The sequence below is a fragment of the Diplotaxodon limnothrissa genome, linkage group LG7 (assembly GCF_057381915.1).
Source record: "Diplotaxodon limnothrissa isolate DT_005_m linkage group LG7, D_limnothrissa_male_GT1.1, whole genome shotgun sequence".
NCBI classification, from domain to species: Eukaryota; Metazoa; Chordata; class Actinopteri; order Cichliformes; family Cichlidae; genus Diplotaxodon; species Diplotaxodon limnothrissa.
The window spans coordinates 16,598,477-16,742,655 of NC_140602.1; the positions used below are offsets into that span (position 1 = coordinate 16,598,477).

The 144,179-nt window shown below is 40.4% G+C and overlaps 3 protein-coding genes across 5 annotated transcripts in view; 2 read left to right on the top strand and 1 right to left on the bottom strand.

Annotated features, from left to right (window-relative positions):
* LOC146628085 (1-phosphatidylinositol 4,5-bisphosphate phosphodiesterase zeta-1-like) overlaps positions 1 to 1,507 on the bottom strand; it is a 17,204-nt gene extending 15,697 nt beyond the window's left edge. For both annotated transcript variants that reach the window (XM_085357564.1, XM_085357563.1), the window contains exon 1: positions 1,321 to 1,507. In XM_085357564.1, coding sequence (XP_085213690.1) covers positions 1,321 to 1,507 — 187 coding nt within the window. The remainder of the gene's footprint in view (positions 1 to 1,320) is intronic.
* Positions 1,508 to 22,157: 20,650 nt separating this feature from the next.
* LOC146628086 (pleckstrin homology domain-containing family A member 5-like) lies at positions 22,158 to 112,465 on the top strand. Of its 2 annotated transcripts, XM_085359347.1 has the most exons (29): positions 22,158 to 22,273; positions 22,395 to 22,471; positions 24,860 to 24,917; positions 75,713 to 75,796; positions 84,665 to 84,785; positions 84,929 to 85,033; positions 86,850 to 86,922; positions 88,622 to 88,722; positions 90,057 to 90,172; positions 92,040 to 92,534; positions 93,751 to 94,231; positions 95,337 to 95,420; positions 96,072 to 96,191; positions 97,183 to 97,236; positions 98,074 to 98,154; positions 100,492 to 100,554; positions 100,642 to 100,722; positions 101,335 to 101,484; positions 101,611 to 101,712; positions 103,681 to 103,839; positions 104,885 to 105,040; positions 105,856 to 105,976; positions 106,625 to 106,740; positions 109,049 to 109,264; positions 109,380 to 109,541; positions 110,123 to 110,256; positions 110,638 to 110,780; positions 111,076 to 111,160; positions 111,419 to 112,465. In XM_085359347.1, exons 1-29 carry the CDS (start codon positions 22,182 to 22,184, stop codon positions 111,474 to 111,476), a joined length of 3,888 nt encoding a protein of 1,295 aa, XP_085215473.1. In that variant the 5' UTR covers positions 22,158 to 22,181; the 3' UTR covers positions 111,477 to 112,465. The 2 variants fall into 2 exon arrangements, with proteins under 2 accessions (XP_085215473.1, XP_085215472.1); XM_085359346.1 differs by lacking the exons at positions 96,072 to 96,191; positions 97,183 to 97,236; positions 98,074 to 98,154; positions 104,885 to 105,040.
* A 1,361-nt stretch (positions 112,466 to 113,826) lies between these two features.
* On the top strand, positions 113,827 to 137,960 carry LOC146628087 (zinc finger protein AEBP2-like). The gene is made up of 9 exons (XM_085359348.1): positions 113,827 to 114,424; positions 114,997 to 115,207; positions 116,377 to 116,484; positions 116,611 to 116,797; positions 119,573 to 119,697; positions 127,161 to 127,228; positions 134,039 to 134,152; positions 135,452 to 135,481; positions 136,505 to 137,960. The coding sequence occupies exons 1-9, from the start codon at positions 113,868 to 113,870 to the stop codon at positions 136,509 to 136,511; spliced, it is 1,407 nt and encodes a 468-aa protein (XP_085215474.1). The 5' UTR covers positions 113,827 to 113,867; the 3' UTR covers positions 136,512 to 137,960.
* Positions 137,961 to 144,179: the final 6,219 nt, after the last annotated feature.

Consider the following 144,179-nt stretch of genomic DNA (forward strand, 5'->3'; position numbering starts at 1 on the left):
TGATGTAGCCTCTGTGAAGTTTCTGCTGGTAATGAATTGTGATGTCACAAGTGTACTGTAATTGTCTTTAGTCTGAGGTGGGAATAAAACTCATGCAGCTGAACAGTCAGCTCAAATGATGAATTTAATGGAAAGAAATCTGACATTAAATTAAAAAAGAAAAAAAAAAGACTGCATTTCATTTGGGTGAACCAGCTGTGGGTTCCTGGTATTGTGTAAGCTGATTCAGTGCCATGTCTAACTTCATTAATAAAATATCTTTCACCACCATCAGAGCTCTCCCTGCTGTGACAAACTGTCTGCTGTGAAAACGGTTGATTTTACTGACTACACTGCTGATGGTTCATACCAACTGTATCTGCTTTTACATTTAGCAGTTTGGATGATTTTCTGATTTATTTTGAATAAAATCACCAACTATGGTATGATTTAATACGTTGTTTTTTTTAAATTGCAATTCCTCTACGAATAACTGAGTTTGTTGAGAGAAATGTGTGATACAGTTTTCATGCAAGTGCAGAAAAAGAAAAACATGAGCACATTTGTTTATGCAAAGAATGGTAGAAAGTGAGGTCTTCTGTTAGGGATCCTTAATTATGACGCAAATCTGTATGAACATCATTGGACAATCTTATTTAATTCAATTACTCTCAAACTTCGGTAAAACAGTGGGTTTATTACACTTTAAAAAGAGCAGAAATATATCTTTGAAATAAAGTGGAAGGACTTTTAAAACCTATTTACTGTTTTTAATGTTTCACACCACAGTTGGCATGTTTGCAGTTTTGTTGTGCTTGTACAATTAGAATGGAGGTCTGGAAACTTGATTTACTTGAACTTAATAATAATTCAGAAGAAGTAACACCAAAATCATTTTAAAAAACTGAACTCAACTCAACGTTAGTAAACTAAAAGTATGTGTTTCGACAGCTCTTGTTCTGATAATTAGTGAAAGACAAAAGTCTAACTGAAATTAAAATTTGATTAATTTGGACAGCCCTGGCTTCTGTGTATTAATGGCACAGACTAGTTGTAAGTCTTTTATCTTCTCTGTTTTGCTGTTTGTGTTGGTGTGAATTAGCCCACAATACATTGGAGAACATCCATTAGCCAGGTCCATTAGCCTGAGGCTGATGTGCCTTACTCTTCCATTTGTTTTTCTTTCCTTCTTTCATTTTGCCAGCCAGGCATCACAGCCTTTAAATTCTCTTACAACTAAATTAGCATCCTTACGTGACAACACCAAAGAATAGAGTATTTTTTCCCATGATGATGAACAGCAAGGCCAAAGACATTGTCCACATTTCTCCCTTTACTCACCTGTCTCGTTGATCTCAAATCTATCGATCAAACTCTCTGCTTTTTCTTCATTTGCTGTGAGTTCCTTCTGCTCCTTGTGGAGGAACGTCAGCAGTGCACGGGCACTCAAAGTTTCCAGTCCTGCAGCGTAGACTTGGTAGAGTTGATGGATTTCAGCTCTCCTGGAGGGGGGCTTGCTTTTCTTCATCTATCCCTGTGCACAATTATACAGCCTTGCAATCTCTTATTGTTACTCTTATTGCATGTTATTTGTTCTCAATTCCAGCTCCTACAGATTGGCTGTTTGCCCATGTAAAACACAGATTATAATTAATCAGCCGATTACAGATCATTCTGATCTTAACTCTTATGTGTCTAAAGCCTGTCCACACAATCAGTTTCTTCTGTCGAACCTCTCTATCAGCGTGGGTAAGACGAGAGGGCTGTCAAGGGATGTCAGGGACAAGATTTTAGACCTACAAAAGGCTGGAATGAGCTACAAGATCATCAACATAATGAGAATGTGGTGAAAGGTGGTGGATCAACCCAAAATTACCCAAGAGGAGTGTGTTAATGATTTGAAAGCAATTGGGACCACAGTCAACAAGAACACACTACACTGTAATGGTTTGAAATCTTGCACTGCCGGCAAATGTTCTACTGCTCAAGAAGGGTCTTTCAGGGTCCTGGTCTTAACTTTGCCAGTGAACATCTAAATGATTCAGAGAATGCTTGGGAGAAAGTGCTGTGGTCAGATGACACCAAAAGAAAGTCAACCTGCGATTCTTGGAGGAACTGAAATGCTGCGAATGACCCAACACCATCTCCACAGCATGGTGGTGGAAATATTATGCTTTGGGGCTGTTTTTCTTCTATTGGTTCATGACAACTTCACCGCACTGAGGGCCAATGGATGGGAGTACTGTAAAATGTTAGATGAGAACCTACTTCCCTCAGCCAGAACACTGAATATGAGTCATTGATGGGTTTTCCAGCAGTTCATGGAGTGGTCTAACTTCTGTAAAGACTAGTGGGCCAAAATACCTCCTGAGATGTGTGTAAACCTGGCAACCACCTACAAGAAACGACTTACTGCTGTACTTACCAACAGTGATTTCTCCACCAAGTACTAAGTGATGTATTGCTTGGGAGATCAAATACTTTTTTTTTTTTTTAACTCAGTGACATGCAAATCAATTCATAACTTGTATGTGATGTGTTTTTGGTTGATATTTTGTCTCTCTCCATTAAAATGGAACTACCATAAAAATTGGAGACTGATCATTTCTTTGGAATTGAAAAAATTGCAAATCAAATAGTACGCATGAAACTTAGGAATGCTCATGACTTTCTGCAACACTTAATTTCCATAATGATAGTGTTGAAGGAAGAAAGTGTGAGATTTAGGCCCATTTAAGACTTAACAGCTTAGAATATTTTTCATGTCACCTTTTAGATATTTTACCTTCCCGTTTCAGAGACACAATACACCGCTTGCTCTCTAAAAATACACAGGAAGTAGTGAGTAGAAATGTCAAGCCTGAGATGCATCTCAGCATTTACCTCAGCTCACTGTTAAAACACTACTTTTTTTTTCAAACTCAGCATGAGAGAGAATAAAAGAGAAGCCACGGTGTTTGCTCTAGACAAAGTTCTCCCATCCTCTCATCCTCCATGCCTCCCCCCCATCGCCCCCATCTCCTGTCTGTATCTCTTCCATCAAATACTAAGGGTACATCTCTGTGTAACTTTCTCATTTTGGTCCCTCTCCTCTCCCTGTCATTCCCTTCAGTCAGTGAGACAAAAATGTCTGTGACTTTCTCTGACTTTGTGTGTCTCTTTCCCTCCACGGCTTTCATCTCTCTCTCTTCTGCAGCCCTTCACATTTCAGACATACGCCTCAGCCCTGCAGTGGGCTTGGTACCCCACTGCATCTGTCACCACAATGAGAGCAGCACGACGGCACCAGTACTGCTCTCTCCGTCATTAACGTTTCATGCAGTTACGTTAACTTTATCAACAGATCCCTTTGATTAATAACTGTCCAGGAAAACTTGGCAGTCTTACATAAGATATATATATATATATATATATATATATATATATATATATATATATATATATATATATATATATATATAGTGCAGCTAGTCTATTCTCACACGGACTAGCTGCACTATCTAGAAAAGAGCTGGGGGAGAATTAGTTAGCTTAGATGCTGTATCGTTTTGAGGCTAAAATGTTTCAGACAACTGTTTCCTGAAAACTCGATGTCATAAATGGAAACCTACCTCGGATATGGAAGCTCTTGGAGTCTCTGTAGTATAGGTATTTGGAACAATATCGGGGTAAAAATAAATTAATAAATAATCTCGGTTTTTAGCGAGTTTCTGGGGTAGTACACAAAGTTGTTGCCATAGTGACAAGACGTTGTCGTTATGAGGTCAAGTGTGGAAAAAACACACAGCGTACAACAGGAGGATTATACGCCCTATGTCTTTCTAGCGCTCACATTGCCAGGCATCGAGGGCGGACTTGCTGGTACCATAAACAATATAAGAAAGACACTTGGCACCTGAATATGAGAGAATTCTGCATCAGAGAAAAGGGTAGTGTAGGGCCAGCTGTCGTTTCCTGTGGACACAGCATTTTAAAATAGTCTTTATGGGTAGTCAATGAATTATCCAACTGCTGATTCTTCACAAGCAGTGTGTATGTCCTGGTGACCACTGAAATTGTAATAATTTTAATAATGCTTTGCACTGAATGTCCCTCCCTCCCTTAGCCTGATCCTGCTGGAGGTTTCTTCCTGTTAAAAGAGTTTTTCCTTCCCACTGTCAGCAAGTGTTTGCTCATCCAGGGCCATTTGATTGTTTGGGTTTTTTCTCTGTCATTGTAGGGTCTTATATATGCTTAGAGAGAAACCCATATCTGTCCTTCTCATGATTAAAGCCAGTCCTGTAACCTGCATAGCATTAGGAATCCCCCTTGGATGGCACAAACATACGCTTTACCCCACATTTAATTTGGTAAAATCTTCTCGCCCTATTATCCCTTTTATAGAGGAACTCTGATAATAAATTATGTAAAAGAAGAACTTTTTGCCTTCATGTTCCTGCCCGCATGGGGACAGTTTCACAAAGACATTTTTATAGTTTCAGACTGCTCAAAACTTTGCTAATGCAAGTTAGGCACTTTCACAGTTCATTTAAATGTACTTGAGCTAATTAGTGCTAGGCAGCAACCTCCTCTGGCTCATTTGCCACTTTTTATATTTTAGAATTCCCGCTATGTAAATGAAATGAATTCTATAAGGTGTACATAATTAGGGGCGTGGCTTTTTGAGTGACATTTAACTAATACCAACAGTTATTTACAGCTGTTGGTATCAAGCAGGTGTTTGATCCACCACTTTCATCAGCTAAGTTAAATCTAACCTTTAGTTCATCTCCTGCGACTGAATTAATGGTATATTATTAGCCGTAGCTGCTTTATACTTCATGTTAGCGATGTACATTCTAATCTGAGACGGTGTGAAGGATTTTTCTTCTTGTCCATTCCCCCAATCATTAAGTCTGATTGCTCCCAGATTTGGAATAAAACAGGAAGTGAATGATGCTCCCAAATTAAGTCATGTTTCCTCTGTAAAACTGGAATATTATAATTGTGCAAGAGTAGCCGTGAGATAAATGTGTTCTTCGCACTTCAATTTTGATTTGGCTCAAATGCATTCTTGCTAACAGTTTCCTCCAACAGGATGGTTATTTGAAGCCGTGATATCTCCAGTGTCTGCTACAAGTGCTACAGGGTGTACTGAGCTACTGTATGAATATATCATGCAAATATATGCCGATAGAACAAGACACTGATTTCAGCGGTATTCGTTTTGTGGAACAAAGTCCACATTCTCAAAAATGCCACAGTGGATGAAAGTGTGAATACATCATGAAACTAATCTATGCATGTGAATGAAGTAAGCATATCCACTAACTCTGTGTTGGTTTGACAAGCACTTCCTTCCTGGTTGCCTGTGTAAATCTGTCTCCTATTGGCTGGTGTGAATCACTGGTGCACAACAGCAGTCATTGCCCAGTCATAGCCCTGCGAAGTAATTTCTGTCTACACCAGGCTTTAATGGTTTGGCCTTGGGCTTGTCAGAACCATTGGGCATACAAGTTTGATGTGATAATTCCCAGGCAGTGAACTTGAAGCTCCGTATGGCCCCATGTCTCTGCATCACTGCACCTCCCTCTCCACAGTCTGTTAGCTGGGCTCACTTGGGAGCACACTACGCTTGTGTACGTAGCTTTCAGGTTTTGTGCCTCTGCTTGTGCGCATCTGTGCATTCTGGAGAGTTGATGATGGTGAATACAAGATTAGCAGTTCATATGTGTGCTTCTCTAAGTGTGTGGGTGTGGGTGGGTGGGTGTGAAACAAATACTGCAATACTGTCCTGTGCTAAGATCTTGGTTTGATATCATCCCAGGGCTTAAGTGCAAGAGTGTGTCGAGACAGAGTTACGGCCACACCTGTGGGAGATGTTCAAGATGAGAATAGCTGAAACCCCTGCGCCTTTTTTGAAATGTGACTCTGCAGATGAATAGGGGGTAGTGTTGGTGGGGGTGGCGGCGAACCATTTTTCCTTTTGACAGTGTATTCCTGGCTGTATTTAAAAGCGCTGATTTGGTATTCATTGGCCGATTGGAACTTTGAGTCAGACAGCAGAATGCCAGTGGTAATGCCTGGTGTCGGGGGATAACTACAGCGGCTCAGTGCTGTGAAGCAACCAAAGCTCTAGAATACACTAAAGCATCTATACACAGTTAGAGCTTATGTGTTTTTACATTAAAAGTAAAGAGGATTACTACAATGGTATACACTTCATTAAAGAGTCATGTCTGCTTTAATGTAAATAGGCTGTGGACAATACGTAACAGTCTGGGAGATGTCACTCTCAGACTGCTACTTAGACTGAGGTTGAATTGCCTTGCAAAATGAGATTAGATAGGTAACTGTGAAATTGAGGAAGAAAATAATGGGACCCAAAACAGCCAAGATCTAGATCTAAAGTAACAGAGGTAGTTGGCATGCCAAAAATAACAAATAAGCACACAGAAAGGAAAAAACCCCACAGGTATCACAGGAAAACTAAACATGGCAACCCAGTAGACTGAGGAACACATCTTGTCATGACCAGAAAATTAACAGAAAATGAACCCAAATTCATAACTGCTTAGTATTCCTGCTATCTCATTCCAGTGATATTGTTATTGCCCTGAGCAAATGGCCATCTGTTGGAGAAAAAACTCCATCCAGCAGCATGCAAGTTGTTGAGGCATCAGAGTTTTCATTCTCTGCTGCTGTGTTGAGGGAGGCAGGCAGTTGGTTATTAGGAGAAATTCCAGCCCAGGGAAATCAGCGAGTTAAAGCTGAAGGCGGCAGAGATGTTCATTTGTTATTCAGCTCAGGATCAAGACAGTGGTACAGATCTGAATCTATCCTAAGGAATGTGTAATACTGATACATGCAAACAGTATGCAAGCGTGCATGCAGTGACAGGTCTGCCAAATCCAGCTCATGCCACTAAAGACAAATAATGGTTACCGAGAGCCAGTCTGACAGAACAGGAATTATGAGTTCTATAGACACAGACAGGGAGGTATTATCAACACAGACACAGAGGCAGGGTATTATCAAAGCCTGTAGAACGTCTCTGGTGTCTTACTGCAGAGTTCAGACGATGCCACAAGTTCCTCTTTAGTGCCTCTCCTGAACACATTAAAATCTTTTAAGAAGGAACTGTTTATTTAAATGGTTTTGCCTTATATGTTACTTTGCAATTTGTCAAAATATTCCAGCTACTTAAACTGAACTAAATAAAATTAGCACTGTATGTATGTGCTACGCAAAACAGTATAACTACAAGATAATTAGAAAGCACCTTTATGAAGTTTTAATTTAATTAGCCCATTACAAATTATAGCACAATTGTCAAACTTTTGCTGACTGCTATTTTAATTATAGCTGGTTTCAGCCAACGTGCAGTGATCCCCAGCAAATTACATATCCCCTTTCTGTCTCAGTGTGCTTTCCCCATCTATTTTCTGGGTCCATAATAGCCATGGGAGATTAATTGTGTCTTTTAGCCTCACTGACTGCCAAGAGTGATGTGGGGAAAAGGCATTCACATGACTGGGAAAATTGGACCATTTAGCTTCCTAACATGGTTCATATACCTTCTCCATCCTCCCAGCTAATTACAGTCCTCTTATTAACCCAAATGGAGTTGGGCATCAAAATATGACCACCGTCCTCTATTAGACAGCTTTGACTCTACCGCATGGAAGAACTGATAATGTCTGAGTTGGGTCAGTTAAGTATTTGAACATCTGTCTTCATGTGTTTGTGCGCATGTATAAGTGTGACCCACTGTCCTGTGGATTGAGGCCATTTCTGGCACAGAAAATGCAAGCTATGTTTGTTCAACTACGGCTCAGCCAGCTATGATCATTGGGGAAAAAAGAAAAGAAAAAGAGGTTTTTCTCATCCACTTACACTGGCAACAAACTCCCAAAGCCTACTTCATAGGATGCCTTGTTCAGCACCCAGTACATATGCAGTCTCATGCCATGATTTACTCATGAAATTCTTTCTTTTCTGTCTTTTTAAATAAAACACATATTTACTGGATTTGTAACTAAATCTTAAAACCATGGTGCACAAGAAAACTGCAAAATTAGGACACTTTCGCAAGCAAATTACAATATGAGTATTGGAACGTCCATCCATCCATCCATCCATCCATCCTCTGCTGATTATCTACTGTGAAAAAAAAAGGCAACAAATTTAGAAGCAGGATATTTGTCTCTGTGGGGGAAAAAATCCAGGTAAACAAGTAAAAGTTGTCCCTTTTGAAATGTGTTTGTTGCACAACAAGGCCCATCTTTTACATGAACTTTGAAGGGAAAGACTTCGTTTCTGGCTCGCATTGCTATTGTTTCACCATCACTTGCTGGGTAGTTGCCCAGTGTTTGCAGATAATTCTGCATCCAAACAATGGAGGAATGTGGCAATCTGCTAGCAACAAAAGCAAGGTTGGATGAGGTTTTTGGGGCAGTGCCACTTTGTGACTGATTTCACCTGACACTACCACCAACCAGCAATCTATCAACCGGAAAATACACAGTTTACCCTGGCAATCTGTGGTTATCACGTACCAGTCTCTAGATCTGTGTACCTGAGGCCTAATGTAGCTTCATATATTGCCTTTACATAAGCAATTAAGCCGTCTTAAAGGCACTGTGTGTTTAAATAAATAGATTTTTCCCTCTCTTGGTTAAAATGTTTGAAATTTTGGGAAATAATGATAACTTGCTTTCTTGTGAACAGTGAGATGAAAAGGTTAATACCCTCTCACTACTGTTAAATCACCAGTTGTTATTTTTTGCAAGCATAAGTGAGAAACAACCAGGCGTTTTCTGACTAAATGTAAAAAAAAGGAAAAATAAAGTTTCCACCAGCAGCTCTAAGAATCACTAATTAAGAAGTATATTATTTAGAAACACGTGAATATTGTCATCACTCTGCAGTTGGCAGGCAACCAGTGGATTAACTAGTCCAGCATATAATACTTTGTGAAATTAGCTACACTAAGATGTATTCAGTTTAAAATTTGGACATTAATCAAACCAAACCACCTGCTGTGTCTAACTCTGCAGGTCACGTAAGTATGCGAGTGGTAGTCACCTTCTCATCTAACACTGGGTAAGAAAGAAAATAAGTGCTATTTCCCAAATCATGTACTCAAGTATTCCTTCAAAAGTCTCCTTGTGGATATAAAATAAATGGCTCTCTATGTCCGTTAAGGTGTCAAAGCTGGTGGGGTCTTTGGACCACTGGGACTGAAATGAGCTCTCCCATACTGGCTCCACTGTTACTCACTCAGGAGGCTCTGCTAATTAATCAGTTGCTTGGCAACATCTGGCAGGGACATGATTTATGGCAAACAGCCTAAACACTTGTTATACTGAGACAGGAATGGGTGGAAGTTGAGTCACTGTGCAGCCCATCAGGCCCTTGCACAGGATAAATATCTGGCAGCATAATTTGGCTGGAGAACATTTGAGTTTAGGCTTTACATATTTAGGCCTCTTCCTGTGGATTTGAACAAATGATTTGGTTTGTATTGTAAACGAACACAATACCCTGAAGGATCTTTCAGCTGAAGTCGTATTTACATTTTTTTTCCACCAGCATCACTTCATCAGATCACTCACTGCGTGCCAGTTGTGGTTAAATGAACAGCATGCAAAACATTTCTGTTAGTACAGCTGATATAAATTCCGGCTTTGTGGCTTTACAAGTGTTTCCCTCACATCCTCATTAATAGCGTCATATTCAAACAAAGCTTAACTACAAAGCAGAGATTTCCAGAGGGTACCCCCAATTATCACCAACCTGCGTCCTGCTTCCTTCCCAAATCCTCGTGTTCTTGTACCTGCAGGGACATGGCAGCCATCCAGGGAAACTTGCTGTCTCACATTTTTCAGACTGCTTCCATGGCATCTGTCTCTTTGAACAAGCAAAACAAAACAAAAACAGAGATAGACCGTGTCCTCTGCTTGACACTCATTCCACAAAATAGGCTGTTTTGACATCTGTATCACCCCAGAGAGACCTTTGGTTCTTATTCTTATCTTTAACCTGGTGTGTGTCAGGGAGTTTAACACATTTTATTCTTTAATGTACAGCTGTAGTCAGAACTTTACACACAATCATGGGTGTAATTTCAGGGTTTTAATGATTTCTTTTACTGTTCTTTTCCAGGGTGGAATGATTTTGCAGAACACTTCTTTAAATACTTAAAAACAAAATAAGAATAGGGTGCACAAGTTTTAATTTATTTTGGATTTTCTATAACCTACACAGGGTCAAAAGTATATATAGGACCCTATATTTGGATAAATGTCCATTAGAAAGTTACACCTTGACAAGTCACTTTTGGCAGACATCAACACCATTCTGCCATAATTTGTCTGGATATTTTATCACTGTTCTTGGCAAGACTGGTAGAGAATTTTTAAATTGGTTAGTTTCCCAACACACACCAGGCTTTTAGGCGTATGGCATCACAGAAGCCTAATAGCAAACAATTCCAGGATCATCAGTTCAAACAGTTGTACATAAGTACAAGTTATTCAGATGTGTCACTACCAAGGTCTCAAAGAAGACCCTAACTATGACTATCAGAAAAGAGGGAATTGGTTAGGACAGGGGTGTCCAACCCCAGGGCTCAAGGGCCGGTGTCCTGCAGGTTTTAGATCTCACCCTGGGTCAACACATCGGGATCAAATGATTAGTTCATTAACAGGCCTCTGGAGAACTTCAAGACATGTTGAGGAGGTAATTTAGCCATTTAAATCAGCTGTGTTGGATCAAGGACACATCTAAAACCTGCAGGACACCTGCTCTTGAGGCCTGGAGTTGGACACCCGTGGGTTAGGATGTTCAGGGACAACTCAGGAACCACTAAGGTTCAAGCCTGCCATGAAAATTGACATTTGAAATTGGTTGACTGAAATTTGAATCTGCCCACACGGTCAAGCCAAATGTCTTCTGGAGAAAAGCTTTATGGTTATATGAAACAAAGATTGAGCTATTTGGCCGCAATGACAAGAGGTATGCTTAGAGGAGTAAAGGTGAGGGTCTCAAACGTAAGAACACTGTTCAGCTTGCAAAGCATGGCGGTGGTAGGATTATGCTTTGGGGCTGTTTTGCTGCCAGCGATACTCGTACACTATTACACAAGGTGGATGGACTAATGAAGGAGGTGGACCACTGCCAAACTATTAAGCCAAAATTATCCCAGAAGCTTGTTGATGGCTACCAAAAGGATCTTGCCAAGGGACATTTAACCAAATATTAGTTAGGGTGTATACCCTGGAAAAAGAACTGTTTAAAGAGTCCAAAACTGCCATGGCAGCCAAGCCCAGGATGAGTGTATGTAAACTTCTAACCACAACTGCAGCTACATCTAAAATTATTTAGATGTACTGTTCCTTTTTTGTTTTTTTGCACATCCTTTGAAACACACCTAGTGCTTACCCAGTGTGTATGGAGTGTATACTGCATTCTGTCTCAGTGAGCTCCCAGGAACTTGCTCATCACAGCTCACTAAATAAATTATGAATCCATTAATTGCATTTCACAGCAGTCATGATCTGCGAATTAGGAATCAGGGCACTCATTTTGTGTACACTGTCAGCGAATAGTACTGTAGTCAGAAATGTAATTATTTCCATGGTTTCTGCTCTAAATCTGGGCAAGTTTGTGCTTTTTCTGTCATTTCCTAATAATTTATCCATTATGAAATGTGTATTATTTCCTTTGAAATTGCCCACAAAGAAGGCAGATAATGGTTAAACGGGGTCAGACGAAGAAGAGAATCACACTCTGTCATTTCAAATAAATAATTTATTTGAGCAGTCTCACCGAGTAACAGCTGAGCAGTTCAGTTTCTATTTCTCTCATCACCAGAGGCCAGCTACAGTTGACATTACACATCATGAATCCAGGAGGAGCAACCTGTGGATAACTTAAACCAAAATTCTAAATGTTATGTTAAAGATTTTATTCAGAGTAAATACATATCTGTATATTTATGTAGATATTTCCCTTAGTGAAATTATTAGAAATCATTAGATGAATTTTCATCTATTCATTTGTATTTCTTCAGTATTTTATCCATTTATCAAATATGAGCTGTGGGGAGAGAGCAGATATGACGTGCAGCAAAGATCTGACTGATGGAGAATTACGCCTGAAACCCTCAAGGCTATTTGTGCTCACCTCTCATGTATTTTTTTTTTTGCCTGAAAGTGATTATTTCGACCACATGGTTGTACTCCACAAGCCAAATTGTTAACATCACTAGAAAATCTGCCTGTCTCTAAGCTCCATAAATGTTACATTGGCTTATTCTTCTTGATGTCAGGGACATGTCAAGGGAGTGGGATTGGGTCAAGAGGCACTACATTTATTTTAAATTTCTGATTAATATAATACAGCTACCAGTAAATTGTGCTACATTATTATAGATTGAGGTGCTCTGTAGTAAACAAATCATGTCAAATTATTACCAGCTTCAACATTAAAGTGAGAGATAAAACTAATTCATAATTAATCAGTGATAATAAAACTTCTTGTACTATGACAGTGGGAGGGGATAGGCTCCTGTCTCCTCCCTGACCCCCCTCACTGTATAATGAATACTTTTACTTTAGATGCTTTGAGTATATTTTGATGTTAATACTGACCCATGTAGAATTCTGAATCTAGGACTTTCACTTGTAACAACATATTTTTCTCTCTAGCATTCCTACTTTTACCTAATTAAAGCAAAACTGTTGTTTATCAATGCTGTTTTAATCTTAAGGCTCCAATGACATGTTTCATACAATACCATTTAGATTGGGGTCATGAACAACAACCTGTTTTAAGGGTATACCCACAAACGTGTCACATTTATAAAATATTGAAATACTGGAGAAAAGTCTGTGTAATGAAATCTCTCTTTCACAAGCAGTATGCTATATAATTGTCTAAACACAATTACTCAAGATGTCAAGGCACAGTGAATACATCACATATCTGCACAGAGTCAAAGACAGTGATAGCCAACACATGTCTGCAAAAGGAAATTCAAACGCATATTTCTTTATTGTCGCACTTAAGAATACTTTGAATTGTGCTTTTCAACACATTCAAATCTCAATATAGTGAGGATTTATTGGAAACTCAAAGGAGTTATGAAATATTGCACATAAAAATGTGCGACAGTAAATAGAAAAGGTGAAAAATTGGCCAGTGTTTAACATTCAGTGCACAAAGTCACAGTGGGGGATTTTTCTGTGGTACCAAACCATCATCTTCCTATGCTCTGTAAAATCTCCTGTCATTGAGCTCTTTGATCTGTAAGCTATGGAGCATTTGCATGCTCTTGAGCTAGCTTTTTGTGGAGTTTCTGCTGTTTTATTACGACTTGGAAAAGTGTTGATTATCTTGCCACTGTTACTGCTATTCTAGCTAGTTTTCCCCTTCTTTTTCTCTAGATGTGAGATCCCAAAAAGGCTTTAAAAATAGGATATTGTCAAAGGTCATTGTGACTTTGCAATCCATCTATCTTTGTGACTGTCAGTTTAGAGGGGTTGCTTGCTCTTTATTTATTTGAGCTGTCTGCTGAGCGCAGCAGTTGTGGTGAATGTGATCCATTCGGCCAACAAAGCACTTATTAATTGTCTGTCTGCATCAAGAGAGTGAGAGCCACAGTGGGATGAGGTTAAAAGATGGACAGTAAAGAGGATAGGAGCGTAACTGTCCATGCAAGGTTTGTCACATCAAACCTGTAAAAGTTGATGGTTCACTGGGTGGATAATTGCAGCCTTCCATTGCATGAATATACAATTTCAGTGTAATTATGCCTGCATGTTTGTTTCCTTAACATTACAGGTATGCAAGTAAAATTTTCCCCTTTTGTATATGTGAATGGAGTATATCTGTAACACAACACCATGCCTACCCAGCTAGCATCCCTCATTCCCCTCTCCCTGCAGGAGGTCAGAAGTGTGACATCTCATCAGCTAGGCTGTATTTGAGATAAGTGAAGAATCAATAGCCATTGATCAGGGGAGCTGCGACATGAAACTCTTTTTCTTTCCCCGCCTGCTTTGCCTGAACGTTCTGGTACTGGAGACAGATGGCCCTTACCCAGTGTTGCTTAGCACACGGGACTTGTTTAGTGGCCCAGACACAACCTCTCCACAGCGCTCAGCTGCGTCCTAATGCCTCTCCAACAGACTGACAAATTTAGATTTTCATACAGACGCTCTCTTTGGCACTCTGATCTAATCTTACGATTTTGAAGAATCTTATGAAAAGCTATAAAAGCTGTTTGATATTTTGTGGGGAATTTCATTAAAAAGCTCTTTTGTATTTTCAACATCTTGTCCTTCGGGTGAGTGAGCGTAAACACCCCTTTACATCTCTGTGAGATGTGCAGGAAATGTTGACGTATTACCCTTATATTTACTGGACCTTGAAAAGGGAGGGAATGAGCTCAGATTTCCCACAACCCAACACTCCCACTCATCAGTTCAGAGTCAATTTACTGTCCCAGCTCTTTTACTGTTGCTGACACCGGCCATCTTGCCACATAGCTCAACTACGAGCACTTTGACAATGCCAGCTGTAACCGGGAGCCTTGCATTCAGCACTCCAAAGAGAGCATTAAAATCACTACACCTGAACAGGTGCAGAGCAGAAGGGTGACTCAGCAATCTGCCACATATGGAGAAATGAACTACGAGATATCTTGTGCACCAGGAAACAAAGGCAGACGAGACACTCAAAAAACTTTTAGATTTTAGGATATTCTTAAAACAATTTCATTAACTTGGTTTTTAAAAATAAAACCATGCATCTGTTTGGATAAAACTGTAGCTGCAAATGACAGTAAATGTAAATTCTTGCGTTTGACACATATAGAACAAATTAAAACATTGTGTAGGAGTTTCACCAGTGTCTTCAAATGCAGAATAACAGAAAACCCCTGTTTTTCTTTGGTTGTATGAGCACCCTGTAAACCTTATAAGGTCTCTACAGAGAGCCTATTTGTGGCAGAACATTAAATTCTTCTGCAGCCTATCAGCATAATATGATGTCTGCTATAAAGCTGTGTGACTTCTGACTGCATACTTCATCAATCATTGACAGATCCATCTGAGAAAGTTACTACAGAGTGTGGCATCATTATATAAACAAATAAATACAGCAGCGCAGCTCGCGCTCAGATCTCTCCCTGTATCAGTGGAGTCGGCGGGGTTGTGAAAAATCAAGCACCTCGGTGACAGTTACGACTTCGCTCAAGTAGATTTAAGTCAGTCGTTCTCTTTTTAAACTGTACAGTGAAGAGCGTGATTAAGCACGTAGAGGCATTCACGAGGAACTCTGCGGATGAAAGGAGTGACCATTTTTCTGTTGAAATCCAAGATTTTGCAACAACTTCCTGTGTCTGACTCGTAGGAGTAAAGAGTAAAAAAAACAAATGAAGAAATTCCCCTAAAAGGAAAAGAGATGCATTTGAATAACTTCTCATTTAAAACAAAATAGGGAACCAGATGAAGCCATTACAGTATTTTCATTATGAGGAAGCTTGTGTGACTATATCAGTTATTCCATGACCTTGAATTTTAAAAACTTCAGGCCAAGAATAGCCCCAGAGAAGAGCAGATGTTCATACATAAATATGTGCACTGTGATGTCAAAGACTAGGTCACATGTTTTCTTTCCTTTACAGAATATCTAATTGAGATTTTGGTTTTAACTTAAGTACTTTGGAGGGGTCAGAATTCAGTTGTACAGTTAGCACAGCCAAAAGACCCTGCGTTTGAATCTGTGGCCTTTCTGTGTGGAGTTTGCATGTTTTCCTCATGTCTGTGTGGGTTTTTTCAAGCACTGCAGCTTCCTCCCACAGTCCAAATAGTACGAATGGCTGTCTGTCACTCTGTGTTAGCCCTGCTTAGAAAACCTGGTACAAAAACATGTACAGGCTGTACATCACCTCTCGCCATATGACAGCTGGGAAAGGCTCCAGGTCTTCCCCGACTCTGAATTGGATAAGCGGAAGAAAATAGATGGATGGATGGAAGTACTATTGTGCTTTTGCAAAGCCAGTGGTCTGTTAGGCATAAGAGTCAGTTTAATTCATCATTAAAAACTACTTTTGTGCTCCCTTTTTTAAATACATGCTCTTTTTCTTCTTGGAAAAAGGATCTGTACTTTGGCGTGCAAATAACTAAGCGTTTCGTTTCATTAGTAAATATGAATTAATACAGATCCTCTCAAATCCTTGAATTGGACGGCATAATAACAACAAAAAAATAGAAAGCAAGTTTACAAAGTCCAGCATCAGTGTTGTCCTTGAGGAGTTCCTGCCTTCCGCCTTAAAGAGTTATTCCGAGCCTTGAGCCTTTCTCGCTGTCGCTCACATGACCCTGGCTGCCCCGAGAAGATGCTCATGACCTGTTTGTCACACTGCTCTGCTTTCCCATCAAACACAGGATATGTGTGCCATCAGGGAAGGACTGCATGCTGAGATTTCCTGAATGTTGCAAAGCCCAACAGATGTTGCGGTTGCAGTGTTGTACAGTACATGTCATCAGCTTCTGTGTTAAAAACAATAAATAAATAAATACAAATTCTCATCTGGCACGTCACCTTATTTAACGTGCATGCAGCGGAATGCTGCCTCTTCCATTCCCGCCACGCCAAGATAATCACGCCTTTGAAAGAGCACTTTTGCATTATACCAGCACTTGGCCTCAAGTAGTTCTCCACGAACTCCTCTATATCCTGCTACTTAAGCTATAAATGCACTGCAGGGTGAAGGCGCAGGCCTTGCACTCATGAAGATGAAACCAGGAGGTACTGCGTATCAGAATCTGTGATATCAGCACATGCGATGAGCTTTAACGAGCGCTGTGTGTTGGGGAATCGCACCCATGTCAGGTTATTTATGCATTACAGCAAAGTGGAGCTTGGATCCCTGATCAATGTTAAGTAGCCCTTCATCTTAATTAATAATCTGCTCCATTACTTAAATTACACAGCTGGGTTTTTTGAGTAATGACACCATCTGCAATCAATATAGAATCCGCTCCGGTTACGAGCGGATATACTTACAGTAGCCTTTTGTAGCACTTACCAAATGCAGATAGCAATTAATAAAGCAGTTTATGAAGCAGGGAGAGCCTCAGGGAGGCCGGCTAATTTCATTATCTAAACACAGAGGTCCTTGTCTAAACCAGTAAGGGGTAAGAGCGACATGTAGGTAAGAGTATGATGACTTTGTTGAATTAGATATTGAAAGACACATGAGTGTTGAGAGGTTGAGTTCTGGACCATCTTTCACAGATGAATGAAGTGTGCCTGGTTCCACCGTTAGTCTCGCTGCTTGGGGTTCCTAAAGCAAAATAGTAAAACATTTCTGTTTCACTTTACATAGCAAAAATAAAAACAGTACATCTGGGAAAAAACACAGATAACACCCTCCCTCTTCACAGTCATTTACTTACAACCGAGTCAGGCCACTTGCAGCATCCTCTAATTACAAAATAGCATATCCACTCATTCATTCTTAATGACACATATCACTAGTGGAAGTCTCATAAAAGTAGGAGAGAAAAAAAATATTTGGACTGCACCCAAAAATCCGATAGATCCAGTGAAGTCGTCACTCTGGTGAACAGAGAGTCATTTGTGGGTTGGGTTTTTGTCAGGCTGTGACTAAGAGTGATTCAGGGAGGTGTGTTTAATGATTCAGAGTGGAGTTGTGAGAACTAAAACCGTCCAGCAGAGTCATTTTTCCACAAGCTCTCAAAGCCTAGCGACTCCTTCCAATCATCCATATTGGTACTTGTGCATTTGCGCGGCTACAGCTGAATTAAGCGTTAAACCATTTTTCCAGAGTTGCCAATTAACCTGGTCTGCTGACTTGACTGACCCTGATGGCTTTTTGGTTTGTGTGCTGAGCAAGCTAATGCGAAAAAAAAGTGCTGTGCTGAAAGTGTATGACAGCGTATTTACATCATCTGGGAATCATTTCCATCGGTGATTTGGTAAAAGAGTGCAGTGCAGCAGGAAGTTATTGTGGCATGTGTTGATTTTACACTCTACTTGTGGGTATTATTACTATTATATTACTCCCTTCAAGCTTCAGTAGGCAAAACAACAACAAAAAAGATAGTGACCATGTTGAAGTGCTGTGTTCAGGCTTAAAGATAGCTCTATCTACACAGCCTTGTGACTCCAACAAATGAGAGGTTTGCACAGATGCCGAGCGGTTCCAGTCTAAAGAGGAGGGTCCTCTTACCTAGCACAGACAGGCACGAGGCTACTGCCGAGCTGGCACCAGAACAAAGCCCTCAAACAGCTGCTTGATAATGTGCAACCATTAATTACATTCTGATGCCTCAAGTCTGGCCTGTGTCACTGAGCAGAGAACCCTCGCCTCGCTGAGCATGGAGCAATTATGTAAGAATATGTTGCGCAATGTTAACCAGACACAACGCCGCGTGTCTTTATGAAGATTCTTTATTGTACTTTTACCAGGTCTTCTTTACATTAATTAATGTTTTGTTAGTTGAACTGAATTTTCTGATACCTGCTTGCATTACGTTATTCAGCTGGAGACCTTTAATCTTCAAAATAAGCATATAAAGTAGGGTTGTCTTTACAGGAAGATGTTTCAGCAGAAGTTTCTGCTAAGTCAGTTGTGTGCTTGGATTGCATGTGACCAGAGGCTTGGGATCCCAGAGATGTCACTGCCTGACGAATGACTTAATGGCTGCAGATCTGTTTGGCTTGCTTCCCCATTCATTTTCATTTTCTGTAACTCAGTAGATGCTCCTAAGAAACATTTGCACAAAACACATATGCACGTCCTGCACAAATGCTACCTCTCCAAGTTCCAGCTCTCATCTGACTCCCACTTTGGCTAATGGTATTAGGCTCTTTGAGTGAGGACCATAAGTTATAGCTCAGTGGAGCATTGTTCACCCTGGCAACTGTGAATGGCAGTTGAGAAATGTCTGCCCCTGCCAAAAGAAGAATTACATGACCCACAGTGCTGGACTTTCAGCTATATCAATACTGTCAGTACTGGAACTAGAACAGCGGGGATACTGTCAAGTTCTTTATCAACCCTGTAACTTGAGATTATATGAAAAAATAAAATAGCTGAAGGTAAACCTCACTGAAACAAGTGCTGTGTGATATACAGGGAATAGTACTTTCATTTTCTGTAAGTTATGAATGGCATGACACAGGCCTATAGGCTCTCTAAACAGATCAAAAGATGACTGCTTGAAAACTGAGACGTGAAAGGCTCCACTTTCAGGCACCACTTCACTTTCAGATCTCACGGGTAAGCTAGCACATTTAAGCAGGTGTCAGGCTCTAATCTTATCATTTTCACTCTGATGGATCCTACACATAGATATGCTGGAAAAAGATCATGGATTGAAAGAGGGCAGGTGAGATCCGCATTTTCCAGCAAGTCCTTCACTTAAATCATTATGCTGGTTGTTTGCTCTTCTCTGTCTAAAAAGACTAATTAAAGAGTCTTTGAAACGTGATTGTTTCCAATGAAAGCATCGACTCTCAGCGTGCTTACTTTGATTTTCCTTGTAATTTGGTTAGGTTTAGGCACAAAAATACACTGTCAAAGTTGTTGATTACCTGTATTACTCACAGACCCCCTAGAAGATGGCTAACATTATAATGTAAGCATAGGTCATAATAACAGCTTGCCAAAATGACAGACAGTACCTGGTTGTTTTCTGGGGAAGACAGTCTCTTTTGTTTCCTTAAAAAATATATATATTTTGACTGTTTCAGAAAGAAAAGTTGGAATTTTTAAACTATATTTCAGAGATTGGGGGAGGACTTTTTCTAGATTGTGCATTTTAAAACACAGCTCATGTACTACTTCTCATATCAATATCAAGTTCATGAAAAGGGCAAATAAAGCGCAGCTTATTTTAATATTGTTATTTTCCCATCTTTTAGACCACTGCCCCCTTACTTGGGAAGAAACAAGCAGTTCCTTTGTACGTCACATTACCAGAAAACTGTGTTACTCTGCCCCAGGTAAACAGAATACAAAGAGCTCAGTGTGTGACTTCTGACCAGGATTCAGTGTTTCACTGCTTCCTTGTCCTTTAAGAGTTCCTCTCCAAGTGGTTGACCTGGCAGTTGGCAGACATGTCCACCACCCATTACCACCACCACATGCTCAAAAACAGTGGCCTATCATGTGTGCAGAAAAACAATGCAACACAAAGCAACAACAGGCCTGGCAAAGTGGTGTTGGATAACATGTTTTTGTATTCTGTGAAAAGCTGATGCTGCAGTTTCGCTGCACAGTGACAAAAGGTGGAGGCCAAGAACCGAATGGTAGAGTTGAAACTGTGGGTGCGGTAGTAGACTGTGGATATTTTTCTCTGTATGTCCATCAGTCTGTGCCCCCCAAGCACATGAAGAAGGGAACTTTCCTATGACAATGGATGTTCCTCAGAAAACTCCAGACTGTCTGTGCATCATCTGGTTTGAGCTAATTTAATTGATCATTTGTTTTGGAATATGTACCACAAAAGCACAATACCATCTAACACTATAAGAGCCTCAAAGTGGTTCCTGCTATTAGCCGATGTGACTCGGGGGCACTATTTGAACATGAAGAGGAGAGAGGATTTGAGTTTTGATTAAAAATGTCTAAAGTGAAAAAAGGCTTTTGGAGGTCCAGCAGATCAATTTTGTCCTGGGGCGCTAGTGGCAGGTTTATCTTCTCCCCCCCCCCTTATGCTTAATGTGCCTTTGTATGTAGAAAAGCTACAACGACAGCCATGGGCACAGGTTTTGTTTGAGCACTGGGGGGTGAGTGTGGATTAAGCAGAAGGTCTCGAGGTCTTCCCCAAGGAATTACTGACACTTATTTTCCTTCTGGTGAATTTTAGACCTCTTCTGCCCCCGTTTCTGATAGAAATGTCTTTTTTTATATAGAAGAAAAAATGTTAAAATCAGTCATCAGGTGCCAATTCAACATGCCTGGAAGTTATGTTATTATTGGTGGGAACAAATGTGTGAGATGGGCGCCTGCATTCACCACTGACATCTGTACTATGATGTAGCAACCAGATCCCACAGACGAGACATAGAAGGAAAAAAAAACATATAAAGAATGTGAAGAGTGTAAGGGTGCAAAACAGAAAATATACACTCACCGAACACTTTGTTAGGTACACCTTGCTAGTACTGGGTTGGACTCCATTTTGCCTTCTATGTCTAGAAATCTATGTCAAGTCTTCTTGACATAGATTCAACAAGGTGCTGGAAACACTGCTCAGAGATTTTGGTCCATATCGATATGATAGCATCACTCAGTTGCTGCAGATTTGTTGGCTGTGCATCCATGATGCACATCTCTTCCATCACATCCCAAAGCTGCTCTACTGGATTGAGATCTGCTGACTCTGGAGACCAATGTAGTATACTGAATACATTTTCATGTTAAAAAAAAACAAATCAAAAAACAGTTTGATATGATTTGAGCGTGACTACCTGTACTAAGAAAATATCTAATCCTACACCGTTACAGCAACTAATTTAGTTACAACCCTCTCATTTTAAAGCAGTGTCCTCTCACTTCATTGTGAGAGGAGACATTGTGAGAGACATTGTTGCGCAGAGTACATGTTTTTACACTATCTGTAAACACCAGAGATGGATCTTCGGGGAAAATCCCACCCAACCACAGACGATCAGGAGTTTCTGAAATACCCAGACCAGCCCATGTGGCACCAACAACCATACCACTTAAAAAGTGGCTGCTGGGAAACCGATGTTCAGTTTTCAACTTCAGCAGGTCGCCCTGACTATGTCTACATGCCTAAATGCACCGAGTTGCTGTCATGTGAGTTTGCTGATTGGACATGTGGTTTAATATCCTGGCTGTATATTTAAGTCGTAGAGAATCATAAAGAACCATAAATCCAAAAGGACTTTTTTGACTAAAGCCATGTACACAGCGATGCAAAAACTTACCTAAAAGTAAAATAACTCTTTTATTGTGTCAGTAAAGAAATAAAATACATTTTGGGTTAAAAAAAAAACCCTCGGCTGTCCAGCCATTATTCTCCCATACAAATGAATGGACTTTACCTGTCTGCTCTACACCCTGCTCTCAGCCACCCGCCGTTGCCAAGGTTTCCGTGTACGCGCTGCCTGGGAGAGCGGAGCCGCGCGATTGTCATACAGTACTGCCAGACATGGCGGCGGAGCTACAACCCGAGTGGATTTCTTGTCTCCCGTCTTCCTGGAGTTATGGTGTTACTCGGGATGGACGTGTCTTCTTCGTTAAGTAAATATCCCTTCCAAAGGCAAACGCTTCAAGTCATTCTGCTCGTTTCTATTTCGAACAAAGTCACCGCTGGATTTGAACGCATATCTCGCTCTTTCTCTCTGTCTCTCCTTCTCAACAGCGAAGAAGCCAAGAGTACAACCTGGCTGCATCCAGTAAGTGGTGAGGCAGTTATAACCGGGCACAGGAAAACTCCAGGTAAAGATGTCACTGTCAAGTTTTTCTCTTATCTTGAACGCCTTTCGTGTTCGCCCCGGCAGTGTGTTGTTGTTGTGTTACCCAAAAGCGAACACTTCCCACGCTGTGCGTGTGTGTGAGAGAGAGAGGCTGTGATATCCACGCCGTGTTTCTTAACACACGAGTGGGTTTTTGTCGCTCGTGCTGTGAAAATTGAGCCCTCTCGTGCCCACCTCTGCCCAGCTAGTGCCACTTCCTTCGCTGCTGCCTCTCCCCAGGGTGGTCAGTCAGTGGAGTTGAAGAGTGGACACTAGCCAATATCGCCCGAGAACTAGTGAAGAGGTGACCTTTAGCCTAATAGCAACTAAAGCACGTAAACAAATGTAGGAAGTCGTTTTTTTGTTTTTGTTTTGGCTTTGAATAACCCAACGCATTATGTTGACCGTGCAGGGGAGTAAGATTAGTGCATTTAAGTGTTTTGACACAGGACCCTACTTAACAGTAAGCTCCTGTGTGACAGGTAAGCAGGAAAACTGTAGCAGATTGAAGTATAGCTCTGCTGAATTTCATCATTAATTTTTTTTGCAGTGAGCTTATATATATATATATATATATATATATATTCCTACAAAAAGCTTGACTTATCTTAGAGACATGGTACAATTAGCTGCTTAGTGCGCTTTTCTGGTGAGATTATGATGCAACTATATACAGCAGCAGCAAGCTCTTCTTTAACTTCAAGCACCCCCTCTCCTGTTAAGAGTGTCTGCTTCATCTGAATATGGCTGCAACCAATGAGTTTTTTTTTTTTTTAATAATGTGTGAGTTCATACATTTTCTTTTCTTTAAAAAATTGTATTCTATTAGTATCAAAAATTGAAAAATGTCCATCAGTATTTCACCACAGAGCTGAAGCCCAGAAGGCAGGCAGCTATTCTAAAAAAAATAATTACTAATATCATGATATAGCTCTGTTCTTTTCAGTTGCAATGATATGCTTTTATTAGCGTTGTGTAATAGTAAATGAGATATTTTTTTGTGGTTTCCGGGGGCAAAACCACAAAATTTGAATGTATTCTCAGTCAGTTTATTGACCAGATGACTGAACTGATTTATCAAGAAACTAAGTGACAAATTGAGCACAGGCGGAATAATTAGTTCCAACCCTAAAGGTGATGCATAAAGCTGGCAGAGGCAGCATATTTTTGGTGTCACTCACTAATTCATGTGAATGAAGAGGGGAGTAAACTCGCACTTTTTCTGGGCTCTCGTTCAGGGCACTAGAAAATCTAGCTTGTAATGAAGTACTTGGGCAAAAAGTAAAGTTTGTGCAGAAAATATGCAGTAGTGCGATGGATTAAGTAGAGGACTTTTACAAAGCAGAGCAGTTTTTGAATCCCATGTGAAGCTCAGCTTTGAGTGAGTTTTAGCTTTTGTGAAGCACGAGCAGATGCCTGCATTTGTCTGATGGGAGGGTGTTAGGAGGAGAGCTGCCAATTTTCATATTCTAATTTCATAGCAGTTTTATTTATTTATTCTTTGCCTCCTATTGCTTTTTTTCAAAACATATTTTTCAAATTTTTAAACATTTCTCCTTTTTAACAAACTGGAACTTTCGAAATTTGCTTGAAAATTTGAGAAACTCTAAATTTTCAAGGTGGTTGCCTAGTTTTGGGTAAGTGGGTCTTTCATGTCTGGCCAAAACACCTTTAACTTTCTGGGACAAACACTCATACATACATGCATGCTGGAGGTGTTGTGTAGCATCAGCTTCTACTACACTGGCTGCAGGTGGATTGCTGAGCGGGGCTTCATGGACTAGACTTGTTCTGGTGCTCACTCATGGAGCTTTAACCTCCTAGGACCTGGCATCTACATATGTGGACATCACATTTTGTGTTATTTAGACCAAAATACTCAATTTTACTCTGCAAGGGCCTGATATCCACTTAGGAGGACATTATACTGCCACTGTTCTATCGAAATTTTAAACGAATATCCTCATATGTGGCTCTCATTTTTCTTAGAAACAAAAATAAGGTTAAAAAAAATCTGGTAATTCTTTGTTTTTTACATTCATCGAGTGCCAATATGCCCAAATATCAAAGAGAAATTAAAAATGCATGCTTTGGAAGAGTTCGGGTCTTAAGAGGTTAAAGACCATTCACGAGAAGTATTTGCAGTCTGGCAGCACAAGTCGTCCCATCAGGAAATGTCTTTTTCATGGTGGTGTGTGCTCGGTCTGCATCTTTATGAATGTCAGGACCCAAGAGGCCCAACAGAACCCCAACAGAACATAGCATCGTAATGACATGATCAATGTTATTTGCTTCACCTCTCAGTGATTTTTAATGTGGCTGATGGCTGCATGATTGTTCACATATTTGTCCACCTTTCCTTCTTTCACAGACTTACCCACCGGATGGGAGGAGGGATATACGTTTGAGGGAGCACGGTGCTTTATCAAGTGAGTTTCCCGCCTATTTTACCGCATGACACGCACACCCATCGCAACCTTAGGACCTCTGCATACAAACATGTCATCTAAATTCAAAACACTTCCCCGTTGCGCGCCACCGTGGTACCTCGATTACAAGCATAAATTAATTTATTTCCACTTAAGTCACCTCAGAGGAATGAAACGCTCCTCTCAATAGTCTGCAGCTCCTGAAAACACGCCTTGTGGTGGATGTGTCAATATAAAGAGGTTGTAAATTTGGAACCTTTACTCCCTTTTTGTGTGGCCTATCCCAAAAGTTAATGATTACACAGCTACATTGTGCAAATAACAGGCAGACATGGACACAGTGTGCTTGCTTTCCTCTTGCAAGCTGTTTGTATTTATTCAGACTTACCCTGCTCAAAGCTGAGTCTGCTTGGAAGAGTTGAGCCAAAGTATAATGCGTTCTCTTTTTCTGACAGTTATCCTCGCTGTTTGGGTTTATACGGCTCCTCACATTTCAGGATGACACTTGTCCCTAAATAGATGCTGGAGAATATTTCCGAAATACTACATGCCAGTCCACTCTGCTAAAGGAAACGTAAATGGCTTCTCATTCAAAGTCTCCTTCCAGTGATTTTTTTTGACATTTTTTTATTCCTACATCATATCTCAGGTATGCTAATTTCTTGTGGCTGTGTGGGCAGGGGAGAATGTCATATATCCTCTGTGTCCACTAAAACACTTTGTTCAGTTCGTGACCCTCTCCGTGTGAAGCCCAGGTTCTGCATGAATTACGTGAGCAGTCGGCCATAGTCTTTGAAATACAGTAAATTTCACATTTTGCTCTCTTCCCCCAGTAGCCTGATGTATGCGGCTAATCAAAAGAGATCACAAGTGCTGTCATTCATTGGGGTCTGATTCATCATCTGTCCTCCAAATCCAAGGGTATGAGGGGGGAAATATGTTGTTATTTTGCATGTTCTCTTGCAATTACGTTGCACGGCACGTATAGATGCGTAGTATGTGAACATCTCTGCCAAAGTACAAGAAGGCTTCTGAATGACTGAGGATATAGCATACGCGCCATATGAAAATAGGATATTATACCCTATTATTCTCATCGAATCCTCTCTCCTTTGACTTCCTCATGAATTTGAGGAGCTTCATGTGGCAGGCTGCCAGGCAGTCGGACTGAAAGGCAGTAATTTTATATTCCAGTGTTTTATCTCAGCTTCTCGGTGCAAAACAGACTTGAGGAAGACATTCATTAGATGATCACTGTGATTTTGGCACAGTCCAATGACATGGTAATGTTGCCTGTAAAACAACTCACAAACTAATCATCCTGCCCCCCCACAAAGCAGGCCATCTGCATTTTGTGAGAAAAAACACATTTGGTTTAAGCCGTAGGTTGAATTTTAGTCAAAACTGTGAAAAAGTAAAAGCATTTTAAATGATATCGTTGCCTTTTATCTCATATACTGGCATACTGGCGCTTCAGCAGGGTCAGAGTAAACAAAAATATGCGGATGGCTGATTCAACTGAGCTTGTCCTAAACTGAAGCGAAGCAAGTAAAATACACAGAGAAACGGGTTCAGCATACTGATTCTCCCTTCTGTTGACCTTCAATAGCAATTCCCTCTTTTTTAAAACAGTAATGAAAATCTAGTAACACGGAGCAATGTGACCAACATTTGACCGACACTTTCACCATCTTCCTTCTGTGTCCTCTTTTAGTAAGTAAACATTTACCCCGTCCTGTTTCTTGGGAACGACTTTGCTTCTTTTGTTGTTTTAACTTAGCAAGAGCTTTTAGAATTTGAGTCATGTCGTCAGAACTGCGAGTGTTTTAAAGATGGTGGCACATGCTGGAAAAATATTTGGTCAACTTAGGGCACAAGATCAGCGATCAAGACATCTTTAAGGTGTTTTTATGCTTTACGTTACGAGGTTGCGTAAAACCATGCCTGTTAATTTCATTGTGACTCATGTTTTGACATAGAGCTTTGTTGATAGCTTTATGTGATAACTGTCTTGGACGGTCCTTGAGGCATTTTGAGGCTTTGTGTGAGGTTGCCAGTAAAAGCCTCTCAAAGCTCTCCAGTACAATTAGCCCAGTGACAGCTGTTCTTACGTTTTACAGTAGGTTATTATTGCTTTGTCATCATTTTTGTATTAAATATCACAAGTTTGGAGATCCTTTTTTTTTATATTCAAGCAGTGGCTCTAAACACACACTTGTGTGAAATATAGACACGTTTATTGATCAATTTCTGTGGCTGTTTTGCTAGAAAGCGGAAAAAAAAAACCTTGTGCCAAAGGATCTGGCTTATTCACATGCTGGCTGTGTGGCTTGGCTGTTACCGTCGGGTTACACAGTGTGAGCATCAAGGAGCAGATTGTGCTGACGCAGGCTGTCCTCTGATGAGATGTGCTGGGAAGGATGAATTGCAGGTTGTTGGTCTGATAGTGTGGACTAGAGGCATGCTCCGTCCCAAGATTTGATTAGTTTGTGTCGCCGTGAGTTCTGAATGAGTGAAGGTCACTGGAGATGTTAATTGAATCAATCATAGCTTACTGCTCTCCTCAGACTCGCACCACTTTTCTGGATTGGTTTCTGGGTTGCCTGATGCAAAAATAGGATTTTTTTTTTCTTTTTTTTAACTTTGTGGTGTGTTCCAACTGGCAGGTGGTGGGTGCTCGCTACCCAAGTAACAGAGATCCTGGTGAGGTAGAAATCAGCAAGCTGTTAACTTGTTAATTTCATTCACAGGCAGTCAAAACAGTCAGTGCAGTGCAAGTGCTTTGCTTCCATGTCTGACAGGACTGCAGGCACTGAAAGTGTGCCGGTCCTTTTTGCTAAGATGCTTCAGTAAAAATGCCAGATGTACCTAAGTATGACTGCATCCAAATTTTTAAGTCAGGAGTTTTGGCCACCTCCACAGCTGTTGAACTTGGTAATAAATCAGAGAACACTTCAGCTATTCTCCTGACTTTACTCTGAGATGATAATCCACATATAAGAATAGTAGACACCTTAGAAGTTGGGTCCTATCTCTCATTAACTTAACCTCTATGCACTCCTGGATGCTGAAGATACATCTTTTACAAAAGTATATACAAGCACAAAAACTATATGCATTGCTCTGTGCAGACTACTGCAGGCAAAGTCAAGCATTTCTACTTTTATTTTAAGACATTTTCTCTCCCTCGTGTCTATGAGTAAATCCAGCAGCCACCCAAATCTGTTCAGCTTGTTATTATTTGTGATGAAACAGTATTTTATGAGACTGGTCCATCTGGCAGATTTGTTTTTTCATTTTATCTCCATAGCACATAATCCCAGATTCTAACTCAAGCCTCATTTTGAACAAGAAGTGGGCCTGGGATTTAGGCACTTTTTGCTGTGTTTTGTCACATTTTGCTAATGAGCATTCCAGACCTGTGAAAACCTCTCAGAAGTGTGTGTCAGGGCAACTTAGGTGAAGTGACTTTGAGTGAAGCAAAGGTGTCATAGCATTAATATATAGTAGGAAAGCGGTGACCCTAATTGTAAGTTTGCTGCCTCGTCGATGCTGTAAGTGTAAATATGTTTATGAAAGACAGGTGCAGAAGTCAGTTCCCAGTCTTTGTTTGCTATTCTTGTCTCATTAATTCTGTCTGGGAATGGAAAAAAAAACAAAAAAAACCCCGCAAACTGCTGAACTCAGGGATAATTGCGCTAGGTTTGTCAAAGAGACTGCTGTTATCTTGTTTTGAAGCCTAATGAGTGAGTAATAAGCAGTCTGCATGTGACCCTACAGTTTTGCTTGATGGCTGTCCAGTTAGTAATGCTTCATTTGACGACTTTTTGCAAGTGAGCTTTGAGGACAACTTACCGTTTCCAATAGCTTATCAGTGTGAAATGCAACATAAAATATACATATCGTGCTAGTCTGCTCTCCAACTACCATTTTCATTAGGCTATTCACTTCTGCTGCTGCATAATTCATCACTCAGAGCAGAAGAAAGCATGTCAATTAAAATGCCGTCAATTATGACAAAAATCTCCTCAGTGGATCTGTGTTTAGCTGTTGGCTTTCTCTGCTTTAAAAGCCCGTGTACTCACGTGTCAGGTTACTCCCAGACAAATATTCATTGGTGGTTAATGTCCATCAAAACTAAATAATGAAGTTCATATAATAATCTTTTTAATGACTGTGTTTTTTTTTTTAAATTGATAACCTAGATTCTGCTTATAATAGGTTTCCTGTTGGGATGCAGCAACATCGGTGTTTTAAATAACAATCTGACTGATTGCTGATGCAGTGTGGGGTTTTTTTGTTCTGCTTATTTGCTATGTTAATTATCTGTTCCATCTTTTGTGCAAGGGAGGGATCTTCATTCTTTACAAAAAAGCTTTTAGCTCTTTGACATTTGTATGGGGCAAATCTTGTGTGGTACAGCTGCTGGCATCTATAAATGTTATGTTATATGCTAATATGTTGATATCAGTTAGCATCGTTGATACTGGCCTATAATAAGTCAATATTTTTCATACTGACTCACATTAAATCTCTTGTTCAAAAGAAATACACTTTGAACCTAAAGAGGATGTTCTGTTTGAAATTATGTTAGTATACATCCAACTATCCTCCCTGCCTCCGGCTCGGCTGGTTATCCGGGTTCAGGTCACTGGGGCAGCAGTCTCAGCAGAGATGTCCAGGCCTCCCTCACCGACCACCTCCTCCAGCTCATCCCAGAGGACACTGACACATTCCCGAACAAGAGACAAAGTCTCTCCATTATGTTCTATCCTGGGGCCTCCTGCTGGTAGCGCATGCCTGAAAAAACGCTTTCTAGGAGGCATCCCAGTTAGATGCCTGAACCACATCAGCTGGCTCCTTTCCATGTGGAGGAGTAGAGGCTCCACTCTGAGCCCCTCCCAAATTATTGAGCTCTTCACCCTGTTTCTAAGGGAGAGTACAGCCACCCTTTGGAGGAAGCTCATTTCCATCGTTTGTATCCTTGATCTCATTCTTTCAGTCACTACCGAGAGTTCATGACCATAGATGAGGATAGAAATGTATGTTGTCTTACTCTTTATCACAACAGACCAGTATAGCGTCACAGGAGGATGCTGCACCAATCTGTCTGTCTGGAGGCCTACATGGTCCACCCTCCTTTGGGTGCACCACTTGCAGGAGTGGCCGTAGGGGTTCATCCCCAGTTGATGAGCTATTAGTATTTTTATATCTTAATTTTTATTTACCTCTGCATAGTTGCAGTGACTGTAGAAACAAGCTGTGAACACAACAGAAATATTACAACCTTTGAAGTTGGCAAGCTGGCTGAATGTCAGTGTCATCTAAGTAACAGTTATAGACATGTCTGACTAAAGTAATAACACCCAAACAGTTTTCGTGTCCTTGCAGGGTAAAAAAAAACTTAAGTAAACTTTTAGACTTAAAGTTGAGCTACTCCAGCAGCAGCAACCTTTCTCAGACATTTCCTGTAGCTGCTTATGAGACTTGCACAATGATGAGGAGGAATTTTGGATCTTTTCTTCCTACAAAACTGCCTCAGTTCATCAGTATTTCTGGGATGTCTTCATTCAACAGCCTTCTTCAGGTCATGCCACAGCATCCCAATTGGGCTAAGGTCAGTTTTGCAATACTAAAACAGGATTTTTCTTCATTTTTAACCATTCGTGTCACTGATTTGACTGTGTGCTTTGGGATTGTGATCTTACTGCATCTCCCAACCTCTCTTAAGCTGTAGGTCATGGACTGCTGCCCTGACAGTATCCTGAAAAGCTTACTGATACAATTTTATGGTATTGCTCTTTCAGTGACTCCAAGGTGTTGAGCAGTCCTTTGCCTCAGCTGAAACATACAGTGGATGAAAGTCAGAGCACTAATTGCAAATAATCAATGCAGAAGTCCTGGTAATTCGAATGGGTTCACAAACATTTTATTGCATTCGATGCATTCACCTTTACCAGTGTTTTTGGCTTGCCTTGTGTCTTTTAAAGTCTCATTTTCAGACAATGACATCTGGAGTTTCAGTAAACCCAGGCGTCTTATCAGCGATCATAAGATGGAGATTAAAAAGTCACAGCCCTCGAAGATGGGGTAGGGGAGTTTGTTTTTATTGACCAGAGTGAAAATGATTTTTTTAAAATTGAAGAATGACTTCACTCTATTTCTCATTTCTCATTTCTACCTGGGTTTGCTGCATCATTGTCAGTAGCTTTTCAAGAACTCAGAGTTGAGGTCCTAATCCTTCTGTGTAAGAACGATGGGAGTCCCTATGAACCCTCCTTAACTGTGAGAATGACAGTTATGGCAGACATTTAAAGACACTCCCTTCTCTCCAGGAAATAAACCATAGCTGTGAGCAAAGCCTTATATCAGCCCTGATTATGTAACCCTGAAAATCCAGTCATGGAAGTGGAGAGGAAGGCACAGAATCAAGCCCTTGGACTTGAAAATAAATAGATGCAAGTTAAGGTTGTATATTAAATTGTCTGATAACACCTACAGGTTATTTAAACCCTGACTTGTGAAAGCAAAGCTGTGATCAGTCATGCAGAGAAGGCTTTTTTTTACCATATGTGCCCTGGCTCGTAGTATATCAAGAGATTTATTATAGAGGGAACAAGTAAAGCCAGTTCCTTTCATTTGTATTGCAAGAGCTGTAGCTTGTTCCACAAGACATTGTATGAGAAGCAGGGTGCGCATAGGAAAGCCTGCCAGTCTGCCTCACAAAGACAGATGACCACAATCACATGTACAAGGTAATTCATTTCTGATTCTACTAACTTCCTCCTTGTACATTGTAGGAAATTTGAGCACTTGTTAAAAATTGAGGTGACACACAAACCTTTAAGCTGGGAGGCCACACAAGAAACTACTCAGTGATAAAGAATTGTGACAGTGCACAGAAAAATTAATTAGAAAGCCAGAAGAAGGGAGTTAATATTCAGAAACAAACTCCTGAGTTTCTGAGATTAAAGATGCAAATTTATGAAATAAAGCCACAAATTTACAAGAAAAAACATTCAAATTTTCTGACAGCTGAAACATACAGTGGATGAAAGTCAGAGCACTAATTGCAAATAATCAATGCAGAAGTCCTGGTAATTCGAATGGGTTCACAAACATTTTATTGCATTCGATGCATTCACCTTTACCAGTGTTTTTGGCTTGCCTTTTGTCTTTTAAAGTCTCATTTTCAGACAATGACATCTGGAGTTTCAGTAAACCCAGGCGTCTTATCAGCGATCATAAGATGGAGATTAAAAAGTCACAGCCCTCGAAGATGGGGTAGGGGGTGGGGGAGTTTGTTTTTATTGACCAGAGTGAAAATGATTTTTTTAAAATTGAAGAATGACTTCACTCTATTTCTCATTTCTCATTTCTACCTGGGTTTGCTGCATCATTGTCAGTAGCTTTTCAAGAACTCAGAGTTGAGGTCCTAATCCTTCTGTGTAAGAACGATGGGAGTCCCTATGAACCCTCCTTAACTGTGAGAATGACAGTTATGACAGACATTTAAAGACACTCCCTTCTCTCCAGGAAATAAACCATAGCTGTGAGCAAAGCCTTATATCAGCCCTGATTATGTAACCCTGAAAATCCAGTCATGGAAGTGGAGAGGAAGGCACAGAATCAAGCCCTTGGACTTGAAAATAAATAGATGCAAGTTAAGGTTGTATATTAAATTGTCTGATAACACCTACAGGTTATTTAAACCCTGACTTGTGAAAGCAAAGCTGTGATCAGTCATGCAGAGAAGGCTTTTTTTTACCATATGTGCCCTGGCTCGTAGTATATCAAGAGATTTATTATAGAGGGAACAAGTAAAGCCAGTTCCTTTCATTTGTATTGCAAGAGCTGTAGCTTGTTCCACAAGACATTGTATGAGAAACAGGGTGCGCATAGGAAAGCCTGCCAGTCTGCCTCACAAAGACAGATGACCACAATCACATGTACAAGGTAATTCATTTCTGATTCTACTAACTTCCTCCTTGTACATTGTAGGAAATTTGAGCACTTGTTAAAAATTGAGGTGACACACAAACCTTTAAGCTGGGAGGCCACACAAGAAACTACTCAGTGATAAAGAATTGTGACAGTGCACAGAAAAATTAATTAGAAAGCCAGAAGAAGGGAGTTAATATTCAGAAACAAACTCCTGAGTTTCTGAGATTAAAGATGCAAATTTATGAAATAAAGCCACAAATTTACAAGAAAAAACATTCAAATTTTCTGACATTTGTAAGGTTAGATCGACCTCATTACACCACAGATGCTAGTGGTAAACAGGGGATGCTGCATGCACACAACTGGATGATGTAGCGATATGCTTGCATGCTGTCCTTTGAGTTGTAGTCCCTCATCACAGGCTGTATAAAAGATGTATGAACCTTCTGGGTCTGAAAAGTGAACCCATGGAAAAACCTGCATTCTTCTTAAGGGACCAGTCGAGAGCAACTCCTGTGGTTATTTAGATGTCTGCGACTGTGAAAGCGCCTCTCAGCTCCCTCACTCCGTGACCACTGTAAACATTTTCCTCATGAATTTGTGCCTTTACTGGTTTCAGGTCATGTTAATAAAACCTTAAGTTAATTTTGCAGATTGTGGTCATTATTAAAATTAGAATTAGAAAACCACAAGTTGCCATCCAGTGAGTGAGCGGTTTCTCAGTCTGATCCAGCGCTCGCTCCTCGTGTCATATGTTAAAACAATGAGCTACTTCTGGGCAAACTCTCTTTACCAGGCTGACATCAGAAATGTATGAAAATGTTCTGCATGTGGACGCAGCAGGAAGAGATCAACGTCTGTGTGTATGGGGTTTATTTGTTTTATTTATTTATACACGGTGCACAGGTTAAGAGTCCTGCGTGTCTAAAAGCCAGCGTTGATTGATAGCTTAGATTGAATGCAAGTCTGTGGTGAATGACGGATGTCAAAACTGCTTTCCATGTGGAGTGGCCTGGAAAAAAAAAGCTTTGAAGTTCCTCTGTTTACCACTTTAAGACAAACTGATGTTAGTCACACGTGCATGTTTCAAGTTTCACCACAAAAAATCACACCCTTGGTTTTGAGGGTGTTCCAGTATCAGCAGCATTAGGTGGAACTGCCCGCTCCTTTCAGGAAGAGATCTATGAGCAACAGAGAGGAGCAGCAGGACAGAACATACAGCTCACGGTTGCAGATTACACAGAGGTGAATGAAATGCTGTGTCACTGCTCTGACCTTCTTTAGTACATTATGAAATTTTGTCCTTATTTTGGATTTGACTCAATTACAAACTTTGAGTCAAATGAAAACCAGATTTTAGTTTTCAGTCATAACATCAAAGCCTATTGGGTTATTGTTTGTAAGTTGGCCATTACACGTGACTAACTTTAAGAAAAGGCACACGGGACAATGTCTTATTCAAACTGCAAAGTGCTGAGAGAATATTTACTCATCCTCTTGGCAGGGGGAGGCTCTGATGTGTGTGACTGCTGACTCACTAACACTGTCTGTGCTCAGTACTCTTGCAGAGCACTTGTGTGTGTAATGTGATTTAAGAGGGAGACCAGACTGCTGTACATCATCCTGATCTCCACATCTATAACTCTCTGTTGTGTGGCTGGGTGCTGACTGGGAGACAGACAGTCAGCGAGGCGAGCTTTGAGCTGCTCGCACTGCTCTCACGCCTTTAAGTCTCGGTGGGGTCCTCACCATCTGGCTTCTATTGGGAGGGGTAAAGTGTGTATCTGTTTAGATGCTCTGCTTGTGAACATATGTGTAAGAGATGCTCTGATGTTGGTGGCTGCCCCAGGTGCTGATTAAGACAGTTTCTCAGTGTAAAGCCACATCAGACCAAGTTAGCCCTTTTGTAATGTGCATGTTGTTTACAAATTGTGTGCACAGAGATTGCTTCTCCTTTCATCCCATGAGGAAAAAATGGAGGACAAAAAATATGGGTGGGGTTTTAACATAATCATAACTCACCTTCTATGGCGTTTTAGGTGGGATATGGATGTGTTTGCACATATGACTTTGCTGTAGTCCACACAAGCCTTGCTGGTGATCAGATGTTGTGATTGTTTTATAGTTATTTCTGTAATTGAGCCCTTTCTGGTTAAATCTTACAAAATATATAAAGCAAATGTAGGCCCACACCTTTGGGTTAAGTAAGGGAGCATATAGATGACAGTAATTCTTTGGTCCTAAAGCCTCTTAGTTATGCGGCGTCTTTCATTTAATGCTGAGAGAGCTGTTGAACCTGATTAATCCCTGTATTAATCTGCAATGTTGATGTTGTGTCAGGTTGAATCCAGGGACATCTGCCTCCATGGAGGTCATGCTCTAGTCTGCTATTACCCCACAAATGCTTTGGATTACGTATGAAAACTTGGTATGCTGGCTGTGTTGTAGTTTTTCAGATTCTGATTTTCGAGGGATAATGCTTAAGTCTCATTCTGCATTCGCTTCACTATAGTCAATTTTCCTTGATTGCAATGTGTACATTACAGAGGGCTATGAAGTCTTAAGTCACAAGGACAATATAGAACATTTCAAATCCGTACAGGCTGCTTCTGAAAGGCCCGAGGAGATTTATAAAGCTTCTACTCATAGCTGTTTTCCAGGGTGCCCATGGTAAAGAAATCTGTGGAAATAAAGCAAGCTGATCGGTGAGTGATGAAGGGAAAAGCGACTTTTATTTGCAACTGGAATACTTTACTTTTTGCCCATGTTATCAATTCTCTGATCTATTAGTGGTGGATATCTCTTACGCTCTTAACATGTTACCGCTTCCATATCATACCCTGAAAAATCTTTTACTTTCCTTCCCCAGCTTTATCTTTCTCTCTCTGCCTCTCTTGTCTGTCTACCTCGGTCCAGTGGACAGTGCACGGCCCAGTTGTTTTCCAGATGGTCTGTGATGATTAGGGAGCTTTTGGAAGCCATCATTCTGCTCAAATGCTCTACAGCTGTGAGCTCTTGGAGCACCGTGTTAAAATGTCCACAGAGGACTCCGGACCACTAATACAGATAAATTAAACTTCTGAATTCGTCTTTAACAAATCCAAGCAGGCAGGGGGTTGCCTCTTTCTTTTTATTTTTTTAAATTGTCTTTTTTCTTCCACTTTATTTATAAAGCGGAACCAAATCTCTGTTTTCACAGTGAAGCCTTCGTGTGAAAAGGGTCCATTAAACTATTGGGCCATATTGTCATTTCACACATTTCCAGAGAGTTAAAATAAAAGGAAAAGTGGTAGAAATGAAACTTCAACACTGCTGTTAATACCTACTTGGTCCTATTGATACTGTGGCTTTGCTTTTTTGTCTGTCTCTCTCCTGGCAACAGTGTTTCCAACGCTGTCCCTCTGCAACCCCTACAGTCCCACAGTGGGCTTTCATAGGTACGCATTATTTAGGCTCTGCATCTTGCATGCTATTAGCAGGACATTGTTTCTCTTTGTGGCTCTCCCCTTAAGTTTTTAATCCTTTCACGGCTCTCATCTGTGTTTCTTAAGCTCAGCCACGGCACAGATGCTTTAGTCTCCCTACGATGTTAGCCTTTGATATCACTACCTCATTTGTACAGTGATAACCCTTACCTAATCTCTAGTAATTGTTTGTTCACTTCTAGAAGAGAGAGCTTGATGCTTAGCCTTTAGCCCATCTGCGTTGCTGGCATTTGTAAAAGCCCTTCATCTATATATAAAACGTACCTGTGCGAAGGGTTTCCATAGCTATTTTTGAGCATCGCCTCACTTCATTTTTTTAAAATGTATTTATTTTTTTTAACAAGCGCATCAGTCCCCCCCACCGTGTGCCAGTGTGCATGCATTTTAGCGCGAGGCCCATCGTGACTTGAGTGCACTGCTACTAGATGGGGCACTCACGGATATAAATAGTAGCAGTTTGTCACGACTTCTTCAGAGAGTAGAGATATGTAAAAACTTGTTGAAAATAAATCAGTATCTATATAGTATGCACAGCCAGTTACTTTCAGGGGATTTGGTTCACTTTATGTGGGACAGAGAGATGAGCACTGACAGTAGCAGTGATTGCATACAGTGCCTTTTGTTGCTCCTCTGTGGGCGAGTCGCTCCTCCCACACTCTGTCCTCAGCTGTCCCTGCCTAAACAAATATTTGAACTGTGTGCCAGGTCTGTCTTTGAATAATCTGTGCTGCTGTGATTGATTTGTTTGTATCGCATGCTGAATGGCATCACCTGAGTTACCACACGGGAGGAATTTGCCACAGTGAAACGACATATAAAAAAACAAACACACAAAACCCAGGGGAGGACAAACTGCTAAATGTGTATCCCTTGATCTAAATCTGTGCCATGGAAGCCTGCTGGGTTTCTGCATCCTGGAGTTTGAGCCGCCTGTTTGAGATCAGGTGATTCACAGTTAGCTAGAAAGAGATGCATGCCTGGGTACTGGACATAACCTTAACCCAAACTCTCACTTTGGATGTTCTTTTGAATTCAAGGTGGGTTTTTATTTTTTTGTTTTTTTAATAGAATGTCGGAAGGCATTTTGTTGAAGTTTCCTTTTAGTATGAGGGCTAGTCAAAAGTTGTACATGTGTCACTGTTAGTATGCATCTTAAACCCTAATGTGCCATGAAACATTTGCAAACCTCCCCTTTACATTAGGTTTACTGTTGTCTTTCAGCCTTTATAATACAGCAACAGCTCCAGCCATTTACTGCACTTTGCAGAAATGTGCCCTCGTACTCGGGATTGCATTACCAGTAGCAGTTGAAAAAGCTCCATATGTTACCTTTAGAGACTAGCTGCAATGAAATCAATCTTTTCCACCTTTTCATACGGCGTATCAGCTCCACACAGCCTGCTTTCAGTTTTGTTGGGAGGCTGTGTGTGAGAGATGAGGCCAGAGTGGTGTGAGCTGACAGGGGCTTCATAACTGTAGTAATGGCTGCACCTCATATTGATCCATCAGTCTAATCAGCTGTCAGCCCTCCGCAGTATGTTTCTGCAGCATTCAGCGACGAGTGCTTCCAGAAGTCGAGAGTCTGCTTTAAATATCAACGGTACTTGCTCAAGGATAAATGCAGCCTTCCCACATTTGTGCTGCAATTCACAAAGTGATGTGTGCAGGCATTCCTCCTCCTCCTCTGAATGAGAGGAAACCCACTGTTTTCCACTGTAAGACCCCTGCTGGTGGTGCAGATAAATGCACCTCTGCTTCTCATGTAAGGTGGCTGGATTTAGCCACCAGTTCAAATGAATCTTTTAGAGAATGCTTCAAAATGTCTCCCCGTGTGATGGCTTTATTACTGCCTGCCACTAGTCTGAGGGTCCTTACTGTGTGTATTCAACTGTGTGTTTGAAAAGGATGGGAAATTTAACCTGCGTAAATGTCAGAATGGTGAATAGATGGGCTATGATATCATTCTGATTATACAGTTAGTGCCACCACAAGGTAGATTTTGTCACCTCACATAATGTGCACTGTGCACATGTTGACGCATGCTGAGAGTGCAGAGTGTGATGATTAGAGCTGCTAGGGTTAGCTGATTGGTGAAAACTTAACATATTTTCAAGTGATTAACAGTTACAACTTTGACCGTTTCTCAGCTGTGTGAGTTAGTTTTACCTTAGAGTACAGTGAGCATATACAGTATGAGTGAGTGAGCTTGTATATGTGCAGATTACTTTACTTTTATCATTGATAGGAATTCAGAGCCCTGATAGACAGCATACAGATTTGCATGCAAACTGGTTTTTCAGGTTAGTTGCTGGTTGAGTAAATGCTTTCATGGTGTAAAAAAACAAAACAAACTATATTTTGCCTGCTAGTTAAAATTTGATTTGACATGATACACCAGCAATGAATCTCAGTTTGCTGTTTTCCATCCTACCAGTCTTAACAGTCAGAATAAAAAATGAGACATCATGTTTCCTTATCGACAGTCTGTGCCTTAAGCTTCGTGTCTAACTCTCGAGCAACTTTGTATTTTTGGTCCAAGTCAGACTTAATGAGTTCTGAGCGGTGAAGTGTTTGATAAATGTCTGAAAAATCCAAAACCTCCCTCCACATCTATAGCAGGTTTTCATGTAATGATTTAGAACTAGCTGTAAGTGGACTGCAAGCTGTTAGAGTTGCCACTCGTCCCGTTTGTTTTCATTGCTTATTTATGGAGGAGGGAGGCTCATTAGTCATTCGGTGTGACGGCGCAAATGTGTACACAAGAAGTTAGCTCTTTGCCAAGAACTAAAGCACAGTTGAAGATGGCTCACTGCCAAGCTTAAAATTGGCTTCACCCCTACCCACACTCAAAATGGCAATGTTCAAAAAATTCATGTTTATTCAGATTTAGAAACTTAGCCAGCACAATGCTTCAAAGACATTTCTTTGAAGCAGAAGCATTGTGTTGGCTAAGACTTGATTGTGGTTACATTCATCCAACTCAGTAATGTATTTACCTAAGTCATATCATTTTCACAGTTTACTAGTTAAAGACTAGTATGATAGTAATGTTGCCTGATCAGGTGCCTCCTGCATCTCTCTGTTATGTAGCTGGGTGGGATTCTTTGTGCTCTAAAGCTCTGGAAATGGTTATATTGGCCTCTGACAACCAATGGGCACATTTAACAGAGAGGCTTCATTAGGAGGTTGGAGAGCTGCTGGTAGAATAATTCCTGGGGTTAACAGCCAGGAGACCCTGGTTTAGCTTCATGCTGAGCCTTTTTCTTTCTTTTTACACTTTCCACTTGTTAGCTAGTTTAGGCACTAAAACCTATTTGGTTTGGGTTAAAACATACCTCTTTACAACAGTGGACACTTTGTGCCTAAATTAGCTAGCGGCTAGGGCTTTCTTTTGAGCACTCCTGGTGCCTCGTTGGGTTTGAAACTTCCACATTTGGATTGTTAGTACAACAGTGTTTTAAAATGTCTTTGACTGAATGTCAAAGCGTCTTTCCATAATAACAGAGAAACAGTCTGCTGTGACTCCAAAGCAGCATTTTAGTAAACTACAAAGAGTCATACAACTGAAATACTGTTTGTGTTGCTCACAGTTATGAGCTTCAGTGATACCCAAAGTGGCTCTGAATCAGAGGGTGATTTATGTTTTTCATGGAGACAGCTGTTTACCACAACTGCTTTTGTAAATTGCACATTGTATGATCTGATTGGATGGTGTGCTTTCTCTCAGCTGGTGTGATGCAATAGCTGGACAAAAGTACTGGTTCACCTACACATTACACCTGCTTGGCTGTGGAAACCCATGCCATGAAGCTCAGCGCACAGTTTTTGTGCTGATGTTAATGCAACATGAGCTTTGGAGCTCTGCAGATGTTGAGTCAGCCAAGCATCAGGGACTAAACGCACACTAGGATCATCAATTAATTCTCTTATTTACACACTAAACGCATCAACGCTTGGAGACCCCGCTCTGTAACTTTATGTGGTCTGCCGCTTTGTGGCTGAGTTACTGTGGTTCCTAAATGCTTCCATTTTGCAGTAAAACCACTTACAGTTGAATGGGAGGGAAGAAATTTCACAAACTGACTTGTTGCAGGAAGGGCATCATATTGCCGTAGCATTATTGAATTCAGTGAGCTCTTTAGAGCGACCCATTCTGTGTAGACTGCATAACCAGGTGCTTGAGTTGATACATCTGTGGCAATAAGACTGAACACATCTGAATATCTTTCTGGTTGAATCAGCTGGTAAATGAACTGAATCTTGGAAAGCTGGTTTCATTTAATTTAAGCAATTTTAAATGACTTCAAAGCGGCCTATACTGGCTTGTGACTTTCGTCTGACCAAACGTGCGATATCCACTCAGTACTAATGGTCATAATCCTGATGGCTCTGTATTTCATGCTTCATTTTATGTGTATGTGTGCTTATTGTATGCATTTCACGGTGTGCAATCACTGTGATTTAGCTGATGCTGTTTTGTGGCCAATCTTGCAGAAGAAGTTTTAGACTTTTAGATCAGAGGTCCCCAACCCCCGGGCCTCGGACCGGTACCGGTCTGTGAGTCGTTTGGTACCGGGCCGCGAGAGTTGAGGCTCAGGTGTGAAATGTATGGTTTTCAGGGTTTTTATCGGTTTTCAGCGTTATTTTGTTATCGTTTTTATCGTTAACTCGGTTTTCCTGGGTCTTTTCACGTGTGTTATGAATTAATCTTCTTTTTTTCGGTACCGGTACTAGTTTTATTTTGTTGTATTTATCCGCGACACCTTAAAGGCCGGTCCGTGAAAATATTGTCGGGCACAAACCGGTCCGTGGCGCAAAAAAGGTTGGAGACCGCTGTTTTAGATAATAACGCTATCGACACTATTTGACTTTCTCAGCATTTTTTTATTTGAGGGGAAAGGGCCCTTATTTGGGGTTTCTGGGTTAGATGAGACCCAGAAACTGATATTTGTGTCTCTTGGTTCAGCGTGATTCTTGTGGTCCCTGTTTATGTCAAACCTGGCTGTAGGCACTTTAGTGCTGTCCACACATATTGGTTCAAGCTTCCATCACCCTAAAAGCACAGGACTTTAACTCCTGCACGCTCTGTCTTTGTTTTTGAAGCATCAACTGATCTTTATGTAAAAGCCAGGGACCAATAATGATCCATAACCTTGTTGGCTATGCTGTCGGCGATGCTAGCAGAAGCATTCAGCTAATGAGATATCGATAGAGCCTTCTGCAAGGAAGGATAAGAGAGGTATGTGTGAATTAGGCCAGCTTTTCTCTCTTATACTCCCACGCATCATTGCAACACAGCAGACAATTTTAAAAACTGACAGAAGAAACCTTGGTGCATTTAGCTTTTGGGAATTGGCATCAATGAAAGAGCCTGTACATGTGAACCTTAGTTAACTTGACATGAAAAAAAAGAATAGCACCCAAAAGGGATATTTTACTTTACACAATCGTTCGTGTTTATGCTCTTTGATGGATTGTTAATGGATAGAAAAACCATGAATAGTAGCAGCTAAAAAGACCAGTCAGCAGAAACAATAATTCGATGATTTTTATATATTCTTTAATAGTTCTCACCTATATCAAAAGTGCAATTTACTCTTGTGATATGGGAGGTAACTGTGTGGGAGATATGAAATCACATGGATGTGCTAATTCAAACATTTTAGTACTGTGAGTGCTTTGCTGATCGACTGATTAGTCATGTCGTGCTCATGGTAGACCCATTAGTCCAGATTTCTCTAGTTTCCATTGTTCTTTTAACAGAACCTAACAGGTACTGCATAACGTTTCACTGCAGCTGAGTCGATGAAGGCTTGTGTGTAGGACATGTTCTGTTTTGTTTTACATAGAAAGTGTTTCAAGGTGCCTTAGACTGTAGATTTGGTACTTGGCTGTGTAATGGTTTTCTGATGTCTGTGAGCATATGTGAATTCCTCTTCCCTTGAATCAGATCTTGATTACCACCTTGGTTTATAGTTAGGCTTGTTTATAACTCTCCTGGGGAAATGAATCATGGTCTATCGGGAACAATTTTAGGTTCTGTCTGGAGAACTTATCAGCTCTCTGTCACAGTCTCGTCACGGTGAGGCTTACGCACTGTAAACTAATGGACACTTCTCAGACAGATGTTACCATGTCTCACTGTTAGATGCATTTTTTATTCGTGGTTGTCTAGATCTAGGTGTGTGGTGTTTTCATTCCTATTAGTAGTCCTATCAACTATGTTGATATGACTTTAAGTCAGTAATATGACAGGTTTAAGTATACTTTTGATGTGTGTGGGGTTTTTTTTTTGTTTGTTTGTTTGCTTTTTAACCCTGACATAAAATTTTTAAGATGGATACTGATATTTGATCGTTTTTAAAAATCTAATATATCAGCTGACATTTTTTCCCTTTCAGAACATCAACAGATTTCACCATTTGTTATATGTAGTCCCTACTAAGAAAATATGAAAATGCGGTTTAAAAATAGTCTTGTAGTGTTTAAAACAACAATTTGCCTGATACCCTGATTGCTGATATTGATATGTTTTTTTTCTTCTTTCTTTTTTTGTTGCTTTTTTCTATATTAAATTTTCTATATTAAAAATAGTTGTGTAGAAGTCATTCAGTTCTTTATTACACTGTCACCGAACACTAAACGAGCAGAAAATCGATGTGACACAACAGATAGCATCTGCAACTGACATTGATTAATGCCATTGTATTGCTATCATGCCGGTAATTGGCAACGAGGCTCAGCAAATATATTGGAAAATCACCACTATTCCCAAATGGATTTAACTACCTATTTGTGAATGTATGATTGCCTCAATGAGAAATATCCAACGTATTATCTCTGCTGGAAATATTTTATTGTAAAGGAACGAAATGGTGCAAGACCTGGTAGATTGTCAGGGATTTAGAAAAGGAGAAACCCTAGGAGCTTCAAGCCATGTGGTCTTTACATGCTTTCAGCCTGGTCACATGTTCACTGTCTCTGTTTCTGATGCCACATGTTAAGCCCCACCTGAGGCCAACATGTTTTATTCCTGCTGCTGAGGTGTGGTCAGAATAAGGTCTGACACTTTCTATGGTGGTTTAACCGGTCTGTAGTTTGTATGCGACTTACTGTTTTATTGTGGATGAGAGAGAGAGGGCAGCAGTTCAGTGTGGTTGATTTAAAACAAAGCATTTGTACTGATCTTCACCTCTGGTCAGACATAATGCCAGAGAGGCAAGCAGTCAAAAAATAGAAGCTTGCATCATTTGTCATGATGACAGGTGGAGTTCAGTGACCCCCCGCTGGACCCTGGAGCAGCACAGCTGATTCCCTCTGTATTGAGCAATTTGAAGTGATTTAGGCATGTGGAAAAGATAATGCCTCCAGCTTTACTTTCGGTTGTTAACAGATGACTGATAGATGACTTATGACTCAGTGGAGAGGGTGTAATGTTAAAACTGGCCTGCTGGCACCCAGGGATCCCCTACAAGCAGCTCGGAAAAAACCTGCTGGTTTTTTCTGGAATGGAATGGAGATAAATAAGAGAATTAATTGATGATCCTAATAGGGCGGAGCTCATGAAAGCAGTTTTTTGACTACTCAGGGGCTTCAAGAGCGTGCACTCCTGATTGTCTCAGTAACATGTGCTTGTTTTATTTTCCTCCAGCACAGCCATTAGCAGAACGAGCTGCACATCTACACGTGTGTGGGGGGTAGAGAGATGAAAGGCTCTTTGATCTAAATTATTTTGAGGTTTCATTATTTGACTGAAGTTATTTTAAAAAATTAAATGGGGGCTGTTCCTTTGATCAAGGTTTAGTTTCTGACATTGTCTGATTGAGTTTAAACATTTGTCTATTCTTTGATCTAAATAATATCTGTGCCTCTGTGGGAATAGAAAATCCATAAAGTTTGATTTTTTTTTTTTTTTTTTAAAAAGCAAAATAAAACTTTTGAAAGTAAAACTCAGAATCCCTGGTGGATTTTGTCTATATACACTTTGCTTTTGTTTGAATAAACAGTAGCATTTTTTATAGTACGTTTTGTGACATTAGCGTTGCATTTCTGCACAGTATAATGTCGTTTCTCATTAGGTCAGTATGCTTTGTCCTGCTGTCATATATATTTTTTGTCTTTGCCAAAAATAACCATGAAATACTGGATGAACGCAGCATTTTTCTGGATTTGTGATAGCATTGAATCTTGTTACTAAAAGTACACTGAAATACAGCAGTGTTGGGTTTTACTGCAGGGAAGATGTGGTTTACAAAAAGGAGAGGGAAAAAAGGCTCGTTTGTGCTTCGGATTTGTCTCCATCTATTTGTAAGGCTTCTCCTCCAAACACGGATGAGTCTTAACAGTCAAGCAGCTGTGCTCATAAATCGCCTTCATTGTGATCTCTTTGATGAATTTGAATAGATTTACTGGGATCATCCTGGCCTCCTACCATGTGCCGTTTATTGTTTACACCCGCATGCATCCCTTTGCTCTTCTTCAGAGACTGATTTTATTGTGTATCCCATTCCAGCTGCAGGGGTAGCGCGCTGTGCTGCTGAAAGTGACAAATTAGCATTGAGATTAGGACCAGATGTCAGCCTGCATGTTATAATTGTGCTCACTAATGGTGTAATTGGATATTTTATCCAGCAGAGGGCATCATAGTAGCTGAAATAAGGCCGGACCTGCAACTGCAGAGAAAGTGAGAGATCTTAGTCAGATTGTCAGTTTGAATTAAAATAGACTTTAGTTCCAGTTGTGTTTAAAATTAGGTGTTTTATCTCAGTGGTTTTTTTTAATTCTTTAAATGCTCTAGGGGAAACCTAGACATAACATGCTGTGTGAATCCCCCACATTTCCACTCCAAAGAAAGGCTTATTGAACAGTGCGAATCGATGTTTAGAGTGCCTCTTTGTTAGCTTCAGAGCTGAGCAGTGCTCTAAACAAATGACAAGTTGCTAACCTAAGCTCCAAAAAAGGGAAAGAAGCTATTCAACAAAGGGCTTCTCACTCCTGCTACGTGCTTGTAGGTTTGCTTATATTTTTAGTGCACTGCTTGCAAAGTGAGGTGGATGTGAGCTGGGGTTTAAAAACAAAAGATCTGCTGTCATCCAGTGGTGCAATCCAGAAGCTGCAGTCTCTTTGAGTGAATCAATCACAGAGCCCCCACCTCCTCTGGTACAATGTACACCCCTCCTATACAACCTGAAGGGAGGAGAGGGATGGAGATCTAGCACAAATGTAGAGAACAGGTTCATAACATCAGAGGCCTGTATTGTAGTTTATGTCTCATCATTCACCTGACGAGTGTAAGATCCCCTGTTCGATCTCTGGAGGAGACACAGACTTTGGTGGTTACGCCAGGGGGAAGAAAAAGAAAAAGAAAAAAGCTAAATCAAACATGTGGAGCTACCTGCTGAGAAGACCCCTTGTGAATATTGGTGCCCTGCAGGTAGCTTACTTTTATTTGGTGATGTAATTGCACAGCTTTGGTAGGCATTAATAATTTATGCCTTAAAGGTTCTTGAAGCAGGTTGCTTCAGCTTTTTGATGTATTTATTCTGACTTGATTCAAATTGCCCGGGTCTGGTTTTGTTTTTGTTTGTTTTTTGTTTTTTTTGGAAATGATGTGTAACATTTTGTTTTTGCCATTGGGAGGCAGTGTTGGATCTTAACATCTAGCAGCCCTGTGGTCACTGCTTCAATGTAGTTGTTATTATTGCCTTAAACTTTTCTTCATTATATATATAAAAACATGCCTCTGTTAGAATGTGTGTGCAGATTAATTAAGTTTTTTGTGCATGCTTGTGTTGTGTGTGTGTGTGTGTGTGTGTGTGTGTGTGTGTGTGCATGCTTGTGTTGTGAGTGTGTGTGTGTGTGTGTGTGTGTGTGTGTGTGTGTGTGTGTGTGTAGGATGACTCACAGCACTTCCTACTGTTGGTTTGCAACAGATTTTTTTTGTTGTTGTTGTTCTTTGCTTTTGTTTTCTCTCCCACCTTGGTTGTCTTTTTGTGCGCTTCTTGCATCACCAATCCATGTAAGTGGCACTTAGGAAGATGTTTCACTTAAAAACTAAAAAGCTCTGCTCTGCTGAGAGTAGGAGGATGACTGTGTGTTTTACCTTGAGGTGCTTACAGTTGAGTGTGGTGTCTAACTTGGAACATTCCTCCCTGCTGTTTTAACTGCTGTCTGCCTCTCACACAGCTGCTAACTCAGTTTTTAGAGGAGCCGCCAAAAACACTTTGTCCTCAATCCTTTTTTGTAGGTCTTTGTAGTTTCACCTCCTGAACAGGGAATTGGGTGACATATGCACTTTTTTTCTTACAATGTTTTTCTAGTTCAGCCAGCTACACTGAACCATTCACTCGATTTACTCCATTTCACTCCCCATCCGCTCCCGCCTCTCCGAGTCGTTCCCTCCCTTCCCGTAATCTATGTGGCTGTCGGGACGTTGATGAATTGCCTTGTGACCCCTTACAACTCTACACCTGACATATGCAGCTGTCGGTGGGAGGGCTACAACCAGGAAGGAGGTGCGGCCCGTTAAATTTAAAACAGGCTCTCGCGGAGCGTGTTGATAATGAAACAATATTGTCCTTTCACAGTTATCATAAATACGCTGGATCTGACCGCTTGCTTGTAGGCGTGCAAAGCTGCAAAGAAACAAGATTTGAAAGTCAACAAGAATAGCTTGTTGTCCTTTTTCTCAGAGGCGCATTTGAGAAATGCAGCTGCACCTACAGAAATAGCACCAGGGGACCTAAGAGGAGACACACCTTGTAAAACAGACTGAGATTTGGCTCCTTGGCTTTAAGGGCTTGTTTATAAAAGAGCTGAAAAATATGGAAAATACTTAAGACAGCCATATTGATGATATCCTCCAGACTTAAAGCTTTACAAATGTCTTTCACGCTGTGGAGACATACTGTGTTGATATGAATGACGACTATGAGGGAAGGTGACAGGGCGAAAGATGCATGAAGTGCCATTAGACTGAGTCACTAACTCAGTTGACTGCTCAGCACAGAGAGCTGTCCTCAATTTGTCAGCTGTGCCTTCCTCTGCACACTCCCAGCCCTTGTTTTAGAGTGGCATTGATTGGCCCCATTTCAAATATGGATTAACAGGATGCTATAATAGAGGGTCAAATCAGGACGTAAGAAGCCTCAGCGAGTATGCCGTTTGTTTGGCTTGCTCTTATGACCCCGCATTTTTATTTCACCTTTTTCTTGTTGTTGTTGCAATGCTTATTTCCTGCATGGAAAATAAATGGAAAGATTTTTCCCCTTCCTGCCAACCGTGCATGTCTGTGCTGTACTCTCATAAACCTCATGATTCATTCATGAAGTAAAAGAAGTAAAGTTTTATGCTTTCTGTTTACTTTAATATTTATAATTTATATCTAATCCTTATAAATAGGTTGCACGAGAAAACTGCGAAGATGCAGCTTTCATGACTAAATCATAAGACCTATAGATCTTACAAGCCGTATTCTAAAGCTTGGGTTTACCTTGAAAACGTTTTAAAAAGGGAACATTTGTTTTCATCTAATGCAGTGTAAGTTGATCATAAGGCTATAAATACCTGTTAATTTCTGTAAGCATATAAAAGCCTTTTAACAATCGCTCTTGCTCTAAAGGCATGTCATGTTACCTAATGCAAGCTTATCATATTAAGTCTCTAACTGATTGTGTTAGCACAGCTGATGTGATTCGGCTGGTTATGGAAGTGAGGAATTTGGCTTGTTGATTTTCTCATAATGGCCATTTTTTTCTTATGATGATTATTTACCCTTTTTACATGATAACCCTTAAATTATGTAACATACTGAGCTACTGCAACAGCATTAATGGTTGCTGAAATTGACCATCTTTGGGAATTTATTTATGCATTCCACCAAAAAAAGTCATATATACATAAATTACACTTAGTGTTACTTGGAGTTATTAATTTAAGGTTATTGTGCTGACCTGAACTAATCTTAAAACTAAAGCTAAGTGTGAAGAACATATTACACTGCCACTTTTTGATCATAGTGTAACACAAAGTTCAATCTGTCCAGTGAGGAAGCAGGAACAATTCTGAATGCGTTTTACCTGCTTTGGCACAACATTGCAGAGGGAGTGCTGGACAGGGCAGTCAAAGGGCGTCAGACCAGCAGCAGGACTGGTATCTGCTCCTTTCAGAAATGGTTCTGGTGTAGTCTGTTAAATGCCAGTGTTCTCTGCTGGGCTGTGAACACAGTTTCCACTAAAAGACGCCAGCCATTTTCATAAAGTCTGTGTCTCACATTTTGGTCAGAAACATGGCTGTGAGTAGCCTGCTTGTGATTCTGCATGGCTCTGGCATTGCTCCTCCTGCTCTTCCTGTTTCTCCTGGTACAAAAGAGCAGATACTGGTCCTGCTGCTGGGCTGATGACCTTCTACTGTCCTGTCCCACTCTTCCTGTCTAATGAGCCATCTCATGGTATCTCCTCCATTCTCTTCAGAGTCTGCTGAACAAGACAGCAAAATTAGTTGTGGCAGTATGCAAGGATATGTCATCCTTGAGGAAGCTGGACTACCTGAGCAACCTGAATGTGCTGGTGGTGGTACTGTAGTGGCACTAGCAAAAAAGCAAAACTAGAGAAAAATCAGTCAGGTGGGATAAGGAAAGAGCAATGGTCTGTGACCACCACCTGTAAAAGCATTCCCTTTTGGGTGTTGTCTTGGTGCCTTTCAAGTGCACTTGTTGTCACTTTCAGTTCATCCAAAATGCTGCTGCAAGAATACTGACGGGGACTAAAAAAAGAGAACCCATATCTCTCCCATATTGGTTTCTCTCCCCGTTAAATCAAGGATGTAATTTAAAATCCTTCTCCTTACATACAAGGTCTTGAATAATCAGGCTCCATCTTATCTTTAAGACCTCATAATACCATACCACTGCAATAGAGGACTTCACTCTCAGACTGCTGCCTTACTTGTGGTTCCTAGGGCATTTAAAAGTAGAATGGGAGGCAGTGCCTTCAGCTTCCAGGTCCCTCTTCTGTGGAACCAGTTTGGATTTAGGAGACAGACACCAGCTGTACTTTTAAGATTAGGCTTAAAACTTTCCTTTTTGACAAAGCATATAGTGAGTGCTGGATCTGGTGATCCTGCATCCTCTCTTAGTTACACTGCAATAGGCCTAGGCTGCTTGGGTTTCCCATGATCCCTTGAGTGTTTCTTCCTCACCTTCACCTTTTTCACTTACTGTGTGTTTCTACACCACTATGCATCCAGTCATTAGATATTGTTAATCTCTCACTCTATTCTACAGTATATAAACCTCCCCTCAACCCCAACCGGTTGTGGCAGATGTCTGCCACTTCCTGAACCCAGTACTACTGGAGGTTTCTTCCTGTTTAAAGGGAGTTTTTCCTTCCCACTATTGCCAAGTGCTTGCTCATCAGGGGTCATTTGATTGTTTAAATTTGTATTATTGTAGGGTCTTTCCTGGAGCTTGACTGACTTTTTGTTAATGTAGTTAACATTGTAGTTGTTGAGCAATGTCCTTAACTGAAAAAAATAAAATAAATGAAAGCTTTCTGTTCTTACAAAACCAACTAAAATAAATGAAAACAATAGAGTAATGTCCTTAGTTTTAGACTTTGTCAGTGTGGTCAAATATGTCAACACAACTAGCCTGTTTACTCAGATGTGGTATGTCTACATCACTGTGAGTCAGCTGCCTTCAAAATCTCATATGCTTGTGTTGTAATATCTAATCTGAACTTCATAAGTCCTGCCCTTGATAAACACCCTCTTTATTGTGATCTTTAAAAAGACTGAAACTAACAGTGAAGCTAATGAAAACTAGACTGAAGCTGACCATTTTTACACTATAAAAACAAACAAGCTAATGCACTGAAAACAAAAACTTAAAATAAGATTATTTCGGATTTATTTTAACATTTTCATGTTACATTAAAATAAATATTACCTGAGCTTTTTTTGTGTTTCTGGTCTATTTTGGTGCTTCCACAGATATACTGAATATCTCAGATACCATTATGGAAACTGCGTCAAAATGCCTCTACGCATATTAATAACACAGCAGGATGTGTTGACTTAAAAATTAAGTACATATGATGACCTCTGACTGTGGAGCGGTGATGTTCTGGGTCAGCTTGTTTTTCAAGATCACCGCTGCCTCTCTGTGTACTCTGTTTATCTGCTGGCTCAGATTAGGCCTGCTGAAGAGACAGCAGTCAGGTTGAAGTTTCGAAGCTGTGACCAATCCATTTCTCCTTGGATCGAGTGTCCATGACTGAATTGTTTGGTGCTGCACTGAAGTCTGTATATCTATTGGGGTTTATGTCTGTTCACAGCTCCTGTCTTATATTAAGTTTTTTTTGGGGGGGGGGGTTCTTTTGCTTTTGCAGTCTACTTGCTTTATCTAATACATGTTATACATAATTCAGTAAATGCACAACAGAGGAAACAAATAGGCCTTCAAAAATTAGTCTGTACAGCAGATTCAGTAACTTTATATGCTGGGGGTTTTTTTTTAGGCACTGAAACTGCAGGCAAGAGACCGAGTATGTGCTTTCCACAATGTTTGTTTAGTCATCTGCTGTTTGCGTTGCTTCAGCCTGAAGCTGATAATATTTGACAATCCACAGCATACGATGAGTGTTCTTATTTTTGTTGCCACAGAGCTCACCTTGTTTAAAAAAAGAAAATAAAAGAAGAAAAAGCAAAAAAGAGCTTAGAAAACGTGATTCTAATAAACAAATATACATGTAATTTTAAGGTGCCACTCATATTTTAGTAAATATTGTCCATGATTACTGACTCTTTGAGGTGTAAACAAACACTGTTTACTCCTGAAGTCTGCCTCCTTCTAATTTTCAACATGGAAAGCTTCTGAAGTTTTAACCTCACATGAACTTCTGCCATCTCTCTTGCTTTCTTGCTGTCTCTTGGGTATCTTGGTATGTCACTCTTGCGGCTGACCCACTTGCATTGGTCAGCTTTTCTATAATCAGCTGCACCAAAGTGAGAGCGGCACTGCCGCGCCATGTCTCTGCTCACGCTAGCTGCTATCCTTGCTTGGGGACCAGAGGAAGTAGAGCTGAACAGATCCTGTATGGCGTTTCATTACATTGTCGGCTAAAGGCTGCCGTTCTTTAAATCTTTCTGTTGCTCTAGAATGAAAGTTGTTTTCCTTCAGCTGCAATTTAAGTTGTGCTTTGTCCTTTAACTGCAGTCTTTGCCTGTTAAAATTCTGGATGATGGACAGACCAATAATCCCCGTCAGGGGTGGTATTTTTTTTGCTTGTTGGTTTGGCTGATTAAATTGGATTTTTACCCATTTATTGAGGCCACACACTCTCCTCTCTGTCACTCATTGTCTGTCAGACACACGCACACACACATACAGTGCAAAGAAACTTTCCATGACATTATTGGTTTTATCAGAAGTAGGCCAAAGCAGGAGCCTGCCCCCCTGGCAGCCTTACTGAGCATGCTCAGCACTGCTGAGGGCGACGTAGTGGATCGAAACCTTGTTTTAGACATTTCCCTCTCTTTCTGTCTGTCACAGCACAGGCTTGTTGATTCAGACAAAGAAGGAGACAACACATGAATTAAAAATGATATGCCAATGCTTTATTCGAGGGTTTTGGCTATGGTAAGCTTTACTGTCACTGGCATTTCTACTGAGTCTTTTGAGTCTTTTTGGCCTTGAAGTCTTTAAATTAGTTATTAGTTCTCCAGTTTCAAATGTGAAGATAATCTATTACTAACTCAAAAGGCAAAGTAGTCAGCAAATTATCATATTAGGGATGCTGAAATGATGTAATATTTGGGCTTTGAAATGCCTAATGAATTAAATATCTATAGTCTTTAATTATCTAGTAGTTGTAGCTCTCTTTTATTTATAGATAAGGCAGAATTAAAGACGTAGTGGGATAGGTTGTATTCAGTGAAACCAAAGCAGAATAACATCTCAAAGAGCCTGAGCGACCCATGCAGATAACACGAAGTCTATCAGAAGCTATTCTAAGGTTTTCTCTAAACAAGTCAAAAGACACATTTTACCATTTCAGTCTTTTGTTCCTGTTTATATAGCTTCAGACAGTTAGCTTAGTCTTCAGTTGAGTGTCATACAAGTTTTATTGGGGAGTATTTCAGCTGGTGTTGTAGTCCCTGAACTGTGGTGTTTCATTCAGATCTTTTGTTGTGAACAATGGAGAAGCACTTATGAGAGAAAGATTGGCCTTTGGAGTCAGTAGATTGTCCCTCAGGCTGCAATAAATGAACGTTGTGTAGAAATCAGAGAAAATAAAGCAATGGATGTTTGAAAAGGAGATCACATTCATGTTTTTATACACATATAAATCTTAAATAAAACTGACAACGTACTACATGCAGACATATATTGCCTCAAGCTTGATGCAGCAGAGCTGATTGCATTCACAGCGTAAAATTTGACTCGGCTCACTTGCTGTAGTGTTTGGTGGGCATTCGTGTGGCAAAGCTGATCCGGCATCCGTTCTCTGTGATCAATCTGTAACTAAAATAATAATCTCAGGAAGGAAATAAGCTGATAGAGTGAGCCACAGTATTTTTCATGCTGCACTGTGGCTCTCCATTGTTGTATAATCATCAGTTTTGTGGTTGGTTACAGGGGCTCCTTGTGCATGTGGAAGAGGTTGTCATTACTGGCTTTAACAAATCAGTTTCTCAGCTTGCATTATCTTCTCCTGACAGGCTTATTATGCTCAAAGACAAGAGGTAATGTGTTCATTAGGCTCGCAGTGATGAACTGTGTGCAACTTGTGTGTCGATTTAGGAAACTCAGCAAGAATAAGACCTGACTTCTGATGCTTAATATTATACTGTAATACCAGCATTTGCTCACAGAAAGTGTGCCCACTATTTCTTATTATGTATAGGCTTTTGTGCTCTAGTGTCTGGTAGGCAATTTGACAACTTTTTCAGCTGATTACTTGATATTTATGTAATTTATGTAATCGAAATCCTCTATTTTTGTTATGCTCTGAAACTCCATTATTAAACCATTTAAGAACTGTGAATGGGGGAACACAACCGTTGTGTTTTCAACCACTGTGGTTTGATTTGTGACTCTTAAACTGATGTTATTTAAACCACTATCACAATTGCAGCCTGTAGGCAATATAGTGTGTAGACTTGGTTGTACAGCCATATTTTATTACGTTAACAAGCCTCTGCTGAGGCGATTCAGTCTACCTGAGTGTGCTTCAGTTGGATGGATAAAATTCCAGGATGCAAACTTTCATCTTTTATGTCAAATAGTTCGCACCATTTCTTCACTTTCTTCTTCTTAAACATTTTTACAAGTCTTTCAGATTACCTTCAAATTACACGAAACTGGGACATTTCTGTGTGATCTCAGGCAAAGTAATATAAAGTAGGATTTAAAGATCTAAGTGCCAAATAAGAGGTAGTGCTATGTATTACTTTTTAATAAAGGCACAAACGTCCTCTTTGTATTAATTATGCAGAACCAGCAAGTATATTTTTTCTGGAAAAAATATTGACTGTATATTGCTAAATCTAAGCAACTTATTTTCTAGGGGTACATACAGTATAATACACTTGGCTCATCATTCTGCACAACTGAAGCCCAGTGGATTGATGCTCTGCTTACCTAAAGGTTTTAAAGTTTACTTTGAGCGTTGAACTATAAATTATTCATGTCCAAATAATTACCTCTGTGTTTGGTTGCCTCGCTGGTGTAAACAAAAGTTGACAGGCTGATGCTGACAGTTGTTTGATGATGGATGTAAAGCATCAGTACATATTTCTTTAACGATAGGCATTGGCAGCACCTGCACTTTTTGCTGGTACTCTACATTTAATGGGGGAAAAAAAGAAAAAAAGAAAGTCGAGCCTGGTCAGCATGTAGACGCGATTGCAACAAGGGCTGGGTGAGGCCTCTTTGCAAGAGTGCATCACTGTTGGTATTTTGACTAGTAAACTTTGGAATGTGTGACTGTCAGTACTGCTAGTGCTCACAATAAGCCTGAGCAGTGAAGTGAGTCAGTCCGACCCCCTCTGTTCACATGCTTACCTGTGATGTCACTCACAATGCCCACATTGTGGTTAAGAAATACTGCAGGTTCACTGCCCTGCTGACATAAATTTCATTCCATCCCTTGGTGTTTGTGACTTTAGCATCTTTGTCTATGAACATGAACATTAACATAACCCGTTCCTCCGATTACAATATGTGCTGCAGATTGAACATGTCATTGGGACAGGGATTTCTAGCCAGCTTTTACAGTCAGTAGGATTCTACACTGCCATTCACTTCTCCCAGACTTCCTGCCAGACTGTGAGTTTGACTTGTTATTGACTGAGTTACTTGTTTGCCTCTGTAAAATTAGCCATGTTGTTTTTGTTGTTTTTGTGTGTGTGTGTGTGTTGATTTAAACTAATCTTTATTTCATTGTATCCGCTAACAAAGAAAACCATTGTGGTTCAAAATGCTAAGTGCAAGATCTTTACACAAGTTCAATACACCAAAAACAAATTATGTAAAAACATCGTACAAGTTGACTGTTTTCATTCAGTGAAAACACAATGACTGCAGTCAGTTTGGTTCCTCAGAAATGCTTTCTTGTTTGCATCAGATGTAAATGCTTTCGTTGTTGTAACCCAGGCAGATGATAAGACCCTATGTTGTTGAGGGATTTCTCAGTTCCTGTCAACCATGTCTCCTACACAAAGATAGAAACAGCTCTGGTAGTCTCTCTCTCTTTTGCTGCTCTTCTTGTATTGTATTGGATAGCATCAGTGGTGGCTTGTATCTCCTCGGGCAGCATACCATGCCTTATCGCAAATTAGTAAGAAGTCCTTTGAATGCACTGAAAGATGCATAGTTTTTCATTCCAGATTACACTTCCCAAATTCATGTCCTTTGACTCGGATCCCTTGGTTTAATCAGTGCTAATCAGTCAAGTTCAGTGTTCACCGATTCCTTTATTGAATAAAAAAAAATGTAATTCACTGACGTTATTAGAGTAACTTTATCTTGGTCTTGTGTGTCTGGATGCGCTCACTCAGGCACACAGGAGTGAAATGTTTTTCAGCTCCATCTGACACACTCAGCTAATTACTGGAGCGGGAGACACCCCCATTCTCACACACTGGCACACCAAGAGGGTGGCCATATCAGCCCGTCTTCTCACCGGCTCCCTGGGGACAAGCTGGGAATTGAACTGTTTATGCATGCAGTATTTTATTCGCTGTCACACAGTAGGAACAGAGGCCCCCGCAGAGTGCTGGAAAACGTGCCGCTTTGATTCTGTGTGGCTTGTTCACAGTAGAACCTCAGGCTACTGCTAGTTGCAGCCATTGTACGTGCAGCATTTCAGAACACTGGCAGGTAATAATCTGCACCTTGGCGACAAAGGAGAGAGCTTGGGAGTGTAGGTGGAAGAGGAAAGAGCCAAAGACGAGAGCGAGTGGGCAGGTAGCAGAGGCTCCTTTGAGAGTGGATAAACAGTGTGAACACTTAGCGATTTCCTCTCCCTTCCTGTCTCTCACTGACTCTGAGTGGGCAGTTAATGAGTCTGAAAGCTTCTCCCTGAGATCTGTCAGCCGAGAACGAGATGAAACTTCTAGTTCCAGCTACACCTGAAGAGAAGCATTCTGTTGCCCACTAATAATCAGTCCAATGTATAGAAGTTTTTTAAATTTCTTTTTACTTTTTAGCTTCTTTGTTAGGTTACTATGTGGCTCCAAAGGTCCTGTAATGCACATTAACCACATGTTATTAGACTAAGTATTATTATTATGCTTTTAGAACAGAATAAAGCACAGTCAGCTCCTAATGGTACCCAAAATTTACTTTAAAGTTACACTGTGTAAAATCTCACCACTAGATGTCAGTACATTGCAGATTTCTGTCAAATGAATTCTGTTTTCTTAACCCTTCCAATTCAAGTGCATAATCCTAGCTAGAATGGCCGCTGTAGGACAAACAACTCTGGCCACTGTTCATCTGTGGTGAGTGTGGGCAGTCAGTCCACTGTTTACCTCAGCTGTCAATATGCCAAATGTTAACATCTATTACTCTGGAGGAGACTCTAAACCTTTATGAAAGGAGTGAGATACACGTCAATGAGACTTTTCTGTTTTTAAGAAGTTACGTTTTTTGCTGCTGTTAGCGTCTGTTAGCTGCTGTTAGCCAGGATTACTGAGACTTCTTTGAAGTGGATTTAAAATTGTTGGACCGTAAACTCTCATATGACGTGACAATGCAATCAAGCTGTGACACCTGACCAAGCCTGGTTCTGCTGGATGTTTCTTCCTGTTAAGAAGGGTTTTTACTCCCTGTTGTTGCCAAATTGTTGCTCAAAGTGGTGGGTTGTTTTTGGGGCTTTTTCTCTGTAGCGTCTTCACCTTACAATATAAACTTCCACAAGGCAACTGTTGTTATGATTTGGCACTACATAAATACAATGGAATTTTTCTATTATCCAATCCAAGTTAAGCAACCTCAAAAAAGACTTACTATACTCTTAACATAGCATGTCATGCACACTATGAAACCTTTAACTTTTTTAAATAATAAAGGTCCAGAGGGGTTCTCTCTTCATTATAAGTCAAAAACAGAAAACCATTAACACATAACTCATCACCTGCCTGATAAGGTGCAATTCCAAAGGATCCTTTTTAAAGTTGGTGTATTACAGGTTTGTTGTTCAAGTTGCATTATGTTGCACAGATGTTGCTATTGTTCACAGCCTCTGTATCTGCTTCCACAGAAGGTGCATTGTTTCTTTAAAGGCTTTCAGCTTGGACAGCCAGACAGGAGGGGTGAAGTTAAATAATTCTGCTGTGATAACATCAACAGATCTGAGCTTGCCCCACTGTGTTAGCCTTTCGCTCATAAAGCTTAATGGTGCACTGCCATAAAATTAAGTGTAGCTGAGTTTTGGTTTGGGATGAAACAGACTGTATAACCTTGGTTTGGCTATACCACCACTTAAACTAATTCTTGGAACAGTTTTTAGGACTCTCACTCCCACTGAAACCTCTCTGGGGGTTTTCTGCTGTGAGGTTTAACTTCACGCTTCCTAATTTATAAAAAATGAAAAAAATGACAACAAATAGCATGCAGTTGCAATTGTAACAAAAGATCAGTGGCTGGGTTGATCGGGACTGGTTTCATTTTTTTAAGCCGCCAGGCACACAAATCTGAGCTACTGAAGTTGTGACATGTATGATTTTGAAAACATCCTGCAGATCTGTGCCTTGGGGTAACTGAGACAGACCTGGTGGTTGCAAGGGCTACATTTTCTTTTTATTCTCATAGATGCCCTTAAATGGAATTAAGCATGATTCATAGAGCTCACAGTACACATCTCAGCAAAGCAGACTGGTGCACAGCTAATGCAATAGCTAGTATTATTCCAAGCACATAAGCTGTTTTTATTTGTTTTCATAGCTCTAGATAGACTATAGACTAAATCGATTCTGAAGTCTTCTCTGTTTCCTACAGTAAGAGTAACTTTTGTTCAGTGTTTTGTCTCACAGTGCAACATGATTATCTCAGTTTCTCTCTCCCACTACAGCATAGGATTCAACACAAGACTATAAATCAAGCTTTACAACGAGTGAGCAGATAGAAACATTTTTTTTTCCAAGGGAGTACTTTGATAAAACTTGTTAAACAGAGCTTGGTTCTTGTGAGAATCAAATGTGTGGATGCGCTGTCGTCTGTAACCACCCTGTCACACTTTTATGTAACAAAGTGAAGACCTTGGCAGTGGACAGACTTTTGTGTAGATTAATAGACTGCTGTTTGCTGTTTGATTTGGGCACTGAAAGCAAACACTGATGTAGTCATCCTGGATAAAACCACCATGTTCGCCACACAGCACATACACAGATGGCTGAACAGCTTGCTTTGACTTTCCCCTCTGACACTTTTTTTTTTGTGGGCGTTGGAGCACAAGATCTTCATTCGCCATGGATTCATCTTCCTGGGATTGGGTCACTAAATATCTTATCATATATGTGCCAAATACTCATTATTCCCATCTCCCTCTGCTTTCTCTTGGGGTATGGTGTCTGTTCTGTGCCCCAGGTGGTGGCCATATCCCCTAGCTCTGAGCGCCAACATGGAGGCTCTCCCTGGAGGACCAAGGATGGCTGAAGGAGTGAATACACCCCCTTTACTGCTCTCTTTGTAATGGAAGCTCGATGCATTATTTATGTAGCTGGTCAAGGTAGTTCACGTATTACAGATGGCGTTATAATGTGTAATTCCGCTTTACTGCATTTTCTGCCTATAAAAAATACATTCAGTATTTGAAGGCATTTTTTTTATCTGTCTCTTTGAGAGATACAGTATACTCCTTAAGGAGTGTTGAAGTATTATTAAACAGAGGCAAAAGGGAGAGAAAAGCAGCCGCTAAGAGTGCATTGACTGTCCCTGGGTGTCTTCCTGCACCATTCACTGCACCCAGCAGGTTGATGAGTGGAAGAGCTGTTTGGCTTCTTGGTAGAGGCTGGGGTCATTGTCCGTGCTTTCATGTCCTCAATAGCTGCGGGCTCCCTGCTGAATCTACTTGATATTCACTTCTTTCTCTTGCTCTGTCCTATTGAAACTAACAAGCCTCAACCAGAGATAGTACAGTTCCAGTAACTGGGATGCAAAGGAATCAAAAACCAGAGCTAAGAAAAACTAGTTAAATGTTTTAAGCGTGCTTACACAATGGCTTCAATGTTTTCCACATGTTCACAGCAACTTTTATCGCTATGATCCAAAGAATATTTTCAGGATGAGGCTGAGTTCACTTTCAACACGGCCCTTTGTCAGGACTTGTTGAAGAATGAGCTGAAGGAGGCGCACCTACCCACACTCATATTTAAGGCAGTAAATGCCAGAAATAACACAGCTCGGCTCACCCAGGAGCTACAGCGCTCAGACTCATTGATATTCACATTATTGACCTGCCTGGATGCATTCCTAAATAAACATCGGAGGGATGGTGTATGTTTCCATCTCAGATGTGGTTCAGTTATAAATGTGTCCAGCTGTTACTGGGCTCCCCGTATTTTTCCATGCAGTTATATTACCCCCCACCCCATCCCATCCCATATGAGCGGAGGAGTTTGGGAAATTTGCAAACTGCGTTTCAAGAATAAATCTTGCGTGGCTACTGTGGAGAAAAGTCCACCAGTCTTCCGTTTGTTTTTTTAATTTCGCCTTCACCACACGGGAGCCCTTCAAGTCTTTCAGCCTGCGTGAGTCAGGCTGTGCCAGCGTGGTATTGGCGGGTTTGTACCGCTGTGCTTTTCTATATATTAAAAAAAAGCGAGAACGCCACCGGCTACCTTCCTTTCTTTAAACCCGGACCGTGACATCATCGCCTCTCGTGTTTCACTGTGTCCCTACTACAGGGCGCACGCGGCAGTCAGCAGTCCACACTGAGCCGTGTGTGAGAGCAGAGCAGCCGCGGACGGGGAAAGCGCACTCCACGACGCACGCTTGTTCTTCACTGACAAACTGTTCACGTCGTTTTTTGCAACGTTCACATCTGGATAAGACGGTGTTTGTTGATGTTGTTTTTCTTTTTTGTTTTACCTGCTCGTTTTCTCGCCTGCTTGACTTCACTGCGATTTGAAGCCGCCTGGACATTCATGGAAGCGTTTCTTTGTAAGTAAAAAAGACAAGCAGACCTCAGGCTGTACTGCGTGCCACTTGCACTGAACGGGATTTACTGTGAAGTAAGGCGGTAGTGATTTGGGATATTCGGGATGTGAAATGTATTGACGCTGATGGCTGATGCTAGCAAAAGGCTATTGAGATGCAGCCCCCGTGATTGCCTTGTACTGTATTGCAGCTCTAATCAGCTCCGAGCAGGCTCCCAGTCAGCGTTTTGTTCTTTACATGGCTTTATGCTGGACACTACCGTTCTCCATAATACCGCATTTTATCTTAGTTGGGGTTCTTGTTTGTGTAATGGCACACATGCTGTGGTGCTTATGACCCCTTATGTGGTATCTTTGATCTATTTCTCGTGTTTTTGTTAAATACATGTAATAGATCATCCTTATGGTTAAGTGCAATGGTTCAAGCTTGGTGTGAGAAACGCTTCCTTCCTACCCTACTTTGGATCAAAGCAGTTGAATTCAAATATGTTATTCTTTTTTAAAATGTTTTACTGGTGGTCAAATGTGATAACAGGAGTTTTGATGGAGACAGCAGTTTAAGTAAGCCACATCAGGGGAAATACTTAAATAAAATCTGAGACTTTCTCATTCTGCGTTTTAGTTTTTGAATGCTGTTGATGCAAATCGAGTTTCATGCTTTTCCGAGTGTATTATCATGGTTTCATGGTGCAAGTTTTAAACCACTCTTTGCAGCTATTGAAGAAGCATTTCCATCTCACTTTTTCAGATTTTTCCATCACTTAACTGCAAGCAGTCCTCAAGCCTGGCAGTTCTCACCCTCATGGCTCTGTTTTGTTGTATTAGTTTTTTTAAAAATTCCTTACAATACTGATCTGCGCAGTGGTTCTGTGATCTTTAAAACCTTTTATCTGTCCATCACAGTCAGTAGAGCCACAATTACAGTCTTTCCAGCAGTGACCAAGACCATGCACTCTTTTAATAAACTGCTAAGCTCTACGTTGCGACAGACTGGATTTTATTTTTTAATTTGGATTTTGTGGTTTATGCCAGAATTTCTTGGAATAACCAAACAATTAAGTAGTTGAGCCTTTTCCTCCTATCCTTATCAGATGTGTTTTTATTCATGCTGTTCGCTGTTTTCCTTATTTCTACATTCATGTATGAGCTGCGGATCATACTCAAGCATCATCTGTAAAGGTAGTTTTTGGATTTGATTGCATTTAGACTGGAGATTGAGTTTCTCTGTATTTGTCCCCTACAATTGAACAACATATAAATGGTATATCTGTGGGGGGACTAGTGTGGTCAGGACTCAGTGGGGTTTAAGTGATTATGGGATAAAGTTAGAGTGGAGAGCATTAATTGGATGTTGGCATACAGACGTGGAACATAGTGGCGTATCACAATAAGGATGAGATACTTGTCAAATCGAGAATAATAAGGAGAATAATAGCCATTCTGTAGTTAGTATTCATTCACTTTGCGTGTGAGTGTATTCAGTCCATATACCCACTGTTGTTTTATGAATGGGATCTACTCTGGGCTGGAGCACTCCATCAACTTAAACTTGAGTCCTCTGCAAAACATTAACAGCATTCACAAGCTAATGTCTCTTTAACCAATCAGTGTGATTTAATATAAATTGGACTTTTAGACATTTCAACTGGAATTTTAAAGGTATAAAGAGTTGATTTGAAAATTTTGGATGGGTAGGTAGCTTTAGATAGGCTATCCAAATAAATGTTATGAATGGGAGGCACAGGGCAGGCCCAGAATAATGGAGATAAACAGATGCCCTGATGATCTCTGCTGATCCAGCCCCAGCAGTCACTGAGCAGAAGACATCAAGGACAGGCAAGGGCGGGGCCCCATTTGTTTTCAATCATCGACTCATGAGAGATAAACCAGCAAAATGGCAAAAACTTGAGATGGATGTCAGCCCGTTGAAATGCAGTTGTGTACAAACCAATTGTTATTGTGTACTGTTTACATTTTTGCAGAGATATATGGATAGAAAACATTGGGTGAAATGTTTAAAAGCATTTCCTTTTCAAACTCTGTCTTTTAGATTCACATGTAGTTGTGTGATGGCAGCAGAAGCAAAAATGTGTTCATGCATTTTGTAAGTAGGGAAAAAAAAAACACCAGAGGAAAGGCTCGGGCTCATGTGCAGGCAGCCTGTGGTGAGGAAACCTTTTCAGTTCTGAATGATTTAAAATTTGGCTCTTTACTCCAGTATGTAGCAAAAAAAGGGGAATGAACACATAAAAGCTGTTCTTACTTCTCACTTTAAGCTTAACCTTTTAATGTTTAGAAATTTGAACGTATAAAAAAATAGTAGTCAATAGTCCAGTTCTTAATTTTGCATTTGATTGACTACTCCACCACCACCACCACCACCACCACCACCACAGCCTCTCTCACTATTTCTTTAAGGAGCTGACCTTGATTAGAGTTTGTGTTATTTTAGGGTGCCACACTTATGCTCTTTGTCCTGCAACAGACCTAAATAGCTGTGGTAGCTCTACAAATGGTAATAGTGATGGTATATAGGCATAATTTCTATATGCGCAAATATAAATACAATTTTTTTCTGATACAGCCGTTTTGTATGCAAGCCTAGTGTTGTCTTTAATGAAGCTTGAAATTGAACATGGAGTAGTTAATAAGGGAAGTTTCACAACACTGAAAGTGAAGGTAGAAACTTTAGATGTGTGGCAAGTATATGGGTGGGAAGATAGTATTTGGTTCATCAGCAGACCTTTAAGGAACCATTCCTTTTGTTTAATGAGGAACAGCTGGGACTGGCCTCTGGCAGAAGGTCACAGTGTAGCTTAGTCTACAAACATAGGTGTTTACCTCCAGCATACTTCCTAAATTTTCCCCATAAATGCTTGGTTTCACTTCTTTCAGCCTTTGTGTCTGTTTTTTCTTTCCACAATAAGGCAGCTTGTTTCCATGACTCTGAAATCTGCTTGAATTGCCCGTTCAGCTGTGTCACCTTGACACACTTTGCTCGCAGTCACAGCTGCCTCAGTTGAGCTGCTAATTTAATTATTTGTGCAAAAAATCAGATTTATTGCCCGAATGAGCAGCTGTTTTCTGTGAATACGTTTAAAGGTCTAAGGTGAAGGTCTAAGCTAATCAGGCCTCCAGATTAAGCTATGGGTTCTATTTTCTGCAGTATTTGTGCTTCAGCACAGTGTGTTTTCATCATGTTTTCATCACCACATCACTACGTTTTGGAACACTGTCTGTCCTGTGACTTGTGTGGACTGCAGAGCTGCTATTTTGTCCTTTATTGTCTTTTCTCCCACTGCCCCACACACGCCCTCTCATAAACTGCCTATTCTGCCTATTCAGCTCAGCTATTGTGAGGAGGGCTATTCATACCTCTGGTCAGCATCCATGTGGTATTGGAGAGTACCATACCAGCCCTAACGCTTTTCATGCTTGCTAGGAGTACTTACCTGATGGCACGAAAACCCCAATTGGCACTCGTGGGCTTTGTCTGATGTTCAACTTCCTTCTCGTGTAATGGGATTCGATTTTTGACCTTTGCCAAAAGAGTTATCATTATGAGGGTCTCGTTGATGAGCTGACGTTTCATTTGTTTAAGAGACAAAGCAACATTTTTAAATTCATTTCCTTTAATATCCTGTCAATTTAAAAAAAAAAAAAACAAACAAAAAAAAAAGTGTGATCCTCTAGTATTACAGATATGAAGTTGGGTTTAGCCTGATACCAATACCGTATTTGGTGATTTATAAATCAGGCTGATGACTTTTTCCCTGACATGTCTTATGTGTCATTATTTATTAGATATGAGAGAAAATAACTACAATTAAAAATAAACTTGTTTTATTCTCACGAGTTGTGCATCACTCGTTTACGCTCCACCTGGGTCTACCCTGATCAACTGTTAATACTGATACACTGACAAATAGAGCAGGGCGATATGGCCAAAAATATTTATCACGATATATATTTGAAAATTTGCGATAACGATATAACCGACGATATAATTGATGCGAGACAAAATACAACTCCACAACATTACTAGCGCAAAAAGACAACCTTCCATTTATTTTCACTTAAACAAGAAGCTGGTTTTTATGTACATTAAAGCTTTATAAAAATGTAACAGTGCAAATGCAAATTCCTTGCTGAAAGTTTAACCAAAAGGCATTTCCAGTAGAAATGGGCTGACATATCCTGAGCATAACCATGTATAATATCCACTGAAGTTAAAAAGAGGTGCTTTGCAACATTAAACTGCAGTGTGCAGTATGTATTTTTCGGACCATAAGGTGCACGGGATTATAAGGCACATTAAGCGAAACAAAGCAGTCAGATAAATCAAACTTTATTAAACTCATTCTTCTTGCTTCCTCCACTTCTGTACCATTGATTCATTAATGTTGAATTCTCTGGCAGCTGCTCTATTCCCATGTTGTTGCAGTCTATTAATGACTAACCTCATATTGTGGATGGATTATCTCAGTTGTTCTCCTGACTGAAGTTTGGTCCGTTTACAACATCCTGCCATGCGATTGCATTTGTCTCTAACCATGAAGAACCTTCACGTTAACTTTTATAAGTGGAAAAGTGTTAGTGTTCGTCCTCCAGCTTCACTGTTTATGTTATGCTAACATAGCTGTGTCGCTAGCGATCACGTAGCACATCATTATATACCAGCTAGCCCAACTTCAGTAACCCTACAAACGTCACTGCTGTTTAGTTTCCTGTCTTCATTTATGTTGGAAGTGATAGCAGAACTGTACGTTTGATTTTTTTCAGAAATCTCTCAGTCAGAACATGCTATATCATGCTTAGGTAACTAGCGAAACTAGCGAGCTAACTTCCGCTAGCTTCCTGCTAACGTCTAACTCCGTTAAATGTAATAACTTTAGTTTTCATGGATGCCTGGAAGTTAAACTTCATAGTTACACCTGGTAAAGCAGCAATGCTGATCGTTTTATTAAAGATGAAAGAATTTAGACAGTTTTTAACTCTAAGTGATGCTGCAGTGTTGTTTGACCTGAAGATTACGGAGTTTAGGACCCAGATTACTCCCAGATTTAAGAGCATCTTAGTCCGACAAATATGACAATAACAACGGCCGCTTGCATGTTCTGCAAAAAAATGTGCTTTGTCGTGTATCTGACGGACAAACACCAAACCAGTTCCACATCACGGAAGTTGCACCATTTTTACAAACCAATTCTGGATCATCTGTTTCACTCAACAATCGGCCATGTGCGTATGAAAACAAAGGCACTGCGCATGCGCGTTTTACTCCCATTCTATCGCGATATTTCATTTTCCTATCGTTGCCTAACATTATACCGGTATTACCGTGAACGGTATAATATGGCCCAGCCCTACTGACAAACAGCTAATATCAGGCTGTGCCCATATGTATATCGGTGGGGCTTTACTAGGGGTGAAGGTTGCCAGATAACAACATATAAACGCAGTTAAATGTGCTGCAGATATATAATTTATTTATGATGGTAACTCTTGATGATTGTCTACCATCTGATCTACAGGGAGTGCAGAATTATTAGGCAAGTTGTATTTTTGAGGAATAATTTTATTATTGAACAACAACCATGTTCTCAATGAACCCAAAAATCTCATTAATATCAAAGCTGAATGTTTTTGGAAGTAGTTTTTAGTTTGTTTTTAGTTTTAGCTATTTTAGGGGGATATCTGTGTGTGCAGGTGACTATTACTGTGCATAATTATTAGGCAACTTAACAAAAAACAAATATATACCCATGTCAATTATTTATTTTTACCAGTGAAACCAATATAACATCTCCACATTCACAAATATACATTTCTGACATTCAAAAACAAAACAAAAACAAATCAGCCACCAATATAGCCACCTTTCTTTGCAAGGACACTCAAAAGCCTGCCATCCATGGATTCTGTCAGTGTTTTGATCTGTTCACCATCAACATTGCGTGCAGCAGCAACCACAGCCTCCCAGACACTGTTCAGAGAGGTGTACTGTTTTCCCTCCTTGTAAATCTCACATTTGATGATGGACCACAGGTTCTCAATGGGGTTCAGATCAGGTGAACAAGGTGGCCATGTCATTAGTTTTTCTTCTTTTATACCCTTTCTTGCCAGCCACGCTGTGGAGTACTTGGACGCGTGTGATGGAGCATTGTCCTGCATGAAAATCATGTTTTTCTTGAAGGATGCAGACTTCTTCCTGTACCACTGCTTGAAGAAGGTGTCTTCCAGAAACTGGCAGTAGGACTGGGAGTTGAGCTTGACTCCATCCTCAACCCGAAAAGGCCCCACAAGCTCATCTTTGATGATACCAGCCCAAACCAGTACTCCACCTCCACCTTGCTGGCGTCTGAGTCGGACTGGAGCTCTCTGCCCTTTACCAATCCAGCCACGGGCCCATCCATCTGGCCCATCAAGACTCACTCTCATTTCATCAGTCCATAAAACCTTAGAAAAACCAGTCTTGAGATATTTCTTGGCCCAGTCTTGACGTTTCAGCTTGTGTGTCTTGTTCAGTGGTGGTCGTCTTTCAGCCTTTCTTACCTTGGCCATGTCTCTGAGTATTGCACACCTTGTGCTTTTGGGCACTCCAGTGATGTTGCAGCTCTGAAATATGGCCAAACTGGTGGCAAGTGGCATCTTGGCAGCTGCACGCTTGACTTTTCTCAGTTCATGGGCAGTTATTTTGCGCCTTGGTTTTTCCACACGCTTTTTGCGACCCTGTTGACTATTTTGAATGAAACGCTTGATTGTTCGATGATCACGCTTCAGAAGCTTTGCAATTTTGAGACTGCTGCATCCCTCTGCAAGATATCTCACTATTTTTGACTTTTCTGAGCCTGTCAAGTCCTTCTTTTGACCCATTTTGCCAAAGGAAAGGACGTTGCCTAATAATCATGCACACCTGATATAGGGTGTTGATGTCATTAGACCACACCCCTTCTCATTACAGAGATGCACATCACCTAATATGCTTAATTGGTAGTAGGTAGTGATGGCCAAATGAAGCTTTCCGAAGCACTGAAGCTTGTATTGAAAAACGGTTCATTACTTGAAGCTTGTCACCGGAGAGGACTGTGTTGAAATCTGGTGGTGAAAATTTTGAAGAGCAGCTTGAATCTGCAAAATAAAACGGACTGCTCAATTATCACTGCTCACTCAAGAGTGGAGTTCTCTCTGATATTGGGCCACCGTTCCGTTGCTTTGAACATGTAATTGGTTTTGTTTTCTCGATTGGGGGGCTGAAAAAAATGTAATGCGTATTTGCGTAATACATTTTGATCAATAAACTTTCCCTATTTAAACATGCACTATGGTGGCCTTTCTTTGCTCATAACTCCTTGATGTTGGTAAATACAATAAGTGAGCAATATATATAATATACATATGATAATGCACAGCACATTATGGAGTATGCCCCTGCTGTGAAGTCCTGCCTCCATCTACTTGTCGTTTAATCACTGGACAGCTGGACAGGTTCATACAAAATATTAGATTAGGCCAATTGTCCTATACATATTTTTGACCTAGGGGTGGGATTGATTGTGAACTGGAAAGGGAAAATGCTTAGGAAGCTGAGTAGGGCTGCATCGTCACTGATTTGTAGAATCATTTTGATTCGATACAGGATCCGATTCAATTTGATTGGAATCTGGAAAGTTTTGCCTCAGTCAGAAATATTACAAGTCTGATCATTTAACAGTATATATCCATAATTTCGTATCTATTAAAAGAAAGCTGACACATGTGAGACTTAATTAGAGATGTAAACAGAGAGTTATGAAACCTGCAGCTGCAGAAGCCAGCGGGAAAAAAAAGAGGCAAACACAGCGCGGACCCGCCGACACATCAAAATCTGACTCTGACGCGTCGGGTCCGCGCTCTGTGTTCACGTTTGTATGCAGAATCCGTAAACCTGCTCCCAGTTACTGTTTTAGCTGCATGGTGTTTGACGACATGTTGTGAGGTTTAACCTGAGATGCTGGCGTTTCAGGCATAATAACGTTAATTTACAAATCGACACGGGATTTTAATGAATCAATATCACTTTATTCAATTTAGCATGGATTGTAATCAGAAAGGCGATAATCAAAACCCACCCCTAATCAAGAACTTGCAAAGTAAAAACATGATCAATGTAAGGTAGCCCTTTTGTTATTTACAGTTAACAAGAGGATTAGTGTTACTGTGCGCTGGCTGAGTCTGTTTCTTTTCTTAGAAATAGTTTCTCCTGCCCTGGAGAAAATCCACTTGCATGGAACAGAAGAGGCTGTGGAGTGCAGGAACTACACTGCAAGTTGGTAGATATGCAGGTATTCCTGGGTCCTGCAGACTATCACCTAAAAACAATAAACAAAATGATTTTCTAAACTGTAGCAATGTCATGTACGTATAGTGTCAAATACATTTTTGTAGTCTTCATCAGCTTTAATTCACATGGAAGTGTTCCTAAAGTCATATGCTGTAATGATATTTACATTATGAAAACATGATTTTGGACATTTCAAGTTTTTCACTTCGGCAGATAAAATGAATTGAGCAAAATCAACTCAAAATATTCCCATACGCCAGAACGTCCTCTCTTCCTCGCTGGCTCCATATCTGTCAGTGGAATGATCACCTCGTCGCTATCTGTCACCATCAACACACTCCACGAATCCCGTGGATGATTCACTTCCTTATATCTGTTTGAATCAGGTACCGAAGCAGTTACGTGCGTAATGAAGCTTCGGACGTCACTGGTCACGTGACTTTTGCCAAACGAAGCAAGCCTCGACACAGTGCTTCTGAACCAGTGTGTTGTTTTTTTCGACACACGCTCCGGAGCGTCAGCTTCAAGCGGGCCATCACTAGTAGTAGGCTTTCGAGCCTATACAGCTTGGAGTAAGACAACATGCATGAAGAGGATGATGTGGACAAAATACTCATTTGCCTAATAATTCTGCACTCCCTGTACTTTGAGTAGTATGATATGTTATTACTCTAGCACTTGTAGGATCATCTTACTAGGCTGTGTGTGATATTTTTTTTCTTATAAACAAAAAATCAAGAACCAAATGCTCTCACTTATCCTGTGATTAAAGCATCATTATAATTGGTTCATGTCTTTAAAAATGCAGGCTAGATAGCTTGACTCCTCTGACCTGCCTGCACACTTGAATGCCCAGTCTAGAGACCTTGAGGCAGTTATAAAGGCATTCAATTAAAAATAGGATGCATTTGCTGTGGTCAGGCAGTGTGTATTTATAGAAGTTGTGAGGAGAGAGAAAGCGGCATGGGTTTCCTTGCTTGAGCTTTCCCAGAATTAGAAAGCAGTTACAGAAAATGCAGAATTTGAATTTTCTGTCTGGAGAAGTGGAACATTTTACCATTTCAAGTTGTTTAATTGATGTGATTTTGTGTCGTAAAGTCACTTAATCATCAGTTCAAGTCGTCCTGGGACAGTGCTTCATCTTTTACCCTTGCAAGGTTACCTTTGTGTTGCAGAGTTTGTTTGAAAAGCCCTTTTTCAAAATCTAAATTTGCCACAGTGGTTTTTTAAACTCTGCACCATGACTTGGGGGGAATTTCTTCCAGTTTTTCAACAGAACACAGAATGAGGAAATCCCCTTCAGTGGCTTTTTCCCTCCTTTTTTACTGACAGCAAAATATATGACAGCCACCGCTGTTTATAGTGGGTTTTTTCTTAATATTTTTATTGGTAGAAACCAAGGATTTAATAATCTTAATTATTAAGTTTTTTATTTTTACATTAACCAAACTTAGGATCACTGTATTAAGTCTTTTTTTTAAGCTCAAGATTGTTGAATAAACATCAAAGATATTTTATGAGATTTCAACAGGGTTCCTAAGTTCTGGTGTTAAAATCCAATTATATGTTGTCAAAACTCATGGAGCCCTATCCCTCTCTCTATAATGGTATGGATCTTTCTTGCAGCCTCTTAGTTATTTGTGGTTAAACTGCAGTGGAACGAGAGCATGGGATCAAAGTCCCACCCGGAGCAATAAAAAGCTTAGCCTGTGGAGTGCTGGAGTGACCCCCCCCCTCCCAGACCTTAAGCTCTTCATTACTGCAGCTCACTGCTAATTATTTTGGACAGGACAGTTCAGGAGACAGAAAACTCCCCAACCCTCCTCACTGCAGGGTGGTCGGTCATTACTCCCACTCCTAGTCCCGCACCTTTTGTACATCTGCAGAAGATCCTGTGGGTGCACTTCACCCATACCCGCCCCATGAACAAACAAAGGGAGAGATCTTACACTAAAATGTAGAGGAAACAATGCGTCTCTGCTCTACTACCACATGCCCGTCTTACAGTAAAACACTGTGATTTTAAGCTAATTTAATCTGGACCGTATTGACCACAGACCACATCCTGCAGAACATGTGTGACTATTTTAAATGTTGTTGCAAACTAAAATTAGCTGGGTGAGGTGGAAAACATATTTACTCACAGTTAGGAGGTCACAGTAAAAGTAGATTTTTTTAAAAAATTTTTTTGTTAAAACAATAACTGCCATCAACAGTCATTAAGGACTAAGGTTTAGTGATATTTTTTGGAAGGCCCTCGTGTTGTTTACAACAAGGAAATCGAGCCACATTTCTTGCCAGTAATTGTTCTGTAGCGTGTTCCTGTCATGGTTGAATTTAGCTCCCAGTGCCATATGGATACAGCAAAATTGATTTTGAGGAAATTCTTCTCACTATTGTCAAGGCTGTCAATCATGTTGTGAATGTTTCTCTTGTATAGCTTGAATAGATGGAAAGGCTAGCTCCTTTGTAGGTTGCTTTAAAAAAGGACCTTCCTTTTTTAAAAAGGTCAGAAAAAGTATATTGTATCATCATACCTTTTTTGGCCTGCATACAGGCACAGATGGTTGTGATGGGAATGTTTAGGATCTTCTCAAATTACTTCTGTCCAAAAAGGTGTGCTATACAGACACTGACCTCTGACTTGTGTCAGCTTGCCCATCTCTATAAACCTCTGTGAGAGCAACCCTTTCATGTAAGGGTACATAGTTTGTATCCTTAAATGAAAGAGCCCTAGTCAGGTTCATTTTGAGCGTGGTACTTCAGCTATCTTTGAAACTTTAATTTATATCAGTATGTTTCAGAATATTAAGATCCACCAGGTCACTGGTGGAACACCTAGGGTTGGGGTTAGGGTTAATCAACATCCACCACTTGTTTTTTCAAAATTTTCACCCATAAGGGAAAAAACAGAAAAGCTTTAAACCACAAAAATCTAATATCAACATGAATGTATGGGGCTTCATTTGAAAGGCACCATCTCTTAGGTTTTTTGTTTGTTTGTTATTGGACGACAGCCTTAACACCTTACCGGGGTGTCCAACTCCAGGCCTCGAGGGCCAGTGTCCTGCAGGTTGTCTACAGCTGATTTAAATGGCTAAATTACCTCCTCAACATGTCTTGAAGTTCTCCAGAGGCCTGGTAATGAACTAAACATTTAATTCAGGTGTGTTGACCCAGGGTGAGATCTAAAACCTGCAGGACACCAGCCTTTGAGGCCTGGAGTTGGACACCCCTGCCCTTGACATTTCAGTGGTAACCTGGTGGATGTCAGAAGGGTGTGGTATGTGTTTAAGGGTCAGCACTTGTGCCGCTCTAACAGCCTTGTAGCTTGTCAACTCTCAAGAATACTTCAATAGTTTAATATTTCTTTTAATAGAGGTAATATATTTCTTTTTCAGATTCAGGTGAATTAATTACAGACATGTAAATACACTGCCCTAATTAAATTAAGTTCATCTGTCTTTTTGGATTAAGTGCATTTCCCATAAATAATTTTTGATAATTTTGTTTTTAATCCAGGTTTCAGTGTTAAGTTTCTAATTTTATTATATTTCCTCATGTACCCGTTTAACATTTCTTACTATAGACAGAAAGAGATTGTGACGGGAGTCACTGGAGCTTGATTATTTTAGCAAAGACTGTGTAGGGGTCCTCTCTGAGTTGCCTCACATCCTTCGTTTGGTCTCCAGACTACTGGGAACTGTCTGGTGTCTTTTGGCTGCTACAGCAGATGTTTGACTCCTTTTTGTTTGTCCATTTTTTTTTTTTTTTTGCCAGTTTCATTGCGCAACTAATGTATAATTGACTTCTTTGAGCTGTGTGTCGAGCAAGCCCCTACTTTACTGTACCATCTTTCAGAACCTCTGGGATTTTACCACCCAGACTGCCAAACCAAAACAATGAGCTGAAAGAAGCTGAAAAGTTGTAAATAGGGTGATGGTTTGGAAGTGGGATTGGCAGTCTGAGCAATCTTTTAACACTAAACAGTCTTTTTGTGTTTTCATTCGGTGCGTTTTTGTTTTACTGCATAATTATTGCACTCAAAGAAGTGTATCTTGACACATACAAAGTTCTTTATGATGCATTCACCCAAAAAGTGTAGGTTAATGCATACTAACAAGGTAAAATAATGCTCTAAGATCTTTACCTTACAGTATGAATGGCTTTGACATTGTTATTCTTGTGAATTGTTCTTATATAAAATGTATTTAATTGCACTGAAACAGCAAGTTTTAGTGTCTTCCTGCAGCATTTAAAGAGTTTCCCGCTGCTATGTATGTGTGTTTGTGTTTATTGCAAACATCCTCAGATGTGGGAGGTAATGGATGTTGTCGTTGCCCTAGAGCCCCACTACAGATTGACCACATGTATGCATTTTGTGTAGCTTACTGTGCATTTGCTGTACAAGCCAGCACAAGCAGCACCTTTGGAGAAATTCTCAGCTGTACCTGCACCACAAGTAGAGCAACTTAGCAATAAGAAAACACTACGTGGTGATCAGGGCTTTAAAATGTTGCAATTGTATATTATTGTTATTAATAACCCTTTTCCTTGAATGGTGGCCTGCCAGCATTTGAATGGCTTAACTTTGATGGGAATTTTACATAGTTTAAAGTGAATAAAGAAAGACTGCTTTAGTGAAAATGCATTACTGTTTTTGTTGTGTACTGTTGTTTGCCTAATGCAGCATAGCACATGCAGAAATCGCAGTTGTATGATGGGCCACTGTAAGGAAGTCACTTCGTCAGGAGCTCTGAAGAAGTTTTTGGCAAATTGACGGTGACCCTTCCTTAATGCTCTCATCTCCCAGATTAGAGTTGACAATGATACAGCTCTGATCCTTGATGAACGAAGGCCAACTGCAGGTGAATGTAGCTGAATTTGGTTTTTTAGCTGGGAGCAGAACCTCTGGCCTAATTCTACCACCATTTTACAATTGAGTGCTGTGCCTAGCTATGCCCATTGTCTGCTCTTTATGTGGTGAGTCTGGCTTGACCCATGCTGTCCTGGATGATTGCTCTCCAGAAATGTACTGGCCTAGACTGACAGTACGACCAGGACGGGATGTTTTCGGGTTATTGGAGTTTGGTAGAACAAGCGTGGAGAGTTTTCTCTCTGCCATTGATAGAGTTTTTTGGAGATGACAGGGCATCTGAACTGACAGCGGTCATAGTCAGTATCCAAACTTAGAAATGTGAAAAAATGTGATTGATTGGAGCTGATTCTGTAGTAGAAATCATTATTGGGACTGTTGTGCAAAGGAATGTTCTTTTTTGTGTTCCACTATTTTGTGTATCTATACTTTTTCTCTCTCTGGTATTTGTAGCCAACCTATGCAGACCAGCATAGGCATGTGTGAGGGATGCCAAAGAAATATGGTGCCGCTGGCTTGCCCAAAGACCGCACAGAGTGCTCTGCTGCCAACAGAGCCTCCAGTAATTATAGACCAGGGCTGTGGATACTGTTGCTCTTCAGGCTAAAATGAAACTAAACCCCATATTTTATACTTGGTATTTGGTCGTTTCTTCAGTGTTTAAACACTGTGTTATTTTTGGGCTGTAGCTTGAGTCTCTTGTGTTTATAGTACAGCCTGACTGAGTTAAAGTATAGAATAACTATCAAGAACATAAAGGCAGGAGTAGCTTTGATGCCTTTGTTGACATTGCAAGCCATATGTTTTGTTAAGTCTCCATTTTTGTTATTATGTTGATTAAGATATGTATAAAATACTCAGTTGCACCCCATCTCTGTATCAGTCACTAAATAACTATCAGTTTCTATTTCTAAATTGCAGGTTATGTGGTAGGAAGCTAAATTGTATGTTGATGTTAAATTTACAGTCTTGGCAGTATTCCACCGACACTGTTAAAGCAACAAATGATTAACATGAGTGACACTAAAGCCCATCAGTGAGCTTCCTCACCCCGAGGCCATTCACACTGACCGCTGGCTCCTTTACCAGTACGCTGCTGTTCTTCAAGGACTGTGAGGTCGCTGTCCTGGTGTTCTAATTATGTCAGGGTGGAACTGACTGCAGGCCGCTCTAATTGGCCAACAGGATAGTGGCATCATTTGTTCCTCTGTTATTAGATTTTGAGTGTATGTTAGCACAACAGCCTGCTGGAACCCTTTTTTAATGATCATTTTCATGATTTCTTCACATGGGCTTTCAAATGATTTTGGATGTACCAAATATCCTCTATTTTATAAATTATAAGAGGAAAAACTGACATGTTTAAACTTAAATATATACATTTTTTGTTTGTTTTTGTTTAAGAGAACTACTGCCATACTTTTTATTTAAACGCCTCTTCTCTCCCAAGTCCATCCCAAGTAGACAAGCCATAAGAATTTTTGCCCCTATTGAGCAGCCATAGTACCTAGAGTACCTATTCTGGTGAACTGACACAATGTGTGTCAAGTTAGGTCAGTTTCCACTATCTCTTCTAGTTGATTATAATATGTATGAAGTTAACGGTCTACTGAGCAGGCTCAGAAGCAGTGCTCACAAATGCCAGGTCTACATTCTTCTCGTTAAAGAAGAAGTCTTTAATCCTCGAAATTAGTTCGATTGAAATGCCTCCAAGCTGCTGCTGCTTTGCTGTTAGCTTGCAAGCTTTCCATGCAATGTTAGCTCTCCTGCTAGCAACCAGTGGACTACTGCCATTTACAACTCAATTGATTGGGTTGGCTGTTGGTCAGCACATTGTCAGTGATTTTGTGTCAAGATGGGACTGATGTGTCATGATGGGGGGCTTGAGAGAAGGTCTATTATTAGTGTGCTGAGAATTACTAGCAGTAATAGGAATGGCTTTTTTTTTTTTCTTTTTGAGGGAGGGGTGTAATAAGACTATAGTTTTAAAGATTGAACTCAACAATTAAAGACAGTAGATAATTTAAGGAGGTATAAGTTGACAAGAAATTACACATGAGGCTCTAAAGTTTGATATATGCTTAGTTTTATACAGAATTGTTATCGACTTTTACATTTTTCCTTTAATACAGTAGTTTTGTTTCCATGGCAATGTGTTATCAGTCCCAACACCTACAAATTTTCTGGCTTAAACTCTGTCATTTCAAGTGTGGTCAGTTTCTTAATTGGTGTGGCTTACTACTACTTCCGCACTGTGTGTGCAATTTTCGTTACCATACACAATATCAATTGTTTGATTCTCTTATATTTTGCTAGTAAAAGTTTCAAATAAAAGCAAAAATTTTAATTTTTCTGAAATTCTTCTGTGTCTAAGCTGTTAAGCAGCATGTCTATTAGATATTTTTAAAAGTAGGTATAAATGGAGAGATCTATTATTGACAGACTTATTTTTTGACCAAAACAATAATCAGTATTTTTTTTTCTTCCCTGTCCTCCTCCTCGTTAGCCACAATGAACGGAAGGTGACCTGCAAGCATCCTGTGTCAGGCTTACCCTCGCAAGACAACTGCATCTTTGTCATCAACGAACAGTAAGTCTCTTGTTTTTTTTTCTTTTCTTTCTCTCAGAATGCCACTGTGCAGCATTTTTAGCACTACAGTATGCTGTTGAAACTCCTCATGTGTAGGCAACATTGCATAAGTTGTTGCCGTGCCATCGTCTATTTGCAGTTCTGCCCTTTGAATTCAAAGGCTCTATTCAATGCATCCTCAGTTATGCGGTTTCATAAAGAAATTTCTCAGCAGTAAGAAGGAAAGTTCTGTTAAGAAAAAAAACATTTGTAGGTAACTTTTCATATTTCAAAGACTTAAATTTTAGTGCTGGTGCTAAGGCCCCAGAGTAAAAACCATTATTATTTCAGGCATACATCAAATAGTGGAAAACATGATTAATCACATTTTGGCCCTTGTTTTGACCTGGAGAGAAGTTCATGTCCTTTTCAAATACAGTACAGGGTCAACTGTGTGACGTCCATGTGATCATCTACACTGCTTTCAGTCATCAAATTTTTGCCCACATGACTGAATCAGATGTCAGTCATCTCAAGCTTTTACTTACAGGAGATCAACACTATGACTCTGTCCAGTATTTTCATTACCATCCTCTAACTTCATAACCTTCCTGATTGACTGTTTAAGTCCGCAGCATGTCGAAAGTGAGGACAAATATCTGTCTGCTCCACTGCCCTCCTTAACTAGTTCCCATTCTGATTTACTTCAGTCTGTAAGATTGCTAAATATACACAGCTTACATCACAGCCCACAGCGCTTTCATGGTTTACCCTAGCAATCATAGCTTAATGCTGCGTAGCATGTTCCAGCTCTGCTCAGTTTCTAAGTTAGATTTTAAACCCCATTCATTGTAGATCTCCTCCACTAGATTGTTCCACTAAAATCAAGCCATCACAACTGGTGTCACTTATTTTAGCACCGAATACTGATTGAAACACGTTCTGCTCCAAGACGTATAATTTCACTCTCAAGTGGTTCGGCAGTAAAGAAGAAATCCCCCAGTCGTTCTTTATGAGTACCAGTTTCAGCTTTTTCCAATATGTGGGTTAGAAAGTTTTTTTTTTTTTTCCAGAGCATGCTGTAGTGACCTATTTGTGTCTCTAAAATCTTCTGAGCAGCACTTTTCTTCGGTATAGATTGAATAATCAGGAAAAAAAAGTTTGTGAAGAAGCTTGTTGTACCAGAACTGTGACACTGCACTCGCTTGACACATTCCTCTCTCCACTGTGTTGCTCACACATTTCTGCCGCTTTTCACGCTAAGAAGCACAACATGTCAGTGCTAGATAATATCTAATTTAGCAATTTGAGTTTTATCATTTACAGAATCTGCAAAAAAAAAGGAGAAAAAAGAACGCACATCGGGTCCAGTTAGCGAAGGCAACACAGAAAAGCGGTAAACCTACATGACTCACAATTCGAAGTTTATTACAGAGCATTTCATCCAACAGTTGGCTCTGTTTTAGTAAAAATAGTACAAGGCCAAAATCTGCACCGTGGACGAGTAATAAAAGGCAAAGACGGATTTAAGCTGCCACAGGGATAAAGAGGCCTTGCTGAAAATCTCCGCTTAATCTGCTCTGCACTTTAAATGCACTCAAAACACAAATCTTTGCCTCAGTTTGGCATTATAATCAGTCTAGTATAACATAAAGCCTGCCTCAGCCCACCTTAAGATGGAATAAAAAGTGAGTAATTCAGGTAAAGGAAGCTTAGATTAGATTTGAGTTAATGGATTGGAGAAGACAAGCAGCCATGTTTACTTTGAGTCCCTATTTGTGTCCCATTAGGGTAGATATAGCAATGATATGTGAAGCTTTATTATGAACACTTAAACTGCAGTAAGTTACAGGATCTTCTTTCCCTTAAACAACTCTCAAAAAAGAGCTCTGCTGCTGGAAAGAGGTACAAATAATAAACTGCAGATTTATGTAACAAAACAAATGTCAGTTAGTTACATCATTTTCAATTATTTTTGTAACTTTGCCAGATAATGGGGTGCTTCTCTGGATCACTGGTTGAGCAACTGATCCATGTGCCAAAAGGCTACTGCAGAGGCCCGGGTTTAGCTCCACTCCAACCTGTCCCTACGTGTTACCTTTTAACTTTCTCTCTTTTTCACTTGTCCCTTGTAATTTCCCTCATAATCGCTTGATCCATTGACCGCTCATACTGAGGCTCATATTGAGGCTGTTGGCTTGGAGATGGCCCTGAGCGCTGGATAGCGTTAGCTGTTTTTTCTTTGTTAGTGTCTTTAAAATGTTCACGTTGAGCCGGGTTAGGGTGATTTAAATGTCTCATTAGGTTTGTCGTTAGAATTGTTTTTCCGCCGGTCTCCCTGTGGTTTACTTTGCTGAACTCTGGGTCTTCAGTCACAGTGAAGAGCTCCCACGATAACGACATGTTAGCATGTGGCCGTGAGTGTGTACAGGATCTGCACATGAATAAAACAGATCAGCTGGCAATCAGACATGAGAGGCTGACCGGCTGGTCACCAGTTCAGGCTGTGCACACTGAAAATCAACCATTTCCAGTCTCTGGCTAGTCAATTGCTACACTTTCAACAGGAAATTCTAATAATACTGTAATTATACCGCTTTGTTCTGGAAAGCTGTCACTTATCAAGAGACTGATTTCACATTCTGAAAAGTATTAACAAAACAAAGCTGCTCTATATGTTAACATAGCTAAGAACAGTAACCAGGAACAGTTTCCCTTTCTTTATTTCTCTATTTCTTTAGTTATTGTGAGTTTCACTTCAAGGTTCAGTTTGTAGTCTTCAGTTACATAAATGTGTGACAGGAACACATGACACTGTCACTGCTACATTGCTACGCAGGGTATAATTAAAGCTATTATTTGCACATTAGTGTTCTCAAACTGCTATAATATTCATTAAGAGGCTGTATCACTCATGTGTCATACATACAGCTGTGGTGCGATGTGCGAAGTTACCACTAAAGTGCTGTATGTGCCATGTGACTGTACCCATATCTCTCATTGTCAGCTTCACCATTCTGTTATACTGTGTAAATGTTTTCCTGTTTTTAGTGTTCTGCATGATCATGTGCAGGCTAACAGGAGGTATTTGTTTACAGCAACTCACATGTAAAAATGTTGACCAAAACGCAGTCTCACCACGTGTTCAGCGTGTCAGCTGTTTCACAGTGCAGTTTACTGCGTACCGTACTAGCTGTTCATTTAAAATGTATGTGTCCATTGGAGTGTTAGGGACAATGTTAAAAACAGGGCTGTTTTACTGTAGTGTTGGGTTGATTTTTCTTATTACAGGTTGTCCTTTAGCTAAATTTGCTACTTTAATCATTTTAATTTTCAGCTTACTTGTCCCTAGGGCTGCCACGATTAGTCGACTAGTCACGATTATGTCGACTATCAAAATCGTTGACAACTAATTTAATAGTCGACGCGTTGTTTGAAGCTTTGTAAGATCCCAAAAGACGCAGGAATAAGTAGTAGGATTTAAGAGTGTAATAACGGACTGAAACAGGAGATGGCAGCACTGCATGTACAAGGATGCCAGCTTCTGTTAAACCCCGAAGAAGAAGCAGTGTCCCAGAATTCATAGCGCAGCCCAGCTCAGTTTCCAACAATGGCGGCAGCTAGTTAGTTTTAATATTACTCTTATTATTCTTTCTGGGTCACAAAATAAACGTTTAACATGTTTTCAGGCGAGAATGTAGCTGTGTAAACCTCAAATATCTGCTCAGTTTATCAAGACACCACATATTTTCAAAAGCGCTCCGACGTTTTCGGAGACGTCTGTTACCCACCAGCTCGATAGCGAGCCGGGGTTCAAGGCTCACTAGAGCTGGAGAGAACACTGGACTCCCGGCAAATCGTTTTCAAACCCACCGCCGTCTTTCACTACTCAGGTTAAACGTGATATATAATTCACTTAGATAACTTAAAACTGTTATTGTTTGGCTTTTTTCAGTATTTTACTTGTTCCTGAGTAAATCTGTTTGGCTGAGATTTAAAGTTATAGTTTTTTTACACAGCTGAATAAACGTCAAGCAGACAACTGATTATCAGAAGTGTGAGATGCTCGAGAATTTACTCCGGTGTCCCGTTATATTTTAGATAGCAAGGAGCAGACAGCTGAGTTTATTAAACTTCACCGAAACAGTCTGCAAATGTCATTACAATTTAATAAACTATCATCTTATCTTTATTTTTAGTTAGCACCTTAAACACTTAAAGCTGTAAGCTAATGATAGTCATATAAGAGCAGGTGCATGCTGGTTCAATAAGCTGTACGTTTTACGTCCAATGGATGCATGATCTGATTAGTCGACTAATCAAAATAATCGTTTGTGGCAGCCCTACTTGTCACTATCTTGATACATAATGACATGATGCAAAATAAGATGAGATAAACTTTTCCTGACCGAGTAGTATTTGAGCAAGTGTTACCTGATTACAGTAGTCCTCAAAACCCAATCTCAACAAATTTGTTTTCCCTCTGTTTTGTGGTGTAAAATGTGGAAATGTGTCTCTCAAGCACAGCTGGATGACTGCACCGTTTCTTTTAATGTAAAACAACTTAAATGTGTTTGTCTGTTAATATTTGTCGTTGTTGCGCACTAACAATAGACTCTGCAATATACTTGTACTACAAAATCCCATGATGTGTATCTAACTGTCTGAAACATTTCTTTTGTTCAACTAAACTTTATGAACAGACCCCAAGGAGATCATTACTAACATTTCCTGAGCTAAAGTCAAGCTGCACATCCTTTATAAAAGCCGAGCTGTCAGACAAATCATCTTTTGTACCACTGACTCTTCTTTGTTGAAAGCATACTGGTTTTTTTTGTTTGTTTTTTTTTTAAGTCTGTGGACCAATATAATTGGCCAATATTAGCCTTTTGCCAATCCATCTGTATTAGCATTTATTACAGCCGATTAACGAAAATGAAAACGTTAATGAAGAAATGGGAGAAAAACCCTTCAGCCATGTTATGAGTGGCACTTTGCAGCTTCCCTGCTGACAACACACCTGTTTTGAACACCACAGACTCTACTCTAGCTGCATAACTAAAAAATAGATAAAAAAGATGGATTAAAAAAAAATACATATTTTAATGTTAAGCATATTAAAATGGATTTGAAAAGGGCAAATTACAAAAGGTCGCTGTACTGCCCTATAAACCTCTAAAGTTCTTAAAAAGAACAAAGAATAAGAGTATGCAACATACTGTTCCCAGAGCAGTAAGTAAATAATGCCCAGAGAGTGAGCGCTCTTGTTGTTACCGGTTAAGGCTCCACGGTTTCATATGTTATTAGTTCTGTAAGTAGGGTAATAATAATGTGGGTAATGTGGACCCACAGCAAAAAGGGGTTTAGTTGATCTCGGTTTAGAACCTTTAGTATCTGTAAATCTTTGGTGCACGATCCAGCTCTGTTCTGCTCTACACCAGTGGACCTAGTTACACTGTTACAGATCTGATTATGCTTCCCTTGTGTTCCAACCTTTTGTTCATTAAAAAGATAAAGGCGCAGTTCAGCAGCACACAAAGGTGTTTTAGAGCCGCCTCGTCTCTTTAGAAATGCTGTGTGGTCATTTTAAAATGCGGCCTCAGCCTCTTCGTTCAGTGTTTTGTTTTTTTCCCCCCAGTGTGCTTAGAGTGCTAGGCTTCAGTGACAGTCTAATCCCTGCTCTTTCTGCACACACAGACCCCCACATTTACACAGACACAGAAAATCCATGCAAGGGGCAGCCTGTATCTGTCACTTTTAACACATACAAGTTTGTTGAATTGATGCAGCAACATCTATTTTGTTTGTCTACAATAATGGCTCTATTAGACAAAAGGTTGATTGCACAGTTCGCCTAATTTCAACTTTTACTCTGTGCGGAATATTTAGAGTTCAACCTTAAGATCTGATGTTCAGTTCTCGGTCTCATTTGAGAGTGTTTAGTGTTGAAAACTATAATGACACTGGCGAAAACTAAAATGGAAAAACTGTTGCCGCGACATTGATCTTAAGACAGACTGGCACGCTGTACAGACCTTCCTTCCCGTAGGTAACAGAGCAGCTCGACATTGCTGAAAACAGAACGTCACATGGCCTTTTCAGCTTGACTTTTGGGTTCATTGACTTTGTTGTTGACATTGAGCTCTGGTGAACACAGCGGTGAGTGTTGCCCGTGGTATTTCACTATACAGTGATTTCCACTGTGGGCAGTGCTGTCAGGAGGCAAGCCCCATCCTAAACCAGACAACAGGAATTGAAAACAGACAGGCATTCAAAACAGCATGATAAGAGTATGAATAGTGGCATATAAGCCATGTGGGTATTATTGTATCATTTTACACTAAATAAACGAAAGTTAAACAAAATATAGGAATGTGTTGGTTTTCATTGTGTGTGCACATGTATGTGTTTGTGGTGTTTTGACTCTAAATAACTGTGAAATAATTACTGGTGAGGCCCTGGGAACACTGCTCAATTCATTGGCCGAGTATTGATATCAGCTGATATTAGCTGAACATCCTGTGTGTAACACTTTGAAGGCTGATGCCGGTGTATTTGCAAATAAGATGGCATTTACTGATGGCGGTGGATGATATATATCTGCTGTGTCACATCAATTTTGCACAGGCTAAATGTTCAAAGTGTGGTAAAGAGCTGAAAGGGATGGATGCAGCTCAGGTGGTTGAATAGATTGTCCAGCAGATCGGAAGGTCAGTGGGTTGCTCCTCGGCTCCTCCAGTCTATGTGTCAAACTAGCCTTGGGGAAGATGCTGAAACCCAAGTTGTCCCTGATGCGTCTATCGGCGTGTGTCTCTTTGTGAATGTTCGATAAGTGCTTTTTTGTGCAGATAAATCACCGTATGAATGAAGCTTGTAGTAGAAAGTGCTTTCACTGCAAAGGATTGAGTAGAAAGGGGCTATATAAGTGTCACACCGTATGAGCTTTATGGCTTATAACTCTTTGTGATAGAGTATGAAATGGATTTTTACTCCCGAACCTTATTGTTGAGTTCTTTCTTTTAAATACTGGTTTCAGTGAAACGTTTCATAGTGATGCATCCTTAATTTTTAAGATGTTGATCAGAGAAGAACACTATTGATTATAGATTTATTTATTTTTTCATGTTGGTAAATTGCAAATGACTGGTGTTGGTTTGGTATTCTGCAAATCTTCCGTACATGTTTCTAGTGTGATTAGGAATATCTTTTTTTGTGTGTGTGCATGTGTTCAGTCACTTGTAAAAAGATCTGTAATGATTACGTGTTCCTTATTTTTCATATTAGATTAGATTTTTATGTTGTATTCTGTTTGCTTTTCCAATAAGCACTGAAATTTCCAAATAGAATATGTATTGTAGTGTGGGTGTTTTAGGTTGTCAGGGCTGTAATGCAAAGTAATTTCTCAATTTTGTTTTTAATGTGCCTATAGTCGAAGGCCAGCTCTTACATTAAAGCTATCAAATTGACACATTTGTATCTTCTCGGTTTGATTGCATGCGGAATGATTATCACTTCCAAGCTAATTATCTGTAGCCGAGAGCCTAGATGTGTCGTGATGCCAAATAGAGCATCAAATAAAGCACTATACCTCTTACAGTGCAGTCATTTCACACGTTCCATCCTTCCCGACCTTTATTAGATGACAATTTGACTCACCAGTGATTATGCTTTAATAAGGATTTCATGAGTCAGTGGAAGTGCTCAAAACGTTTAGACCTCATTTTCAGAAGCAAATTTATTGGACTGAGAAGAAGGCAAATCTCAGTAGTTACTCACCCATCTGTAAAAGCGCCTTTTCTTTAGATAAATGAGTTAGTCACTCGTCACTCGTGTATGTGTATCCATATATCTAGTCACATACTTTCATATCTGAAATTATCAGAAAACATTAATAACATACTGCTGCTTTTTCTAACTAAGCTTTCCCGTCTAACTAACTACTGTACGTAGCTTTCCTTCTAAATGCCGGTAAGACCGGGTCGGTCTGTAATAGTCATTGTTTCGAGGAGTTTCCAGGTGACATCAGATCTGTCCCTTTGCTGCACGGGAATGAACATCCTGTGTGTGTCACGTATGGTCGTCCATCGTGATCCCCTTTTTGTGTTTGTGCACCTTGGGTATGACCGCATGGTTTGAACTGTTTCTAATTGAATGCTTATGTTTTCTTATGTTTTCTTGTTGCATTTCTAACAGACGGTTGCACTGAAAGATGGAACTTGGTGATAAAACATGATCTGGACCGTACAAATGTTATATTGTTGATCACATGGCTCGGTTAGATCGGGGAGTGTTTTTAATGCAGAGTCAGCAGTTTCAGCCCTTACGTGCAGCAGAATCACTGGATCTGTGGAGATATCACTGCTGCAGTATTTTTGATCCCCTTTGGTTTTCATGCCTTGTTCCCACTGGACCACAGCATTGTTCCTATCTTAGTGAATGTAGGACATCTCCGTGGGTCGTGTACTGCTTATTCACGTGGTGTTCTTTCATATGCCACAATTACTGATCCTGTTATGCTTTTCCTTTAAAAATAAGACAGATTTTGTCTTTTAAGAAACATCCTGACCCTGTTCACTGCTGCAGCTGCTGCTTCTGGATATGTCAGGCGCACTTTGCAGGACATTCACTTTAAGCTCTTAGAGAACTTAAAATGTATCAGCAGTGACAGGGTGGGAGTAATTGGTTTGATTCATAAGCCCATGTTGAGATCTCATTATAACAGAGCTTGAACTTCAGAGGACAGACAGGGAAACATATGATAAGGGCTGCCTGCTCATATTCCTGCTCCTCTGAAGGTCACTGGAGATAAATATGTTGGATATAACACAGTGTCTATTTCTGATTAATGACTTGCTTGTCTGCTCTTGGCATGTTGTGCGTTTTGTTTAGATCTGCTTCCAAAGTGCCGGCGAATGAGAAGAAGGAACAACCAGTAAGCACCATGAGTGAGGCCTCTAACTACACGGGCGGCTCGGAGCAAGCTGCAAACCCCAGTAGCCCCGGAGGAAGGGTGAGTGACAGGGGGGCTTACGATTCATGCCCGTTATGTTAGAAAATAATGGGAAAAACAAGTGGATCACATTTTAATGGCTTAAAACATCTAGATGTTTCTTTTCCGTGTGTGTGTTGAGCTTAATTTGATTTAACTTGTAGCCCTCAAGACCTTCTAAAAAAATTCACAACTTCGGGAAACGATCCAACTCCATCAGGAGGAATCCCGGTGCCCCGGTTATCAAGAGAAACTGGCTGTATAAACAGGTGAGTAGGAGTGCACGGCTCCAGGTAATCTTTACTCCAGAAAATGCAATCAGAAATTTAAAGGACAGATCATACAATTTGTTTTCTTCGACGCATGTGTGTATCAATATTTTTAAACCACTGTGGTTATAACTGAAATGTATCAACGTGCGGATGGATTTTTGCAGAAATCTTTTTGGTTATACCCTGACCTTTTGTCTTACACCACCCTGTTAACAATTTGTGTGAAAGTGCAAAATATCAATAAAGTTGATAAACATGGAAAAAATACGTTAAACAGCATGTTAGCATTATTAGTCCGAGCATGCTCACGTCAGGAGCTCCCCTGATTTCTGCTGGATAGTATTATCTTTGGAGTCAGAGGCAAGGAAAAGCTTGGCTATACAAAGGTGATAATATAAAACAGTGTTGGGTCTGTTTCCATTTTTAACTGCAAGTGGTTATGCAGCAGCAGCAGTAGTCTTAAGATGAGCACAATCTGAGCATTTCTTTGTGCATCTCTGTTTTTGCTCATCCAGCAGGGCCACTGTATGAATGCAAACCTCCCTGGTTACTTACAGAAGAGTAAAAAGGGGCCAGACCGGACACCCTTGTGCATCCTAACTGGGAGTTTCATTTAGCGGTGATTGCAGGCACCCTGTGCAGTTTTGTGAGCACACGATGGGCTCCTTTGGTGCAGCTGCCAGCTGCTTTTTTCTTTGGAAACATCAATCAGGGTGACGTAGATCAAGCAAAAGACTCACAAATCTGCTAGCCTGAATAAAAGCTGGATTTGCACTTTTATTTCCCTGCCTCATTGAAAACTGGAAGCCATTGAAGTCCTTGGCTGAGGGGAAGCTGCAGTCCTTCGGTTGGTCCGCTGCTAGAACAAAGTGCCGCAGTGATTGATGTGATAGCGAAAGCCTCCAGAGAGCAAGATTCGACAGAACTTTTTGATAAAGTTTATTTATTCTTCTGCTACTGACATTCAAAAAAGGGGGGGTTAAGACCTGGATTTAATTGAGGAAAGGTGGTGGACACAAGATCTTTAAAACTTGTTACATTTCACATCTACCTCTTTTATGAACATACGGCGCAGCATCTGGTATTTTGAATCTCTCTTGATACTAATGTTTTAACCATTCTGGTTTGTGGAAGTGAATTTCCATTTCAAGTAAACTGCAGCCCACATGCCGTTTGACCATAATGACAGAGTTGTTAAGATCCCCCCTCCTGCTTTTGTCTCCTGGTGGAGGCTACGATTAAGGACTTTGCTCAAGTTTTCCATTAAAGTAAACCAGGGAGTTAATACCCTTTACTTCACCCTTCATCTTTTTCAGGCAGCAGCGTTAAAGGCTTTGAGCTGATACTGAAGAACAACTTAAGCAGAGGAAGTTTGTGTGTGTGTGTGTTGCATTGTCTTTGTTTCATGCCACAAATTAAGTTTCCCCATCTCAGGCCAAAAATAGCTAAATTTGAGAGTCCGAAATTTTGCAGTGCTGATCGGATGACTTCCATAACCCGTCTTCATTTAAGCAAGGGGTTATTTCATAATTTCCAAAGTTCAGAGAGGCATTTTGGATCACAAATGCAAAATGGTGACCTGTCTCAGCTGGAAACCTAGAAAGTCGTACACAATTATGTAATACAACAAAGAAGTGATTGGCTGTTAATCCTTAGAGATGATGTAGCAAACAATTGATCACATGGAAAGGATTGTATCACAGGACTACAGCATGTGCTGAATAGGATAAAAAAAGACAAAGATATTAGAAAAAAATCAAAGCCCCAAACATTTGTGGAGTTAATGTCCTCTATTGCTCTGGTGTCTTTTCAGGACAGTACAGGGATGAAGCTATGGAAGAAGAGGTGGTTTGTCCTTTCTGACCTCTGCCTCTTCTACTACAGAGGTGAGTTCAGTCCTGTCATCTAGCGGCACCGGTTGTCGATTAATAGTTCAAGTGCTTTTGTGATCTTCAACAACAAGCGATGCCTTTTCTCATCATTGTTATGTCTGAGTCCCTGTGATAAAGAACATGTCAGGACCAACTGAGGAGACTTATCAGGTGAAAAAGCTTGCAACATCACCTTTTTTTCCATCAAGCAAAGCCAGGTCCTTACGCAAGACCTGGATGCAGAGTTAAACATTAAAGCATACTAATAGGATTCCACACTTAATGTTAAGTCATGATGAAACAAGATGAAACAAGTTTATTGAATGATTCCTTTTTATGCAAGTCATGTCATCATTCATGCTTTTACATGATAGGAGTCTGAAAGTAGTGTTAGTAGTAGTTACACTCACTTACTGTAGTTTGCATTTTTGTAAAATGTGTGGACATTTCGATGCGATTTATCGATTTTATATAATCTATTATTGATTAAAATGTGATTTTAATGGCTGTTCTCTCATGTTGGACCAATCTTCACATCTAATTTTGACACATCTCTGTTTGGAGAATGTTTAAAGTGTAGACCAAGTGTAAACTAGGTGTGCTGTTTGAAACTGTGAGAAAATACAAGCCTTACCTTTGTACAAGGCTGCACTTCCCAGTGCCGCCGCTTTATGCAGATGTAGTCGTCATTTCTGCTGATCAGGATGACATCCAGTCTGTGTTATTTCTGGTGTCTGCCATTCCCGTCGCCTTCTTTCCACCCACTGACTGACAAAAGCCGCGGACAGCGGCGGACCCAAAGGCTTTATCCAGATGGATATGTTGAGAAACTGTATCCATCAGCAGAGAGTGGGCAGAGAGGTCGTGAACTCTGCTGCTTCATCTGAATACATCCGTTATCTGCTGTTGTAGTTATCACTCTATTTCTGCGCATCAGGATATCCCATGATGAGACTGCTCTGCTGAAGCCTCTGCCTGTTGTGTTTTTTGAAAGAGGCAGTGGCAAAGAGCCCGGTTGGTTGCAGACAGGTGACGCTGTCAAAAATCCATCCGCCCCTCTTTTGAAAATCAGTTAAGCGAGGCAGGTCTCTAACACAACTTCTGAGCAAACAGCTCGACTTCTGATATGTTTGGGAATGTCCAGATTGATGTTACCATATATTTCCCTAAATATTACTCACAATGTTGAACTTTATTCATGATCAGCCTTATTCATTCCATCATCGCCAATATGTGTTAAAAGACTTTGACTCTAACATAATGGTTTTGAGTAACACACATGCAAACTTGCACATAAACCAGACAAAGTCCATGCCTATAAGGGATTGCAGCAGTCACTGTTTTGTTTTCCTGCACTGTTTTGGGTAAGCAGTACAGTTTGCTTTTATGGAATTTGGAGAGTAAGCTACTCTGCTTAAACTTGGGACCCAATCTAATCCCCCCCCATGTGGAGTGTGCACAATTGTCAATGTGGAACCCTGTCTGTTAACTTAATGAGGATTAGAGCAGCCTAGCTGCATACAGAACTGAATCAGTGCTCATCTTTTCCAATGTTTTGACTTGGTATCCTATGTTTATCTGACCAAAACACTGCACAGTTTTTCCTTTCACAGTCCACTTGACTTGCGTCCTGTTTACAAATAACGCTTTAAGATAAGAGTTGACAATATAGTGTATATATATATACACACTGTGTTTTGTTTTTCCTCTGTAGATGAAAAAGAGGAGGGGATTCTCGGCAGTATCCTCCTGCCAAGCTTTCGTATATCCATGTTGTCTGTGGACGATCACATTACCAGAAAATATGCCTTCAAGGTCAGTGCATGTTTTCATTCCTGTCAGACTTTGTTAGGCTGCATATTTTATGGTTTATTACACTTAAAGAAGAAAAGACAGGAATTAGTTTTCTAGAGAAAATGGAAAAACTTGTAGATAAGGCCATAAAAATAAATGTGCAAGTCTCACAGAAGGTACATTTTAAAACTGGTGCTGCAGTGGCTCTTATCGTGATCTCACAATATATGTATGTGTATTTTTAGACATGTTGAGCAGTTTCTAGGTTTTATTTCCTATTTAACACGTTGGTTGTTACTTCAGAAGTTTTGGTTGATTGACAAAGCGAGATGTTTAGTCGCTAATGCTAACAACTAAAGTACGACTCATATTTCTACACTGACTACTGACAGCAGTGAGGTAGGACTACAGTACTATGATGCTATAAGTTGACTCGCAGGATTCAAGTTTCAGGGCAACGGACTTATAATATGAGATCACAGTGGTGTGTAAAGGATTTGACTGTGGGTTCTTCATAAACCCAAAGAGACAACAAAGTTGTCCTGCCAAGCACAGCCAAACACAGACGCCCAGGAGTCTGCTCAAGGTCTCTCCAACCACACAGCCCACTCCTTTTCCAACTTAGATTCAGGCTGAAAAAACCCCCAAAACAAGACTTAGAAAAGAGAAAAGCATGAAAGCAGGACACAAGCTCTTCAGTTCAGTGATTCACTCAGAAATGGGATGACCTTTTGACTGTATATTTTTCATTCTCAACTTTTCCTGTCTCTTGTTGTGGCCAAAGGTCATATCAGTAAGTGTGTTATTTCTAAAAATTATTGTGAAGCAATTAGAAAAATTATAGTCTTGTCTTTTTTTAAACATTGGAAAACTGCACATTGAGGTTGTTTACGAAGCATTATGTCTCTTCCTGTGTTTGTTTTAACAATATATTGGTTTGTTCACCACGAGGGAACCAAGAGACAACCGACCATGTGTCTGCCATACAATGCACTGAATGGTAAGTATTGTGGCAGATTTACTTCCCTAATCTAGCATGACTTAAGGATTTGATTTATTATCATTAACTGCAGAGAATATCTCACAAGTCAGCACCGATTGCCATTAGTTGCTAAAAAAAAAGTGTGTGTGCGCGTGTGTGTGCGCGCGTGTGTGTGTGTGCGTGTGCGTGTGTGTGTGTGTGTGTGTGTGTGTGTGTGTGTGTGTGTGTGTGTGTGTGTAAAATGCAATATTCTACCCTCCTGTTATTGTGAGGAAACCTTAAAAATCCTAGTCAACCAGTTTTTGTCTTCTCTCTTTCAGGTAACTGTGTGGATAACTCTTCCTGTCCTTGATCCCGTGTACTGTCAAAACAGGCGACACATCCCAACATGAGGACGTACTACTTTTGCACAGACACAGCCAAAGAGATGGAATCTTGGATGAAAGTGATGACAGATGCTGCACTCGTGCAGTCAGAGCCAGTCAAAAGGTTTGTAAGAGCTTTGACAATAAAGTCATGTTTGCTGAGTGGGTGTGTCATTTTTGAATTGCGAGCGCATGGGGGGGGGTTTGAAAAAGCCATTTGAGGACAGTTCTTCAAACTAGTACTAACAGCTGTGCATCACGTGGTTCATTTCTAGACTCTGATTTCTGTTTGTACTGGAAGAGAGTACTTTTAAATTCCCTGTTAAGTTCTTCGGCAACACTTCAACACCCACTTTTGACATCTCTGGTCTCTGGGTTTGTTGAAGAAGCTACGATGTTCTTTCATGTTATGTAACTGTTTCAAGCGCTAAAGTTTATTATGGAGTAACATACATAAGACTGTGGGTGCACTGTGAAGGCATGATGCAGGTGGTTTAAGGGATGATGTGCACAGCTGCGCTGGCTGATCAGGATCACTGACTCATCAGGACAGGGTTTTTTTTTTTCCTTCTTCTTTTTTAAACTATGTTAAATATCTGCCATTTGGCAGGCTGCCTGTCTAATGCCCTGCTTTTACATGGGCGAGCAGAAATGTAATAGTAACGAGCAGTGTAATTACACAGAGCAGTAGTGCCTGAAATCCTCTGAAAGTCTCTGCTAAATGGGACCGTGTGATGCTACTATAAGATTATCTTATATAACTACACATTGTTCAAAACAAAAAGGTTCTGTAATTTCATCTTTTTTTTAAATTTACTTCATCGTTTGTTTTGCAGTTGTGTAACTTGAATGCTCGCAGGGCTAAATGTGTGCTCTGCTTGGTTGGTGGAGGCACAGAAAGATGGAGAAGTCATTAAGTGACTAGTGCTGCTATTTGAAACTATACAAGTGGAAACTCTGAAGGAATGCCTTTTCTGCAGCTCTCTTATTGCTAACCCAGTGAGCCATGCTGCTGAGAGGAATTTGCCAAACTTTGAAGTTGTGACCTTATGTCTGTCTAAGGTCAAGGCATAGTGGCATCTATTACCTCTAGATAACTCGCTAGGGAGCACAGAGTGGTATGCAGGTCTTCTAGACAGGAGGCAAAAGAGAGAAGCAAATGGATTACTGGGATCTGAGCATCACTTTTCTGAAGTGTCTCAGCTGAGGTATTGTTTTACTGGAGATATCTGATTTCCTTTTACACGCCTCCCCTTCTCTGGCAGCTGGAAGAGGCATTGTGCACTTTGCTTTAGTTTGAACTGAATTCACAACATTAGTTGTGTAGTATATTGTAGTATAAACCTAAAAATGTGAATCAAACATCGTTTACAGCAATTCCTACCAAATAATTAGTTGGACATGAATCATCTCACCCAGATTTACGTAAGGGTTAATCACATTAAAGACATTTTAGCCTATTGTCTGAGGTTGTAACAGTTTTTACATGAACAACAAAAGGAAGGAACGATGCCTGAATACTTAGGTGCAAACTTCCACATGTGCTTGTATGACATCATCCAAGCAAGACGAACAGCAATGCTTCTCAGCTCAAACGTGGCTAAATTGGAAAAAATACAAACACAACAGAAGACCAAGCCAAATACTGTGTGGAATACAATACAAATGTGGAAACCGTTTATGGATCCATTCAGAAAACTAAAAGGGCACTTTTCAGCATCAGCAGCTACTTTATGCCTCATTGGTTTCATATTCATATCAACAAGCATCAAGTTAACAGTTCATGTAGTAATACAGTCTGTAGGATTAAGTTAACAGTGCTTTCAGAGGGGTTGTAAACAGATTACAAAGGCGGGAAGATAAAACAACACGCCACTCTCAGATTTCACTTGAAGACAAGCGTATCTTAAGTCTGGATAATCCAAAATGTCTATTGAAAGAGTTCCAGTGTTTTGTGATTTTTCAAGCCTGAACCTTCTTGTCTCTTTTAGGTTGGACAAACTAAAAGTGGAGCAGTGTGGACCTCAAGAGATCAACCATGTGGCCAACCATAGAACAGAAACCGAAATCCAGAAGAATGAGCGCAACCGTGAGGTTGACCGTGAGCACGCAGCCGTCTCCCCCACCACAGAAGAAGAGGAGAGAAAGCAGCGAGATGCAGAGCGCTACGGCTTCCAGAAGGATGGGGCCGACCGTGAACGTCCACTCACCAAAATAAACAGTATCAAACTGCAGCCAGCGCAGGCGGCAGCCATCAAGGCTAATATGACCTCGCCGCAGCCTCAGACCGAGGTTGACGGATCACAACACAGCCCCCAAGTTAATGGATCTGGAGAACAGCGTCCAGCTAATGGGACTGGAGTCCCTCCTCTGCAAAGTTCCCCACATGAGCCGGATCGCAGCCTGAGTCGGACCAGCTCGATGCAGCAGCTGGAGCAGTGGGTTCGCACACAGAGAGGACGTGGCCAGGACGACGATACCAGAAGGTTGGTTCAGTGCTATGCCCAAAAAAACCCGTCTTGACATGATACTGTATAAGCTTTAAATGTAATTGTTTGATTATAACATGCGTACACTGCAAGAAGAGAAATGATGCTATTCAGATGGCGCTGTCGTCTGTACAGTAGCACCAGTTATCTTCAGATTACTCCACAAGAGTCAAATCTTAGACTGTTTCCACAACATGAAGTCAGATTTGGCTTTATTGGGTGGAAAGTATGACACTGGTCTCCTCTTAGTTCTAAGTAGTTAAAGTATATTGATGAGGTTTTGATGAGAGGATTTAATAAGCTGGTTCTTGATTCCCATCCCTGGTGTTCACATTTTTGTTAAAAATACATGTTTTAGTCAAGAGATACGTTTGTCATCAGGCTTGTGTTCATATTTGACACAGCTTTGCCTCATTCTGTGGTTATTTGTTTTTTTTTAACAAATAGACATACACACTCGCTTTAGAGTATACCATGGGCAAAACTAATAAGGCCTCAGTAAATATTTTTGTGTTGGCCCTCTGAGGTAAACATTTAATTCTCTCTCCATTAATCTCTTTCAGCTCCTTTTGTCATGACATGCATGTTCTCTAGACGGATGTGTAGCAGTCACAAGCCTTTATTATAACACTGGTATACTGGGATTTAAAGACCAGTGAGTGTTTTAGCCCGGATCTGTCAGGTCTTCTTATTATTAAGCTCTCCGTACTGACTTTGAACTCACTGAGTAAGTGGAACTTCTTAAAGCCTTGCTGTCAATAGTAAGGTCTAATTTGTTTCTGAGTAGGGAATTGCTTTGCGAGATTCTCTAAAGACACACATGTAAACAGATAAAATAAGAATCATCCTTGTTTGATACTTAATTAGAATGATACTCAGCGTGAAGTGCTTTTCAACTACAAAGTTTAAACCAAACCAACAAATGAAAAGATTCATAACATGGCATTGCTTTGATAACTGATGTTTTTGACTGGTTATAATCAAAATAAAAGAAATCCAATGAGATTTTTTTCCAACTATAAACAACTTGTTGCGTCCTTTGAACCTGACAGAGCCTAAAACCACGTTTATCTGGTGTTGTGTATGGAATATATGAAGAATAATCAAATTGTTATACCAACACAGATCATTTTAGGTCTGTGTTAGTGTAACACCATGCAGGTCATCTACTATATCATACATGATTAATTATCTGGTTTTTCTTTTACCCCAGCATCACATCGTACCAGACGCTGCCTAGAAATTTGCCAAGCCATCGGGTACCCTACATGCCTCATTATGGAGATGGATATTGCAGTATGCCCAGGAATAGCATGGCACAGCGGGACAGCATCTGCAGCATGTCCCCATCGGTATATGACCAGGCCATGGGTCCTTCAATGACTGAGAAACGCCGCTCCATGCGCGATGACACCATGTGGCAGTTGTACGAATGGCAGCAAAGGCAGGCCTACAGCAGGCAGCCAGGGCTGTACAGCAATATGGCCAGTCCCAAAACCATGATCAACTTGTCAGAGCATGCTGCACCGAGCCACTCCATCCCCCCCTCGCCCTCCCATGGCTCCCTGTCGATGTACGGCGGCTACTCTCCAATGAGATCTTACAACATGGGCAACACTCGCTCTGAAATTTCCTCTCCCATCTTCCGAAGAGACATGACTGTTGAGAGACGGCAGAGGCCACCAGTCAACAAGGTCAGCCAAGAGATGCATAAACAGGAAATGTTCAGTTCATCCTCATAATAACAAAACCGCCTACTATGCAATAGTCTTCAGTCACCCCTTATTTCTTTATATTTTGCTTCCAAGCATCCAGAATAGTTCTCCAGGCTTTCTGAAGGTCTATCACGTTTTTTTCTTTGGACACTGGCTGCTTTTTCAATCATTTTCAGTCCAATCCTTATACTTGACCATTTTCAAAGGAGTGGGGTTTTTTTTTTTGTTCATCAAGCCATTTAACACTGAAAAATGCACCTAATGCCAGAACCAGTTACCAATGTTGTGTCTACAGATAGCAGACAACTTAGCAAAAAGTCTATTTTAAAGGTATCGTTAACAGCTTGTTGCAAAAAATAAAAGAAATAAAAGAAATGGCAGGCCTAAAAGTAAGATCTACAGCAAAGGAACACAATCTGAAGCCTCATCAGAAATGGTCTCAATGGAAGAGTGGCTGTAAGAAGCCATTCTTAACAAAGAGCAATGAGGAGAAAAGTTTCAGGTATTTTAAATGACAATAGAGCTGGACTGAAAGTCAGTAGCAGCAGGTCTTATGGAGTGATGATCATTAGTATGGAGGAGATCAGGGGAGATGTAAAACATTATGAATGCAGAAAAGTACTGTCAGGTTTTGATCCACTGTGGACAACAGCCAAAGAAGAGCATTGAATGTCCTTCAAGAAGCCTGGAGAACTATTCCTGAAGACAACATACAGAAATTAAAGAAAGCTTGACTAAGAGAGTTCAGGCTGTGCTGAAGAATAAATGAGGTCATACCAAATACTGATCTTCAAACTCATCAGAATTGTCAAAACCCTGTTTGTGCCTACTTTAGTTCCCAAAGTTCAAAAGTGAGGTCATGTGTTTCATTTGTTTTTAAGCAGCGCAAACAAAATTACATTCAGCTTTGAGCATATTTATAGTGACAGAAATATGAGAGGGATATATACAAAAATATGCATCAAGGGTAGCAAATGTTTCTTTGTACTTGGATGAACCCCGTGGCTATGGCTGACTATTATATCAAAGATATTTAATGTTGCACATGACAGGCCTTTTTTCATATTAAATCTGTGTTCTGCAGTATGCTTACCTGCCTGATAGGAGGTCTATGCCAGCAGGGATCCCAATCCAGACCATCACTGCCCAGTCTTTACAAGGCAAAACAGTAAGTCTTGGTCTATGTCAGTCTTCTGGCTACCTAGATTTATATCACTGTGCTGTTCAGCTGAGATACTTCATGCTTGGTTTCTGTACACCTATACAGTCTGGGTTTAACTGGATGTCTTTCAAGGACAATGCTGTTTTCTGATGATGCCACCTACTCTACCCTTCTCCCTCTTTCTGTCCTTCATATCCCTCTAAGACATTGTGTTCCAAGGATTTAGGGTGTGTTCACTTCAGGAGCTCCTTAGACTCTCTTCAGTTCAGTGGAGACTTAAAAACCCTGTCACTCAAACTCTCTAAGCCAGGATCAAGAATTTATGTCAGAGCTGCACACAGTTCTCTGTACTCATTGAGCTTGTAAAGTGTGAAGTCAATTCTGTAATGAGTGCCAACTGTTCTGCTGTTTTGAGTGGACATAAAAGAATGTGCATGCTGCTAGCTAACATGGTACTAAATTGCATGAAACGCAAGACTAGAATGCAGCAACTGTTCACCTACTGGGATCCTGGTACCTCTAAATCTCCTATCCTGGTGTGCTCTCTCTCCTTTCTTCTCACCCCCAATCCCTGCCTCACCCCTGCGGTGTGTCCCTGTTTCACTGTGGCGATGCATCCCCCCCCCGCCTCCTCCTCTTCCTCCCTCCTCCTTGCAGCCTGAGGAACTGACTTTGCTGCTGATAAAGCTGCGTCGGCAGCAGGCAGAGCTAAACAGTATCCGGGAGCACACTGTAGCACAGCTTATGCAACTAAACATGGATGGCGACAACCCAAAGGTCAGGCCCCCAGGGACATCTCTGCAGGCGTGTATGTTAGCGTGTGGTGTGTATGCCATCTTTATCCACTTCCATTATCCATCTCGATCCGGAGGATTTGTTTGGTCTTCACACATGGCTGATTTAAGAAGGAATTTTCTTCTAACATGACTATGCGTAATGGCTTCATGTTTTTTGTGGACCAGCTACCTTCTCATCAAAATGTGTGGAAATAAAACACTCTTCTTCCAGTTTCAAAATAATTTTGCAACCAGCATCTGACTTAAATCAGTGCATCAGATAATTAGATTTGGGCCATTTTAGCAGGGCAAGCAGCTGATTGAGTCATTTATCCCCCTAAAGAATATAGACAGATGTTATCCGCAGATGAAACTTAAAGCCATTGGCGAGCTTAAAGAGTGACCAACTAATGAGGCTAAGGCCACTGGCATATGTAAAAGTTAATTCAGGATTTTGGGACTTTAAGTCTCCAGACTTAATGCCAGACTGCAGATTTTACCATTAATGATGTAGGTCAACCAGGACTGTTGAAGATTTTTCCATTTTATGGTGTTTTTGTTGTTGCTTTTCTTAATCTACTACTGTGCAGTTAATGCGAGTTTTCCTTGTAGCTATACAAGTTGCCCTGCTTCATTAGGGCAACCTGCTTCATTAGTTTATGTTTGCGTCAGCGGACACACACCACGTTGTGTGGTACTTTGACTTGCCATTGTCTTTGTTTTTTGCATGCACTCGGTCAAGACTAGTCCTGCAGTGTACTCATTCTGTTACCTTTGAAAGTACACCTGGTACCTGACCTGTTTTCTTCACCTTGATTGGTCCTGCTTTCCTTTCTCTCGGGTTATCTTTGGGTACATGACATGCTTGTGTGATTGTGGATGTAAGAGAGAGTGTGACAGAGAGAGCATCAGTGAAAGAATGTGACTTGCCCTTTCTTTTGTCTCACTGTCCTTTTGCCTTTTCTTTGCTCTCTTTTTGCTGCTGATGATAGAACGACATTCTTTCTCACCACCTCCAAAGGAACCTCATGTATTTGGACAATCAGGTGGGGTAATGCATGAATGCATGCCCTGTCTTCTTCTGTCATGACCTCATTTAATGCCTCTGCTTTTATTGTATTAATCCCTGCTCTGCGGCTGTTTTAGTGATTTGCAATCCCAATGCCAGGCTAACTTGTTATCTTTTATTGTGATTTTAAATGGCTAAAAGTTCAGATCGCAGCATTTTTAGCTCACGCTAGTTCATTTACTCACACATTATCCAAATAACTGATCATGACTGTGGACAGTCGTTATTTCTGCCATATAAAGAACACGTAGAGATGAAGGTATCATATTTAACGTCTAAGTGTTTGCAAAGGAATATTAAAGCTTCATCTGCTTTTTTTTAACGATCTTAAGTGCTTTGTGAGTTTTAATTGCTTTGTATATAGCACACAAAGGTCCAGTAAAACCTTTCTAATAATTATAGCAAAAGGAAGCCTTAGATTTGTGTAACCGCTGAGAAATAAGTAATTTTAATTTCCTTGACTTGGACTGATGAGCCTTAGCATTTGTGATTTCTTGCACCTCTTGTAAACGCAGTTCTTTTTACATTCCTACACATCAGCGTTTAATGGGAACTTTTCACTGCTAATAAAAATGAACCTTAGAGCTTTGTACTTCCGTGTCTTCCTGCTCCTGCTCCTGAGCGTCTTCTCTCTGTTGCTGTTAACCATCCCTGTCATCTCTGGATGCACGTTTCTGTGTGAGTCTACCTCATCCGAGAGCGAGAAAGCGAGAGCGAGTGAGGTGTAATCACACTGTGGGTGTTGTCTCAGAAATGAAAAGCTGCTGTAAACTTTCTGACACTTGCTATATCGCTCCTCTCCACACTGGACTAGATGAAGGAAAATGAGCCTTTAATCGTCATGACTCACACTTTGATTGAGAACTCTGCCCCAAGGCCTCAACTTTACCAGCAAGTAAGGCCAGCCTAAGGCTTTGCTCCACCTCATCCTCACCAGTCGCTGTTGTTCTTTTTGGTCTGTTTTGCAATGCTCCTCCTTCGATGTCCAAGTCCTCACGGCATCTTGAGACTGGTCTCCCTGTATCGTTTGTATTGCTAGCACCTCTTCATCCATTGCTTATGACTGTTCCCTCTTATTATTGAGAAGTCATGCTGATGCAGGCATGACTTTTAAGACTTGGAGAATGTATGAATGCTCCACTGTTGGGTTAAATCTCTTCCTCACTGTGGTGTTTGAATTTATTTGTTTATTTATTTATTTTTCAATAATCCTGCGCAGAATGTGTTCCCTCTCATTACCCGAGCCACCTGAACTTAACAAGATGACTCTAATTAATTTGACTTAATTACATGTTGCTAGTCTTATTGCTTGTCAGTCTAGTTTATTGCCAAATAATTCATGTTTTTGTGGAAAACGGACCCAATTAAGGGCCAGCAGAAGAGCGATCATTAGAGTAAAATGGCATAAATAGATTTTCATGTTTATCATCTATGACGCATGAATATTCTGCTATAGTTAAAGAGAAAAGTATGTACGCGATCTCAGCATCCCATTTAGAATTTATGTTCAGCCTGCCTTTTCTTGATTTTTTTTTTTTGTTTCCGCCTGTGCAAGTTAGCCAGACATTTTTCAGACGTAGGGATTAGCTTAATAACCTTAAGCACCACAGCTTCAATCACTGAATCGACTCTATATCTAAAGTCTGAGGTGGCGATACTGACGAAGATGAATCCTCATATTTTTTTAATTTAGATTAGCACTTATTTATCTGTCTTCATTACTTCCCCTTCACCCCCACTGGTCATTCTGCTGATGGAAAGGATAAAGGGGCCGGCTTGTGTGTGCCGATGGCTATGACATCACATTGCCACTTTTGAGACGCCCCTCGAGGTGTAAAAGTGTTGCTGAGACTCACCCCGTCACTCATTCACTAGCATACCGCCACCTCAACAGCTGCATTCCCACCTGTTCAGCTGACAAAAATCTGTCTTCCTCCTCCTCCTCCCTACGTCTCTTGTATATTAGTCCACGCCACACAAAACCCACAGTGAAGCTCTTCAAGCTGTGGGAGAGTCTGCATGTTCTGTGTGGAATGCCATGTGGTTCTTAAGCCCCACCTGCTTTTAGCTTTACTATGTTCAGCTGCAAAAAAAAAAAAAAAAAAAGGTGTTTGTGAGAGAGTGCAGGCGTGGATGTTGATTCAGAAAGTATTTGGACAGTAAGTCACTTTTTTTGTTGCTGTTTTGCTATTTTTGGGCACATTTGATTTGAAATTCAATCATGTCTTTGAGGTTAAAGTGCTAGGTGGTGAATCTAAACCTTTTCAGTTATATCAACCGAGGATTTGGTTTTTTTTTTATAAGGGCCTGACAGGTATTTTATCTGATATGTGATATATTTGTTTGCTGAAAACCAGACTGAAAGCTTAAAACCAGCAATAAGGAAATGGCTCCAGTCGAGTTCTGGCAGAGTGTCTCAAGTGAATATACAGAGGATGTGCTGTGTCTGTAGGTTGTACACTTTCCAGGAAGGGAATTAAATCTTACACTTGGCACTTTGAGCCTATAGTCATTGAGTCATTTCATATCAAATGTGACTAAAAACACAAAATAACACAGAAATATGTCACTGTCCTGATGTCTGTGGTGTGTACTTATAATATTATAGGTTTAGCAGAGTGGGTGAATGACTATGTGATCTGTTGATTTTTCTGGAAACATGGGATCCAATGCAGCTGCAATGATTTTCTTTGTTTGAGAAGTAGCTGAATGATATCAAGTGGAAACATGGATGACTTTTGGAGTTTTCTGACTAAACACTGACGTTGTAAAATTAATGTAGAAACCATAACCGTACACTTGGGCACTGAACAAAAGTAACAGGGCGCTTTGGCATGCACACGTACACACACAGTCTCTCATTAGTTAACCCCAGATTATGCTGTAGAATACATGATTGGTGGACAAAGCTTATGCGCTAACTTCAGAGTGAAGTAAGCCAGATTGTTTTGTATGTTTTTCCATAAAACCATTGTGCTGATGGAGACAATGACTGTGCATGATGAAACACGAGGCGCAAGAATCAACAGCAGAGACTCTGTTTAGACTGGCCGAGGTCCCACTGCTGGTTTGGTAATGCACATCGTCTGATTTAGTGAAATATGAGTTCCTTCTGAAGGATAAATCCTGCGGCTCAGTGAGAGAGCTTGGTCTTGACACTGCATTAGATCTCCAGATTCTAATGTGTATGCACAGATTTAGTGCCCCTGTCTAATGCTGTCTCTCTCAACAGATGAGTCCAGAGAACTACAGGGAACAAGCCTATACATGCATGCCAGAAGAAGTGGACACTGATGTAAGTTCAGTGCTGCAGACTTGCATGACATAATGTTCCTTTTAGCTGTACACAGCAGGTCATGACTCGTTATTGGTTTCTCTTCAGACTAAACTTAGCATGCTGTGTGAGCAGGACAAAATGGTCAGGATACAGGAGGAAAAACTGCAGCAGCTGTACAGAGAGAAGGTGACTAATACTGCATTTGTCGTCATGTTCACGCAAAACATTGTCTAAACATGCTTACAAAGATTTGGTATCATGTGCAAAAAATGTAAATTTGAAGGAATGCACAGTTTGCAGTTCCTAAGAGTAAAGTTTCTAAGCATGAAACAGAGCAAGTTAGGAGACAAAGTCTGTAACTATAACTAACTATAGCCTGTAAGTATAACTACCATCATCAGATGGAAAGACTTGTCTGGTTTGCATTGCTTTGTCATATTCAGCAAATCTCACTGACTGTTTTATGTTACTAGTTGATGTGCAGTGATTGTAGGTATAAAGAAAAAATATAAAATCATTTCTAGTCAATTTTGAGTCACAGCTGTGCCCTTTGAACTTTGGATAAGACAATTAAGTAGTTTGAAATGCTTTCTTTAGGCTCTGAGAGGGGCTGATGGGCATTTGTGATTATTTTGACATTTTAAAGATGGGATAACCTCCTGTTTAGTGACAAAACAGCTCAAAACAGTGATGTACAGGAAATATTTAAAAATAATCTACTATTCTGAAATAGTCTTACTGAAGTTTTAATGATGACTGTTGTGCTCTGTGTATTTGACATGATGCGTGTTGCTTCAGCACACTCTGGAGACAGCACTTCTGTCAGCTAGCCAGGAGATAGAGTTGGGCTCCGACAACCCGGCTGCCATGCAGAGTGTCGTGCAGCAGAGAGACTTGCTGCAGAGCGGCCTCCTCAGCACTTGCAGAGAGGTGTCCAGAGTTACTGCCGTAAGTAATACAGTGCATTCACACTCCAGACAATGAAGGCCTCTTGGGGTTTTGTTTTTCAGGAGTATTAATAATATGGTCATTTTTCTTTGTTTGTTGTATAATTGTTGTTTCTATCCTCCCCAGGAGGTGGAGCGGTTATGGAGGGAATATGACACGATGGAAGGAGATGTGACTATGGCTAAGAACAACCTGCTGGAGCAGCTAGAAGCACTGGGAAGCCCTCAGGTAGGAACATTTTTGACAGTGAGTCTGCTCAACTTCTTCTCTCTAAAGGCCATTAAACTCTGAGCATGTTGGGGAAAAAACAGCACAAAATTGGGCATAGTTTGGAAATGATCTTGTAATGTGTAACATATATATACACACACTGACCAATCGGTCCTCAAGAATCACACTGTGGGGAAAAGAATGAAGCAAAAATCAGGCGATGATGAGCTGGTTCTGGTGTTTTTAAACAAGAAAAGGAAGAAACTGAAATTCTGGATTCAGCCAAATCTCAAGAGAAGGCAGCAGCAGGGAGAGTTTCATGGTTTGATCCAGGAGTTGAAGCTGCATCGCGGCTGCTTTCGTACATATTTCAGGATGTCAGCAGGGCAGTTTGAACTCTTGTTGGCAGAGTCGGCACCACATCTGAAGAGACAGAGAAACTATTTCAGAGAGCCAATAGCAATGACTAGCTGTGTGTCTGAAGTTAAATGGTATCATTTTACTATTTCAGAAGCATCGTATCTTCAGTACCGGTGTGCGTTTTGAGCTACTTTGTTGCCAAATGCAGTGGTCAGATTGGTCAGATCGGTTTATTTGCAGGTAAAAAATCTGAAAAATCTATTTAAAAAATACAAAGTCAACAACTTCGTCCTGTGAGATTATACAGTCAGTGTGAACAGCTGCGTTAAGCATCGATGAGTCTGGAAAATATTTTTAACACACAAATTTTTCGCTTCCATGTGAAAAGACCTTAACTCTAACTCGACATTAAGTGTGTAGAAATATGCTGATAATTTTGTAAACAATCCAGCACTGACACATTTGATGTTTAGTTTGCCATGGCTAAGCATTTCAGTAAGTACTGTATACTCACTATACAACTCGCTTCTCACGCTGAACCCGTTAGGTTAGACCGAGTCACTCACGCAGGAAGAGTTCGGCTGTTGCTATGTGATTGAATGATGGGTGCAGATGGATGAAGTGCTGGGGACTTGAATCTTAATTTAATTACCGATTTGGCAAAAGAAGATGCCCCACAGTGCTCTAGGCTAGCAGTAGCAGCTGTGCCTTTCATCTTGACCCAAAGTTGTGTTTACAGAAGTGCTCTTGTTCTGGTTGAGTCACTGTAGTTTTGGTTCTCTGGTTTAGCGTCATGATTTTTTTTTTGTTGCCTGATAGGGTTTTTTTTAACGAAGCGCGCTCTCAGTAGCTATCATGATATCATCATTCTTGTGAATTCCTTTTGGCTAAAGTAATGGTGTAGTGAAAATCTGATACTGCGGCTGACCTGCTTGGCATACTTGCAGATTCATACGCTGCAGAGAAATCTGTAAACCTACTCAACCTTTTTGCAGACACGTTTTCTGGACTTTGGGAGAAAAATATGGAGAGAAGTAAATGGAGATCAAAGCAACACAGGGGGTGATTGATGTCCGTTGCAAGGATGGAGCAGGTCTTAATTAAGTTTGTCTTTTATCTTCTCTTTCATCAAGGAAGAGGTGCAGAGACAAAAAGAAATTGTTCTAGCAGTTATTCCTGGCTTGTACTGAGTAATGATAATTTAGAATAGAGAAGTCAGAGGGCCAGCAGGGAGTCTGGACATCCTCTTCTTAAGTCCATCTCACAAAGACCAACCTGCCAACAGCGAGGGGGAGATAATTACCTGTCTTTTTTTCTTCCCCTTTTCCAATCCTAATCTCTCCTCTGATTATCGTGTTGTGAGGCTAGTATCTCTCGCAGACAGTTGGAGCCTGATCAGATCTGTGTCTCCGCTGACTGCACACCTTAGCAGATACAGACATTACCCTTTTACTGTTCTTTTGCGATGCCATCATGCTAATTTTTTTCACTTCAGCTTTCTGTCTGCCTTCTGTGTGTTAGTTTTATTTGCTATAGACCTCCACCTTAGATCTCAGTCTGCAGGTGTTTTTTTTGTTGTTGTTGTTGTCGTTTGTTGACGTGCGTCTGTTTTCTGTGCACACCCAGACAGAACCACCCAGCCAGCAGCATGTCCGCATCCAGAAGGAGCTGTGGAGGATTCAAGATGTGATGGAGGCCCTGAATAAACACAAAGCCCAGAGAAATGCTCTTGATGGGATGGGTTTCTATGGGCCCAAAGCCAACTTCAGTAAGCACAAAAATGAGGTGAGGCACCACTTGTAGAAAAAGAAAACTGAACACCTGGTCTGACAGGATGCTGAAACAATAAGGCATTTTAAATCATCATTTACTGTTCCTAGCTTTTCAAATGTGAGAAAGAGTTTTTCTTTTTTTCCTGCCTAAGGCTTCAGTCACACAGGCCTAGAAACTGATTAGCAACCATCTGGCAATTACCTGACCGGTCATGAGTGATTGGAGGCAATTGGTGTGAAATTAATTGCTAAAGTCCCAGTCAAACAGACCTGGAGACTAGCCAGTGACCTTACTGGCAGTCACCAGTGTGAAGGTGGTGTCAAAGAGGTATATAGTTTGGTTGTTAGTAGGTTGCCTGTAGTTTGTAAGGAAGATGCCGACTTGGCTGCAAAAACAAACTACATGCCAAGCAGTACTGAAACAAAGACCATTTCCCTTTAAAGTAAAAGTTCCGCCATTTGAAATGCATGCATGTTGTGCAGCACTCTTTCAAGTTTCACCTCAGTTGAAAATATCTAGCGTTTGCAAACCAGTTGGCATCTTTCCTGCGAAATGCCACTACAATCCAAGTTTTTTTGTGTAGTGTTCTCTTTGTAATCGTTTTCACGTGACCACAGTCGGCAATCGGCGGTTGTTTAGGAGTTGCTGACTAGTCTCTAGGCCTGTGTAAGGCTTTGGACAGGTGGTTGTCATTACAAGCAAATTAAAGATGTGAGCTTAACGGTAATTTTTTCACCTTTTATTGGAGTTAATTAATGGGGAAAATTGATCATAAAAAAATAAACCCACATCACCAGCAGTTTTGAAGATGATAATCGACGTAAGCTGAGGGCTCTAAATGCCCACCCCACTCATGGATGGTGTGAGTAGTGGTGTCTGGAGGAATGTGTCACTCAAGCCATAACAGCATCTGGAGCGCTCTCTCTGGCTAATCAACTGTTTAGCCCATCCTGTGGCCCAGAGCTACTCTATACCAGATGGCTGTAGCCCTGAGCCTGTATGGTGGCGCCATGTGTCACCTTGCTTCCTGTGCTGTCATACCCAATATAATCCCCAGGAGGAGGACTCTGTACCCCCACGGCCACCCCTACCCCAGTCTTACGAGCCCAACCCCCCCACCGTGCCCCCTATGCCGTCTCATCCCGGCGTGCGCCCTTCATCACTCCACAAGCCAGAGGACAGGAAGGCCAATCACAGGAATAGCACGCACAGCGTAAGCCTGTTGACCTCTTGGTTGACCCTGCCCTCAGCTGTATCATCCCATGTCCATGATGATGAGTTCACTTTGATTTCCATAAATATCTCGTGTCTGTTGCATTTTTTTTTCCCATTTGTTCCCGTCATTGTACAGCATAATTTACTTTTCAGTTATTTGGTTGAAGTCCAGCTTGTGTTTTTATTTTTGTTTTGTTTTTTTTAATTTTGTTTTTGACTAAATTACCACATCCCCCTTTTCTGTCTCATCCTTTATGTTGAAATGTAATATTTTTTTGGGTCTGTTTGTTTCGCCATATCGAAGTTTGAATGTGTCTGCCTACCTTTTGTCTGAGTAGTTCACACATTTAAATTTAAGGTGGCTCAGTCTGCAGGGTTTTTCCTGTTTTCCGAGCAGGGATTTTGGAGATGAATTAGTGCAGTCGCCTCATGTGCAGTACAGGCAAACCGTTTTTATTGCTTAAATCTATTTGTTTTCATGTTATTTCTGAGGCGTCGATAAACTATAAGTTTATTATGTATGAGTAAATGAAACTACAATTAACAAATACGATTAAAAGAAAATATTTCTATTACAGTGCTTGTTATTTTCCTCTGTAGGGGGCACGAAAACGTCTCAAAGCAGAAAAAACCCTGGTCAATGAAGAATTTTATTTTATTTTTTCATCTTAAGTCATTCTGTAAGAGATAATGACACGCTGAGTTATGCAGAGTTTGTTTACAAACTGACTACATTTCAGAGTTTTTCTCATTTGTGTTGACCTCTTTTTTTTTTTCTTTCTTTTTTTTAACCCCCCAATTTCTCGTCTCCAGGGTCCTGACTACAGACTGTACAAAAGTGAGCCAGAACTCACCACAGTGGCCGAAGTGGATGAGAATAATGGAGAAGACAGATCTGAATATCCATCTGATAGAGAACATGTTGGAAATAAAGGTACTTTGGAGAGATACTGGTGCAGTTTCGCAGTGAAGCCTAGTGTATAAAAATACAATAGAGTGGTCATTTTAGTCTGTATAAAACTGGAGCTTTTTATCATGGGACTAACAAAGTCTACACATTGTGATCGCTCCCTTTTAGAGTATTTGAGGGCTCTCTAGTGGAAACATTTACACGCTCAGAAGGTGAACAGCATATGGAGTGCACTATGCTGTAAATATGGAGTGATTTCTGACACAAACCTTGTCTCTAACACAATTTGAGTTGGCATTTGGATTATTTGGATCTAGGTCAGTATATCACAAAGTAACTCTCATGGCAACCATAATTTTGCTGGTTACCATGGATACAGTGAGATTTGCACCTGCATGCATCTTTTTAAACTTGGCCAAAACATGTGAGCTATAATATTTGTTTACTGTATTTAAACTTTCTGCCACCAAACATGTGATGTGAATAGATGAGCTGAATTTACCACAAAAGGGAAATTGATCTACATTTATTGAAGAGCTTGCAGGTCTTTTTTTTGTTGGATGGAAAGTGTTAATTAAAATACCACCTGTAATTGACCCTATCTAATTTTTTACTATAATGTGATTTCAGTTTGACCTTTTATTGATCTCTTGTCTTCTTTTCTGTGGGTAGGTATGTCCTATCCAGTTGGTATCGTCCCACCAAGGACCAAATCTCCAGTGCCTGATTCCTCCTCCATAGCTTCATATGTTACATTAAGAAAGAGCAGGAAGCCTGACCCTAGAACGGTGAGACCTTGGGCTTTAATAATAACTAAAATGTTCTTAGCATTTGTAGATTTGGATCTATCGGACAATAGAAAAACAAACGAAATACAGTCACGATCAGGACTATAGTCAAAAAAAGACTGGTATATATATCTGCAGTTATTTAGATTTGGTAGTATGGCTTTCTGACCTTCCTGCGTTCCTATATACATACTTGGACGAAGGCCCAGGCAAAGGGGAAACGAGCAGGAATTAAGTCAGATACAGCAGCGGTCCCCAACCCCCGGGTCACGGACCGGTACCAATCCGTGAGTCGTTTGGTACCGGGCCACGATAGTTGAGGCTTGTGTGCGAAATTTATGGGGTTTTTTAGGGTTTTTATCATTATTTTTTTTATGGTTTTTATCGTTAACTCAGTTTCCCTAGGTCTTTTCCCGTGTGTTATGAATAAATCTTCTTTTATTTTTTTGTACCATTACTGGTTTTATTTTGTTGTATTTATCCACAACACCTTAAAGGCCGGTCCATGAAAATTTTGTCGGACATAAAGCGGTCCGTGGCGCAAAAAAGGTTGGGGACCGCTGAGATACAGCAAGAAAGTTGGAGCTGAGCTAGAAGTGGGTTGTAAGGCAGCTTGCAGGTGTGCAGCAACTATGGCCAGGCTAAAGTAGCTTAATTGTTTGTGCTATCTGCAGATTGCCAGTTATGTAGAGGAGTATCAGCTGAGCCCTTAGTTGATGTAGCCCGGTACTGTGTTTGGCTTGCCTTGATAATTTTTTGGCTTTGTGGTCCGCCTGAATTAACGCTTTCTCAATTAATAATGATTATGGGCAGCTGTGAACTAACCACAGTTAATTTTGAATTGTGATTACTCCTCTCCTAATTGGTTGTTTTGCTTGTAAGCTGCTGGTTGAAAACTCACATGTGCAGTAAAGGCCAGCTGTCACATGGTGAGGGTGTGACTCATGCTGCCATAAAGTAGATGCCAAACTGTATTTAAACAGTTTCCAGCCACGAATCCTATCAACTTAAACACACTAACCATATCATTAGTGCACCACACTGCAGGGTGTGTCCTGCTTTTGCTGCGCCTGTGTAACTTTGACCGTTAATGGACATGTAGTACAAATGAAAATAGATAAACGCACAATATTTCTCTAGGCTTATGTGCTTTAGCACTTGGTGCTAAGAGAGCATGCCTAAGGCGTAAGAGTTCAACTTTAGATCCTGGGAGAAATAACAAATGAGTTTCAGTGGACTCGTCTCTGTGCTTGTCCTGTTAGACCTCAGTGCGGCATTCAGTACTGTTGACCATATTTTATTACAGAGATGTATAGTGCATGCCATAATTATTAAAGGTACTGCGCTGGAGTGGTTTGAATCATATCTATCTAATATACAGCAATAACATACATTTTCATTGCTATGCAGGTGACACCCAGCTTCATCTGTCATTAAAGTTTCATGATGCGCACAAATTGGTTAAACTGCAGGAACGTCTTAAAGAAATAAAGACCTGGATGAGCTCTAATTTCCTGCTTCTGAATTTGGATAAAACTGAGGTTGTTGTACACACTGCAGGGTGTGTCCTGCTTTACTGTGTCAGTGTGAGTATGAACATGGATCGATGTGTAATGAAAATAGGTGATTGCACAAACTCCCTCTAGGCTTATGTACTTCAGCCTATAGTATTAAAAGAGTATGCACTTAGGTCCCAGGATATCTTGGACAGTGTGGACAGTGGGGACTATGTCCTTGACCTCTGGACTGAGTTCACATCTGCCTACCCTCCAGTGTGGCACAGACCTGAGAATGAACAACTTCTCCTCAGTTCACTTCACATCAGCCTCTCCTGCTCAGGCATTAACAAGCCCCCAGCCGCTCTGAGTGCACCCATGTGTTCCAGCGGGAGCGTGCAAGCGCACAACAGCCAGGTTGTTTGGCCTTTTGCCAAATGTAGCTCAAAGAGAGCAAATATTTAACAATTTCTCAGTCATTATGTTAAGTCCAAAGTGTCTGTCCTGTTTGTTACTTTTGTTTAAAAAAGTAAAATGTTTTCCAGTACATACATTAAGGGTAGAGATTATTCTTCTTTGTAAAGTTTAGACTTTTTTTAAACCGTGCCTAGTTCATCACGCTGCAAATGCTGCGTCATGTGAAACAACCCAAGTAGGCAATGACACCATGTAACTTCAGATCTCTACCATGCACACAATTGGGGATCACAGTAAAAAAAGTTAACATGGCGGCAACCTCGTAGTGCTGAATGTCTTCACAGTAATGCTATATCATTATTAAATTATATTCTGTTGTCGTCTCTGGCCAACAGGAGCGTCCACGCAGTGCAGTGGAGCAGCAGCTGTGTGCTGTGGAGAGCAGCCGACCCAGGATGAGCGTGGAGGAGCAGCTGGAGAGGATCCGTCGCCACCAGCAGGGTACCCTCAGGGAGAAGAAAAAAAGCCTCAGCATCAGGGGTAGCAGCCAGGAGAACACACCCTCTCGCAGCCACTCATTTACTAAAGAAAACCATTACCGCAACACGCAGGTACTGGCTGAGTGACTCAGACCCTATTTGACATTAGGGTAGCTCTGAAGTCAGAAGATGTTCATATGATATAATGTCTCTGCTTCTTTTATGTTTCATAATTTATTTCTTTTAGTTTCAAGTGAGACGCAGAGATGAGGTGATAAGCAGTGACATTCAGGAGCTGGAGGCCTCTCTCAGGCAGCAGGAGGTGGTGGGGGAGCAGGAGACGCCCGCTGAGGAGATAGCTCGTCTCAAAGAATCCTCCCAGGCTGATCACTTTAATGTCGACCGAGAGGTACGGCACAGCAGTTAGCCGTCGTTCCCATCAGCCTGCTGGTTTTTTTACAAGCCATTACTCAGAGGGCTAATACTGTCATGGGCAAATTATTATGAAGGTGCCGTTTACCAACAGAACATCATGTATTATCAATTCAATTGTTAATACTGCAGGAAAAAAAAGTTTCAACTGGAATGGAGAAGTTAACAACTTATAACTGTATAAGCGTTGTTCAGGCTAACTGAACATTACACAAAGGCCTCTGTGCCAAAATCTTTTCATGGGATGCTCATAAGCTACCAACATGATTTGCATGACTTGCTGCCTTGAGAAGAGTTCACGGCCTTGCTTTAGATTACATCGGTGAACTTCTTACAGTTGATCTCTGCGTAGTACAGAATGCCTCAGAGTAATTGACAGTGACACTCCATTTACTTCTAAACACCCAAAATGTAAAATAGTCTTCCTGCACAATAGATGCCGATCAGGGTAATAATGTTGTTTGCACAGAAGTGGAATTTTCTGTGTCAGTTTAGAAAACCATTCATTTGTACCAAATGTGCTAAATAAGTGTTTCTTGTCTGGTGGCTGTTCCTCAGCTTTCTGTGCCTGACAAAGTGCTCATTCCTGAGCGTTACATTGAATCGGACCCTGAGGAGGCTCTGAGTCCTGAGCAGGAGGCTGATAAGCAGAGAAAAGTCGACCGCATCAAAGCCCTCATAGCCAAAAACAGGTAAGCACACTGTCATGATCCATCTAAATCAGTAATCGGTTATTAGCATGGACAGGTCTGCTCAAGCCTTGAATATTAGATAAGGATACTACGGTGAAAGAGCCAGCTTTGCAGGTGAGCAGATGTCGTGCATGAAATTCCTTCTAAAAGTAAAAGGTAAGTTTAGGGTCATAGCATAGATGTCTCATGCGCTTGGCATGCAGATCCATGCCTCAAATGTGCAGAAAAGGTCTATTTGCTCATCTCTGAGCCACTGTGGCATTTTATTCTAAATGTCAGTGCCCTCATATTGATTTTTAAAAACTGGCCTGTTTGTTGGTAATTAGAAGTTGTCCGTCGCATGCTGTAGAGAAAACCTTGCTGTTTTGTGTTTGCTCCTAGCATGCAGAATGTGCTGCCTAGTCTGGCTCTGAGCCCTGAGGAGGAGACTGAAGAGGAGGTTACTGTACAGGAAAAGGAGAAGATGATTAATATCTCCTATGAGCTGGCAGCCGAGGCCTCCAAACGCAGCAAGCTGGTAGCAGGTACGTCTCTAGAGAGACGAGAGGGTGGAGGTGGGGTGGTTGGATCAAAGAAAACGCATGCAATAAAACAAAAGCTGGTGGGAGCCTGTTCTTAGAAACAAACTGTAGCTGCTTTCATTGTGTATGTGTTAGGTAATTTACTTACTACTTACTCAGTAGCTTTTTCAGTAATTTCACTCACTTTAGTGATTATTTCTGTTTTATTTAGCCATTCACTCATTATCAACTGTTCTAATTTGTTGTTTTGTCATTTCATGCGTGCGCCTGTGCTCACCATGTTGTCGTTTCGTTGCAGTGAAAAGCCTGTCGTCCTCTTCCCCACCCCATCCGCAGTCTCCCACCACCACACCCCCCCAGCTCACTGACGGTTCTCACTTCATGTGTGTGTAGTAGCATCAGTAAGGGCCTCCATCCACCCTTTTTTCACTCATACTCATAATGCTGAAGTGTTTTGATTGTTAAATTTGATTTCTGGGGTTTTAAAAAAGCATTTCAGGATAATTAGTTGGGTTCATTTCACGTAACAATGCGGGGAGTTTGTTCTCTATGTGTTGCGGTATCACTAATACACTGTTGTATAGCAGAACTATGAGGGAATCTCACTATAATTTCACTTCTGTCCTTTTGTTCTGCTTCAGCCCAGGCTCTGGCCTCAGTGAAAACCTACACATGAAGGAAGCAGCTGGGGAGGCCTGAAGCGGCTCCTGAGGACTTTCCTAAAGAGTTCAGCACAAGGCCTTTGGCTACAGAGTGAAACTGCCTACTTCATACTCATGGGTCTCAACCTCTGACTTCTGTGTTGCTCACTGTGACGTCTTAAGCTCCTCCCTCTTCGGGGGGCAACAATCTTCTCAACCTGGCAAGACAGCACATGGATTCATACCGTTTTACTGCTGCAGTTTCAGTTTTTACAAGGCTTTTATAATCATTTTTATTATTTATATGGTTTTATTAGGTTTTTGTGTTCGAATCTGGGCCAAAGTCTATCTGTATATACAGGAGGCTAATAGACTGAACTCTGTTCTGAGCCTGATAGCCTGTGGCAGAGTATGTTGGTCTGTTATACGTTTTCATTCATGTTTCATCAACTGTTCGAAAAAGTTTCAGAAGCAAGTTTCACATTTTCTCTGCATTTAATTAAGCCTTTAATAATTCACTTAATTTTTTCCCCCCACACATTCGACATCATCTAACCAGGCATATTTATCCATTTATTGTAAAGAACATGTGTCTATGCTAAAGATGAGTAGATAAAAGATATAGATCCCTCCATTATTATATAAGGAGGAACCATTTTATTGCTGCAGACTAAGAGTATTTGTAATTTCTCATACTTCTGAGTTCTAATTATTTAAAGATGGGATTTGAAGTCCCTGGCACTTTGTTGCCAATGCATATGTGAATGTTCTGACTTGAGTCAATCTATACTGTCCTTTTTTTTAAATTGCTGAGAGATATATTTAAACTGAGAGATGGAAAAAGAGATCTTGATTATATTTTATGACAAAAAATCGAGAACATTTATGACATGTTGGTTTGGAGCCCTGGAACTAAAAGAAAACAGGATAAGGATGTGTAAAAAGCAATAGAAATAACCCCTTTCTGAATCTGAGATAATTTTTTGTGTGTACAAAGTGTAATTATCAGAGATTTACTGTGTATATAATGTACATGGTATATCTGGATGGGAGGATATGTTCAACATACAGTTACATACTAGATTTAATTTGCAAATGTTCATATCCCATCTGTTTTATATCATGTTAAATAAATGTTTCTGTTCCTAATGAGTGGTTGTGTTATGCTCTTTATCTCGCCTGTAGCTACATGCAGTAGAGATGCTGACCAAAAGGGAGTTTGACTCAAGCCTGCAACATAATCAAAGATTACATTCTCAAAAACTGTTGACCGAAAGAATTTTACTTATTTAAATGAACTCCAGCTTAAATAGACCCCAAAATATAAAAATCGCATGCATGGAAAGTGTTAAATTGACTCCAAAATATAGATTTAAAAAGCGTTTCCCCCATGACGGTTACACTTTTACTATGAATTCACTTATAGGATTTTTTTGAATTGTTGAGTCCCTCATGCAAAATTGCATGCCTCTGGTTCAAATAGTAATCAAAAACAATCAAATATAAGATATGATTTCATTTGATTTAACAAGCATGAATGACAGTTTAAATGAGGGGCTGTGGCTCCCTCTGGTGGTCATCTAGCTGTAGCAACATGGACCATATTTTTGCATTCACAACAGGTTTCTAACATTAATCATAGCATTCATAAATTATTAATAGGCCACTTTTGGGTGGCCATGTTGTAGAAATGCCCGTGCTTACCTTCCTGTTTGGCATTCTAGCAAAAAAAAATTAAAGCTCTTTGGTGCATGATGGAAATGTTGTAAATCAAAGCCGTTTACATGTGAATGCCTGACTAATAAGAACTCAGTAAACAATGTACACGCAATTTGAGGCCAACAGATGCAAATATATATATATTTAATATATATTATATTAGGCTATCTCAAGGATTCAATGTGCAGTTAAACGTCTTCACACTGATAGAAGCGGGAGTCTCACTGGTGCAGCCCACTTAAGATCAAAGTGCATGTGCTGTATGTGCCCGATGGTGTAAATGAGTTTGACATCCCTGGCCTAAAAACTATTATCTACACCATGTCTAAAAAGATGTAACGTTATGCTGACAAACTGTTAAATCGATATATTTGAGGAAGACCTGGAAACCCCAAAGGTATTCTCATGAATCGGTTATAAAATCATTTCTAGCGCGATAACTAGCTATCCAACTATGAGTACATTTATTTATTTATTTATTCATTCATTCATTAAACTTAATATTTCAAAGCTACTTATAAGCTTTAATACTAATACTCCAGTTTTTATTAAAAAGGAAAACCATGTGCTTTCGGAAACACGAGGAAACTTTAAATACTACGTCATAGTTCGCCACCTCGTGCCGTCTCCGTCCAATCAGGGAGCGGACTGAATTTAGCCAGCCCTCCTTCTGCAGAGAAGCTTTTGACGGTGGCATGAGTAAATTTTAATACCGAAAGTATTCCCGGCTATGTCCGCCGCCGAAATGGCTTCTGCGGCTTCAGAAGAAGCACCCGCGCTAAGCGACGAGAAAGACGTACCGACGGTGGCCACAAACAACGGCAATGGCGAGGAGAAGGAAAATGGCCCTACCGAACCGGAAACGGAACAGCCAGACGGTAGCCTAGAGCCGAAAATGGAAGCGGTGGAGGCGGAGGTTGGCGAGGAGAAGCCCGCTGCAGATTCAGACAAGGCCGCGAGCGAGGTGGTGTCAGACGACTGTGTTTCTTTGGGCGACAAGGAGGTGACAAATGCTCCCGGAGAGCCAGAGCCAGTAACGGAACCACAGCAGAGCCCGGGAGACGGTCACAGCGAACCTACCGGCGATAGCACGATAAAAGATGCTAAGGAGGAGACGGGAGAGGATAGCCGGAGTTCGGGGACAGACAGCGAGAAAAGCAAAACTGTCAGCGAAGATGGAGATAAAGCCAGCGCTGGTGGTGGGGAGATGGGTGACAAGAGGCGGGCGAGTGTGGAGATATCATCCTCGGATGGTGAACCCTTGAGCCGTATGGACTCAGAGGACAGGTTGGTCGGCGGAATAACTCTTGTAGTGTAGGTGCTGTTGTAGTACCCACCCACCCAAGTAGTGACTGAACGAGTGCAGGATGGCAATCCAGTCTTTGTTTTTTAAAGTTGTCTGTTTTTAGTGTTAAAGTTTAAATCTCACATTTAAAGGTAAGCACAGAGGGCCTTTAACCTCCAGCAGCTGGATGGGAAAAACAACTTTTCAGTGGCTATTCAGATCAGTGTGAAGTGTGGGGATGTATCTAATAAAAGGTTGTTAATGCTGAACTAATCAAATTGTAGCCACTTGAAATTTTAAACCTTATTTGTTTTGCGAGAACACTGCTGACTGTGAGCCCTTTGATGGAAGCACAGCAAATTTGTAATACTATGCTAAGAAGCTATGTGTACCGCACTCATTAAGTTGATTTGGCATGAGTGTTTGTGGCATGCATGGAAAATCCCTTTCAGCCCGAAGGCTTTCAAGCATAGCAAGTATGTAATATCAGCACCTGTTCTTTATGGCTGTGCAAAGCCATCTTTGTTTTATAACTGTGACACTGAATTCCTCCTTGCCCTCTCCTCTTGCTCAGTATCAGCAGTACCTTGATGGAGATGGAGAGCCTAGTATCCAGCGGGCGCTCCACCCCTGCCATGATGAATGGACAGGGTAGTGCCAGCCGCTCTGGAAACAAGTCGATGGCTTACCAGTGTTGCTGGGACCTCTGTCCAGAGTGCTTCAACTCTAGTCCTGATCTGGCAGAGCACATCAGGGGGATTCATGTGGATGGGCAGAGAGGAGGGGTCAGTAGACTGAAAAGTTTTGTAGCCTAGTACACTAGTGCCCCTTTTTGCTCTAGCTCAACACTAACTGCGAAGAGAGCCAAATCACAGTAGAGCAATTTTCTGTAATTGGACGACTTTAATTTAAATTTATAGTTGGCCATTTTCACTTCATCGCTTCAACACCCTGGCAAATCTAAAATAAAGGTCATCTGAATCCTTCTTTTGTTAAAGTGAACTGCATAATTCATTTTCTTACTAATTTCTAGTGACATCCAGTATGCCACTGCACACTCATAAAGCACCTTATGTGCCTATAATCTGATTAAAGTGAATGTTAAACTGCTTTTTCACCAAACACTGGATCCTTTTTTTGTAAGCAAAGTAAATAAAATTTTTGTTGCCACTTTTGTAACAAAATTACTTTTTTTTTCTATATCCCATAAATCAATTAATGTAACGTTCATGCAGTTTCACAAGTCATACTGACATCTTCCATCTGTTGGCGGAATTTGAGAAAAGGTTATTGAAAGTTTTATATTTTGTAATTAGTTTTTACTTTTATTTCATTTTGACTTTAGCTTAGTGTCAGTTACCTTCCAGAGTGGATTTTCTTGTTTTAGTTTAGCTTTTGCTGTTTGAAAATCTTTAGTTTTTATTAGTTTCGATGTTAGTTTTAGTCTTTGTAATTGTTTTTTATGTATGGAGGGCATATGTCAGAGGCAAGATTTAGGAAAACCAACAAAGGCGTTGCAATAGAAAAATCTAACTTATTTTAAAGCAGTTGACTCACACTGCAGACGTCAGGCAAGTTGTAATAGCCTTTTTTATCAAACTAACAAATACTAATGTTTTCATATTACTTTTAGGTCATTTTCCAAGTTCCCAGTCGTGTGTTTGTTTTAATTTGAAAGTGTAGTTTTAAACCCCAGCCTTAAAAGGCTGATGTTATTTTTTGTCTCGTTGAACTAAAATGTTTCTTACATCTAATTTTCGTTTAGTTTTAGTTAACTATAATAACGTTGGTCTTTAGATAACAGGGAAAGTTAGGTTTAGATCATTTCACACATGATCTTAAAAAGGCCTTTCTTCAGGAGTCTTTATCCTCTGTTCAATATTCTGTTATGAACTATTTTTTCTCTCTGTAATCTCTTTTTATTTTGTCATGCTTGCCTGTCTGTGTTCCTCAGGTTTTTGTGTGTCTGTGGAAGGGTTGCAAGGTGTATAACACGCCATCCACCAGTCAGAGCTGGCTCCAGAGACACATGCTGACCCACAGTGGGGATAAGCCCTTCAAGGTAAAACCATAAATAAACTAAGACTTAATGTCCCGCTCTTCTCTTCATTGTCTCATTATCCTTCATAGTATGGGTAATATCCTGACAGGGCCATATGTTTTTCTTGTTTCTGCTTCTCTGCTGCAGTGTGTAGTTGGTGGCTGCAATGCTAGTTTTGCTTCTCAAGGTGGACTGGCTCGTCACGTACCCAGTCACTTCAATCAGCAGAACTCCTCGAGAATGTCTGGTCAGGCCAAACTCAAGGAGGACTCCCCTTCTAAGGCCGGACTCAACAAAAGGAAGAAGCTCAGGAACAAACGCAGGTGCTCCTTACGTACGTACCTTACAGGCGCACGCACCGATCTTATTCCAAAATGCTTCTCATTGTGCTTTTCTCTCCTTTCTGTGTTGAAAAGGATTACAACCTGAGCACATTTTTGAGGTCGCGCTGTGCTTGTTTTGCTTCTAAACTCCCACATGTCTTTGTTGGAAAAGTGAGAGCTGGACCACACACACAAACACCAACACAAACAGGAACTGCTGCCAGCTAGACAGACACACTTTCCACATGGCAAAGTGCTGCATTTCAGTAGGAAGTGTTTCATGTAAAAGTGTAGTTTCTCAATGCTTGGACAGGTACAGATCACTACCTCGTTGCAGGGTTTGCCTTAAATGGCCTGTTTATGCATTATGCAGGTATTATTTTTAATTTCTACACCTCTGTCTTAATTCTCTAAACAAGAGGTAGTTTAACAACACATGTACAACATTTTCAGTTTTGTAACCTTGGATACAGATGTGATTTGTGCAGTAGTAAACCACCCATCCACCAAGAAATATTGAATCTTTAAGAGTCTTTTGTCAGGAGTTTTGCATATTCCAGTCAATTTGTAAATTGTGTATGCTTGCCATTATTACCAACTATTAATATATAAAACATACTTTTCTTAAATGGCAACTAGATTGCAATAATATGGATTAAGAAAATCCAAATCTGAACTGAGACATTTGACCTGTATTCTAATGCAATCGAAGGTAATATTCTGCCGTTCACACTTTCTGCTGATAGTCACCTACGCATACGTTCGCTGGTCGTGAGTCATACGTGGCAGTGGTTTCTAAGAGTTTAAGGTTTAGCTGAGGGAAAAAAAATACAGTTACAAAATCCAAAGTTGTGTAATAGTTAATAATTGCCATATTTTCCTTGTTTGGTTGTCAAATCAAGTAAAGGTATGAAAATTTCCTTTCTCCTAAATGTATACTTCTGGTGATTTTTTTCATAATAATGTTTTTCCTTTCAAAGACTGCAGAGCGCTGTGTAAGTATTTTAGAAAACACGATGATGACAACTTCAGATGTTAAGAGGTCAGAGTTTTCTTTCTACTGAATTGTGTCACAGTTATTCAGAGAAACTAAAACAGTCATCTATTGTGTGAGTGCTGTAAAGTGTTCACACTGCATTTTCGCAGGAAATGCAAATTTTTCCAGTTTCATACAGCTTTCAATTGAGAGCTGTCATTTGTTTAACTTGTATGTAGAGCTGGGCGATATGAGATTTTTTCATATCACGATATGTTTTTTTCATTTCAGGCGATAACGATATCTATCACGATATAAGCCAAATAACTATATTTGTAAGATTTAAATGTGCCGTTGCTCACAAGTAAAATGTGAAATAATCAGCAGCTTGTTTTTATTTAAATATTTATTTCCCATAATAAGTTCAACAGGGTAGATGTACTTAAGGAACATGAGACTTTTTCAGATAAATAAAGGCAAATATTGCAAACTACACAAAAGGCAGCCGCTAAAGCGTTTAAGTTTCAAAATAGAACAAACGAAACAGACTAAATTGTCAATTCCACTTAGAAACAAAATATTAATTCTAAAAATAAATCTTAGTTTGTTTTACAGAAGAACAGACAAAACTGACTAACTTTTGTCAATATCAAATAAACTGAGAACTAAAAGGAAATTCTCAATCTCTCCTTGTTGTATAGCTGAGCTTTTCAAACAGTTTTAACAGTTACTTTAGTCTGACAAAAGCCGAATGACGAATTAGCGCTTCCAGTCAGAGACTGAGGCTACGTCCACACGTACACGGGTATTTTTGAAAACGGAGATTTTCCGTTTTCGTTTTAAAAAAATAATCCCGTCCACACATAAAGGCAGAAATGAAGAAAAACGCTGCTAGGAACATGCCAAAGCAGCAGGTGGCGCTAGATTCCTAACCGTGCAGAAATGTTGGCCAATCAGAAGTCTAGAAGCCTCGGTCTGAAAAAGTAAACAAAGCTGGGGCATAGAAGCAGAACCGAGTCGTATGTGTGGAGGGACAGTAACTGTGTGTATATGTAAGCATTTAAACACTGCAGAGAGTAGAATTAACAGTAACAGTATTGTAGAAATTCTTTTCACCGAAACAATAACGTGGCGCACAGTGTGACGCATGCACCAGTTTATTGTATTTCCAGACTTGCTTTCGGTACAATTTACAGTGCACGCTACTCTGTTTTTTGTCAGACTTGAAATAGCCGAAATACCGTCACACTACGGAACTTCTTTGGCTCTTCCGTTTGACAATCTCTCCGGCACTGGAACCATCATCTGTTTTCTCTTCGGTCACGCTCGGTTGATTTTTCTAGTCGGCACACTCATTTCCTCCATTACGCGCTGGCTCCATTACCCGCTGGCTGCTTCCCAAACAAACACACGTGCGGCTTGGCACTTGTGCTGTACGTAACAAGTCACGCGACGTGACGCTGCGGCTGTGATTGGTTCGGCTCTGCGCTACTTAGTTTGGATTGGCTGACCTTTTTTTTTTATTTTATTTTTTTATTTTAAGAAGACAAGAGCGGCGAGGTCTATCGCGATAGCTTAATTTCTCTATCGAGTAAAAGTTATATCGCGATACATATCGTTATCGTTCTATCGCCCAGCTCTACTTGTATGGGAGCTGTTGTTACAAAAGATTAGTATTTTTCAGCTGTGAGATGATTGGGGGGCCCAAAATTGGACAAATGGTTTTATATAAACGTGTGTGTACATGTTTGGGACTTTGACTTTACTCCTGTTTTCTGCCTCCCCCCACCCCCCACCCCCCACCCTCCAGCGAGACCCCATGACTTCTTTGATGCCCAGACCATGGATGCCATTCGGCACAGAGCCATCTGCCTCAACCTCGCCACCCACATTGAAAGTGTGGGCAATGGCCACAGTGTTGTCTTTCACAGTACGGTATGTGCTTGACTGAATGTCTTGTAGTTTTTCTAGTGTCTTTTTTCCATTTTAATGGGTTTACACACAACGGGGGAGGGGGCGGTTCAGAGAGAGCAGGCTTTCTCCTTTTTTATGCTTTCCTCTTCTTCATGTCCAGCTTTAATTGGCCTCTTGCTGTGTTTGTTAAAGACTGGAAGAGTAGAGAGATTAAATCAAACACGCAGAAAGGGAAATGCATGTAAAATATTACGTTTGTTTTAAAGTTAGACCAGAAACAATTTTGGCTCCCTCTGGTCATATCTAAAACACTCTTTACTTATGTAAAATAAAAAAATAATTTACAGTTAAACTGATTTCCTCAAAATATCCTGATGTCTTAAAAATGTTAGTGCTAAGACTATTAACCACTAGGAATTCATTCACCAGATTGAAACACACTTTTTGGGCACACTGCAGGCCGCATTATTTGGAAAATAAAGCCATTAAAAATGGTTTAAAAATCACTAACAGCACAAAAATGGTAATGGCAAACAAAGGCAATAAGAATAGCTTTTTTGATTTCAGATGCAAATTTGTATGACTGACATTTGCTCATCAGCTATTTGTATGAGAATGAAAAAGCCTGGTGGCTGTCATGGTCATATGTGAGATGGTTTAGAGGTCCAGTTCACAGCTTTGAATTGGCAGAATTAAGGCCTTTGTCCATACGCCTGGCAGTCAAAGCAGAGACAGACTTCATTTTCAGACCTATCAGTATAACTCTCGGATGATACATTAAAAATAAAATAAAAGTCACTCAGTTGTTGTGAAGGGAGAAACGACACATGGAGAACAAACAGTAAATGTGCTTTTTCGCGTTTTTTAGCTGTGCGTTTGCACATAGTTTTGCTTTGGGGATTGACTTGCATTTGGCAGTTAGAGGTACTGCAGTTTTGGCCTTTCAGAGTTAATTTTTTGTGTCTTAGAAGTTGCTACTTTAGATCAGTGTTGGTCAAGTTACTTCCCCAAAAACATAATCCCGTTACTTTACTGATTACTTATTTTCAAAAGTATATATTACTTAGTTACTTTTTAAAAACACGATTTACAACCTGAATAGGTGATAAAGCGATAGATCTTTCAGCCCAATTCTACTTTTTCTGCATAATCTATCATACAAAGTGTAATCAAATGGAAAAATGTCTTTTTAAATCTCGTTTTATTAGTTTTAATCTTTTAACTTTATGCATCGAGCAAAAATTTTATTATATGCAACATTCTCTGACTGGAAGAAATTTGTTTAACATTTAAACCTATTTTCTGCACATTCCAGCACATAAAATAAAATATTTTGTTTTTTTGTGTGTTTACACTCAGTCTTTCAAATAGATGCCAGTAAAACACAGCAGAAAATAAAGTCAAAGACTAGCGGTCCTGTTGCTCTATTTTCACCTGTAAAGCAGGAGTGGCATAGGCGGAGGTTTACCCTGGTGCAGGTGTGCCGCGGTCAGTTGAAGAATCCGCGAGTTTCTCTGTGAGTTTCCCATTACGTCATTGCACACTCGGTGCTTGCTTGGAAGTTTAGGGGTTTTTTTCGCTGTAAAAAGAAGTCTTCTTCCCACGCACGGTGGACGCTAATGTTTTTGTCACTTTTTATGGAATCAAACTCAAAGTAAGGTCAGTACTTCCACGCTTTAAACGCTGCACGCTCATACTCTCTCCCACAATCGATATATGATCCACTGTTGATCTGCACACAGCTGTTGTCACGAATATCGCACTCGCTTACGTCATTGTCATGAGACATTCTCGCAAAAAAATCACGGTCTTAGTAACGCAGCGTTCCTACGGGAAAGTAACGGTAATCTAATTACCGTTTTTGCAATAGTAATCCCTTACTTTACTCGTTACTTGACAAAAGTAATGGGATTACAGTAACGTGTTATAAGTTATACACCCTTACTAGTTGGTCTCCGGGTTCTCGCTACTTTTGTATGTTAAAAGTCTATTTCTTATATAATTGGAACAGGACTTGATTTCTCTTGGCTCAAAATAGGCCCTTTGTGAATGAGTGCAAATGTACAGCTGATCAATGTACAGTTAAGGCACTGAGTTGGTTACATAATTTTATAGAAATTTGAGCTTTTTGCTGCCATTTCTAATGATTTGATAAACCAAAAAATCTTTTACTCTATAATGCAGTAAATAAGAAAACAAGGTTGGAACGCTTGTGTGTCAGAGCACCAAGATCAAATAAGATAAAGAATATTTTCAGGAAACACAGCTGAACTTTCCCAAAGTCATTTATCCGAAAGAACACATAAGAAATTAATAACATTTTCAACGATGGTTTAGACCTTCATCATCATAATGAGCAATAAAATTTGAAGCTGACTTTGTCTTCAGCGTCATCTAAATCTTTCGTCTTCCCTTCAGGGACACCAATAAAGCTGCTCGTTTGTAAATTTATGGCACTGTAATGTTACTTTTTGTACATCCCACATTTTTTTATATATATATATATATATATATATATATATATATATATATATATATATATATATATTGCAGATTTTTTTTCCTCTTTGCACTTGAATTGAACCTGTAGCAACAGCCCAAGGCCTGATGTTGTTTTTCTCTAAATCGGGCTTCACAGGAAAGACAATTGGTGTGTTTTATGTGTGCAGCTTTCCCCATTTTGAGCCTTGTGCAGAATACATTATTAATGTGTGGTAAAGTGCCCTTTTCACCTTAAACTGGAGCCACATGTGAGCTCTCATAGGAAGAAAAATCTTTTTTTCTGACAAAAATTCCTTAGATAAATGGATTTTCTGTTAAGAAAACTTAACTGTAGCTGCTATTCTAATGCATTTCCACAAGGGAGCACTCTGACTCCAGTTCAGATTGAGTGATGTGGTGTTCTTCAAAAAGATTGAGGGGGGGAGGAGTAAGGATCATCTGCTGCCTAATCCTCTTTTGTTCACATGGTGTACATGAAACACACACAGTCCCACTCCTTTCTCGGCGCAGTCTCTCTTTACATTTGTAAAGCAGCAGTTTTCCTGCCAGTGTCAGTAATTCTGTTTACACTTGTTATCTCCAGGCAGAAATCTATTCTATTTTACCGGCCTGTACCACTCTAGCTATGAAATATTTCCATTTGACATTTTCCCAAAAAGATATAACAATTCTTAAAAGCGTTGTTGTAGAGCATCACCATTGGCTGATCAGAAACGGGAAACAAAATGTCTCCCCTTTGGCCTCTAAATAAAACCAGCCTTTCTGAAAAGGGTTTTAACCACCATGAAAAACACACAGGAGTAAAAGGGTCGTTTAAAAACAGAGCCCGGTTCTGTTAAAATGTTTGTTTCGGTATTAAAAAGGGTATTTTGTACAACACATTTGCAGTTGTCTCAGTGATGACAACAATGATTCATCCAGTGTAATTTTTTGTGATGTTAGTAAATGAGCACACAATAAATCACAAATATGTAAGCGGTACAGTTCAAAGGAAAAACAAACAAATCTGGCCAGTTAGGTGCACATTAGTGTGTACACCCCTAAACTAATACTTTCTTGATGTACCTTTTGATTACTGACAGGGGTGTTTACACTTTTTGTATTCACTGTACCTCTTTAATGCTTGCATGTCAGCTATAGCAACACCCAGCCCTTCATTATTTGTTAGATTTTTTTGTTTGTTTCTTTTTCTGTTTTTTTTTTTTTTTTTTAAGTAAATAATTGATGCATAAAGTGGGTGCAGCTGAGGAGTATTTTTACAGGACTCCTGTTCAGCTCTTTTCTCCTTTGCATTGCCTCTATAAACCTCAACCGGTCAGCTGCAGCAGCCAAGAATTTAAAGACAGGGAGGGAAAATTTGAAGATAAAGCTTGGGAAGAGGTTAAGAGAGGTAACTATTTGGACACAGAGTCAGAAGGAGGAAGAACCAGTCAAGGGAGGGAGAGTAACAGACTTGGAGAGTGAGGACAGGGAACAGGGGTTAAGTGAAGGTTAGGGTCATGGAATCGGAAGGAGATCTTGCCAGTTGGGCATAGATTTTTTTTTTCTCTGTAATCCCTGAAGGATTGTGGTGACGGGCTGCGATGCTGAGTTAGACCCCTGGCCCCAGTGGACCCTCCCAGGCCTGGGGTTATGGAGCAAAGCCGTGGGGGGTTCTGTGGAGCTTGGCCAATGGGTCTGCTGACCTGTTGGAGCAACTCAGTCATGTTTATGATGGGATATTTTTGCTATTGCACCAATCTGCGTCATCCACAGCTTGACCCCATGACACTAGACAGGCACCCAGTTTTAGCAGGCCTGTCCTCCCCCAGCTGGATTCCTGCAGTTTTCACTGCTTTGTTTTGGAGCCACATTAATATCTGCTGTTCACTCCCTAAGTCCTCCTGCTCTCTCTCCCTCCCATTCTTTTACTTCTCCCTCTCTTACCGTCCTCCCCTGGGTTTATAGAGGATTAAGATCTGTCCCTTAAAGCACAGACCATCATCATCAGACCACTCAGCTCACAAATCACTTCATGCTGCTTAAACACAAGCCCACTTCTTTACATACATGTTCATGGCCCTTTCAAGTGTAGGCTTGGCTTGTGATTATTAACCTGGTGCTACAAGGTGCCTGAGGGCATAAGTTAGCAGCTATGCATTTTTAAATAAAAAAGCAGTAAAGCAGCTGGTTAGTGCACTGAGTCTTACCCGCGGGGCTTAAGACACTCAAGTAGGGCTCACTCCAGCTAGCACAGGAGTTTGACTCTCGTATACAAGCCCTGCTGTTGTCTCTGAGAAACTGTTCCTCTCCATGTGAACTGACGAAGCTGGAGAGCTAGCAGATAAAGGAAGAGGGAGATAAGCAAGAACAAATGAGATACAGTGCTTATTTATGAGATGTGACTAATAGTCTGAAAGGAGTTTTTACATCTTCTGAGGACTAAGTTGGAAGAGGCACATCTGAGAGCATTTTAAGTAGAATCCAGTTAGCAAAGAGGTGCAAGTCTGTTTTGATTGTTTGTTTTTGCTTGAGTGAGATATAATATCGGTAGGGAAATGTACTGGGGCAGCACGGTGGCACGGTGGTTAGCACTGTTGCCGCACAGCAAGAAGGTCCTGAGTTCAATTCCAACATCAGGCCGGGGTCTTTCTGTGTGGAGTTTGCATGTTCTCCCCGTGTTTGCGTGGGTTCCCTCCGGGTACTCCGGCTTCCTCCCACCGTCCAAAGACATGCACTTAGTGGGGATAGGTTAATTGGATAACCCAAATTGTCACTAGGTGTGAATGTGCGAATGAAAGTGAGTGCGAATGGTTGTCTGTCCCTGTATGTTGGCCCTGCGACAGACTGGCGACCTGTCCAGGGTGTACCCCGCCTCTCGCCCTATGACAGCTGGGATAGGCTCCAGCGCCCCCCGCGACCCTGAAAAAGGATAAGCGGAAGCGAATGGATGGATGGAAATGTACTGTATCACTTTCTCCTATAATATATAAACAGGTGCTCCAGACTTTTTCCTCTAATTTGAATTGTCAGAAACTGCTAACTACGTGGGGTCATTGGGGTGGCTGGAGCCTATCCCAGCTGTCACATTCTGAACCGGTCAGCAGTCCAACAGAGACAAAACGCAGAGCGACAGATAACCACATGCTCTCACAGCCACACCTGCGGTTAATTTTAGATCGGGACTTAACCTTTCATGCAAGTTTTTGGGAGGAGAGACCCCCGCTGGTACAGGGAAGACTAGCAAACTCCAAAACCAGTGCTTTGTGAATAATAATGAATATTTGAAAGTGACTTAAACTGGCAGTTATCTCACGGCTGTTTGCAGCTGTGACATTTGCAGACTTCCTGATTTATATCACTGTATGTCACATTTCAGTGTATCACACTGTATCACTGTGATACCATTTAGAACTGCCTGTTATCACGGGCAGTGTATCGAGATACGATCAGATGGTAAGTAACTCTTTTAATTCCCCAAGCTATTAATCAATCACCCTGTTTTAGGTGCTTTGATATCCCTCCTTGTGTTTGTCAAGACTTGTGTGTCTGCACACTGTATTGCAGACAAAGGGAACATGGTTGATCTGCCAACTTGGCTGCTGTTTGCAAAGCGTCTAGCAGACAAATGTTAAGGCACAAGTCCAGAAACAACAAAATTAATCTCACCTAACCTAGCCTAAATAGTCCTCGTTTCATTTTTTTGTTTTGCTTATTTTAAAGTTAATCAGTTTATTACAGGTCATGTTTGTGTCCTCCTTGCTTTCCTCAAAACATCACAAAGGTGGAGGAAGATGAAAATACATAATTTGTCAGATTATCCATCAATTAGCTGTATCTGTTTATCATTGAGGTTAGTGGGATCTCAGATAAATAAAACAGATTGAAGCTACTTAAAACACAAAAATCATGCGTTTTGTGAAATGCAGGAGCCGTTGTAAGAGGAGGAGAGCGAGTCTTGCCTCTGTCTCTGTGTCTTGTCTCAGTGGAGCCTGCTCCTTCCTGTCCTCAAACCAGTTTCCATCAATGCCAGAGCTAGTCCCTGGAGTCACAAAAATAATCTCAAAAATTCATGTGCGTAAGAGAAGTTCTTCACATGTGAGCTCATTCACAATCCTAAAAACAGACCCCCTCAAAAAAAAGGCAATTGACGCAAGAGGTTATATCTGTGGCTATTTTTGCCTCTCCTGGTTATTTTTCTTGCTTTTCTTTTCCCTACTGACAATATTTGTGAATTCCACACCAGTTTTACTATAAACCAACACAGCATGAAAGATGAAATGCTATGCATGAAAAGGGCTAGATAGGGAGGAAGTCTTGTATAGTCTCAACTGTATTTTCAAAGAAGAAAAGCCTTGAAGTTTGTAGCTGCAGTGGCTGTGCAAAAGGTTTGTATTGAAACCAGAAACCAAAGCAAAAATGAACACAGGTTTGTGATGCAAACATTCCTCTGTAGGAGTTGGTCTCCGCTAAACGCATTCCTGCCTAACGTGTTGAAGCTTTCGGTTGCGACATAACCCGCAACAGGAGCAGTGACTTTGTGACGATGGAAATGTCTCATGTGCTTTATCTTCTGTCTGAATTAGTTTCTTGGTCTTGCAGTGTGTTGCGGGGCATAGAGCACCCTGAAAATAGAAATCTCACTGAGCTCTCACATGCATTATTAAGACCGGCTGATGATTACACTAACAAGCAAAATGAGCACTGAATCACTTGGTAGGATGTTTGAAGCATGTAACCGTATTATTCATTAGAGAGGTGAGGCCAGAAATAAGACGCATCTTTGAAGCCTTTTCTCCACAGATGCGAGAGAATGCTGCAATACAGACTAAACCCGATACGTCTGTGCTCATGTAAAGCAGCACAAGGGGCTTGAAATGTAAAGGTTAACAGCCATTTGGGTTAAATTATATTCCTGTGTAAATACTTTGTTCTGAATCTTCCTTGCTGAAGCCAGCTTAATATTTTGTTTTGTTTTGTTCCTCCCATGATTGTCTGTGTAGGTGCTAGCCAAAAGGAAAGAGGGGTCTGGCAAGGTCAAGGTTCTTCTGCATTGGACACCTGAGGACATGTGAGTAAAACTTTTCCTACATGTTATTATAGATCTGCATGAGCATTTGCCTTATATTAAATAATATACAGGGTGTAAGCTTTCGATTTCATAGTGCTTTAGTTCCTTAGCTGTTCACTGGCAATGATCGAAACACATACCGTTAGAAAGGAGGGATTTGTGAATTTCATGTGGTTGCCAGTATGTAGTATAACGACTGCAGTGTCTCCAGGGATGGGTTTGACTATCGTATGGATATATGCCACGAGTCTGGAGGGAGACACATTTTGTAAGCTTTATATTTAGATATGTATTTTAAAATTTACCGCAGGCTTCTATGTCCATTACTTTCAAAAATATATCCTTTTGAAATGGGATGCTTGTTTTTGATAGACTGTGTATAAGCCAAAAAATAAGTGCCAGCATGTTTTAAAGATGTTTTGGCAGGCCTCCTCTGACTTCTAAATTGTGAGACTATTCATGCTTCAGGGGCGTCTGTATGAACCATCTTGGGTTTTGAACTGAAACTGAACCTGACACTTACATGTCTGCCTTGTAAACGGCACAGTCTTTAAGTTGTTGTAGTAACCTTGTCGTGCAAATACTTCTGGGTCTGACTACGAGATGAACTTATTCACTAGTTTAACCCCACTGAGAAGGAGAAGACGTGCACTCTGACATTTGTTAATAATTAATGTGGAATGTTAAAAAGTAATATACTTTATTTCTATAGGACCTTGCAAAACTCAAGTTACAAGGTGCTTGGGGGTAATGGTCTGCACTGATATAGTCCCATTTATCCTTGTTTCTCATTCGCACACTTGCACACTAATGGTGGCAGCGCAGCCATGCTCACCTACCATCTGATTTGGTGTCTTGTCCAAGGGCAGGTTTGCAGCATACTTTACCACCTCAGCCATGGCCACACAATAATAATAATTTATACTAATATTTGTAAGCCATAATATGTAAATGTAACCAGTGTACAACAAGGCAGCTCAACACCTCTTGTACAAACCTCCACATCTGTAACAATCCAAAGACTGAACCACTTGTACAAAATTTACCTCTTTGAGCTGTAGCAGTTTGTACGAGTATGTGTCATCCAGCTGCACATGCAGCGATCTGGGCTTCCTTCATGTCGGGGCTTGTTATAAATCTTCCTTACTTGGCTGAATGAATGGATAAACTTGTACTAAGCCCACTGAGACTTGGACCGTTCTGCACAGTCATCACCCGTTTAAATGCCTTTTGCCAGCTTAGCCTTCCTGGGCTCAGTCCACTGGAGGTGAACATTGGAAGCAAAAAGAGAGAGAGCTTCACAGAACTCTGTGATTGTCAGTAGGGCTTTTGCTCACGGGTAGATCCAACCAAACTCCCAACTCTCCCACACTCCTATTAAAGGTTTTGACTGAAAGGCATCTGAAAATGATCAGAATGCCGACTGAGAAAGAGAACAAGGATGACTAGAGATAAGCGGGAAAGAACTAGAGAAACAGAGAAGGAAGGGGAGCGAGAACAAGGTCAGTGGTGGCAAAGAAATAGTTTGAAAACAAAGGGACCTGGCAAAGACGGGAGTACTGGCACAAGTTTGCAAATTCAGCTGTCTGCTAAAAGCTTCCAGTGAACAGACTGTAGAAAAATCTTTATTCTCTGATGTTTCTGCAGTCCATCCTCCTCTTCTTTCCTTTTCCCATCTCCGATCCACCTCTACAGCCTTCTGCTTTCCATGCATGTGGGAGTTTAATCTAATGTGGGGAGAAATAATAAGGGAGTGGGGAAAGGAAGAGAGAGATGAAGTTTGGTGATTAGGAAACATTTCTCAAATTAATTCCAAACAGAGAGACAAAGATTGAGATTGATGCTGAGACCCCAAAGACGGATGCAGGCAGAATAGATAGAGGAAAAGAATAGGAGGGAGAGAGATGGGAGGAAAGTGAGAAATAGGAGTGGGAGCAAAATGGCTGTGGGAGTGAGAAATGTGAGGAAGAGGCAGAATGAAATCAGAGGGAATGAATGATAGGGAGGGGATTTAACAGAAAGATGGAAGGCAAGAATGAGACGCCTTGGTTCATGCAGAAGAAGGCAGTGGTAGTACTGAGTCATACATTTGCCTTGGGCCAGAGGAGTGCTTGGGTCATTAATATGGATAATTATCCCATTACGGAGGGGGGTTACAGTAATGTCTTAAGCCGTGTGGTTGTGAGGGTGGCTTGAGTACCTCTAAACAGATGAAAGTTGACCGGGGGACCGAACTAAGTTTGCTTGTACAACATTTGCGAGGCTGTCTTTTCTATTAAGTTTAGAGGTGACTATTTTGCCACCTCTTGTTGGATAAAGTTCTTTAGTCTGTCAGGCTTTCTTCTTACAGAGGCACATTTTTTAGTTTACATTGATTTTCGGGGCACATTTACCGGTTTGTAAAACAATAAATCTATGATTTCAGACAAGAAGCTTTTCATCCATAGCCAAGAACCTGTGCCAGGTCTCGTTAACTAGCAAGAGAAGTAAGAAAAGAACACTTGATCTCATTCGGCCTCGTTCACTAATACATGCATAGAAATGTTCTTACCCTGCACAAGAAATGAAAGCTCATGAAAAACTACCCTTGGATTTATTAGACTTGCACACTGACCACTGTAGTCTTACCGCCACACATATGTTTGAGAGTTCAGAATAATTTTAAGTCAGTCTGGCCTTATTTCTCTTTTTAAGAAAGCATATTTACCTTGAGGAGAAGTGGAGAAAGTGGTGAGGATGTTGTAAGAACGAAGTATGCTTTCTCCCAGCTAAAAACTGGAAGAGAAGACAAGTTGGAAGTCAGAAAAGGCGCAAAGTGTTTCCATGGGAGTGACAATGAGGTCAAAACAAAGTGAACTGACGGAGGTGCCTGATATCTTTTCCACTGACAGGCTCATTGTGGGTCTCGGGGGGAGTTTTGACACTAAGGTAATACGAAATACAGACTAATAGACCAAAAGAAAAAGAAACCTGGTAGAGAGAAAAGAGCAGCAGATCAGCCCGAAATGAGAAACACTCAACAATGAGTGAAAAACATGTTATCACATCTGTGGGATAGTGCAAGGAATTAGACTGTAAGTGATGACATCACTTATAGGATGAAAAAAGTCACAGCACACACTGCCTAGTTTGTGAGGAACTGTAAATGATGATAAAGCAGACAAAGTGTCGAAAGTCACTCCATCATCATTTGTCCTACACACATCTGAGGCGGCTCTAAATGTGTAATTTGGTAGAATACCCTAAGGATAAGGAAGAATGTAAGCATATAGGCTGCAATGTGCATGTGTGCACATATGTTTCTCAGCCACTGAGTCAATGATTAGCTGTGTGAATGTGGGAAGTCATGTTTATTAATGCTCAAGCTAACCATTCACTGTGTGACTGACACTCATTAACTCCATTTGGATTAATGAGTAACTGATTAACATGAGCCATTATGAACTGAGATTTACCAGCAGTTCACTGAGGAGGAAAAGGGGGATGGGAGGGCTGGGAGAGAGAGCGAGAGAACCATAATTGGAGTCTAATCTTTGATGGATGGGTGAGTGGATTCCCCTGCACGCTGTTGATTGCTTTTGAATAACTAACACTAGAATACACAGTCACTGACAATGAACACCTCCAGCCACCGAATCTGTCCTGCACATAGTTATGAAAAAACTAGACGGAGCTTATATTTCCCAACATGGATTTATCTCTTAAATGTTTATGTTTTTTTCCCCAAATTCAAATTTTTTTTATTGCTTTGTTTACTTTTAGGCAGCTGCCATACAAGCTAGTGGAGATCTAACAAAAAAGCAACAGTTTCCAAAAGAAGCACCTTTAATATTTATTCTAGTCACTTAAGCAGAAACAGTTTTATAAAAAGGAAAAAAAAAGGGGGGGGGGGGGGGTATTCACTGTGTAGAAAAGAAAAAAAGTGTAAAATTAGATTTTCTTTTTTTTCCCCTGCTCTGTTTTCAGTCTGCCCCGGGGAACTTTGTCACAAGTTTGCAAGAGTAAGCATGCAGAATTGTCTCTAAATGTACTAAAGATCAATGTAGCTTTGATCTATGATGTCTGACTACATTTTGAAAGCGCACTGGGGGTATTGTCTGGTGGGTCTCTGACCAGTTACTTCTGCACCATAAATTTTGACACGAGGCAAAAGAATTAATGCATAAACCTGCATCACTGCTATTTCTAAGTTTGCTTGTGAAACTCGAGCTGCTAATTTGATCTGATAGGAAGAAAAAGACCGTGTCAAGAACATCCACTTCCTTCCACGCATTCTGTCTGTAGTAGACATGTATGTAAGCCCCCCCCCCCCTCTCCTCTCAAAAAAAAGAGAATAAATTTATTTTTATTTTAGGAAAAATTAGTGTGAATGTCCATTTGATGTAACCTATGCTCTATTTACTATGAATGGGTTTTTCCTGGCTGAGAGTAGAGTAGGTGTGACTTGACTCCTTGGCAGTAAGCATAATAGAGTGAAGGAGGAGGTTATTCTTTGAGCATTTATCATGTTGATTACATTTTTTTTTTTAATTGTTAAACTGATTTTGGTTAGCACTGTTGCTATTTTTACCAACTAGGTCTTGGGTTTGAATCTGTGGTGTAAACCTGACTAAGCAAGGAGTAACGTGATCTCTGGGAAGACAAAACGCATCTAAAATCTCAGAATTTCAGAAGTTTGAATTCGTTTTTAAGAATATATAAAAGTATATTGTATTTTAAATAGAACCGTTCCTAAAGTATTGTGGTGTAAAATCGTAATAGGAAGTTGGGGTGCCGATGGGGTGTAGCCTCTCTTTAGGCTGCAGTGAGTTTTATAGTCAATGAACCGGCTTTCTGAGCCTCCTGTTCTTTGTAGTTTATCAGGACACTTCATATAAAGCCATTTAATATTTTACCAATCTGATTATACTCTTTAGTGGTTTATGATAAACCTTTTGCTTCTGTCACCACTGGGAGCTTCAAGGCCTGGAGCCAGCCATCAATTCAGGGTTGAAGACGAGCTTCACTCTGGCAGGCGTTCCCCAGTAGCTTTCTCAACAGAGGGCCTCCCGCACAATATACATTTCTGGCTCATAAAGACGCGAGGCAAATAACCTTCCCAATTCTCCTCCTGAAAATAAAACAAATCCATTTGTCTTTATTTGGTTTATGTGACTGAATGGGGTTTTTCGATCTTTTAGGGCTTTGAAAATGTGCACGTGTGTTTGTGAATGATATGAGCACTTTGGGAGTGTTTGTGTGTGTGTATTTTCGACACGTGCAACATGCTGCCCCCACTCCCCCCAGTGCAGCCTTCTTATGCATTTCCCAGACACAAGGATATAATAAGTCATCAGTACCACAGCGCACTTACTGTGAGATGTTTACATGTGTAAGTACGAGCACACACACACACACACACACACACACACACACACACAGGTGTTTACTGCATTTTTAACACTCCGCAGGTCCACCTCTGTCATTTGAGGTTTGCTTTGGAGAACGACACTAACTCAAGAGTAATCCAAACTGTAAAGCTGCTTTGAAGGGGGCTGTTTCTTGTCGTATCTCTGCCTCTTCTCAGCTTCCTCTTTCTTCTCTCCCCACCATTAAAGGGGATAGAGGGACTTTGTGCACTGCAGAATCAAAAAGGAAAACAACTTAGCATCACACTTCTTTACTTTTTTCAAACTTAAAAAACAACAACAACCAAACAGACAGCATATGCCCTTATCATTTGCATGAGCAAGCTATGTTTTTGCATGATTTAGGGTATTTTGTAGTCCTTTGCAACCACACACTTGAGCAAAAGCATATATATACATTATGCAGCTAGCAGCACCTTCCAGGCACTTAAACATACCATAAAAGGGTTTTTGCAACTACTGAAGTGAATCATTTTACTTTAATGTGTGCCATCCCTGCCTCCACTGCCACTTCATTTTGCTTTCCCTCCTTCCATACTTTCCTGTCCTTCATTTGTCAGTTTTGCATTATATTTTCTCTCTTTAGTTCTTCACCTCTACCTTCAACTCTGCAACATCTGAAGCGATACCTGCACACCATAATGCTGAATGGGCTGACTAGGCATGTGAATGACTGATTTGGCTTGGTGACTGCATGCTTGCCTAGCAGCCGCCTGGTGTGTGTGTGTGTGTGTGTGTGTGTGTGTGTGTGTGTGTGTGTGTGTGTGTGTGTGTCTGTCTGTCTGTCTCTGGGGGCTCCTGTGATGACGCACATAGTGACGGGGGAACGCTGGGGGTGGAGACGGGGAGGTGGGGGCTGTAGGAAGGAGGGGAAGCGCAGCAGACTTGCTAAGCTCTTTGTTTCTTTCTTTTGCACCTCAACTTGCCACGCCATTACTCGGCACACTCCCATACTGTGGGTGCAGTAAGGTGCTACTGCTCAGTTCAGCATTTAATATAACACACTCTCTAATTGAATTTTAAGGGGGAATATAATCAGTCTGTTGTCATTGTACTTCTAAGCCAGTTTTTCCATTTTGTAGTAAAATTTGCAAAAGAAATCACTGACACATACGATCTGATCATGCAAATGAGAGGAAGGTACACTTTTTCCACCCTTTGTGTGTGCTAGTCTGGTCACTTGTGCACGTATGTCTGTTTCTGTGGTTTGGTTCCTTATAGAAACATACCTAGTCTTCAGAGATAGGTGTTAACGTGTTCATTTGACTCACTGAGGCTACATCTTTCCCACCCTGCTCCGTTCGACCCTACTCCCACTCCGTCCTCGGTATCCTCATCTTCGTCTTGTAACCTTGAAATCTGACCACATGTCCTCTTTCTGCATGTGTGTGCTGTCTCGCAGACTGCCTGACGTGTGGGTGAATGAAACAGAGCGATCTCAGCTGAAGACTAAAGTGGTGCACTTATCCCAGTTGCCACAGGACACAGCCATGCTATTAGATCCCAACATCTATCGGTGAGTGTGTGACAATGCCAGTGACCTTTTTGTTTGCATGCATGCATGTCTGAATGCACAATGGCACAGTGCTGCAGATCGGTGTTTTACTGCAGTCAAATACATGGGTAAATATTACCTAATTAAAATGACACTTGTGTGTTTAAGGTTTTTGCCTGCACAGCTATGTGTATGTGAGAATTTCTGCAAGTAGGTCTGTCAGGTTGTTTGTGTCCATGTGCTTTACCATTCTTCCAGCAGGTGGCACCAACTCATGATTTTAGCAGATTGGATTCAACAACCTGATACAGAGAAAACACGTTTTGTGTTCCTTGTAAGGCGAAAAACATTATCTGTTGTGCAGGCTGGTCAGAGAGGTCAGCTTTTGGTTAAAGTACAGATGCATTTTTCTGTTACTTGCATATATGCAGATTGCATTTTACTGAGCAACTGATAAATTCATAAAATGAATAATAAGTTGTTAGTGTTGCTCTCCACATGACCCTGTTTTTTTTTTTTATTTCTTTTGATTTTTTAAAAAAATGGAACTTGTCACAATACAGTTTTAATACAGGAAAAAGTAATTTCCTGCTGTTGTGCAAATGCAACTCAGTGGACCACGTTTTCTGTCTTCAAGTGCACCACACACCACTAAACATTAGCTATGATATTATTTGAATCCTGCACAGCTCTTCTAGACTTGCACTCGTCACTGACATGAGAAAACAAGGGTAACTTTATGGCACCCCATAAAAGTCTGAAAATGAATCCTGAAAGAGGAACAATGTGCCTAAAATAACAAAGTGGTCATCTTACCAGAGATATATGGCACACAAGTGTGCTAATCAGCACACAGGCTGGTTGATTTTAATTAGAGGTGAAGGCTCAGTAACTGCAGAGGCTGCTGCTGGACTCTGGTTTCATAGTTGAATATAACCGTCAGCACCTAGCCAATTTATGTCAAGGTTGTCCTCGTGCATGAAATCCCAAAACAAATGTTGTAGCTGCTGCTTATGGCAGCAGATATTATTTGTTTGGACTCCTGTTCATGTATATGAGATGGAATAAAAGACCGTCATAGTGGCAGTGCTTCCGTGATGAAATGTATCCGCCTGAAATCAGCTCAAGCACACGAAGATTCTCTTGAAAAAGTGTCTTGATGCATGCTAAATCGTCCAGGTAAGGATACCCCACAGAGTTGAGTCTGTTCATCTGGACGTAGTGTTTTCTATCTACAACGTTTCTCCCACTAAAAACGCTACGTGCAGATGAACAGACTCAACTCTGTGGGATGTCCTAAAAATGTTTCTTTCTTTTCAGAGCACTTCCTCAAAAGCGTCTGAAGCGCAGGTAAGCTGAACATGTTCAACATCGAGGTGTTTGTGAAGTATAAATAAAATCATTTTAAAAAATGGATTTTAGACACTCTCTACTATATACAAAGGCATGTATGTTGGTTCAAAGCCAACTAGTAGTCATGTTAATCAATTACAGCAGGTACACAAGTAACTTGAATAGGCTATTAATGTGAACCTGAGCTACAAACGAACAGTACAGGACTTAAAGGAGCAACTGGATAACAATATATTTTATGTAGTTTACTTACTACAGCATCATTAATACACACACACACACACACACACACTGTTTATATGAATTATTTTAGTGAAGTATTTAAAGTGGGAGCTTTGTGGAAGTTTGCAGCAGCAACAATGTTTTCAGTGACGTGCAAAAAGTCTCAAGACACGCTTAAAACATATATGCGTGAATCATTAAAGTCACATCAGACTCTTGTGTGAAGATGAGTGCATGGTTTTTGAAGTTCACCGTGGTGTTGGTGCGTGTATGCAGATAAGACAGAACTGCTGCCTCATTCTTGCTCGCCACCTCGGCTGTTAAATACACATATGCAGTTGAAATGTCTTTTTTCTTCCCGCTGTGACGTAGATCAAATGATGCACTGACGATAATGTTCGTGCGTCTGCAGTGTTGCTACCCGTGGCTGTGACTTCCCTGTAGTGAAATATCATTACAGAGGATTACTTATCGCCCACAGCTCGGCAGTTCCTGTGTAGCATGAAGCCAGTTAACTGAGAAACAGGCCATTTTGAAGCCACAGCCTTTGGCAATTGTTAGCCTCATTCAAACATTAGCTCTTATTTGGACTTTGTTTATTATTCCATTAATTGACCGCAGTAGTGAAGTACATCCAAAAAAGGAAAAAAAAAATGCACTAAAAGCTCTTAATGTAAAGAAGTCAGCTCAGTGTCTGAACACCGAGGATAGATCCAGTTTTTTCTTACTGAAATCTCTTTGCTGGCAGATTAAAAACTCGAGTCTCCATCTCTGTTTCTCTCCTGTCTTTGTGCTCAGCCTGTAAGGGGTCATCTTTGGACTTGATGCTTAAGTTGAAGTTCCTGTATGGGACGCTCTTCATCCGTCTCTGCTGAATGGGGGGAGTGACATGGCGATAAAAGGAAACAGGCTTTTCTGCAGTTCTCCTTTTCCCTCTCCAGCTTTGTATATAAAATGATTGTTGTAGCCAAGTGTGATGTCAAATGGGACTGAAAATTTTTAAAACCTTTGTGTTTAACAGAAAATGAAATGAATGTTGTTGTTTTTTTTTAAACAAGAACCAAACATATTAACTCCAAGTAGTGTAAAAAAAACTGCAACAAAAAACCTGTTTTGTGCAAGCTTGTCAGATAACACAGCATCATTTTATAGCTGTTTTGTGTAAAATATTTATCCAGATTTGTAACTTATTTTTATACCTTGAAAATACTGGTGTACTGTGGATTTCTGTGAAGGTTTTGAATAGAACCGTATTTACTGTGATAATATATGTAAGCTGTCACCTGTAGGGATACTTGGAGATTTTCTAGTTGTAATTACGTTGTACGTGACGTAAGTCTTAACAAATTATCCTATTTATAGTTACTGAATGCAGTACTGTTAACTATGTGTGCGACGGTGAAGAGTGAGGCTGTGCCGGTCGTCAGACAGTTCAAATGGTGTCTGGAGCAATAGGGACACTACAGTGTAGCTCTTAATCTCACCCAATCTGTAGACAGCGTGCCAGAAAATAAAAGGCAGGCATGTAAAATGTTTAAATTGCAGCAACTAACGCGGCCTCCTCTTCCACAAGTAACACGAACTGTATGTATCATAGTTGTTAAATGTTCATTGATTAACATTACCACTATTTAAGCACTCAAGAAATATTGGTAAGTGTTTTCTACGTAATGTTTGAAATTAACTATTGTGTTTGTAATAAAATTGGGGAAATGATGTTAATGAATTGAACTTGTATCTGTAATGATCCAAATGGCTACATTGGCAATGGCGCAATCCACTGTTGCGTGGCTGTAGTGGAGTGTAAGTTCTTTAAGGGTGTGCTGGAGGGATTGGCTTTACTTGGCATCCATTAGCAGAACAGCTTTGGGAGCATGCTGTGGAGAAGCTAATGACTGGGCTGGCAGAGCAGGGCCACTGCCAGCCTCAAATGTTGGTGAACATGCCTGCAGAGAAAACAGAGTTCAGGGAGAGGTCTGCTACAGTGTGGCTGTCCTGCTCGTCAATATTTCATGCACTGGTCACACATACAAAATTCTTTTGGACTCCAGTGCCTGAAACAGTGTGGCTGAAGGTTTGCTTTTGTGAGCGTTTCTAATATCTGCAATGGTCTGTTGAAGCTTATAGAAATGTTTATGGCAAATGATAATAATGTAATGTTCTAATAATGTAGGCAACTCTGTGTCAGCATGAAATCTTCATAGTCCCACTGCTGGACCAGTTTACATTTTTGGTACTAATATGTGAACCTTTTGATACGGAAATAAATAAATGTTTGTTTTGTTTCTTTGTGGGTCCTTGGATCAAATTTTTAATTTTGTTCACTCAAATATTCTGGTCATTTTTAGCTATTCGAGTGTTTAGAAAAACAGTTTCTTCTGTGTGTTCTTAGAGTCAGTATTTTTGTGGTTTTGCCTCTGTGCAGATCAAACAATATGTCACTGAAGTTATTTCTTTTGCCTTTAATTTGTATGATTTTGTATTTTGTATTTTTTTATTTTTTATACACAGTCCCCCTTTTTCAGAGATTTGAATGTAACTGGACAGTTTACCTAATGGGCAGCTTCATGTCCAGGTGAAGTCTCTTTTCCAAATAAAACCTATCAGAGAAAAATCAATAATCTGGTTCCTGAATGAATCCAGTGTCCAACTCGGCTTACAAAAACGCTTTAAAAACCATAATGACAGAATTATTTTGATGGTTAGGAATAATAGCTTCACAACATCTAACCAAGTCACGAACACAATGTCAATGACGGGATTACAACCAGGCGAAAACTACAAATTATGTTAAGAACAATGAGGCCAGATTAGACTTTGCCAGAAACCACCTAAAAGAGTGCACAGTTCTGAAAATAAAATCTTTGGACAGATGAAACAAAGGTACACGTGTACCAGGATGATGGGAGAAGGAAAAAGTATGGAGAGACACCACACTATCTGTCAAACGTGGTGGAGGCAGTGTTATGGCATGGTTGTGTATGGCTGATGGTGGAACCAGATCATTGGTGTTAACTGATGATGATACTCTCTGATCATATTCAGTCCAATGCTGTTAAACTGATCAGACAGAAGCAACCTCAAGGTAAAGAAATGATATGTTCTTCAATGGCCAGATCAGTCACCTGATTTAAAACCAACAGAGCATGCTTTTGAGTTACTAAACACAAAACTGAATGTAGAAACACCTACACAAGCAGTAACTGAATGTGAAGGCAGTCTAGGCCTATAAGAGCATATCAGCATTTGATGATGTCCCTGTGTTCTCGACTTCAGGCAGTCAGTGACTACAAAGGTTTTTCATGCAAGTACAAAAAAGAATCCTTATAGTTAAAATCATGTCCGGGTGTCCAATGAATTTTGAGTCTGTGAAAACGAGGGACTGTGAATAAAAAAAGGATGTAACCTAAACAGTTACTGTGATACTTGTGTAAAACCCCTCGAATTAAAGCTGAAAATCTGCACTCCAATCACATCTTGATTTCTTGGTTTAAAATCCATTGTGTTGGTGTACAGAAGCAAAACCACAGAAACTGTCTTTGTCCAAAAAAATCATGAACAAAACTGCAGCAAATTTAAATCCATTAATAAGCAGGAATTTGTCATTAAGAAATCATGTAATGTGAGTCCGGTCAGTGCATCATTTACAGTAACTCTCAGTAAGTTGTTTATTGTGGAAGTCAGTGACATTCTTTTCAATTCACTGTTGGTCATTACTGCAGAGTCCATTTATCACCCTGTGATGAGTTTTCCACTTGAAAATGCAGATCATTATTGAACTATTTCGTAGATTAATTGCTTTTATAAACATGCGATATAGCTGACCTGGAATCCTCAAATTTAATATTAATATAAATTACTTAATAACATTCAAAGCACCAACAACATACAACTTTGGGAATGCTTCTTGGCCTAATAATTCTTTCCCTGGAGTGACTACCATGTTTTCTTAATGTCTCCATTTCTCTGACGCATTATATTTCCAGCACTGATTATTTGCAGTGTGTCTTGACTGAAGCACCCAAACATTATTAAGGTTCGTTCAAATCACGACTCCAGAAGTGACAAACAGACCGACACGACCAGCAGGCGTGTTTAGAAAACGGACAGGAGCTCCGCCTGCAGGCCCTAATCCCGCTTCAGCCTGCCTGTGAAGGAAACGCTGGCTTTTTACCCTGATGTGACGTCTGCCCACTCAACCCACAAGACGATTCTCCCTCCTTCCTTCTCTTCCTCTAAACACCCAGTGTGATGCCAATCCCTTTGACTCCGTCTCCACTGGAAAAGCCCAGATAAGCAGTTAGTTAACATTTATGTTTTTCATTCTCTAATATCAGTCTACAAGTTTTAGTCTTGTGTCACACTGTATCTGTAAGTGTTGCCTATTAGGCAGTGTTGGTCAAGTTACTTGAAAAAAGTAATCAGTAACTAATTACTGATTACTTCCCCAAAAAAGTAATCCCGTTACTTTACTGATTACTTATTTTCAAATGTAATTAATTACTTAGTTACTTAGTTACTTTTTAAAAACACGATTTACAACCTAAAGAGGTGATAAAGCGATAGATCTTTCAGCCCAATTCTACTTTTTCTACATAATCCATCATACAAAATGTAATCAAATGGAAAAGTCTCTTTTTTTTTACTTGTTTTATCAGTTTCAATCTTTTAACTTTATGCATCAAGCAAAAATTTTATTATATGCAACATTCTCTGACTTGAATAAATTAGTTTAATATTTAAACCTATTTTCTGCACGTTTTCTGCACGTTCCAGCACATTACACTCACTCTTTCAAATAGCTGCAAGTAAAACACAGCAGAAAATAAATAAAGTCAAAGACTCAGCGGTCCTGTTGCTCTATTTTCACCGGTAAAGCAGGAGTGGCGTAGGCGGAGGTTTACCCTGGTGCAGGTGTGCCGCGGTCAGTTGAAGAATCCGCGAGTTTCTCTGTGAGTTTCCCATTACGTCGTTGCTGCTTGCTTGGAAGTTTAGGGGGTTTTTTCACTGTAAAAAGTTTTCTTCCCATGCACGATGGACGCTAATGTTTTTGTCACTTTTTATGGAATCAAACTCAAAGTAAGGTCAGTACTTCCACGCTTTAAACGCTGCACGCTCATACTCTCTCCCACAATCGATATGTGATTCATAGTTGATCTGCACACAGCTGTTGTCACTAACGGCGCACTCGCTTACGTCACTGTCGTGAGACATTCTCGCAAAAAATCACGGTTTTAGTAACGCAGTAACGCAGCGTTCCTACGGGAAAGTAACGGTAATCTAATTACTAGAGATGGCACGATACCACTTTTTTATGTCCGATACCGATACCGATATCATAAATTTGGATATCTGCCGATACCGATATGAATCCGATATAATGTTTTTTAATCAACAAAACTGTTTTTTAAATATCTTGCTGCATTTTGTATAAGTTCATACTCAAGTTTAAAACAACAACTACACTAAAGCTATTCTGTTATACCTGTATGCAAAAAAAAATATTTCATAGTTCAGCAATACTGATCAATCTAATAAACTTAAACCTACACCATCCTCCCTATTCTGGTATTTTAAAGAGTACTTAGCATAAATATTAAGCAACCTAACTAATAGGGTTCCAACTCCCAGCAACAACAAAAATAAATAAATAAAAAATAGGGAACCACCCCTCACGCTCCACCTCATGATGCTTAATCGACGTAATCAACCTTAATTTGATGCAGTGTGAAAAAAAATGCACAGAAATCAATTATTTTTCAAGAAATATTAAATAGATTCAACATCTTTCTTCAACAAAATTGCAGACTGCACAGATGGTACCTTCCCAAAGGAAAAAGTACTATAGCTTACTAGGGTATATATATTAGACTTAATAGTCACTATATACAGTAATTGACTTCTATTCATTTTACATCAAATTAAAACTTTGGGTGTCAGATAATTATTTATTAAAAGCTAGACATTTTAAATGAGAATAAGAAAGAAAAGTATGTCTTTGTGCCCCCTTTTCCCTGTTAATGCCCTATCGGCCCCCCTGGCTAAACTTTGCTAGATCCGCCCCTGCACAGTTACCAGCGTCAGCTAGGTAGAAAAAGATCCTCGAGTAGAAACTAATATTAAATACATTCTAACAACAGCTGATCAAGCTTAAACGTGCTGCTGTTGTTCAGCCGCTGGTTTCCTCTTTCTGGTGCAAAGTGGGCCAAAAGCAAACAAGAGAGACGTACTCCCGACAGAAAAGCCGATCAGCTGATCGTTAAGCAGTTTCACCATTGAAGTAGCAGCAGGAGAGGCAGTCGCTTGTTAAGCTTAACGCAGGAATGCTTTACAAACATTCAGAGATGGACTTACACACTTGCTTTACTTCTCTCGGGATAACTTTGTCGGAGATGAAATGCCGGGTTGCTAGCGAAGCTCCACATGCTATCCAGACCACCGACAGGTCCCCATGCCACAGCCGCTCTATCACGTGATGCATACTGCTCCGACGTGCTAACGTTCTGAGGCGAGTTATGGCGTGTTGCAAGTTTTGTGAGGTGCTTTTGTGATATTTAATGGATCGGATTACATTTTTTATTTTTCTCCGATATCCGATCCAGTAATTTAGGTCAGTATCGGACCGATACCGATACGTAATATCGGATCGGTCCATCTCTACTAATTACCGTTTTTGCAATAGTAATCCCTTACTTTACTCGTTACTTGAAAAAAGTAATCATTTACATCTCTGCTATTAGGTCTGTATTTCTTCAAATCTGGACACTTTCCATCGTCTGTGTGTCTGCTTTGGTCCTGAATCAGCCATCTGAGTTTCTCTTTGTGCACAAAATCTTCCCTTTGCATTGGCTACATGCGCTGTTGTCTCAGTGAGGAATGGAGGCATTTCATCAAAAACAAAAACAATGAAGCCCTTCTCTAAATCCCAGCCTGGAATTGTTTTTCCTCAGTATTTAATGTTTTTCAAAGAAAGAAATAGTAGGAACAAAGTCTGACTAGTTCACAAGTAACACTAAGAAAGTTTCTATATTTAAAAAAAAAAGGAAAAGAAAAAAAAGAATGTTGTGAAAAAATTTCCAAAAAAGATAAAATTTCTTAAATTCTCTATTCGTGAAAAATTTCAAGGCTTTATTTATTTGTTGTTTTTAAGTTGTGGCTTACAGCTCAGCAAAATCAGAAATTCAAGAATCTCAAATTATTAGAATATTTAATTTGTAATTAAAATTAATACAGTATAAACACTGTAAACACTTTTTCAGGCTCATAGGGAAGTCTGCTGACTTGACAGCTGACCAGATGATGATCATCGACACCCTCCACAAGGGGAATAAACCACAGAATGGCATTGACGAAAAGGTGGGCTGTGATAAGAGGGCTGCATTGATATAAAAGTTGACTGGAAGGGAAACAGGGACGACCAAAGCCTAAGAGGACTGTCAAATAAAGTTGACTCAAGAACTTGGGAGAGCTTCAAAAGGAGTGGACTGAGCTGAGGCTGGTGTTACAGTATTGAGCCACCATGCACAGCCATCTTCAGGAAGGAGCTGCAGCTCTCGTATTTCTATTATCAAGCCACTCCTGAACCAGAGACGATGTCAGAAACATCTCCAAGGAGAAGAACAGGAGTGCTGCTCTGTGGTCCTCTTTTCAGATAAAAGTCATGACAGTTCCCTTTCTTCCTCATTCTGATCTTCCGTTTGAACTTCAGCAGGTCTGTGACCACGTCTGCATGTGTAATTGCTGTGCAGTGTAATCAAGTGGTTGGTGAGTTTGAATTTTGCACTTCATCCTCAAGTCTGGAGGAAAAATGGAGAGGCGCAGAATCCAGGGTGTTTGAAGTCCAGTGTGAAGTTTCTGCTGTCTGTTGGTGGCAGTTGCTCAGCTGTGTTTAATCACATCCAAAGTCAGTGCAGCCATCTACCAGGAGACTACAAAGTAGTTCATGCTTCCACCTGCTGACAAGCTTTATGGAGATGCTGATTTCTTTTTCCAGCAGGACTTAGCACTAGTCCACAGAGCCAAAAGACGACTCTCAAATCAATTGCTGCCCATGTTATTGCTTCTTGATTGATTAGCAAACTCACTTGAACCCCACAGAGAATCTGTGGAGGGTAAGAAACACCTGACCCAAAAATAAAGATGAGCTGAAGGTCGTTATCAAAGCCTGAGCTACAGTAATACCCCGGCAATGCTGCAGGTATGATCGCCTCCATGGAAAAGGAGCCCCAGGTAAGATTTGGGTGCACACATGAACAAACCTTTCACAAGAAAACACAAGTGTATGTAAAAAAATAATAGAAATACTGTAATAGATTAACAGACTTGATTTTATGAGCTGTGAACTGTGATCAAAAACATTAAATTAAAAATGGCCTTTGCACAAAATATATGAATGAACAGTTTCATTATGTTCAACCAAATCAGTAATGTGGAATCTCAAATGCTTTTGTAAAACTGTGAGCAATTATCACAG

Bases quoted from the DNA above. Each gene is read 5' to 3' on its own strand.
- LOC146628087 (XM_085359348.1), top strand. From the start codon at position 113,868: ATGTCCGCCGCCGAAATGGCTTCTGCGGCTTCAGAAGAAGCACCCGCG. The intron at 116,798-119,572 runs GTACGTACCTTA...CCCACCCTCCAG, and splicing joins CAAACGCAGGTGCTCCTTAC to CGAGACCCCATGACTTCTTT. The intron at 134,153-135,451 runs GTGAGTGTGTGA...CTTTCTTTTCAG, and splicing joins TTAGATCCCAACATCTATCG to AGCACTTCCTCAAAAGCGTC.
- LOC146628086 (XM_085359347.1), top strand. From the start codon at position 22,182: ATGGCGGCGGAGCTACAACCCGAGTGGATTTCTTGTCTCCCGTCTTCC. The intron at 22,472-24,859 runs GTAAAGATGTCA...CTTCTTTCACAG, and splicing joins CGGGCACAGGAAAACTCCAG to ACTTACCCACCGGATGGGAG. The intron at 95,421-96,071 runs GTAAGTCTTGGT...TCCTCCTTGCAG, and splicing joins AGTCTTTACAAGGCAAAACA to CCTGAGGAACTGACTTTGCT.